The following is a 144179-nucleotide window of genomic DNA, read 5'->3' as shown; positions in this document are numbered from 1 at the left end:
TGATGAATGCTGATGACCGCGAGCTTGTCTCCCTTCTCACGCTCTGGAAGCCCTCAGAACTTAGATCACCGCCCCCGGGAAGAGTGGAGGCAGAGAGATCTCAATCGAGCATGTTACATACAGAATTGACCACAGTTAATTCATAAAGTGACCTCACGTGGGGCTTCCCTGGTGGCGCAGTGGTTAAGAATCCGCCTGCCGATGCAGGGCACACGGATTCGAGCCCTGGTCCAGGAATATCCCACGTGCCACAGAGCGACTGAGCCCTTGTGCCACAACTACTGAGCCTGTGCTCTGGAGCCCGCGAGCCAGAACTACTGAGCCCGCCAGCCACAACTACTGAAGCCTGTGCTTGTAGAGCCCGTGCTCCACAACAAGAGAAGCCACTGCAATGAGAAGCCCGTGCACCGCAACCAAGGGTAGTCCCCGCTCGCCGCAACCAGAGAAAGCCCACGTGCAGCAACAAAGACCCAACAAAGCCAAAAGAAAAAAAAGTGACCTCACGTAGTTCCAGAAATGCCTTAGTTGCCTTGTAAATGGCTACCATAAATTGGCAGACTGGACCGGGAATCACATGTCCAGTTGAATTATAGAAAACGAGTCACATTTTCGTGAACACTGAAGTCAGCCACGATGGAATGTGAATTTGCTGTAAATCTTCCAAGTGTGTTCACCTTTTAAGTATTTCCAACGGCATCTCAGAAGTCCAGGCCTCATCTGGCTGATGATAAACAATGCAGTGGGGTGCTCCTTTGTCCACAAAACAGGGTTTTATCAGAAATCTGTGCTTTGGGAGGTTAAAAGGAGAGGTTCTTGGATCCCCAGGAAGATAGTTGACGTTTTGAGCTTGGGAGGTGGTGGGAGATGAAGCCCACGATGACGCAGGACTTTGGCAGGCTTGCAGCCGGGGTGGTGGACTAGTACATGGAGAGCACCTGCTGCAGGAGGGCTGTCCCAGCCTGGAGGGCACACTCCACCCAAATCTACAGACCCCTCCTCGAGGTCAGCTGTTTTGCTGCCTTTGGTGCTCCCCCATTGATTGCTACCAGCCTGTGAGTAGGGGTTAAGCCCTCAAAGAACAGGCTGGACTTTGGGTAGAAACAACCTGGACCTGGGATGGGGGACAACCCCTGTTTACACCTGGTAAACCAGCCTTATCTCTTCGGACTCACTTGCCATCTAAGTTTCTGCAACACAACTTCTTTCCATTCCTGCACCATGGTGTTCCTTCTGCTTTGAATGTTCAGTCGTCACTGCAGTATCTTTTTCTAATTGCTACCCATTCTGTAGATCCCAGGGGAGTTGCCACTTTCTCCGAGAAGTCTCCACTGATTTCTCCAACCTGTGTTACACACCTCTCTGTTGGACCTGCCTGGCAAACTACACATTTACCCCACCCTAGCCCTTGTCATTTTGATTGTAATTCAATGATCTGACTTTCCCCATGGAAACTTTCTCTGTAAAAGACCAGATAGTAAATACTTTAGAGTTTGTGGGCCACTGGTGGTTTGGCATGTTCTTTTTCATTTTAACTCTTGTATTTTATTTTTCTTAGTTGTTTTTAACCTTTTAAAATAGGAAAACCCATTTTTAGTTCACTGGCAGTACAAAAACAGACCATTTGGCCCCGCTGGCTGTAGTCTGCTGACACTTGCTCTAGAGGGAAACTTCTTAAGGATGGAGGTCATATCTTGTTTTGCTTTGCATCCCAGTGTAGGCACCTTCCCTGCAAGGATGCTCAAAATGTAGAACGCTGTTTGTTAAGGCTGACTTTTCCTAAATTATTCTGCTTCCTTGAATCTTTCTCGCCTCCTATAACTTTTTGCCACTTTATATGTTTCACTTTGTTAAACCAATTCCTTCAAGTTCAGCTGCTCCTCTGTCAACATGATACCTTCAGTTCAGGGCTCTGCGGCAAAGTCAGTGAGGTTTTTCTCTTTTCTTTTTTTTTTTTTTCAAGAAAGATTATAGAAGCATGCACATGGCTGCCTGTTTTCAACATGGAAAATGTTATTTTGGCATGGCCCGTGCTCGTGAGCTAATGAGTGCTGAGAGGGATTTCTTTGTGAAGGCTCCCCCAACCCCAAGTTGTAAAACTTGGTTTCAGCCAGGAATCTGGTTCTTAAATGGATTATACATTTCACTTCCTTCTCAGTTTTAAAAGCACATTTGAATAGAGTTTTTAAAATGGAGATATACTGGATTTACCTCAGACATACAATCCCTCTAGGACTCAAACACAACTACAGTTTTTGGGCTTAAAGACAACCATGCTATCTCCTATTATCATTGCATCCCCTCACATTTTTGGACACTTTCACATCACCTGAGAAGTAGCCACCTGTCACTTTGATGTGGTGAGAAGGGATAAACAGGAACACAGTCTCAGAGCTATGGTCTCATTAAAACAGTATATGACTCCTAGCACAATATGGCCATACAAGGCCATAAAAATCCCTCGTGCCATTTTTACAAATACTCCACATCAGGCATAGAAACAAAGTAAGAAGCAACAACAAAATACACACCTATAAAAGCCGGCTGTGGGTGATGAGAGATTAGTCAGTAGGTAAACCCACAGTGCAACCAAAAACACTTGCTGCCCTTCTTTGTAGCTGGTTGGAGACGCTTTCTTTCCGGCCCATCTGTACTGTTTTTACAGCAGTCTTGCATACTTAGAGAGTGACAGCATGCTGCTTGTTGCTACAAACAGCTCCCATAAATGTTGGAGCCAAGTGTGTCTAAACATTACAGCATATTAAACACCTTTAAGCACGATCCATAACCTTGTAATTGGTACCAACATAACAAGACTTGTGTTTTAAATGGGAATTTGACTCTGTGATTGCTGTCGTCAATCTGTTTGTTCCACGAGCATGCAGCTGGGAAAGTGGGTCAGGAGAAAAGAATGGATGTGACTGAGGCAAGGCACCTTGAATTCTTAGACTCTAAAGATCATCTGAGCTGATGCCCTTCTTTGATTGATGACGAAACCAAGGCCAAGAGGGCTCTCTGACTCTCTCAAGGATTCCCGACTCCCTCTGCCATGCTCTTTCCATTTAACAAAATACTTTTCTAAAAAAAGGAAGACTTTTCTCGGTATAAATAGTAATTGCACTCATTTGGAAATGACACAGGTTCATGGCAATGTATCTCTGCTGGTACAGGAATAGGATCAATGAGATTTGGCTTTTGTCTTTGATGGGCAGCCCCCGGAACTTTTGTCTTTCCAAATACATCTTTCTGACTCTGTTCCAGGTCTCCACATCTTCACTATCAGAATCGTTTCTTTAATTGTGATCTCCACAAGCCTTGACTAGGATGAACTGTGTTATTAAGAGGAATCGTGAGGTGTTAGAAAGAACACAGGCCCTAGACCTAGACGTGGATGGTTTACATTCCAACCCTGGTGCCTGCTGGATGCGTGATTTTGAGTAAGTCACTAAGCCCACTCACACGTTCATTCAAACACTTACGTAGAGTCCACTCTACCAGTTTCCTTATTTGGAAATGAGAACAAACCCTAGCTGTTGGAGCTGTGAGGATTACATGAAATAACAGAGATATCACCTTAGTGTTGTCCACATAGCAGACAGTTAACTCTTATGATAAATATCAAGGGATGTAAACAGAGATGTGTTACAGTGTATCTAATTATCATGCATATAATTTAACTCTGCTGCTAATGGGGATGGCAGCGCTGTCTCTGAATTCACCACCAAGATTAAGCCCGAGACCCTTGGCTTAGATCTCTTCCTGACTGATGGAAATCAGGACACACGATGTTCCAATGCTGATATTTATTTGGGGGAGTCAGGTTCTGATTTACCAGTGTCTTGTGAAGGAGAATTGGTCATTGAAAGCCTTAATGTTTTTGTTTTGTTTTGCCTTTTAATCTCCATCCGGGCTTGTGATTGAAAAATGCTTTCAGGACCCTCGTTTTTCTGCAGCAAAAATTTAAGAAAATGATTTTCATGTGGGGAACATACAAGAAAAAAAATCAATGTGTTTTCTTCAACACCTGTTTTCATTAACTAAGGGGAAGGAAACGAAAGAATTCTTTAACGCTTATCAAGTAGGTGCAGAAGCATTACCTATGTTATCCCATTGTATCTTTAAACTCAAAGTGGTAGATACTGCAGTCCCTGTTTGGGACATCTTCTCTACGATTTTAACTTTGACGAAATAAGATCTTCTCTTAGAATTAAACTTTTAATGAGTAAATACAGGGCTCAAGTAGAATTATGGAAAGTCACAAGAAAAAGGTAGGCTAGTGTTTAGGCCAGTGCAGTATGAGTCGTGTTAATGTTGTTGACGTTCCTACTAAAGAACAGGGTCCTTGGATAAAGGTACAGAGCAGCCATGGAAATACAGAAAAAAGAGGGACACAGAGATAAACAAGAGCTGTCAGAGAAAGAGAAGAGACTGAATTTGGAGGAGGCTTGGTCCATCGCCAGGTTTTCCATTTTGTGGGGATGTACACCTGAGGCTATATTAGCTTGATTCCATCGAATACCCAACCTGCTTCTCTTTTTCTGATTTCATGCTCAACAAACAAACCCCTAGTTGTAATTTGACTTCCATGTGGGTTTGCCTACAGGAAAGGAAAGTTGCTGGTCATGCAGCCATGAGGGTTCTGGTCCAAGTCTTATTTATCTTCGGAAATTAATAAAATGGCTTTCTGATTTTACATGTTAGTCTTGTGATTGGTTAGTATAAACAGATCCTCCTGACATAATCAGGTTTCTGAATCTACCAGGAAGAGACCCACAACTTAGATGGGGGCATATTTATCAGGTAGTTTGTGCCAACCTATATGATCTCACTGGAATAAATGCCCTACCTGCTCTGTTTAAGAACTACTTTATGAGACTGACCTCCCGCCAATAACAATGATAAATGTTGTACAAAATATAAGCATAAACTGTGTGAAAGGGTTCCAAAGATGGCAGAAACTGGAAGGGAAATGAAATGTTAAAGTGGAGAAGAAAACTAAGTGAGCTTATATCAAGATGCTCTTTCTCCTGAGGGCACTTCCCACTTTTCATCTGCGCACAGAAATAGAATACAAGGAGAAAATGGTAATGTAACTGAACTGGAAAACAAACAAACATCAACAACAAAAAACAGAATCCAGAGCTCAGGGCTGGCACAGCTCTTGTAAGTGGAAGGGAAAGTCTCTACAGATGAGAGATCGAGAGCCAGGAGCCCTGACATTTGCATAACAATTCCCCTCACCGAACACATATACAATGCAATATTACTCAGCCATAAAAAGCAATGAAACGGGGTCATTTGTAGAGATGTGGATGGACCTGGAGTCTGTCATACAGAGTGAAGTAAGCCAGAAGGAGAAAGACAAATATCGTATATTAACACATATGTGTGGAATCTAGAAAAATGGTACAGATGAACCGGCTTGCAAGGCAGAAATAGAGAAACAGATGTAGAGAGCAAACGTATGGACACCAAAGGGAGGGGAGGTGGTGGGATGAATTGGGAGACTGAGATTGAATATATACACTAGTATGTATAAAATAGATAACTAATGAGAACCTGCTGTATAGCACAGGGAGCTCCACTTCACTGTACAGTAGAAACTAACACAACACTGTAAAACAACTATACCCCAATTAAAAAAAAAAATTCCCCTCACCGACTTCTAAACTATTCCTATTCAGGACAGTAACCCCAAGGAACCCATCAGAGAGTAGCAGTTAGAAAGCTAAATAAATAACTTGGTAGATATTTTAGCAACTGTTTGGTGTTGGAACTAGAGTTCGGAGTTGAATTCCTGCCAAGTAGAAGGAACTGGTAAATACCATGAGCTTTTTAGTGAAACTTGAAAAGGGCCACATGTTAGAAATAAGGATCATGAATTGGGAGATTGGGATTGACATATATACACTAATATGTATAAAATGGTTAACTAATAAGAACCTGCTGTATAAAAAAATAAATAAAATTCAAAAAAAAAAAGAAAGAAGGATCATATCCCAAGATTAATGACTTTTGATATGAGTGAAATCTGTAAGACGAAAGGCAGAATGAGTTGTATGTTAGAACTGTACTGTAGTTGATAAAGTTATTCCTACAGCAGTATGAGTTAATGATTCTGAAAAGAATCGTGCATGAATCCTGGAAGTGAACAATCAAGTAAATTGATGGCTGATGGTGGCAGCCAAGTTGTCACTGCTGAAGTGGGAGACTACATATGAACAAGGAGAGGAGACTGGAGTGATTAATGCGGTAATGGATTAGAGTTGGGGACATCAGTTTTAACTCATGCTTAGCTTAACATTTTTCTCTCGGTAATAGAAGAGTAGCGGTAAAGGATATAGAAGAGTTGAACAGTACAATTAACCAACATGGCCTCAATGATATCTACAGGCTGATACTCCCTGTATTTTCATTATTTAGAGTATTTGTGTACTTGCAAGCAACTGCTTGACATAGATGGGTTTGTGGTTTGAAGAAACAGAAAATAAGCACTATTTTGTTCACGTCCATCTCTTCTGGGCATGATTGCCAGAAAGACGATGAAGCACTGCTATTGGAATAATGTCCGACACCACCTCTGTGGCGGACCAGGGATCTGCGCAGATTATGCTGTATTTAGGAACAAAAGGGTTTCATATCTTCTATACACTGTATGTTCTATTAAAAAAATAGTGTGTGTTTATGTTGGAAGGTGTGTGTAAATCTTCGGTCTGATAGTTAAGAAAACTGTAGGAAGAATGGGGAAGGCTTGGGACTTCCCTGGAGGTCCAGTGGTTAAGACTCCACGCCTCCACTGCAGGGGACATGGGCTCAATCCCTGGTCGGGGAACTAAGATCCCACATGCTGCACGGCACGGCCAAAACAAAAAAAAAGAATGGGGAAGCTTACCTAGACCTCACGTGAGAGGAGAGGTTTGAATGAGAAGGGACTTAAAGGGTCAAAACTCACGCTGAACTTGTGTATAATGTGTTCTGGAGACTCGTAACTGAACTGCTCGGATGAAACAACCTGTGATGTGATTCTCCGCTTAGTAACTCAGACTTCTGGGAAACACACTGCTGTGGTTGGTATGACCTGTGGTTTGCCCTGGAGGAGGAAGGCGATGAAATCTAAGCTAAGATCAACCCTGTGGACTGCAGGTGTGGGTTCTGAAAGACAAATAGAGGTTTGAAATAAGAATAAAAGAACGTACCTCTCTCAGAGGGCAGGCAGGCAGGCTCTGGAGGCAGGGAACAAGAATATGAACTGAGAGCTACTTCCTAAGGGATATGGCAAAGAGCGTCCTGTCATCATCCACCCACCCGTCCATCCACCCATCCATCTGTCTTCATTCACTGTCTTATTTGGGGCTCTGGACACAATCATATTTCACATCCCGCTATGCATTATTGTTTCCTCTGTTGGATAGGAGTAGTTATCTTTAACTCTATAATATAATGACATCTGTTATAAACACAAAGAATCGGGAATTCCCTGGTGATCCAGTGGTTAGGACTCGGCGCTTTCACTACCGGGGCCTGGGTTCAATCCCTGGTCAGGGAACTAAGACCCTGCAAGCCTCGTGGCCAAAAAACAAAACAAAACAAAACAAAAACACAAACCCCACAAAGACATGTATGGTCGGGATGGAGGAATTAAGAGTTACAAGAGGGAAGGGAAGTACACTCCACATTTCCCAGTCCCCTGATGCCAGCACAGCAGCAGCAGAATCACCCGAAAGGATCACAGCGTCAGGGTTTCAGGCAGCGGCTCGCAGCGCAGGGAGCGTTGTCCAAGAAGCAAACTTGAGCAGCAGCAGGGAGGGTGCGGCCCAGAGAAGCAGCTGCCAGTGGGAGCAAGAAACAGTTTGAAGATAAATTCCCCTTTCCCAAAATACGGAGGAAGGTAAGCCTCGTATTTGGGTTACACATGGATTATGTCAGATAATATATATTCTGCACATAGTAAGCACTGGATATATGGTAGCTATTAAAATAATAATAATAAATCTAAACGAATTCCACCTGGAACTATTTATCTGTGGAGGAATCTGGAGAGAGGTATGGCAGATCCAGGGGCCTCTGGGAATGAAGTAACATTATTTAAAACATCAATAAATACTGAAAACATAGAAGCATTGAACGCTAGAGCTGGGAAACCTCAAGTGTTATTTTAGGTCAACACTCTCATTTTACAAATGTATAAACTGAGTCCCCAAAGAAGTCAAGTCACTGGCTCAAAATCCCCCCACATCTGTAGCAACAGAGCTGAACACACTGACTTCCAATTGACTGGGCTTTTTAAAAAAACATTTTTCAAGAAATCCTCCAAATCTAGTGTCTGTAAATAAATTCAAGAAGATTCCAAATATTGGCTATTCTAGATCTAGCTTAGTGGGGAAATCACTGGCAGACATCTTCCCAGAAAAACGGAACCATTCAGTGGGAAGAAAAGTGCGTTAGGGTTTCAGCAATAGACATTAATTCTTAAGGGAATGAAAATTCTTCCCCAGAAAACACTGTAAAGGATGCCCAGTTTTGTGGGTGTCCTGAAAACCTGGTTTTCTGTTTTCCATGTTCATACACTCAGGAAATCTTAACTGAGATGGTAACAAGAGTCTCCAAACTTCTCCACCCTACAGAGGTGGAGCCCTTTGGAAGTAGGAGCAAGGAAAAAGGACAGAAGCCAGTGTCATGAGGCTTGTGGCCGTGGGATAAGGAGGGAGCTCCAGCGCAGCAGGCCCTGAGATCAGCTTCACGCAGAGAAACTGGACTTGTGTGTTCGTCAAAATCCTCTATCTCTAGTTGGAACCTTTCAACTAGGACTATCTTTTGTCAATAAACGTTCATCCCGGGAAACAACTTTACAAGTAAAGAAACGCCGTCACTGTGGGGAAGTGATTGACCTCAAGTTTCAGAACCAGGACTAGAATCTAATAATATTTTATTCCTAGACCTTCCTGGAAGATCAAGATGTTATATCATCATTGTCAATTCCAAGTTCACGAAGATGTGTGATGCCCAAGGTAGTTGTTACGTCTGTGGTCCATCGGGATATTTGCCTTTTAGGTCTGGTTCACTAAGTCAACCCTTTCTATAGTAGCAGAGCTGGTTTAACATGTTCTCTCATTATTCCAAATCCTGGTCAACCTCCTAAAGAAGGAGTGACCCGAACTAGCCCATCTCCTAGAGCTTATTATCCTGATCTACACAGTACCCTTAGAAATGGTGTAGGTCTGAGCTCATGCAGCCTCCCCTAGAGCCTCCATATGCAAGCCTTGTCTCCCATGATCTCCTAGGTTTTCTTTCTATCACTGTCTTGCCAGGTCCCGGCCCCTTGGCAGGGATCCTTGCTTTAAGTGCTGCCTGGAAACTACCAATTCATGCCAGAGGTTTTTGTTGTTGGTGGTTTTGCTTTGTTTTGTTTTGTTTTTTAAGGAAACTGCTTCTACAACATGAATGCGGGGTCAACACTTGGAATGCCTGGCCTTTTTTTTTTTTTTTTTAATTTTATTGAAGTGTAGTTGATTTACAAGCTTGTGTTACTTTCTGCTGTACAGAAAAGTGATTCAGATACATACATTCTTTTTCATATTCTCTTTTCCACTATGGTTGATCACAGGACATTGGATATAGCTCCCGGTGCTCTACAGTAGGACCTTGTTGTTTATCCGTCCTCTGTTCACTAGTGTGCATCTGATAATCCCAAACTCCTGATCCGTCCCTCTCCCTCCCCCCTCCCCCGGATCCGTCCCTCTCCCTCCCCCCTCCCCCCTTATCCGTCCCTCTCCCTCCCCCCTCCCCCCTTATCCATCCCTCTCCCTCCCCCCTACCCCCTTATCCGTCCCTCCCCCTCCCCCCTCCCCCCTTATCCGTCCCTCTCCCCCCCTCCCCCCCCTTATCCGTCCCTCTCCCTCCCCCCTCCCCCCCTTATCCGTCCCTCTCCCTCCCCCCTCCCCCCCATCCGTCCCTCTCCCTCCCCCCTCCCCCCCCTTATCCGTCCCTCTCCCTCCCCCCTCCCCCCTTGGATGCCAAAGGTTTTATCTTCAGGATATGAACAGCCCAAATTCCAGCAATAGGTGAAGGAGCTAACAACAGAAACTAAGTCTGAAATGGCATGAGTGTTCAGGTCGAGATGGCAAGTGAGGACTAGAGGAAAGAAGAAGAACTGGAGAGAATTCCCCTCTTTTTTTTTTTTTTTTTTTTACCTCACAGAGAATAATTGAACTCTAAACAACTTCAAAATACGTAAAAAATTTAAAATACAGCTCAACTTGCTTTCAAAGTCAAAGCCCTAATTCAGAAGTTTACATGTCCTGGGACTTCCCTGGTGGTCCGGTGGTTAAGACTCCACGCTTCCAATGCAGGGGGTGTGGGTTCGATCCCTGGTCAGGGAACTAAGAGCCCACATGCCTCGTGGTGCAGCCAAAAAAAAAAAAAAAAAAAGGAAAGTTTACATGTCCTGCAATTCCTATAGGAGGGCTGTGACCTGTTCTCATTTGTGAGGAGGAAAGAGTAAGGTCCTCGGAGAACTGTACCACTTTTCCCGGGATCGGTAACTGCATGGGGCCTGGGCCCTACATCCTTATGTGTTATCCGGACAAAAGCCTCCAGGGTTTTCTCCTTGCCATGCCACTATCGCTGTGAGACTAAGGAAAGGCTGTGCTTGCTTCCTCCTTAGGTGGCCACTGCCTCCTTCACACCCAGGGTTGTCCAGAATTCAGAGAAATCCCCCCATACTTTGCCTGTGTCCCTTTACCTTCTTAAATCACACTTCCAGAAACTGCTCGCTCCACTATCAAAGGGACAGTCCCATCACACGTACAGGCCGAAGGTCTTCTCCTCCCTCAACTTCCCCCAGCCAGCTGCTCTCTGCAGGATCAGATTTGGATTATATGAGTTGTTTTGACATTGCCTCTTTTGGATCCTTTTTTTCCCCAAGAGGGAAATCGAGTGTGGATGTTAGTATTGTATCGTCAGCAGCCAGATGGTCCAGAGACGGGGTGACGGTGACCCGCATGGTCTCTGACCTTCAGAAGGAAGGAAGTGTTCATTCCCATGGTGCCTGAAATGCCACAGGTATTGGCAGCATTAACAACGGCCTCAGTGCAGAGTGAAGGTGACCCATTATAGAGCGTACTGTGTCCTGAGATGTGTGTGTATTCATAAGCTAGCCAGCAGAGCTGTGGACAGAGAGTCCTGGAGCTGCAGTGGGGCCTCTGGTTTGAGCTCACACCCCCTCAGCTTACAGAGGAGAAGGAGCTAAGAAGCCCTCCCCGGGGACGTAAAGTAAGCTGCTGGCGGACGCAGGACTCCAGGGCAGATCACTGATCTACTGCGGTAGTGCTCAGTTTTACCCACACCCTGGATCTCTATAATCAAGATATAATGCATAATTATCTGGTGTGTATCTGGTATACCTTATAGTACAAACGAATATAAAATCGATGTAAAAAGGACATGAGAATACAAATAAGCAAGCATGAAAATGCAAAAATGGCTATATCACCGCATTAATACGTGGAAGAATGTCACTTTTATAAGAGAATCCAGGCTCTAAAAAATTATATGACCTGGGGAGGCATGTGTGTGGCATCCTCAGGCATTTTTACGACTATAACAGCCATCCGTGTTATCCTCTGATTGACATCTAAGTTTGGTATGAGATCTGGTGCTGGGAAGAAATTCCCGACTTGGCAGATTTTATCGCTGCTTTAAGTTGCCAAGGATTTTGAGGTTACTGAGTGTGGAGGGGAGGCTAGGTGATGCCTTTCTTCCCATCCTCTCTCATTTGTTTATCCAGCAAATACGTGTTGAGCTCATAGCATGTGTGCGAGGACTTGAAAATGCAACATGGGGTCAGATAGTCTGGAATCCCCCCATAATGACACTCAGGAGAGTCTACAAGAGCATTTGAGGCAGGCCACAGAGCTTTAGAAAAAATAAAGTGATTCCTCATCAAAAAACATGTGGAATTCCAAGTGCAACTCATTCACCCATTAGGCATGCTGACATATTTGCTGAGGAGTCTAAAATTTTAGTTGTAAATAAAGAGGCTTTCACAAACTTGGAAAGTCTTGTGAAACCTGTCAACTGAAGGTTTGCTGAGTACCTGGATCAAGGGAAACCATCCTAGGATATAAGAAGACATGGCTCAGTGGACCCAGATGGGAAAGAGGCCGTGCACGTGAAGGCCAGATTCAGAGAAGTGCCCCTCGGGAACTGCAGGGTCAAGGAAGCAGTCTGGGATGGCCTTGGGAGTCAAGTGAGATTTTAGGTGGGAATGAGCTAGTGGTAAGAAAATTTTGAGCAGAGAAATCAGTGGGAATCAGCGGAGACCAGTCTTGGTCACGGGGTGAAGAAACCCTGAGTATATTTGCTTTGAACAGAAGGAGACTGCAGGGTCTAACCACGCCTCAAACACCGTGCTGGTTTTTTCTATATACGACCTCAGTTTTGGCTACCGTATTGCAAGATAGGGGCCCATGTGATAGACCTGAGGCTCAGAAAATTTAAGTCACTTGCAAAGGGTCACGTAATTAGCAGCTTTCAGACCTCAAATACAAATGTAGCTCCTTTCCAGGACACCCCACTGCTAATTAAGATTGGAATATTCCAGTAGTGGGCCAGGAGGGCTCCAGAGAGGGAAGGGTCGGATGGAGTCACAGTGAGGCTCTACAGCTCAGATGCTCTGTAGAGCAAACCCTTTTGTCCCCACTATTTCCGATAGTTCATTTGGGATGGCGAATTGGGTTGGTCCTCTGTAAGCAGTGAATGCTAAGAACTTTTTAAGCATCTGAACACAAATGAAAGCCTTCCCAAAACACATTAACCTACAGACTCAAAAAGTCTAGCAAACCACGTTCAGGATAAATACACATGTAGGCACATCATGGCCTAACTGCTAAGAAACAGAGACAGGCGTGCGCGCGCGCGCACACACACACACACACACACACACACACACACACACACGGGGAAATCTTAAAAGCATCCAGAGAAAAACGGCACATTAGAAACAGGGTAAAACAATAAAATGTAATAGCTAACATTTCATCTGAGGAAGCAGTGGAGGTCAGAACAAAAAAGAAGTAAGTATCTTAGAATTTTTTGCCCAGAAAAAATATTCATCAAACATGGAGATGAAATACTCTTTCGGAAAATCTGAACCTGAGAACATTTATCCCCAGCAGATCTGTACCACAAGAAATGCTAAAGGAAGAAAGAAAGGGAGAAAGAAAACACCATGAGATGGAAGCCTGAGCTGCTGGAAAAGAGACTTGAAAAGGACCAGAGAGGGTAAGTATGTATGCAAATATGAAACGGCATTTAATAGTCATATAGTCCACATAAATAGTATATGTATATACTTTATTTAAAGTTATAGGGCTTCCCTGGTGGCGCAGTGGTTGAGAGTCCACCTGCCGATGCAGGGGACATGGGTTCATGCCCCGGTCCGGGGAGGTCCCACATGCCGCAGAGCGGCTGGGCCCGTGAGCCATGGCCGCTGAGCCTGCGCGTCCGGAGCCTGTGCTCCGCAACGGGAGAGGCCACAGCAGTGAGAGGCCCACGTACCACACACACACAAAAAAATGTTTAAAGTTATATATAAAGAGATATATGGGGCTTCCCTGGTGGTACAGTGGTTAAGAATCCGCCTGCCAATGCAGAGGACACAGGTTCAAGCCCTGCTCTGGGAAGATCTCACATGCCACGGAGCAACTAAGCCCGTGCGCCACAACTACTGAGCCTGTGCTCTAGAGCCCGCGGGCCACAACTCCTGAAGCCCACGTGCCACAACTCCTGAAGCCCACGCACCTAGAGCCCGTGGTCCACGGCGGGAGAAGCCACTGCAATGAGAAGCCCGCACACTGCAGCGAAGAGTAGCCGCCGCTCGCTGCAGCTAGAGGAAGCCCGCGCGCAGCAACAGGGACCCAACGCGGCCAATAAATTAAAAAATTAAAAAAAAGAGATATATGTATTTAAAGGACTAAGGACTGTTTAAAGAAAAAACAATAAGAATAATATTACCCCTGCATCATTAGGAGGAATGCCAAATGGTGCAGCTGCTGTGGAAACCAGTACAGTGATTCCTCAAAAAATTAAACTTCAAATGACCATGTGATGCAGCAGTTCCACTTGAGGGTGTACTCAAAGGTAGTGAAGGCAGAGACACAGGTGCACCCATGTTCACAGCAGCACTACTCACAACAGCCAAAGGGTGGAAGCAACCCAAGTGTCCATCAACAATGGATGGATAAACAAAATATGGTCCACACACACCATGGAATATAATTCAGCCTTAACAAGGAAAAAAATTCTGATATATGCTACGGCAGGATGAACCTCGAAAACGTTATGCTAAGTGAAATCAGCTAGTCACAAAAAGGTAAATACTGTATGATGGCATTTATATGAGATACCGAAGTAGCCAAATTAATAGAAATAGCAGAATAGAGATGACCGGGGGCTGGGGGATGGGAGAGTGGGGATTATGGTTTCACGGCTACTGTTTGGGCTGTTTCACTTTGGGATGATGAAAAAGTTCCGGAGATGGAGGGTGGTGGTAGTAAAACAATTCATGCCACTGAATTAATTATACACTAAAAACGGTCAAAATGGTACATTTTATGTTGTATATATTTTAATGCATACACACAAAAATTAATTGCTTGAATTTAGCACCTGGTTCCTAGACATTTCATCCCTTTGCCTTCCTCCAGTCATAAGGTAAAATCCGAATGTACTAAAGAGACAGGGTGATCCTCATTCCACAGAAAGCCTCCAAAGCCTACAACGCAGGCCCTATTATCTGTCCTCACTTGTCTGCTTTCTCTTCCAATTTAATGAAGGAAACTTTGTCTTCTCTTTTCTGAGGCTTTTAGAAATTCCCTTTGTTAAAAAAAAAATTCAGTTTTATTGTATTTCTCTAGGGACCAGCAGAAGCACTGATCACACAAATTTCTGTCTTGTGCTGTGTTTTGAACAAAGTATAACTTACAAATTCTTAAAAGTTTATTCACCATCAGTTTGGAACAACACCCTGAATAGTCAGTTCCTCAGTATGTGAGAGTTTACACGTGAAAACACATTTTAAATAACTCTGAATGCATTCCTTTCCATATATCTCAGTGTATTTTTTTTTACATCATGTTCAGTTTGGCCTTAAAATTGACATTATTAATTTGATGGGAGTAGTGTGGGAATTACTTCATTCATGCGATATAGGTTTAAGGAAAAAAAAAACCTCATTGTTTATATTTTTGACAAGAGAATCATGCAAACAACCACCATGGAGAAGAGGTTTCCATAGAAAGACTGCACGTTAATATTTTAAAAGCTTTTCCTACCCAGATCATTTGTTAGTAGAAGGTGCTATGGACTGAATTGTGTCCTCCCACCAAATTCATATGTTAAAGTCTTAATCCCCCAGCATTATGGTGTTTTGAGCTAGGGCCTTTTTGACTTAATTAAGGTTAAAGAAGATCATAAGTGTAGGACCCTGATCTGATAGGGTTATTGTCTTTGTAAGAAGAGGAAGCAAGATTGGAGCTCTCCTTCTTTCTCCACACGCTTGCACAGGTGAAGGGAAGGCCATTTGAGGACACAGCACGAAGGCAACCGTCTTCAAGCCAAGAAGAGAAGTTTCATCAGAAACTGAAGCATGGTGGCACCTTGATCCCGGACTTCCAGCCTCCAGAACTGTAAGAAATTAACTTCTGTTACTTAAGCCACCCGGTCGAAGGTATCTTTTTCATGGTAGCATAAGCTAAGACAGAAGGCATTTCAATAAACAAGAATTTCCAGTTTAAGGATAGTCAGTAACTGATAGTCAGAAACCTATGCCTGCTTCATAAGGGCTGTGAGTCCACATATACCAGCAGCACTGCTAACGCGTTTATTCTTAACACATAATATTAATATATATTTCTGTTTACATTTTTAAATGAACTGAGTGTAAGGAAATAGCCTTTTCACATGCAGCATATATGAAACATTTTTTAAAAAGATGGAATCATTTGTGTAACTAAATGGTCGAGTTCTGTTGGTTAATTTTGGAACCATGGTTCTTTGGGGGGAAATTCTTTCATTTTGTGATTTCTGCTTCACTTATCTAGACAAGATCTCTTGAGTGTCATCTTACGAGCTCTCCATAACATAAGTCATGCCAAATGGGTAGTAAAAAGTGGTAGAAGGTAATAGGCTGATTTGAACCATTCTTCTTTCTGACAGTTCACTGTGATACCTGCTCTGTGATGGTTGTAAGTCACAGAGCTCTGGTCTGCTCATCAAAGCCCTCTGCATATACCTCTGGATGTGCTAATGGGCACATCAGTACCCACAAAGAGCAGCAGAACTGTAGCTGAAATTCGGCCTCTGTACACGGGTACCGCACTGAATCTTGGAGACAGAGTTTTGAGTGAAGTAGAAAAGAATAGCTTTATTGCTTTGCCAGGCAAGGGGGGGGGGGTCATGGTGCACTAATGCCCTCAAAACTGTGTGTCCCGACCTGGAGGGGGTAGTGAGGAGTTTTATAGTAGTTGTTCAAAGAGGAGGGCGTGGTCAGCTCGTGGACATTCTTCTGATTGGTTGGTGGGGAGGTAAGTGGGCGTGAGCATCGTCAACCTTCTGGTTCCAGCCAGTCTGGGGTCCACATGCTTGTGGGCAGCACACAGTTAACTTCTCCCACTTGGGGGTGGTTTCAGTATCTGCAAAGCAGTTCAAGTATGCTGTTATGTGTATCCCTTGAGGGGGAACCAGGACGCTGCCCCAAGGCTGCACCATTGTGTCTTGACAGCTCCTCCCTTGTCTCTGCACCCTCCCTTCCCTGATTAGCAGCTGTTTGAACCTGCCCTTTGCAACTCAGGGAAGGTCATGGAGGCTGAATGAAGCCTATTTCCTATAAACAAGAAAGGGGGGACACAGAAAGGCTTTTGTGCCCAGGAGCCCCACAGGGTCTTACTTGGTTTCAGAAGCACAGGACAGAGGAGTAGGTGGATGGGGTGCAATGGACGAAGGAGCCTCAGCTCCTATCCACGTGGGCCCCTCCACGGGGCGGCTTGAGCATCTTCACGGCATGGCAACTAGTTACAAAAGAGTGAAGGCCGAAGTTGTAATGTCTGTGATGACTGGTCTCGGAAATGACTCCCCGTCCCTGCCACCTATCCTGTTGGTCACATGGGGCATCTCTGAATCACACAACAGTATGGATGCCAGGAAGCATGTGTCATTAGGGGCCGCCTTGGAGCCTGGCTCCTGCGCAGGGCACAGCCTCGCGCCACTTCCTATCTGGGATCCTGCGTGAGCTGCCCTACTGTTCTCTCCTCGTCCTGCCCTGAGGCATCTCTTTTCAGGCTACTGCAGGACTTGTAGGAAAGGCTCCCATTTCCTGCTGCTTCTAACTGACATGATTATCTATTGTGCCCGAATTCTTTCTCTTACTTACAATTACTCGAAATTCCCCTTAGGCATTGGTTTTCAATGCTGGCTGTTAATTATAATTGCCTGAGGCCTGTGTGTGCGCCTGCGTGTGTGTGTGTGTGTGTGTGTGTGTGTGTGTGTGTGTGTGTGTGTGTGTAATATTCCAACAGCCATTTCTACTCCATCAAAATTGATGCTTCACCCCCATCTCCTTCCCATAGGTTCTGATTTGATCTGGAGAAGATCCAGCCAACAGTAATTTTTAAAAGTGTCCTTGAATGTGGGGCTTTAAAGCCACTTCTTATGTTTTTCAAACTCAAAAGCCAGAGAGACTTCTAGGTAAAGTGCATAAATCTTAACTGTATAGCTCAATAAACTTCTGCACCTGTGTGTTCACTGTCCAGATCAAAACAGTGCATTTACAACACAGAAGGCTCCTGTGTGCCCCTCCCAATCAATGACCCCTCTCAAAGGCAGTCCCTACTCTGACTTCTATCACTAAAGGTCAGTTTTGCTTGTTCTTTTTTTTCCAGTTTTATTGAGATATAATTGACGTATACTATTTTTTCCCTACCTCTGTGTTTCCCCTCCCCCTTTCCCTCTCCCCACTGGTAACCACTAGTTTGTTTTCTGTATCTGTGAGTCTGCTTCTTTTTCGCTATATTCACTAGTTTATTGTATTCTTTAGATTCCACATGTATGTGATATCATACAGTATTTGTCTTCCTCTGTCTGACTTATTTCACTTAGCATAATGTCCTCCAAGTCCATCCATGTTGCTGCAAATGGCAAAATTTCCTTCTTTTTTTATGACTGAGTGGTATTACATTGTATATATACACCACATCTTCTTTATCCATTCATCTGTTAACGGACACTTAGGTTGCTATGGACATTGGGATGCATGTACCTTTTCGAATTAGTGTTTTGTGTGGGGTTCTTTTCGGGTATTCCAGGAGTGGAATTGCTGGGTCATATGGTCATATGGTAGGTAGTTCTATTTTTAGTTTTTTGAGGAACCTCCATACTGTTTTCCACAGTAGCTGCGCCAATTTATATCCCCACCAACGGTGCACTAGGATGCCCTTTTCTCCACACCCTCTCCAACGTTTGTTATTTGTGTTCTTTTTGATGATAGCTACCTGACAGGTGTGAGGTGATATCTCGTTGTGGTTTTGATTTGCCTTTCCCTGGTGATTAGTGATGATAAGCATCTTTTCATGTGCCTGTTGGCCATCTGTATTTCTTCTTTGGAAAAATGGCTATTCAGTTCTCTTGCCCATTTTTTTAATCAGGTTGTTTGTTTTTTTGACATTCAGTTGTGTGAGCTGTTTATATATGTTGGATATGAGGCCCTTATTAATCATATCATATGCAAAAATCTTCTCCCATTCAGTAGGTTGTCTTTTCGTTTTGTCAATGGTTTCCTTTGCTGTTAGTTAAATGGAATGATATTGTATGAACTCTTTTGTGTGTTTTCTCTTTTTTTACGCTCAAAAGTCTGTGAGATTCATCCATGTTGCTGCTTGCGTCAGCAGTTCTTTCTTAATGCTATGTACTAGCCCATTGTTTGAATCAGCTATACTTCATTTATCCATCAGACTGTTTCCAATTTGGGGCTAACAGTAAAGTCACTATGATAAGTTCTGTGTATGTCTTTGGGGACACAGGCACCCGTCTGTAATGGAGTAGAACTGCTTTTGGACCACCGTTGCAGGAGTAGAATCTCTGGAACATAGGTTAGGTGTGTGCTCAGCCTGAGAAGATCTTGCCAAACATCTTTCCACCGTGGTGGTACCGATTTACACACCCACCCACAATGCATTAGATCTGATTGCTATGCATCCTCATTAGCACTTGGTATTTTCAGTCTTCTCAGTTTTATTCATTCAGGTGGGCATATAGTAAGATCCCACTGTGGTTCCAGTTTGCATTCCCCTGATGGACATGATGTAGAGCACATATTAGTGTATTTATTGCCATTTGGATAGTTCCTTTTGTGCAGTGCACATTTAAGTATCCTGCTCACTTTTCAACTGGATTTTCTTTCTTTTTAAAACTGTCTATTTGTAGGAGTTGCTCACATATTTTGGATACAGGTCCTTAACTGTGCATTGCAAATATTTTGTCCCAATGGAAGTACTTAAATTTAATGAAGTCCAATTTATCCATTTATAAATAATTTTAATTTATTTTTAGAAAATCTTCTTTTACCGTTATTTTTAATATCCTGTTTAAGAAACCTCTGCCTTCTCCAAGAATATGAAGACATTATCATTTTTTTTCTAGAATGTTCTATGGAATCCTTTGCTGGTAGCAGTAAAGGCGGAACCAGCTACTTGCTTAACTTGGAGGAAGGGGAAAAAAGAAGATAAAGGAGAAAGTGTGCAAACGTGGAGTAGTACCTCAAGATAGCATCTCACTGTAATTTTAGTTATGGGATTTTAGGCTTTTACTCATTCAGCTGCATGTTCTCTTCTTTGCACCCAGTCCAATACCAAGCTCAGCCGAATTCCATTTGTGCTCAAGGTCAGCCTCTGCCCTCCATCCAAAGAAGGAAAAGACAAGGAGAGCAAATATCGCGGGTGATTGTGCAGAACTGGGAGAAGCCTTGGACATCATAGCCCAGCCAGAGTCTCCCCATCCCTGCTGAGGAAGCACATGAGGCTCACCTGGGGCACACACCTAGTTAGTGGCAGGGCCAGGATTTGATCCCAGGACTCCTGCCCTCCTGTTCACAGACCCTTCCCACATCTCACAGCTTCCTGGAAAACCCAAGGCTTATTTTTTTTTTCTTCGTTTTCTTGTTTCATTGGAGTATAGTTGCTTTACAATGTTGTGTTAGTTTCTGCTGTACCATGAAGTGAATCAGCCATATGTATACCTATATCCCCTCCCTCTTGGACCTCCCTCCCACCTCACCCCCACAATCCCACCCATCTAGGTCATCACGGAGCACCAAGCTGAGCTCCCTGTGCTATACAGAAGGTTCCCACTAGCTATCCATTTTACACATGGTAGTGTATATATGTCAATCCTAATCTAAAGAACCCACAGGGGTTTCAGCCGTGAGACTGCTTTACTGTTGACTCGACAAGCAAGCAGAAGACTTATGTGTTTCTTATTCATTTCCTCTATTGAATTATGAACAGCCAACCAGCCAGACATTAAAACAACATAAGCTCGGTGGCAGGAGGGGAAGGGCAGGTGTGGAGAACAGAGGGGAAGAGAAAAAATATTGACATTAGGCAACACTTCAGGGCTTGCTGGTTCAGGACCAATTCTGAAAAGGGATTTAATTCCTTCCAAGCAGCCCGTGTTAGCTCCCCCTGTTTCCACTGGCTCCAGGCACCAGTAATGAGACTGTGAATATCAGCGAAGCCCTTGCTTCATCTTTTCTTCAGGCAAAAGCATTGATTTAGATCAGAGGTTTCAAACAGGGAGCCTGTGGGCTGGATGAGGCCCATAGATGGGATCGTAGGTATATGTGTTTAACAATTAAGCCAATTTAAAAGAAAAGTTTCACACTGAAAGAACCAGAGCTTCCAGGGTCTCCTGAAAAGTGAATATATATGGCAATACTGGGTGTGCATTGTGACTTGGCAACGACAGGCTTGAGTTGGATTAACTTGCTTTCTGTCCCCCACTGCTTCACTTGTTCATATCACTTGTCTCCTCCGTGGACGGTTGATTTGGGGGCCCTGATTTTAACAATGACACGAATTAGTATTATTTTCTGTTTACAAATACAACATGCCCTGAAATATAAAACAACTTTTAAATTATATTTCTTCACTATCAGCTGTTGCTGGTACTTGTTCCACTGGACCTGCCACAGCAGAACTCATACAGCACGCACACACACGCACTACTGGTTAGATCCTTTCGGCCCCTCTTGATCTGCAGCTGGGGCGTCACAGATCCTGGGGTATTTCAGCTTCTAGTCCAGCGCCGGTTGGAATATAGGCATTAAATTCCTCATTGACATCTTCCTGCTACTTCTGAACACTAAGTGCCTTCAAAAGGATTTAAAATGACGTGGGCATCACCCTTTCTCTAACGGAGCCAGTGGCTTCCTCAGTGTCACTCTCAGTCTCTACTGGATCTGGCTTTCAGGTCTGACGTCAGCACCAATTTCCCAAAATGACTGAAAAGACTCTTGAAGGGGAACCATGCATGTCACAGCACCATCTCGACCTCAGTCGTGTCCAGCTCCCTCTCTCTGGGCAGTGAGATTCACCAGGAAGGAGATGCACCTTGGGTAAAACAAACCAGCCCAGAAATAAAGATCAAACACTAGTACTACAATTGAAAACAAAAACAGTCCTCTATCGTAAAATCCGAAAGGTTCCAAAATTTCATTATTTGAAAACAAACAAATATGCTTTTCTTTTAAGAGAAAGGAATGGTGACCTATTCACTCTCACCCTGGCGGAAATACACTATTGGAAAGTTTTTACTTTTTTGAACTCGCTTCAGGGATGCGATGAACAAGACTCGATTCTGCGGCTGTATTTCCTGAAGTGTCATTATCCTTCTGCCAGAACAACTAATGGATGGCTGGGAGGAAAGATACAATTTGGAGGCCATTAATTCTGCTTCAAGTCCCAATTCACCAATGCTAAATAGCACTTGAATCCCGGTTCAAGATTTAGAGGCCAGTGGAAGTCAGCCTGGGCTGCTCTTCTTTGGGGCTCACTCTGCAAGGAGGCTGCCTTTTGTTCCACCTCCTCTTGGTCCTGTGCTTGGGGGCAATTAGATGGGTGATGGGGCCTCCTTTGTTCAGCTGACTGGGGCCCTGGGCTGCTTTTTGCCCTGATTTCTGGTGTAGAGGGGAGCCCCTGGTGATCTGGTGGTGGTACTTGCTCCACTGAACTGGGCCACAGCAGGACTCATGCTGCCATCTGCTTGCAACACTGCCACAAAAACACAACAAGAGCCTGGTTTTGTCACCCTCACCAATGCTGCTTGGTCCACTCTGCACTGGAGATGGACCCAGCGAGCCAAAGAGGCTTCACATGAGCTCACCAGCATCATCCCAAACCCAAGGCAGAGCCAGGGACAAGCCCGCAGATAACCCTGCTGGGGTTACAAACACATCAACTTCTGCTTATGATTTATAAACAAGTGGAAATTGTTATGAAACAACAGCTGCTGAGAGGTCAGCCTTCAGCCCACCCCTTGCCTTTCTCTTCTTCCAGGACAGAGGCGCTGCAAGCAGCCCTGGGGAGCAGGGACTCTGCTGGAAAACCAGCTCAAGGTCAAGTGGCCTCCCCTTCCATCAACGCCTTCTAGAAAGTTTGCTCGGCAAAACCCCTGCTTGCCCTACCTCCGGGGTCTCACATCAGACTTGGCCACTTACTCACCACCACGGGCAACTTACTCAGCACCCTGTGCCTCTGTTGCCTCATCCTCGCAGTGCATCTGTTGTACGCGCTACGAAGGATGTATTAAAGGGCACGCGCATAGCAAAAGCAGGAAATGTTAGCTATCAGCAGCAGGCGGGGCTTCCCCTCTGACCACAATGGGTGAGTCAGGCTGGAAGCAGGGGATCAAGCAGATACGGGTGACAGAGCCCCAGAGTTGGGCTTAAAGCTAGTCCTTGTTTTCCAGGCCCCCACTGAAATCACTGCGAGGTGGACCCACTCCATGACAAGGGGACCTCGGCTAACACGTGGTGGCCCTCAGTGCTCGGTGTAGCTCCATGCGGCTCACATGTATTGACTCCTTGCAGATGTCACCAGAAACCTAGGACGTTGTAACTGTTTGTATCATTATCTCCATTGCTCTGAGGAGGCTAAGGCCTGTGGACATGCCTCCCCAAGGTCACATGGGATCCTAAGGCTGCCCGACTAGCTCACAGCATGTGGTCTTACCCCCAGCAGCCTCCACAAGTCAGAGCTAAGGAGATGGAGAGTCCTAGGACTAAATGGTCTGTCCTGGGCTCACCCTTCTAGAGCTCCTTGCATCGAACTCCTTCATTTTGCAGAGGAGGGAACTGGGGGTGAAGAGGCGGGTTTGGAGGAGGCCGTGTAGTAGGGCAGCCCAAATCAGAGAGGCTTCCCAGAGTCCTAAGTGGGCTGCCAACCAGCCAGTGACATCAGGCAGCTTAGTGATCTCCAAGTCACATCTGGGTATGATCCCACACCTGGGTCTTGCCTCCTGCCTGCCTCACGAGGTGCAGGGAAGACCACCTGGGAGGGCTGGGCCTGGTGAGTGCCCCCTGGATGGTGATGGGGCCACAGTTCTTGCCCAGGTGTATGCAACCTGAAGCGGTGCAGCCTGGAGGTCTGACCCAAAGGCCGACTGCAATTCCAGGATTCTTTTGCGGGCTGCTCACTGCCTGGAGAGCAGAAGCACAGAAACAAAACCCAACCAGAGGTCTGGTGAAGTCCAACCTGGACTCCCCCTGACATGGTTCCCAGATCCTCAGAGCCCAGGAGTGTCACAGCAGTCGGGGCAGCAAGAAGCAGGCCTGCCTACGTAAGTCGGTGCAGCCACTGTGGGAAACGGCATGGAGGTGCCTCAAGAAGCTAAAGATAGAGCTACCATGTGATCCAGCAATCCCACCCCTGGGCATAGATCCAGACAGAACTGTAGTTCAGAAAGATCCACGCAGCCCTGTGTTCAGAGCAGCACTATTCACAACAGCGCAGACACGGAAACCACCTCAGTGTCCGTCCACAGATGAAAGGGTAAAGGGGATGTGGTGCATAGACACAATGGAATATTACTCAGCCACGAAAGAATGAAAGCGTGCCATTTGCAGCCATGTGGATGGAACGAGAGATTATCACACTAAGTGAAGTAAGTCAGGGGCTTCCCTGGTGGCACAGTGGTTAAGAATCCTCCTGCCCATGCAGGGGCACGGGTTCGAGCCCTGGTCCGGGAAGATCCCACATGCTTTGGAGCAACTAAGCCCGTGCGCCACAACTGCTGAGCCTGTGCTCTAGAGCCCCAGAGCCACAACTGCTGAGCCCACGTGCCACAACTACTGAAGCCTGCGCACCTAGAACCTGTGCTCTGCAACAAGAGAAGCCACCGCAATGAGAAGCCCGCGCACCGCAATGAAGAGAAGCCCCCGCTCGCCACGACTAGAGGAGGTCGGCACGCAGCGACGAAGACCTGACGCAGCCAAAAATAAATAAATAAATAAATAAATTTTTAAAAAAGTCAGAAAGAGAAAGACAAATACCATATGATATTCCACTTATATGTGGAGTCTAAAATACGACACAAAAACTTATCTATGAAACAGAAGTGGACTCACAGGCAGAGAGAACAGACTTGTGGTTGCCAAGGGGGAGGGGTGGGGGGGAGGGATGGATTGGGAGTATGGGGTTAGGAGATGCAAACTGTTATATATAGAATGGATAAACAACGAGGTCCTACTGTATTCAATATACAGTATTGAACTATAGTCAATATCCTGTGATAAACCATAATGGAAAAGAATATGAAAAAGAATGTATATATATATGTATAACTGAATCACTTTGCTGTACAGCAGGAATTCACACAACATAGTAAATCAACTGTACTTCAATTAAAAAAAAAAAAAAGAGGGCCTGCCTGTGGGAGGAGCATTCACAGGGGGCGAATCCCTGAGTCCAAGCCCTGCCCCTCACCCCTTGGTGCCCAGGCTCTGCCTCAGAGAAATCAGTGAACCTATAGGCATTCTCCCACCTGCTTTTCCCAGATCCAGGGATTAGGGTTAAACTGGTCCTCATAGTTACCAGATGTCCATTCTCTAAGGCTCAGTTCATCTCAGTGTTCATTGCCAGGTGTTAGAGACACACAGATGCACACGGAGAACTTAGAGAGGAGAAGCCTGGAAGATACCCAATGACCGTGCATGGGGGGCGGGAGGAGTCTAAGAGAGCTATGTGGGAATTCCGAGAAGGGTTTGGTTAACACGATTTGGGGAAGTGGGGGTGACACCCAGCCAAGTGCTGAGCGCTTTGTGTATGAAAGCGCATTTCATCCTTAAAGCATTCTCAGAGACAAACACAGTTAATTTCATACATAGAGCTTAAATGACTAAAGACACCTACTCAAAAGGGTCAGAGTTAGAAGTTGGAGCCTAAGTCTCTATTGAAGCAAAAATCCAAACCCTTGCTACTATATCACATTGCTCCTCGGCATTTATGGAGCACCTGCTGTGTACCAGGTACCCTGCAAAGGATTTTATCACCTTATTTAATTCTCAAAGAACCCTTTGGAGACAGATGTTATTTGTCCAGATTATAGTAAAAGGAGGCTTAAGTAACTTGCCCAAGGTCCCATAATAAGTAAGTAAAAGGGCAAGATTTGAACTCGACGTTGTTGAGCTCCAAAACCTATGCCCCTTTTACTGCACTTTAATTTTTCCCTTTCTCTTTTTTTCTATAATTTTTAAATGAAACATCCCCAAATTTGATCAGGAGTTTAATGATGCGTTGCCATCTTTGCAAATGAGCATATTCCTCACCATCACTACCAGACCTTTTCTTCTTATCTTAGGGACCAAATACTACCTCTCTGGCCCTGCACAGCTGCCGGATCACATCACTTCCTGTGGTGTAAGACTTCTACTGTCAAATAGCATGGCGGTACTGTGACCTTTGCATACCTATCGCATAAGTACCCCCTCCAGTCCAGAGTGACCACCTGTAATCCTTCCTTCCACCTGTGTCTGGCATCCCATCAGTTTACAGATCCCTGACTTTCAAAGGCAGCTCTTCCCTTTCCATATATGCTCTCAAGTGCAGGGAACTCCCTCAAATTCTATCTCTGGTTTAAATCTCACCTTTAACCTCGGGGCCCAGATACATGACTTCCTAAAGAGCAGCAGAGGAGATAAATCAGGATGAAATAGGACAGCATCCTAACTGAAATATATAGAATGTATAACGGGGAGTATAAAGAATTAACTGGTTTAATGATTTTTCTGCTAAGATTATGGAAGGCTGACCAAGAGTATATCCCCCGTCATCCTGAGTGCAGGAAGAAGCTTCCGAGCCTTCTCTCTAAAGGCGGCACTTACTGTCAGAGGAGACATTTTTCATGCAAAGCCCACGGCCTCTGCGTAGTTGCTGCCTTCCTTTCGTTGTTTTTTGAGGCCTCTGTTGTTCTTGCATTATGAGAACTCTCTCCTTTGGCTGACGGCTCTCTCGCTAATCTCTTGTTCTTTGTCCCCTCCAACCCAGAAGGTGATGGAGCAGCAGGGCAGCAACAGACAGGTGGAAAGGAATGCAGGTCAGTCCAGGAATAATCAGACTGGCCCTGCTCCTCAGATAGGGTGACCAACTTGTCCCAGTTTTCCCGGGGACTTTATCAGTTTTAGAATTGAAAGTCCCACTTCCTGGGAAACCCCACAGTCTCGGACAAATCAGGATGGTTGGTCACCCTATCTAAGATGAGAATAAAAACGGGTACGGGGGCTTCCCTGGTGGCGCAGCGGTTGAGAGTCCGCCTGCCGATGCAGGGGACAGGGGTTCGTGCCCCGGTCCGAGAGGATCCCACATGCCACGGAGCGTCTGGGCCCGTGTGCCATGGCCGCTGAGCCTGCGCGTCCGGAGCCTGTGCTCCGCAACGGGAGAGGCCCCAACAGTGAGAGGCCCGCGTACCGCAAAACAAACAAACAAAAAAACATGTATGGGTGTGAAATTACTGTAAAAAACTAAAAATTTTCTTAGAGTTTCTTTTCTTTGGAACTAAGGAGACTTTCTAGAGATGACAGTCCCCCGGCAGATGTCTTAAAGACACATGACTGAGCCCACCCCCGAGTTTCTGCCCAGGATGTCAGGGTGGAGCGGGGAATCTGCATTTCTGGCAAGTCCCCAGGTGAGGCTGATGATGCTGGTCCGGGGACCACACTTTGAGAACCACCGCTTTCCAGTTCATGGGCCTTCCCTCCAGGAAGTGCAGGATTCCTCCGACTGTGGTCACGCTGGAACCATCTTGCCACCAGGCCTGACCTTGTACCTGCCCGTTGAGCCATTTTATTCTTGCTAAAGTCTTCATTGTGCAGACAGAGGGTGAGTGTCCGACCAGCGACGTTGCCACCGCTGATTAATGAGTCCCCTGCAGCCCTTGAGCCTTCGGGGGACGCTGGCATGCAGCTTTTGCCCTCAGAGCCCTGCATTTGGGGGAGAGAAATAAGAGGTCTCTTTAGAAAGCCCCCGGGGTGAAGGCTTGGAGGGGCTGGGCGAAGCTACAGATCACTGGAGAAAGACCAACCTGACCCTCTCCAAACCCACAACAAAACCTTTTCTTGAGTGATTAGACCCAGAGAAAGGTGATTTGTTAAAGCCCTGGGTTCACTGCTTTTGTGTCCTGGGCCTAGGACATCTGGCAGGAGCCAGAGAGCCCTCTGATAGCGGGCTTGAGCCCCCATTCTCATCCACTGGACTGTGCATCATTGAAACACTGGCCACTCATTCTCATGCTAATCCGTGAACTCGGAGAGCAGATGTGAAACATTTGGTTCTGTTCTTGTTCACTTGTAAAGAACTAATGCAACTTTCTTAAAAGGGAAGGGCAGAGCTGGGCTGAGAGAGGGGTGAAGGCGAAGGGGGAGAGAGAAAAGGAGGGGACTGGGGTGAATTCCAGAAAGAAAGAAAAGTTTACTTGAATGACTTTCTCTCTTGGTGGGCAAAGCGCCGCAGCTTATGCAAACTCCAGCCAAATCGATATAAGACAGGAAATGCAAATTAATATTAAAGTGGTGGGATACCTCCAACTTGCAAAGCAGACAATATTTGTAGGATGCAAAGGCAGAAGGGCATAGAAGGTTCTCCCCAGTAAGCTCCCATGAGTCTTTTTCTCTCTGTCTTGTGCAAAAGCTTTATCTTCTGGGGCACGGAAACTTTATTCCAGCTCCTAAAGACGTGCTTGACAAACTTATGGCACACCTTATTTTATAGTTAGCATGCCGTTTGAAAATGGCGGTGAGTTTAAGGGGAAGCTGGTAGTTGTTCAAAGGAATATATCTGTATTTCTATATGCATTTCCTTTTATCTCTATTGATAGAAAAATACATATAGATTTATAGAGCGAGGGACAGATAAATAACTTCTAAAGCTGTCAGGCATTTAATACTGTTATTCCTATGTGGTTCATTTGATTAAAGTGCCTGTATTATTGATTACATTGTAAATCTGTTAATGACAGCATGGATTCAGTGGAATATCTAGATTTGTTTCCTACACTGTCATCAGGAAAATTCTTACGGAGGAAGACTTACGATACATCTGCTGATGGCGGACTGTCCCTCTTGCCCAGGATTTGTGGCCTATTTAATGCATGCCACAGGCACAGGCTGACATCGGCAAAGCATGCCAACTCGAAGTTGTTTACAGCTGTCACCCAAGTATCCTCTCCGTGCCACCAGCTAGCATCACTCACTTTAACAGTTCTGCCGTGTCAATAGCCTCTATGTGCTAAGTGACCAGACCACCACCTTCCACGTTTGCACCTTTCAAGAAGTCTCTGAAATTAGAGTTGTCCAGACTTCCTCAGTGGTGAGAATAACCCCTTCCCTCGGGGTGAATGCTTGTTATTCAGAGAACTTTCTGGGCCCTCCACTAGAGATCCTTATTTAGTAGTGAGGGCAGGCAGGGCTTCTAGCACACCTAACAAGGGTCCCAGGTGAGTCGGGCCGGCAGAAAACTCTGGGTCACATTGCCCAAAAGAGTGTGTTGGTGACAGTTTTGGTGTGAGCTGGGGTCTCACATATAACCTGAGCTGCATGCCTTCTGCCCCTTCGCTGGTGATGCGGTCCACCTTTGCCGTTCAGGTGTTTTGGGGACCACCTTTGACCTTTAACACCTTGACATGCTTGTTTCACTTTACTGCCATTACCTGGAGTCCTTGGCTACTTGTCTCCCGGTACCTGGTACTCGGTTCTCTCTCCTGTAGGTGGCTCCCTGTGTAGGAGGACGGGCACAGGGACACTGGGTGATTAAGTCCCTTCAGATTCTGCTCACCTCCAGGAGAGCAGCTTGGGATCCTGGTGAAACAGCTCTTTTCAGTTTTGCCACCCAGAGAGACCCTGAGAAGCGGCTAATTTGATCACAACGTGACACTGATGTCAGGGCCACCACCTCGTGACTGCCCTGTCCCTGAGTTGTTGTTCCTTCTGTCACTAACCGCCCTCTTTTCCATACCTGTAAATTAGATAACACACACACATGCACACGCCCACCCTTTCCAAAATTCTCAAACATAATTGTAAATAGCCCTACCTATGGGTGAGGTCCAGTTATCTCTCGTAGGGCTACTGGGCTCATCCAAATTAGAGGCTGTGATGAGGCACCTGTTTAGGTGACCCCAAGCATCCAAATATAGATAAAGAGGCCTCCTCTTTCCTGAACGCAAGGAAGATCTCAAAGAACGCTGTCGCAAACTGCACCGGCTACTGTGGGCCACTCGGCCAAGGTACCACGCGCCACACCTTTAAAAAGAGTCGTCGTTTCTTCCTGGTTCATTTCATCGTCTCTGCCCACGTTTATCGCCACCTTGATGCTGTTACTTGTGCCGTTCCCCTCGCCTGGAAGTTCTCTCCTGTCCTTCCACCTACCCAAACTCTAAGCATTAAAAAAAGGAGTCCTCTCCTCAGGCTTCTGATTCTTCCAGCCTTCAGTGAGCAACTTCTTTTCTGAATTTCTAATCCTGCGTGATCTTTGTTTTTTTTTTTTACAACATTTAAAGTGGGATTTATTTGATGAATTGCATGAAGCTTTCAGAACATTTGCTGCAACTCAAGTAGAAGGAGGCAAGTGTTCACATAATATGTTAACCTGTAGTCAAGAAAGACATTTCAGCTAAAATATGTCAATCCCCCAATCTGAAATCACTTAAACATTACTGATGTAGTATTTGGAAGAATTTCTGTATACAAGATTTTTCAGACTGACATATATAGTACTCAGTGCTTCAAGGGCTAGGTAAAATTAATTCTCTTCTGTTCAACAGTGCCTCCTTTCCACTAGATAAAGTTTGGTCTCCAGTCCCACTATCCAGTGCCTGCCTTACATTGAGTTGTACTTCACTGGACCACCTAAAGTGTTTACATTATATAAAAGGCTTCTAGATCACTTGGTTCAAGTGTAATAGCTGCTTTCATTAATGTCGCAGGAGTAAGGGAACTCTCTCCAATAATTCTCAGGTTGATGAATTTGATTTTCCAAGTACTCTCCACAGAAGGGCAGTGGATGAGTCCAAAAATCTGCTCAAAAATGCCGCAACAGGTGTTCCCTCGGTGGACGGTCCCAGCAAACTCTAACCATAATGAGACCATGGGGAGAAGAAGTGCATTTCAGTCCATGGGAATCTAGGTTGGGACTGAGAAAAAGATATTCTTCATTCACTAGTGACAGCAGACGAAGTCTCACAATTTCTGCTCCGTGGTAGTCGATATCACATTTTGTTTCAGATGTGTGGTAATAGAACCTAAGCTTGACATCATGCCAGAAGTGCTGTGGCCCCCGTTCTTCTTGACGTGGTCCCAGAATAGCATTCTGAGAATTAAGAAGTTCAAAGCACCAGTGACAGGATTCTGCACCTAATCGACGAAAATCAAACTTTTCAGCTTTTTTATCTTCTTTCTCCGGCTGTTCAAAGAGTCTCACGTCCTCTGTCTTACGTGGCTCTGCCATTTCCTTCGGTCTGGGTTGTGGCTGCTCTTTCTAGGGACCCTTCGCATGCTGGATAACACTGTGTTATGCAGTAGCTGGAGGTATAATAACCCACTGTGTCGCCAAGTACTTAAATGTGATTTTTCGGTGGACTATTTTACACCTCAGAAGTTCTTCTGCACTTTGACTGTACACTAATATTGCACGAATGGCATCTTGGTGGTCCTCAGGCTGCACCAGGGGGTTGGTGATGGTATCGCGTAGGGCCATGATCTCGTCGTTGTCCAATAGGCCGAGCAGGTTATGACAGCCCTCCATCTCTGGGTAGCTGAGCCCCGACTTCTCAGCCCCCAGAAAGGGGGGGAGCGGATGCCAATAACGTCGCCCCCTCAGGCCCCCCAGGCTGGCACCTTGGCAACAGGTACCCTAATCCTGCGTGGTCTTCATGGCGCAGTTTGCGTTTGACTGCATACTGTTTGTATCATTAAATACCATTTCAATTATACATTTTCGTTAGATCCGTGAACATTATAAATTCCATTTTGGCATTCCTTTGGCCAAATTCTCTTTCTTTGATGGGCACTTATTTTCTTCCTTTTATTGTTAATGAGCTTTTCGAGCGCCTGCCTTCTGTTCTAACTAGATGGTCAGTTAGTATATCAGTCGGAAAAGACCTACTGAACACCCACCGTGTGCTGGCGAAATGTGTTCAAGGCAGATTTATTTTCACTGTCATGGAGCTCACAATCTTCCAGTTTTCTCCAGTAAGAAACCCCTGTTTCCTCAAAGAGAATTGCATGTTTTAAAGTCCTTTATTCCTGCTGTGGAGATACCCTCGCAAACAAGATATAAAGCACCCATCCCGTAAGTTTGGCTACAAGAATGTATAACGGGGAGTATAGAGAATTCCCATTGTCATGTCTAAAAGTAAGTAAAAGGGAATAATAGCGATTACATATTTACCATTTTTTGAGCAATTTCTGTGAGTCAGGCACTCTATAAAGCCTTTCATATGTATTAACTCATTTATTGCTCACATCAACTCAATCATGATAGACAATCACATTACTGTTATCTTCATGGCACAGAAAAGGAAACTGAAGCCAGGAGAGATTAGGTAACTTGTCCAAGATCAGGCAGCTGACAGATGGTGGAGTTAGGGTTAAACTCAGATATTTCAACTCCAGAACTCAGCACAATATAAGTGTTAGTTACTCTTTCATATAATCCCTCAGTCCCTTGTCTGTACAGTGGGGATGTTAGGTTTGATCTGATGTATCCCAGTTTATTTCTGTAACGGGTGTATGATCAGAAATCCATCTGTGTATTAATTCCAAGGATCTTTTAATGATAAATTTTACTGAATTAAGAGTGTCTACACTTAGTGGTTGAGTATTAGATGTGACTCCACCATGATTCAAATGTACGTGAAGGTATGATTTATACCTATTTTCCTTCTGTCAGCAGTCCTTCATTATGTCAGTTGGGTGATGTAAATTTAATGGAGGTAAACTGCAGCTGCTCAAAATTGTGTGGCTAATGACATTGCACTTCAGTTATAATTGGTACTTGATCCAGGGATGCTAGAGGTACACCTGGCAAGGTTAGTTCTACAAAAGGACCAGTGGGGCTGGTGGCAAATGCCTGCTGTCCTGTGAAGTCATATGTGTTGGCCAAACTGATAGAGAACATTTGCTAACAAGCCTTCTGGGGCACACCGTTGGCCCCCAGATCACTGCGAGTGCAGTGGAGTGGAAAGCTCACAGCCAGGCAGATCTGCAATGCATCCCTACTGACACCTGTTCAGCTTTCTGAGCCTGGCCCAGCGTCTGAGATCCTGTAGGAGAGCTGTAAGGTTTAGATTTGATACAGATAAAACATCTAGCATAAAGCTAGTATTTTGGACTTGCCAGCCTCTATGATCGTATGAGCCAATTCCGATAAATAAATAAATAAGATATATGGAGAGAGATGCATGTAGAGATGCATGTATGTATATGTGTATTGGGTGGTGATAAAAAATGTATTTTTTACTCTAGGTCAAGGTCAAAAACAGTTTCAAAAGTACTGCCTTGGGTCTTATCATGACCAATAATTGCACCATCTCCAAAAGCCCTGCAACATCACATCTTATTTCTCTAGTTGCTCACCTCAGATCCGCTGGTTTTACCGTTTCTCACTGTTTGATACACACTCACACCTTCCCTTTTCTCCCACTCAGCTTAGGTTCTATGGTTTTCATACAGTCCCTCCCTTAACTCCCTTTTCTTCTTTGACTTCAGAGTATTTGTTTGACACACCCCACCTTGGTTCGTCCCTAATCTTGATGTATTTCAGCCTGGACCCAGGCAACAAACTGCACATGACTCAAGAAAGTATAGCCGTGCTGATTTGTTGTACTTTAAGTTCATGGCCACAAGTGCCAAGTGGGCTGCTGTGCTACATTTCTGGGTCAATTCACTCTCCTGCTCTCAGACAGTACAGTTTCACACCCTTGTGTTTGTTTTCAATCTCAGGCAAACTCTGTCCACAAGGAGGCAAAGACACCTGTTTTCATTTTGTTATGTAGCTAAAGATTCCGTGATAAAGAGTGTATTTTTCTTCTAAGACTTAGTAAAAGTCTCATGAAAGGTTTTAATTAACTGGGTTTGGGTCATTGGCCTGGTTGTGAACAAATCACTATGGCCAAGTTCTGGCTTTTGTGTCCACGCCTGTAAAGCAGGCTGGATCCATGCTTCCCAGGCCACATGGGCTAAGAATGAGGGAGTGATCATTCCCCAGAGAGATGTTTTGGCTCGCCCGTGTAAAATGAGACAGGAGTCTTGTGTATGAGGTTGTATATGAGGTTCGTAACACAATGCCCAACCCATAGCAAGTAAGCATTAGCTCGATACAAACGGCACATAGAAAAGCTTTGGGATGTAGACAGAGTTCTACTTAGATAAAATCTATAACCCTAAAAGCTTCCATCACTGAACAACAAAAAAATGAAAATAAATAAAATATGATCTCTCTTCTTGCTCAAGATTCTAGAACAGAACCACAAAATGCATCTAAGGAAAGAGGAAAAACGGAAATAAACTTACAAGCAAAAATCAATGAATCAGAAAATAGAAAATGGTAGTTTTACTTCTCAGTTTTTTGTTTTTGAACAAAATAAATAAACGTACGTAACTCTGGCAAGCTTAATTAAAAAAATAAAGGAGAGGCTAAAACACACGTGTACTAAATAAGAATTAGAATCATGAAGTAAACAGATCCAGTATTCTAAAAATTATCATTGAATACTATACACAGTTTGAACACTGATGAATAGAATGATTTTAGCATGTTTTATGTTTATTAAGCAAATATTATACAAGTGAAACACGACCGTATTGTCATAGAAAGAAATCAAACAATTAAGTACAGCAAAACCAAGAAATCCCCTTTCCCACATCTCTTGAACTCGTCTTCTTAAAGATAACCACCGTCAGGAGTTGAGTGTTCATTGTTTTCCCCCACTAAGGCCTATACATATGTGTGTATTTATGTCTTTGGTGTCATATGGGAAAATCTACATGTGAGATAATATTATCCGTGCTGCTCTGGAACTTCCTTTTTCACTTAAGCAAATGAGTTGATGGTAAATCCAGTGTTGACATGTGGATCTGCCTCATCCAATTTTACAGCTTCAGCGTGTTCCTTGGGAAGGTAGCCTTTTAAATTACTTAACCACGTCTCTGTTGATGGACATTTAGGATGTTAGAAACTTTGCTTTTATCAACAACATGGAAATTGAGCATCTCTGCATCTTTGGGCACCAGTGCAAGCATTTCTTTAGCATAAATTCCTGGAAGGATTTATCATTTCTAGTTTGATAGAGGGCGGCAACTCACCTTCCTAAAAGTCAACAACAATATACTTTTCGCATTACTCTTTTAGATTTTTTTTTTTTTTGCTCATTCTTGAAAATCTTTTCTATCATCAGTGTTTTTACTCTGCCAATAGGATGAGGCCACCCAGCAATATATCTCATGCTTTCACTGCTCCCCAGCAGTAATTTCTATTACTTATTGATGAGAAGAGTCAAAAGATAAAGCTCCCTCCTCAGTTTTCATCTCTCCAGACTTGGGAATATTAGTAAAATTTCTCAGGTTTATGTCTCTTCACCAGAATGGTTTCTAGGGATTGAAACAGACGTAGGAGCAGAATCAAGTTTATCCCCAGCTCTGCTCAAATTGAATTAGGTCTCCTCTCTTTCTTTCCTTCCTCCCTCCCTCCCTCCCTTCCTTCTTTCCTGATACATTTTGTAATGGGAGAGAGGTAGCTTGTTTCTTAATTTTTACTCATTTCTTTAGGTATTGGCAAAGAGGTTTTCTGTGAAGAAATTTCAATCTTAAGGCAGAAGTCGAGTTGATTCTTTTCTATGAATGCAATGGTCTCTTGCTCATCACTGACAATAGTAATTTTACTTATTGAAAAGTGTTTTTGCTTCTTCACTTTGCAGTTTTACCTGTGGATATTGTTCCTTCTTTTAATGCAATCAAGTATCGATCTTTCCTGGTGGTTCAAAGCAGGTTGACCAAATGTTATTACTGATGTTTGACTATTTTGTAACCTACTAAAACAGTGAATTCATATTTTGCAAGTCTCGTAAGACCCTCTGTTTCTCTGCCTATGCTTTTCTATGTTGTTTGGTCATCGATAGGGTTACCAGGTGTGGGGTGGGCTGGCCCCTTGTGAACCAGAACCTCTGAGGGCTTCCCACTGCCGAGCCACACCGCAAGCGGGAGGGGCAGAGGGAGGAGGTTGAGCACTGCTTCCCATTTCATCACCCTGAGGAACTGCTCCTCCACTTTTCATACCCACCTGTTGACTATGGCATTGAGACTACACGGAACCACGCTCATCTCTGCGGCAGCGTCTCCTACAGCAGGGGTCCCCAACCCCTGCCCTGGGCCGTGCAAATGAAGCTTCATCTGCCGCTCCCCATCGCTCCCATTGCCGCCTGAACCCATCTCCTCCCGACCACCGCCCCCCCAGCCGCTCCCCTCCTCCCGACACCGCCCCCCACCCCCGCCCCGGTCGGTGGAAAAATTGTCTTCCACAAAACCGGTTCCTGGTGCCAAAAAGGTTGGGGACCGCTGCCCTACAGCATGTTGGGTAGCACTTGGTTCCCTGTATCTACTCTATTCTTCTGTCTTGCTTCCATGCATTCTGCAACATTTCTGGTCTACTTGTTACACTTGTTACACTTTTTCCTTTATTTTCCTCCCCATAAGGTAATGGGCGTGCTCACTTTACTATATTGATCTAAATTCTCATGAATGATTTTAAGGAATAATTACTGACTCAAGAAATGTTAGAAGATCTGAATATAAAAACCATGATTTTTTGAAATTGTTGATGAATATCCTTCCCCATTAGGGCTCCAGATCTGAATTGCTTTATGGATAATTTTTATATTACTCTCACACAAATTATTTATACTCTTGCAGAGCACGGAAAAAATGTAGAATTTCTCGTGTCCTTTTAGAAAGCCAGATTAATCATAATAAAAACACCTGACCAAAATTGAATACAATAAAAGTTTAGCCTTTTGAATGAATATAGATACAAGCATCCCAAATAAAATCTTAGCAAAACACATACAATGGCAAAATAAAATAATAATAACAGTACAACATTACCAAGGAGGTGAATATGAGTATACTTCAACATTAACACAAATTGACGTAACATAAAATATTACATCACAGAAAACAAACCAAAAAGAACAGGTATCTCAGTATCTGTAAAAGGCCTTACACAAAATCTCATTTATAATTAAAGTGTATTTTTATATTAGAAATGAAGTTAGCTAATTCTTTAATAAGATGAAGACTCCATAGTGGAAAAAAGAACAAACGTCATACTTAAAGGTCAAATACAGAATTATTCCATAAATAGCATACACAGAAGAAGGACATCTGATATGTTATCATCACTTTTGCATTATTTTTATAGTTCTAGCCAATGCAATGTGGCAAGAAAAATGAATGAGTTAGACTTTTTGGAAAGAGGATTTAAAATTTTTGTCAACTAGAGATTAAATAATTGTCTAACTGAAAAACATTGAAACTAGTAAGAGTATCCATTATGGGTGCCAGTTATTGAATATATGTGGGAAAGGTAATAACTTGCTTATATATCAAGGAAAAATCATGAAAGATATCTTGCGGAAAGATTCATTTACAAAACAATCATACATTTAACTCATACAGGAATAACCATAACAAAAGATGCAGGAATTTTATGAAGACAATGAAAAATTCTTCCTGTGGTCATGCTATATAATTCAATAGAACAGACTAATGGTGATGATGTAGAATAAGGCATACCATGTTCTTGGAGGGGACTATATTGTATTATATTATATATACCTGAATTTCCCCTCAAGAAATCAGTAAATGAAATTAAAATCCAGTAAAAATAGAAACAGCATATTTTGGGGGGTAATTGATCTAATAACCTTAAATTTCTAGGAAAATAAAGGTGTGAGAATAGTCAAGACACTTTGGAATGGTAGTTTAGGGTTTGGAGTCTCAAAGTGATTGTACATAGTAAGTACTATCATGATAGTGTGGTCCTGAAAGTAACAGATGAATAGAACAAAATAAAATGTCCCAGGACAGACTCAAGTACGTATCAAGCTAAATATAAGAGAAACATGTCATTTCAAGTCAGCAAGGAAAGAATAGGTATTAGGAAAACTAGTTCATCATTTGGGGTGGGGGGGAAACATTGAATGGTTACCTTACAACACATAGAGAAATTGTTTACGTAAGAAACGTACTCAGAATATCCCTTTCTTGGTAACTTTCCCTGGTCTCATTCATAACCTCTTGAGATGTTTAGTACACTGGATTGAATTCTCCTGTTTGTAAAGGAAAAAAAGGGACCTAATCTTATACAAAGAAGGAACTTTTTTTTTTCTTCTTTTTTTTTTTTGTGGTACGTGGGCCTCTCACTGTCGTGGCCTCTCCCGTTGCGGAGCACGGGCTCCGGACGCGCAGGCTCAGCGGCCATGGCTCACGGGCCCAGCCGCTCCGCGGCATGTGGGATCTTCCCGGACCGGGGCACGGACCCATGTCCCCTGCATCGGCAGGTGGACTCTCAACCACTGTGCCACCAGGGAAGCCCCGGAACTATTTTTAAAAATCAATATATATCCATGTCTAAAACCGTTATTTTTTTCCTGGGCAAATGGGTCTATAAAAATCACATTCCTATATAGTCTGGGATTTGAATTATTCCAAATCCTTTAAAAGAGCGAGAGCCGTGTCAGAGGCTAAGCTGTAAAAATCTCAGAGGTGAGCTTGGGCTTTTAGTGTTTAATTAGTAAAGCTAAGCATTATCCTTGCAGCCCCAGCTACTATTATGCCAGCAGTTGAAGGGCAGAATGCTAAAGAGAAGGGGCGATCAGATGGATAAAATGACCAAGTCAGTATGCAGGAAAATATCAGCAGTGAGGAACCTTGCGGTCTTGCCCTCAGTTGCCTAATAATATATCTGGAAAAGCTATATGATTGTGGAGAAATAATAATCAGAACTAAAAAGGAAAGTAACAACCTTTGTTGAAAGAGGTGCTGTGCATGGGTGTGTCAAGGCATGCCTTCTACGTTCTGGTGAGTTAACTAAGCCTGGGGGGGTCTATGCCTACTTCAGAGAGTATGATGAGCACACAGATCTCCAACTAGAAATCAGGTGTGCACAAAGTAACTGTCTCATGCTGCTGAAGCTGGGTTTCCATTTTTAGCGCCTGTTTTCACAGTAGCAGAAATGTAACCTCAGTACATTCTGGGGACCCTCAGGGTCTCCCCCTCCCTCCCCCTGCCCCCAGTCCTGCTCTCACTCCGTATCTCTGGTTTGGTCTTAGAGATGCCAAGATATCATAGGGAGTCTGGGTTTTGGCCATTGTTACCCATCCAGTGGACATCTGATGAGCTGTACTTTGTCCTTCCTGTCCTTGGTCACCAGCCCACACCTATGACGGTTGCGTCATGCCTTGTTCCTGATCCCCAGGCTTCTCCAGACCCTGCTCCGTCTGTCTCAGCTGACTGATTCTTCTTCCGTGCCTCTGGAGTTTTGAGGGGCCCCTAGGGAGTAGTTGCTGGTGCTTTCTAAGGAATCCACAGCCCTTCTCCTCTTCTGCTCTCTTTGAGGCTTGCCGCTTCCCTGGGTCCTCCCTGGGGACCGAGGCGCAAGGCTCCTTTGCTCTCAAATTCCCTTGGCTCATCTAGGGGGTCGATGTCTCTCCTCCAGCTCCTGCCTTGGGAGGGGGACAGATAGGAAGCACCAGGCCGTCGCTCTCCTACTTTCCCTCTGACTCATACCTCCTTCTCCTATACCATAAGGAAAGCTTAAAAGTCTCTAGAGGTGGAGAACCAAGGAAACTCACTCTGACTCCCCTTATCCTTCAGGTCCATTATTTATGCCCCACATCCTTCTAAAGTTCACCTAAAATATAAACTCAATTTTGGTCTACTACCATAAAAAGTATGTGATATCTTTTAAATAAAAGAAATACCAATATTATAGTAAACCAAAGAAAAAATTATGGACTCAGCATCCTCTACTCTCAGAAGAGAAACTGAGAATAAATAAAAAATAACCGTATAGCCTTCCTTAAATCAACTTTTAGCTCTCTATTATTTATTTAAATAGGTCCTGCTTTTTAACTAACAGTTCTTATTTCTTCCTGCTTAACTTACATTGTAGCCTGGAGATTTTGAGAACTGAGTGGTCAGTCTACTGAAAATGTCCCTTGATCCTTTTGCATGCTAATTCACTTCTTAATAAGGTGTATTTCAAAACCTGCACCCATTTCTTTCATATGTCACAGAATCGGAAAGAATTGACTCAGGACAGAAGCAAGACGCATGAGAAAATCTCTGTGTAATTATCAAGCTTTCCATTTACTTTTGGCTAAATCAATAATTCATGAAAATTACCATTTGTCAAGACCTTAGTTAAAGCCCTATCCCTCAGGGGAGGTGGGTCCCGGGAGAAATAATAGAACAAAGAAAAGTCCAGATACTTGGTGAAATGTCCCCCACCTGGTCTCAAAGTAAAACAAACCCTCGTTATTTGTAGTTGAGGCCCCTGTACGTTCAGAAAACATTTGCCCTTCGAGGTTCCTGACAACAGCAAGCCTTTGTAAAGTTTAGGATTACATTTCTTGATACGTGTTCCTGAGAACAAGGAATATTACTGGATAGGGCATGGGTAATGGGAGTCCGTGGTCCAAAAGCCTTGGAAAACATTGGATTAAGCAAAATTTAACTGGTATCTTTACTGAAAAGTCACTTCAGAGACTGTAACATGCTAATGTTTATAAGGAATGCTCAAGAGAGGGTAGTCTTTCAAATTTATTCTATCACAGAATACTTTGCTATGGAACATTTCCCAGGATTAGGGCTATATCTGGGGAAACTCTGGCCTCTTCCAACATAAGAAATGGCAAGCAAAGACTTGAGCATCCACTCAGAGTAAGACCTAGTAGGAGCAGCTCCAGCACCCAGCACAATGTCTGGCCTTCAGGGGATATCACTAGTCTCTCTCTCTCTCATCATCCTTTCTTGTCCAAACTACAAAGACTAATATTGATCACCAACAGTGGTAAGAACACTTTTTAATATTGTCTTGTAATTCTGTTTATTTTGTTTCTCGGTCTGGAACTACCACCATGCTCATCTCCATCTGCAAAACTCTTACTCCTTCTTCTACAAGGTCCTTCTTAAATTCCACTTACTTTGGGAATTCTTGGTGATCTTTCTATTTTATTGGAACTCTTAATGACTCACAGGATAGCCATTAATACATATTAATCAACATGTCACCTGAGATTGAGAAAACCATTTTGCCCCCCCCCCACATGAGATGAGTAAGGACCATAATGATCAAAATAGTCACTGGGACCTCTTGTCAAGTCTGCTTCACCCTTTGGTGAGAACGGTCTTGTGTCCAATGCTGTATCTTCAGTTCTGACAGTGACTTGATTCACCTTCAACTCCCACTTGGCCATTTGACTGCTACCTACTCAGCTCCATTTCTCCAATCCTACTCGCGGGTCCCCAAGTCAATTTAGAGCATTCACTAGCATGCCCAACTGCAAAGACAGACGAAAAAAACTGACTAGCAAACACACACCAGGCCAGCTGGAGAAGGACCCATCCAGTGGCGATACTTGGAATGGCTTCTGAGTATTCTTTCATCTGCGACATCTGCCCTATCACAGAGTTTATGTTTCTTTGTAAGATATTTTAGCTTTTCTCTATTTGTACCCTCTGCTAACATTACAGTTTGGGATTTTATGATTTCATGGCTCACATCTAACTCTGGACTCTCCACTGGGTTGTCTACATCCAAGCTTTTCTAACCAATCCAGCATTCAGCTCGCAGAGTAATTTTCTAAGATGTTACCTTCACTCTTCCTGGACTGAGCACAGGAAATCAGCCGCTCGAATTTGAAGTCTGAAGATCGCAGACCCTAACACTTCTGTCTCTTAAGTTAAGAGAGGGAGCACTGAAACACTTCCTTAGGGCTGAAATAAGTATAAATGACGATTTGGTCACAGGGCATTACTCAACATTTCTTACTCAACATTTATTGTCTGTGTCTTGCAGCAGACACCTTAGTGCTTATTCCTTGTGACCTAAAATATCATGTCCCCCCACCCCAGTCAATTCCTTAAGACCCATGTTGAAATCCAGCCCCTCCACCAAATCTCCCTCCTTATTTCTAGCTAATTATCAGCACTCCTGCTTTCTTCTCTAGTCTTGTTTTTGTGCTAATTCTAGTCCCCCCAGTGCCTCCCCCAGGCCAGCCCACACTTGGTTCACACTGAACACAAGCGGTTTACACTGCCCTATGCTCCCTCCCATCTCTTGGCTTCTGTGTGGTGCTCTCTCAGACTGGGATGCCCAGCCCCCAGTCCTCTAGGTTCATTAGTTCATCAACAGATCTTCACCAGGCATCTCCTTGCACCAAGTAATATGCTAGATGTTCCAGGTGTGCTACTGAGGAGTGGTTCCCGGCTCCTTGGAGTACTCAGCTTCTAATGGGGAAACACAGACATAACCACACACCTGTAACATTGCAAACCCTCATCAAGTCTGTAAGGAAACTGCTGGGAACTTTGAGAATCTGTACCAGGAGACATGATCAAACCAGGGACAGGGGATGCGGAGGGAAGGCATCCTTAAAGATGTGTACAGCTGACATCTGAGGGATGAAGAGGGTGTACATTCTAGGTCGAAACACCATGTGCTTTGGGACAGGAAGGGACAGGGCACATCCCGGAGCTGGATGTGAATCCGGTGAGTGGGCAGCACACCTGTGTTCAGTTGAACACAATGTGATTTTGCATTCTAAAGAGTGTGTGTACGTTTTGTCTCATTAAGATCATAAGCTCCTAAAACAAGGAATGGGGCAGCAGGGCGCCATAGCGTTGTTCCCGAGATATGTCAGTCTTCCGGGGGAAGGGTGGCGGTATGAAAGGTCCAGTGAAGCACCCAAAATTCTTTGAGGAGAACCATTCATGAATCCATGCACATCAACACCAGACATTCCTCTCACCAAAAACAAATCCTCATTCGTGCCGTCCAACATGGGAGCCCCTAGCTCTTGTGGTTACTGAACATTTGACATGTGGCTTGTCCCTATAAAGCAGTGCTGAAAGTGTAAAACACATACTGGATTTTGAAGACTTGGTATGAAAAGAAAGAACATAAATGACCTCAGTAATTTTTATATTGACTACATGGTAAAATCACATTTTTAGGTATGTTGGCTATATTAGTAAAATTAATTTCACCTGCTTTCTCCCGTTTTTAAGGTGGCTACTAGACATTTTAAATGACCTATGAGGCTTGTGTTCATGGCTTCTATTTTATTTCTAATGTACAGAGCTGCCCTAGAGCTAGATACGGTGTGAGTGGTCCTTAGAACCCTGTCTCCTACATAGTGTGGGTGTTTAATACCCACATAAAGGAAATACGTGTGCTGGGAACGTGAAAGCCAAACGCATGATATCCTACCATGTTGGAGCTAGAAGGGAACTTGGCGACCACCATTCTCCAGATGGGAAAACCCAAGCATGTTTGTAAACATTTATGGGATTGGCGTATACTTTCAGAATAACTTTAAAACTGCCTTTTTTTTTTTTTTTTGGTCTCACTTTTGCAAGTCAGACTGAAATACCAAGAGACAAACTAGAATATATTAAAGCTCAAGTTAGTATTAAACCTCAACTAGATTTTTGATGTCCAGTTTTAGGACACAAGAGGCATTAAAGCTTGGCAGGACTTACTGTTCATCCTTGTACAAGGCCATTGCTCTGTGGCAGTGGAACCTAACAAGCTCTTCACTAGTTTACATAAAAGGCCATTGCTTTACGGCGGTGGAACCTAACAAGCTCTTCACTAGTTTACATAAAAGGCCATTGCTCTACGGCAGTGGAACCTAACAAGCTCTTCACTAGTTTACAGAATAGGTTGGGACTGGCACTTCATAAACAGAAAATCACGTCCAGTCCTGGGTATTTATCCAACCGGCACAAACACAGCGATTCCACCCAGGCACTGAGTCAGAACCACCAGGTCCCCTTTGGAAGGTTAAAAAGGACTTCACTTCCACGTCAGATAGAGCACAGGAAGCAGAAGTTTCCCCTGTGAGTTTCCTGCATCCCTAGCTCTGCTGCCGCTGCCAGCCCTGGTCAGCACCCGCAGTGCGCCCCGAAAGCAGCCTGCACAGCTTGCAAGGGTGGGTACGAGGAGGTCAGGCTACCGCCCACATTGCGGGGCGTCCTGCGGAGACGAGGAAGCCAAGAAATCAGGAACAAATCGGACTGGAATTAAAAACCACCTCATGCAGGTTCCACGGGCCACCTCCCTCCATTAAACAGCAAGGCGATTTGTATCCCTTCCTGACCTGCTCTCCGAGGAGCGCAGGGAGAGGATATAGGGTCGGGGGAGGCAAGAGAAAGAGGAAACCGCTTAGGAAAGGACATATAACTCCTTTAGCTTGGCGAGCGGGCGCGCGCGCGCGCGCACACACACACACACCAGTGTAAGCAACACTAAGAAAATCCCTCAAAACCTGGGCATATGGATTTGGAATCGTAGCTGATATAATTTTTTAAATCTTAATTTCTCTCCTTATTTATTGGCTCATTTCCTAAGAGGTTGCTCCTTTCCAGGTCCTGGGGAACTCTGATCATCCTAAACGAATACAAATCAAATGAAAAAACAAAAAACACCAAAAACTGCTGCGGGGAGAAAAGGCTTTGCTCCGGAGCCGGCAGTGGACAGCAGAGTAAGTGGAAGGCGAAGCCGCAGCGGAGGAATTCGGTTAGTCCAAGACAAATGGGGGCGTGGCGCGCGGCTCGGTCCGGTCCCGGGAACCTCCGCCAACAAAACTTCTAAAGGTTCGCGGAGGGGGCGGGGGGCGGGGCAGAGCGGGGGAAGGATGTAGCGACTCCGGAGGGAGGGAACCGGGGCCCTCGGAGGGGTCAGGGCTGCGAAGGGCAGAGCGGCGTCGCAGAGGTTTGGGAACCCCTGATGCAGCGAGCGGCTGGCTGGGTGGAAGTCAGGCCCCCGGGGATCCGGCTGCCCTGGCTGTCAGACGCCCCAGGGGCAGCGCTCCGAGAGGGCGAGGCCGCCGGCTGTGGTTGGCGGGGAGGGGTGGGCGGAGTGGGGAAGGGGCGTCGCCCCTGTCGCCCCCGCCCTCTCCGATGTCATTGGGCGGCCGCCTCGGGGTCCGCGCCACCTTTTCCCCTTCGCACCCCGCCCTCCCCGCTGCGCTCGTTCGGGGGCCGGTCCGGCCCTGGCCGTTGACGTCACCTCCAAGTTTGCTGCCCTCGGAGCCCCACGTGTGGCTGCAGCGACGGCCCGGGAGGCGGCGAGCGCAGTGGCCACGGCTGCTGACAGGTCCCGTGCAGCCCGGCTCGTCCACGCCGCTCCCAGGTGGGGCCCGAGAGCCGCCGGAGCGGTTGGGCGCGCACCAAGAGGGCCGGAAGGCTCGGCGCGGGTCCTCTGGCTCCCGCTCGGGTAGAGGGACTCGGGGGACCTCGCCCCGGGGCCGAGAGTGCGCGCCCAGGCGGGCCGGGGACCGAGGAAGCGGTGGCTGGGAGGCACAGTCCCCGCCGCGGTCTGCAGCGCACGGAGCTCAGCGGCCCCGGAGCCTCACGTCCCCTCACCGGGACCGAGCGAGGGATGCACGATCGCTGAGCTGGGACTCCCGCCGAGAGGCCGTTTCGGCCCGGGTCTGAGACGCACGCCTTCGCCACCGCCGCCGACACCCCTATTCCGGCGACTCTCGGGGACCGGGGGCGCCGAGCGCGGCCCCGGGCTCAGGACTTGGGCGATTCTCAGACGATGGTTTCTTAAGCACGGCACCACGTCCCCCTTCCCGCCCCCTCGACCGGAGGCTGGGATCCAGCGCGGGGCTCCGGGGGCTCCGTCTCCCCGAGGAGCCTCGGCTGCCGCCGCCCGGGCAGCTCGCACGGCCGCAGGGGCGCAGGGCAATGTGGCCTCCGGCCAGCGCGCCGGCCCCCCCGGAGGATGCCACGGCACCTGGCGAAGTCCCGGCCTAGCATGGCCCGCGCGCTGCCCGACGTCGCCTCCGGCTAGGATGGCCCCTCCGGCCCCGGCCGGCTCCCACCCCACCTCGACCGAGCCGCTGTCTCGCAGCATCTTCCGGAAGTTCTTGCTGATGCTCTGTTCCCTGCTCACGTCCCTCTACGTCTTCTACTGCCTGGCCGAGCGCTGCCAGACCCTGTCGGGCCCCGTCGTGGGGCGGTCGGGCGGTGGCAAGGAGGCGGGGGCCCCGGGTCGCGGCGTCCTGGCGGGAGGCGCGGGGGAGCCGGTGGCGTGGCCCGCGGTCGCGCGAAGGAAGCGCCTCCTGCAAGTGCAGCCGTGGCCGAGGCGCCGGCCGCCCGCGCTGCGGGACGACGGCGAGGTGGCGGCCTGGGAAGAGGAGCCCCCTGGCCTGGCGGGGAGTCCCGGCGGCTCCGGGGCCGGGAGCAGTGTGTCCGAGACGCCGCCGGGGACCCTGGCCCTGCTGCTGGACGAAGGGAGCAAGCAGCTGCCGCAGGCCATCATCATCGGCGTGAAGAAGGGCGGCACGCGGGCGCTGCTCGAGTTCCTGCGCGTGCACCCCGACGTGCGCGCCGTGGGCGCCGAGCCCCACTTCTTCGACCGCAGCTACGACAAGGGCCTCGCCTGGTACCGGTGAGCTGGGGCCGGACAAGGCGGGCAGGCGGGGGCGGCCAGAGCCCGGGGTAGGGGCTTGAGGAGCCCGTCGTGACGCCCACCCAGTTCATCGCCCTCCCCGGTTTCATGCAGAGGGCAGAGGGTCATCGGTAGTTGTCCTTAAGATGAGGGGTCTCCTTCCCCACCCTGCCTTCTCCCGGGGAAGAGGGAGCGGGTCGGAGGGAAATTTTGGCCTTGCAGATTTTGTCTTTAGTTCTTGGAATTCCCTTTTCCCCAAATAGCCAATCTAGTTCTTGGAATTCCCTTTTCCCCAAATAGCCAATCTCATCATTTTCTCCTGCTTTGTGAAAGTTTCCCTGTGCGTAGCTAAAGAGAGAAAAAAAAAGAAACCTGTTCACCAATTACTAGATACGTGACCTAGTGGATCCCTTTCCCAAGGAAGCCTGTTTTTATTTCTTCTTCATCTTCTGGGCGATTCCCTGCGGTTAACGCAGACTTTGCCATCGCCTGTTTATTTATTTACCTTAACTCTTTGCCTAATTGTCCTAGGTAGTAAGTAATACAGACACTGAGTTAAAGTGTCAAGAACTAGACTCTAGGTTTGGGGGAGATATATGTGAGAGCAGCGTGCTTTAAAGATGGCTTCGTTGGCAATAACTTTTGTTTGGGGCTAGGAATGACTTCGTATAAAATGCTTTCTGTATTTGTAGGGAAGAGTACCTTTTGTCTCTGGGCTGGCAGAATCTTTTCTAAAGATCTCCAAACAATTCCCTTTAAAAATGAGGTAGACAAAATTTTTTGAAAGGAAGAAACGTGGGGAAAAATAGAGATCCCGGTTACATTGTGAAAAACCCTCCTAATACAGTGTAGGAAACAAGTCTGATTTAGGTCTTCATCTTAAACTTACCAGTCTTCTCAAATTCAAACCACCTTTAATAATAGAATAAGCCAAACTCTAATAAATCTTAGTGTCACCTGGATTTTGTGTGCCATAAAATATTGGCCTTTTTTTCTTTCCTCTGAGTATATGGAAAAATAGGCCAGAATTTTCCATTTTATAAAGTTTTATCTTGTTCATTAAATTTGCAGTCTCCTTGTTATCTTGACTGAAATCATAGGACGAAAGTTACAATACCATTTAAATATATTTCAAAAGCCCACTCAATTAACCATTCATCCCCAAAAGAGAAATGGATGTAATTTGACAAGTTTATTTACTTGAGGGTCAAGCACAGGAAGCAAATTTACAGTAACACCACTCATGAGAAAACATTTGGTCCTAAAAGTCGAACTAGAACATTGAACATGTTTAAAACAGTAACTTTCCATTTGTTGGAGAGGAAGACAAACAACCTTCCCTTACTATAGAATATATATCATTTAAAATCATCAGCCACTTAAAAAATCCCCTTGTGTTTCTGTCATTTATGTTGTATCCTCTGGGAAGTTCTTATAAAAATGACCTGTTGAATCTGGAAACAACAGGTCCTTCTTCTTAGCACAAAGGCAGCTCTGTTTTTTCCATCAAGGACACAAGAAAGAAGTGATTAAAGACCCCTAAAACTCTTATCTATAGCAGTTTGCATTGTATGTGGCCTGGTACAGGGCTATAAGTGAACACATTTCAAGCCGACTGCCCAAAACCATCTAAGACAATGTTGGACTCTGAGGTGCTATTAAATATGGTGAAACATTTAGTACTAAAACCCTTTATTTTCATTTTGCTATATAGCCTGTATTTCCACAAAGTAGGACTGTTTCTTCCTATTCCAGAAATGAGTATTTGGGGGCACAGTATATCCACAGAGCTGGATCTTATTTTCCGTTGACCTTTCTGAGCTTGTGTAAGAGAAGGAAGGTTTCAAGGTAACTAGAAACACAAGTATTTAAAAAAAAAAAAAAAAAAGGAAAGGAAAAAAGAAAAAGTCATGAACTTTTAGGCTGCTGTCTCGTTTGGAAACTGGAGGCATGCTATAAAGTAAATATCTCCTTGGATTGTTTACTTCGGTAGAGGAGTTTTATAAAGCAATTTATGGTGGTTACAAAAATAACTGCACAGTAGACTTCATGGTTTGGTGAATTTAATTTTCTAAGTGTTGGAGCAGTGTCTTTGTTTTACCATTTGCAGTGGTCTTTTATTGAACTCATAAATTTAAGTTTAAATCAATTACATGGAAAACTATTTAAGAAGTCCAACCTATGGGGCCTGGATTATGAGATTATTTAATGAAACTTTGCTACAGTTCTCTTTCATCTCGGCCCTGAACTTGGAGTTAGATGTTTGTGAAAAAGACTGAGGATTTACTTACCAATGACAAAAAATCACACAGAATGGCATTTAACTATTAGGCATGTTTTAGCTGCTTGTGTTTAGCCAGTATTTTAGGTAAAGGGATTCGGTAAGACCTTCTTGAGTCAGCTCAAAAATTGTAATATAGGGTTTCTAACACACATTTATGACCAGACACACACACACACACACACACACACACGAACAGAAAGAAAACCCTAGTATTTGAACCCTGAAGTGAATTATAGAAGAGAAAAAAATTTGTACAATATTTTTTACATGCTCATTGACATGGGAGAATCATAATGTCTAGCCTTGTTTTTTCGCCCAGCGAAAATTCTCTCAGTTTGCCGTAATAGTTTGTTGTGGCAGCGCCCCCTACCGTCCTGACAATGGGACAAATCTGTTGCTGCTGCGAAGTTGGGAGAAAATCTCTTGGAAACTGAGTTTGAGAGTTAAAAATGCCTGTTGTTAGGATGTGTCAATAAATTTATCTCTCTGGGAAAAAAATTAAAAGTACTTTATAAACTACATCCCAAGAACAGTATAGTCAATGGTTTCTTCGTTTGGACTAATGTGTAGTAAAGGCCAAGAAAACGAATTTATTTAAAATCTCTAAAAAGGAAGTTATTCTTATTGATTTAAAAATGTCCTAATATTACTCTAAAATAAATGAAATAAATGAACGTTTTAATATGCCGGGAAATTTGTTGATGATAATTTAGGACGCTTCAGCGGACTTTTCTGGATATGAAACTCCGCTCTGATGGGGTTTAAAAAAACATTCCACATTACTTAATTTAGCTGACATGATATCAGCACAACAAATGTCTGTGGCTTGCGTGTCACAGGAAAGCAATCCTTCACTGTGAGCTGTCTCCATTTCCATCGGATGTGTGATGGATTCCTCAAGAAAAGGGGGGAATTGTTTCATTACCTTCAGAACTTTGAGATCTTTTCTGGAAGTTAAGACCAAATGCGTGTGCTGTGGTTCAAGAGCAGGTGACCTTGGAATTCTAAAAGAAGCCCCCTCCCCTACTCTGCCTGTATATCTGCACCAGCTGGAGACCATGGTTATTTTTCTCCTAAGACAAAAGATAACCGTTTATAAAGTACTTAAAGATACGTGTATGCTTATATATACTATGTACATATATATATTTATATATGTATATGAATATAAACGTTTGGATTCTGTAACACTTCAGTCTTTTATTTGGGGACAAGATAGTAAGTGTTCATCATCTAATCTCTTGTGCTAGCATGTATCTTTCCTATATTTTGACTCATTTTGTTTAGTGAGACCGGGTGATTTCCCCAGAGGAGAATGTCGCTAAACTTATTTTACTCTGTAGCATCCAGAAAGATCAAAGATTACTCAGCTTGGAGTTTAGGAGTTGGTCCTTTCCGTGGCTTCATCAGAATGTGAAGTTTTCTGGCCCTTCCTGATCACTGCCTTGTTTATCAAGTCCACGGGAGAGGCAGGCTGAGCAGAGGCACTTCCGGTTCCTATCGGGGGTGATCGGCATCTTGGAGCAGCTGGGAGCAGCTGCAGAGTACCTCCGTGCGTACTTTCCCACCCTCCTGAGCCACCAGCCCTTCTACATGAAGGGTTGGAAGTGAAATTCGAGCCAAGGGAGTCTGGCCACCCATGCAAGGTCCTGGGGACTGACATCCAAAGGGGCTCTGTGTCCTCAGAGGGAAGCGAAGGACCTTGGAAGGGATAAGAGGTGGGGGGGGGGGGCGGATCGTGGAGAAGCAGCTTTGGGCCCTGAGTCTAGGGTACGTGTCTGTGGTGGGGGGAGGGGAGGGCCCAATTTCTTTCATGCATTTGCTCCCTGGAGCCCTCAGTGACTGGACACTCCCCATCAACTGAGAGGTGCAAAGAACCCCTTTGAGAAGCTACATGCTGCCATTTTGTTTGCCCTGGGTTCATCTCCCCAGTAGACCAACCCAGCAAGACAAGTCCAACAGTCTCATTTCTGTGTGTGTGTGTGGCGCACGAGGTTCATGCATGAACCCATACACACATGTATGCAAGAGCAGGTACCCAGTAGGTGGGGGAAGTGATAGAATTGATAACAGAAAAGTTATTTGGTGGTTGGGGAACTTCTGAGCAGCGTCAGACACCCGGGTGGAGCAAGGTCTAGGATTATCGAGTCCAGGCATTAAAAACCACAATAGCAAAACCATGTTTGGTGCAGCCTGGAATTGGAATACCTTGTGTGAGTGATTATGCCCTTGTAGTGATGAGGTTTATCAGGTGCTGATGTAGTGAGTGTGGAATGCATAGCCAAGTAGGAGCGAAAACCCTCCACAATACTGGAATCTTCTGCCTTCCTCTTAAAAAAAAAATCAAGAAACGCTCTGGCCAAAATATTTGTCTCATGGCATTTCTGTTGATTGGCCCAGAAAGAGTGCATGCCAGATCCGTATTCTGGAGGGGCCACGAGAACAACATAAGCCTGTGCGATTAACGGCAGCAGGGGCTGGCCTTACACAGACCAGATGCACACATACAGTAGGAGAGTGCCACAGAGCGAACAGACGGACGTGGTACGAGCAGCAAAGGCCTGCTCTCTCCACGGGATGCGTTTGAAGGACTGCACATCACGATTACCATCAGCCACGTTGCTGCGCTGGGTTGGGAACTTGACAGACGCAGCGATTTCCCTCCGGGGCACGTCTTCCTCCCCCAAGGAACAGGAACTGGGCTGATAAAGAGCATCCTTTCTCCGTGTGCTTCCCGATGATATTAGACTCGAAGCTTTTAGAAAGTTTGTTTTTCCTTAAGTGATGAATCATAATTGTGGAAATGAGGTTTCTTATTAAAACATACGCCTTTGATGGGTTACCAGAGGAAATTGCACCTAAGTAATATTTTAGCTCCCTAGTCTTTGCATTTTTAAGAATGTCTTAAAAATGTTCGGAAGCACTTTAAAATCTTTGCTCATTTGATACAGTTTAAAAAATCTATTTGGAGGGGGAATATTGATATAGTTAATAAATAAACTTGAGTGAAATAAACTTATGTGAAAGCAGAACGTAGAAACTGAGGAAATGCTGAGTTCAGAGAATTGAAGCATCTTCCCAGCTGCTTGCCTCCAATGATGCAGCTGCTGATTTTATATATCACTCATGTGGTCATGACCCTTAACGCCTCTAACATTTACATTTATTCTGTGACTCCTTGAAAGCTGGATTCCAGCAGTTCAGATTTGCTCAGTTTCAGAAGCTGTCAGATGGCAGTAAACGTGAAAAAGAAAAGGGGAACTGCTTAGTAAGAAGGAAGTTTAGTACTTGCAGTTAGTTTAGTACTTGTGATATTCTCACAAAGGTTAAAAAAAGAAAATCCTCTTCCTGGTCTCTCTTGAGAGCAGCCCACGTTGAATGTGACCTTTAGCGCCACCTAGTGGGAGGGAGAGTCAGCAAGGAACTCAAAAGGGTGGACTTTGAAAACCTCGTCATGATCAGAGTGTATCTGGTCTCACCTTAAAAAAAAAAAGTCATCCTGGGTAGCACTTACAGCCACTCTGCCTGAGCCGGCTCTTTCAGGCAGGGAGGTTATCCTTTGGAGAGAAATAGAAAAGAGCTGCCTTGACAATAAACCTGAAAAAGAAGAGAGAAGCGATTAGGAGATTTATATTAGGAATGTGTGTGCCTGAAAGGACTGCCATATGCCCAGATTAGTTTTGTTAGTGTGTTTTGCCTCTGTTTCTGAAAGCCAGCTTCACATGAAAACACTCCCAGATGATTTTATTTCAACATCGGTAATGCAGTCTTATTTCTATCCCCGCGTGGTATAGGCTCCGGAAGAGGGTCCCAGGGTTCTTAACAGGCAGCACCCAGAAGCCTGTTTAACCCTTAACACACCTGAGATACACTTTGGGGAAGATCCACCCTGTGGGACAGTTTTATAGGAAGGTGTTTTCGGAGTTCCAACGGGAGACTGTTTCCTGTGACTTTGGTCCAGGGCCTGGCGAGGGGGGGTGAGCAGGTACGCACTAGTATATATAGACTCGATCACCAGCAAGGACCTGCTGCCGAGCACAGGGAGCTCTACTCAGTATTCTGTGATAACCTGTGAGGGAGAAGAATCTGGAAAGATTAGATAGATATGTATTTACATCTGGATCACTTTGCTGTACACCTGAAACTAATACAACATTGTAAATCAACTATAATTCAATTTAAAAAAAAAAGTAAGGAAGGGGGAAAGGGGAACATGGGAACGCTACGGTGGAGGAACCTGGCGGACCCCACTGAACCAAGTGCTGAGGGTGACGTTCCCTAGTTGCCGTGTTGAGATCTTGTATCCCCTGGTGTAAGGCAGGGAGGAGGGCTTCACCTGTGGGGTTTTCTTCCCCTAAATCCTTGACCCCCATCTAATCATGAGAAAACGTTAGAACAACATGAATGGATGGTACAGCCGCAGAATACCTGACCAGCATTCTTCACAAATGGCGAGATCATGAATAACAAAATAAGACCGATAAACTGTCACTCTGGGAGGGGAAAAAAGAGACTAATTGCTAATGCATAAATACAGTCTGGTACCGTCGACTGGATCCTGGAGCAGAAAAAGGGCATTGGTGGAAAACTGAGGAAATGTGACTGATGTGTGTGGTTTAGTTCACGGTGTCATACCAAGGTTGATTTCTTGGTTTTGATCCTTTACCAGGGTTATGGAAGATGACAGCCTCAGGGGAAACTGTCTGGCTGAAGGGGTCTCTGAGATTTTTCTGTACTGCTTTTTTTTTTTTTTACAGTTTTCTTGTCTAGAATGATTCCAAAACCAAAGGGAAAAGAAGACCATTAACAAAGAAGGCAGAGAGTGTGAGGGGTCATCCCGAAACACTCCACCCAGCCAGCCCTTGACTCCTCTCCTCCCCAAGGCCCCCAGCACCAGCCCGCTGGCTCCCTCCACGCCAGCACCTGTTGCTCCAGGCATGCTGATCTCCCCCTCAGTTTATTGCATAATAACATTGGCTCAGGGCCCCCCTCCTACTCTCTTGTCTCTGAAACACGGACAGAGACTGTTTTGTCTTTCTTTCTCTTCTTTGTGGTTGGCAAGTGTCAAGTCAAGAAGGTATAAAAAGTCACCCAGCCCTGACTGAATCCCTCTCTGCCTGGAGAGAAAAAACTTTGATGGCGGTGGCAAGTTGTTGAGAACACAAAGAACTGAAGTAGGGGTCAGAGGAAAATCTGACGTGGGAATCTGGCTTTTTTGCCTCCAGTGTAGGAGGGGCAGTTGTCAGGGCTGGGGAAGCTGGCGATGCGGTGACGAGATGGGGCCGTGCCTGGGGACACTCCTTACAGCTAAGATGACGACACAGTCTGGATTTTCTGGGTCAGCTTAAATGTTCTACCTGCTTACTTGCCCTTGTGCTTTAACCTTTGGTTTAGACCCTGGCTTACGGGATCTGCCACGGGAACAAAGCAGACCTGGAGCAATCACGGGGTTGAAGGAGAGGGTGGAAGGGAGAAAATCCAACCTCCAGAGCACTGGAGGACAGGACCTGGGCATCCTGGCGGTTCTTCCTGCTGCAACAGCTAAGCCTGGGACGCCAGCATTATCAGACTCAAAGTTCCTGTCCAGGTAGCGTGCTGGCATTTTGGGCTTCTGTTGTGCATCAGAGGCTCGGGTTTAGTAGAGTAATGACAATCTGCCTCAAAACATTTCCTTTGATAGTTTTAACAACTGTCAAAATTAAAATCAGGGCTTCCCTGGTGGCGCAGTGGTTGAGAGTCCGCCTGCCGATGCAGGGGACACGGCTTCGTGCCCCGGTCCGGGAGGATCCCGCATGCCGCGGAGCGGCTGGGCCCATGAGCCATGGCCGCTGAGCCTGCGCGTCCGGAGCCTGTGCTCCGCAGCGGGAGAGGCTGCAACAGTGAGGGGCCCGCGTACCGCAAAAAAAAAAAAAAATTAAAATCTCATTTTTACTTAAGCAAAACAAAACAATACCTGGTACGTCTTGAGACTCAGAGAAGATAACAGTACTTCCTCTGAATCGTTGGCTCACTTACCTTGGTTGCATCTGTCTTATGAACCTGTATCGTGCAAAGGACAGGCTACTAAATGCTTATGTAGATAAAAATAATTTCTGTGATTTAATGCCATTCTGGGCTTGTTGTTTGACATTTTTCCATCTTAGTTGGTATAATGCTTTTCTTCATGCGTGTTGAAACTTTTTAAAAATAGCAAAATATTTGAACCCTGCAAAGTACATTTGACGAAATCTGTCATTTTAGTTTCTATTTCACTTATTTTCACTCTGATTTTTGTTATTGCTTTCCTTCTTCTAACTGTGGGCTTGGATTGCTCTTCTTTTTCTGGTTCCTTAAGGGGTAGAGTTAGGTTGCTTATTTGAGATTTTCTTTTTGCTTAATGTAGGCATTTGTCACTATGAACCTCCCTCTTAGAACTGCTTTTGCTGCATCCCGTAAGTTTTGGTGTGTTCGGATTCCATTTTCGTTTGTCTCAAGATATTTTCTGATTTACTTTTTGATTTCTTCTTTGGCTCATTGGTTTTAAGTAGGATGTTGTTCCACATCCACATATTTGTGAATTTTCGTTTTCGGCTTGTTACTGATTTCTAGCTTCATACCATTGTGTTCAGAAAAGATACTTGATATGATCTCTGTCTTCTTAAATGTGTTAAGAGTAGATTTGTGGCCAAGCATACGATCCACCCTGGAGAACGTTCTGTGTGCATCCTGCTGCTATTGTATGGAATGTTCTGTATATGTCTGTTAGGTCTATCCGGTCCTAACTATTGAACATGTAGTTCAAATCCAGTGTTTCCTCACTGATTTCCTGTCTGAACGATCTATCTGTCATTTTAGATGTAAGGTAATAATAGCTGCGTCTGTTGAGCCCACACTGGGTGTTGCTAGATTTTGCTGCATGACCTGCTGTGTGTAGTCTGGATACTTTTTTAATATGACTAGTATCATTAGGTAGGTCCTATTATTTACTACCTTTTATCACTCAAGAAACCGAGGCTCAGAAAGATGAAGTAACTTGCCCAGGGTCATATAGTCAAGTAAATAGTAGAACTAGTGCTGAATCCAAGTCCACCCACCTTATGCCAATGCTTCACCGCTGGGAAGCATCAGGTGTAATTGCCCATGTGTGGCTCCTGCCTAGGTATCCGGCCATCAGCGGCTCAAAGATGGTAGGGATTGAAAGCCTGTCCCATGTGATAGAAGGACGTGGACATGTTTGATTCTGGGCCCTAGACCTTTAGTTAAAAACTAGGCAACATATCAACATAGAGTTGACAGAGCAAATTTTTAAGTCTTTAAATATCCTTGTGAGTATATTGGCCTATCTGGAATAACTAAAACCACCTCTGCTTTTTGTGGAATTCTTTTTTTTTTTAAGAAATAATATAATCTGATCACAGAGCTCATCTTATTGATCATATCGGAAATCCTGAGCCATTCAATTGATTTTTCACCCACCCATTGAAAAATAATCAGCGTGAAAAAAGCCTCTTTGTTTAGTGGTCCAAATGAGCAAGTTTCCTCCTTCTAAATGGCTGCATGGGGAAGCCAGAATATTGTCAGAGACCTATGAGAAGGTGGCTGGCTGCTCCTGGAAGTGGGGCAAGGTGAGCTGGTGGTTGTACCCATTCCCTGGTGTCTTCAGCTTTGTAGGAAACCCCCAACCAGCCATGGCTGAGTCATGCCAGAGTCCATCTCTCTCACTCTTTTCGGTATCTGCCCTTTATTTTGTACTGGCGTAGAGCCCATTAACAATGCTGTGATGGTTTCAGGTGCACAGCAAAGCCACTCGGTCATCCATATACGTGTACTTGCACTTTCTGATAGACACCTTTTTTTCTTTAGAAATGTTAATATTCCCCATCAGGCCATAGCCCAGTTTTAAGCCCCAAGCACTCTTCTGTCTTCATTATTATTGTTACTAATAATTTTTATCTAATTATCCTGCCAGCTGGTCATTAATAGTGCCAAGCTCTTTACTGTACTGGTCGGGTCATTGCCAAATAAGGCATGGTTGTTGATTTGAACTTTTCTGGCTCTAACCAGACAGAATCATAGACCGTAAAGGAAGTTGGAATTAGAAAGTATCTCAGAGATTGTCTTCTGCCTATGAGAAAACAGGGTGCCTTGCCCAAGGTTAAGCTAAAAGACAAGAGCTTAGAGCTTCCATTTTTCAGGGTAAAATTCTGGAGACTACAGTTGGGAAACCATTGCATGCTCTAAATTACATAAATATCATTTTGGAGGATTTGTATCGATGGCAGAATTATTCCAGAGAATGGAACAATTGATAGCACCATTTTTTCTCCTCCCAGAACTGGTGAATTAAAGTATTGAATTGAATTTAGTCAGTGATCAATTCATCTTTAAATTTGTGGTTTTCATCTCAGATGTTTTCCCCAGTATTTCGACGCTTATGGATTTTGGAACCCAGCTAGCACGATTGGCTTGTGGATCCTTGTAAGTAATTTGTGTTTTATGGTTGTTACCTGATTGTAAAAGATTAGTGGGAGAAATCCAACTACAGACAGAAAAAAAGTTTGCTTTTTCTCTCTCGAGTGTTCAGAGTAGGAAGTAATCAATCAAATTATGGGAATAAAATTCCTTTTCCCTTTTTCAGAGTTCTTACTTGGATTAGAGCTCTCCTTTCAATAGGAAATATCAAAGTTGCCAGGCTGGTTTGAATGACAAATTCAAAAGTGGTGTGTTTGTTACGGTCGTAAATCTTTGCAGATGCTCCTTAAGCTCAGGTATTTAAAAAGGGAACTGAATTAAGCCGCAACGAAAGTTACATTCCCAGAGCTAACTGCTGCGCCCCTGGTCACCTTTCGTAACTGAAGCCATGTTTGCTTGCAGTCGATGTTTTGAAAAGTTCTGGCGGTAAGAAAAGGCTGCAGTGATGAAGTGATTTCGTTTTACAAGCAAAGCTTTCGAGTAAACAAAAACTGGCATCTGGGCTTTTTCTTAATTTTCTGGTGGACTTTAATTATTGTAGTTTCTTTCATCAAATGTTGTGGGTTCTTCTTAAATAAAGGCCGCTTGTTTTTCTTTCTAATGAGGCCTTTCTGTTTCTTCTTGGTGTAGGAGGACTTGAGATTACAACAGTATCTGTTAAAAAGGCTTTCCCCAAAGCCAGAGGGTCTACTAGAATGCCTTGCTAGGGTTTAATGATGGAAAGAAAACACATTGGATCTGTTTTATATTTATATGGGGCGGGGGGAGTTCATGGGGAGCTAATGCTTGTGATGAAAATTCTTGGGATTTTCAGGTGCATCTGCCCCGTGGCAGAGGGTGGCAAGTTGGAAGCAGACACTGGAGAAACCACTTCTCAGCTCCAGCTGACAGTTACCAAGAAAGAAAGCACACTCATGATTGCCCTGCCCTCTGATTTTTCTAAAGAATCTCGGGATACTGACTTCTTAAAAAACATATTGAGAAATAATTAACATATTAAAAACCAAAACTAACACAAACCAAAATTCTGCATAGAGGGAGTAAATCAATTTCATCTGGAGGAGAGGGGCTCCTAGTTCATAACCTGTGGCTCAGTGACGATCAGAGTTAGCAACAGAAAGCTGGTGTGTATTAAGAGATTTTCAAACTGTGAATCCCAAGACATTAGTGTATAATAAAACCAATTATTATTGTTTTAATGGAAGGGGCTATAACAGGATAAAATAAGAGGGTGAATCCCAGGTAGTAAGCTGGGCAAATATTATCTTGACAAGCTTGGTTCAGGTGTGTACATACATAAATAGACCAGTGTGTGCTGAAAGATTGGATGTAAACGTAATTCTTATTAGTGGATTTCAATAGAAAAAAGTTTGAAAAACACTGGCCAGTGTGAGCAGAAGTCTTGTGGGAAGAGACTAAAGTGAACGTGCTTCAGGGTCCCTCGAGAAAGTAACCTTGGTCTTTTTCAACTTTGTATCTCTGGGCCCTGGAACTGTACCTGTCACAGAAGAGATTCACTCTTTGTTGAATAAAAAAAAAAATGATGCCTTAGGCCATGGCTCAGTGATTTTTTTCTGGAAAGGGCCAATAGTAAATGTTTTAGGTTTTGTGGGTCGTATGGTCTCCGTCACAGCTATTCAACTCTGCTTTTTAGCAGGAAAGCAGCCTTAGACAATATGTAAATGAATGGGTGTGGCTGTGTTCCAATAAAAACGTTGTTGACCAGAACAGGCCTTTGGCTCACTGGCCTGGTTTGCAGACTTCTAGGAGAGGCTAAAAGCTTCAGATATGTCCCTGGACCTTCCCTTACTTTACTTAGCATGTGAGTATCCACCACGAACATTCATGGGAGGTGCTGAGGGTGTAGCTGAGGGACCCCCTATGTGAGGTGCCGCTCAGAAATAACAGCTCCTCGAGGCTGGATGAGGCTAGAAGTGTCCATCCCAGGCAGTGACCAGTGGGAACTTTTTGAAATACGCAGACTTGTTCAGCATGGTGGCATTCCATGTAAAGGTGATTCCTATGCTCAATGACAAACCTTCTACTTTGGAAGAGACGTCATATAAACACAAATCGGCAGTCTTTGGTCATTGTTTTTACAAAAGCTTAATAATGCATTTTGCGGATTCCTTGACTTTGTCTCGAGTACCTGTTTAGTTTACATAGAGCTTCCCCTGCTTCTCCATTCTCCCGTCTGTCTTTTGGATGCCTGGGCATCCTGTGATGGGGTCACCTGACCTCCGTCCTGAGAAGCAATCCCACCCAGCAGTTCCAGTCAGCAGTCTGAGTTTGCAGCTGAAGAGTGAGGTATCACGTTGGGATCAAAGTGTCAGAAAAGAGTTTTGAGGCCATTCAGTGACATGTTTAGGGAGTTTGGACTTTATTCTAGATCAGCGTTGTCCAAAAGAAATGTAACGGGAACCGCATATGTCCTTTTAAATGTTCTGGGTAACTTCTTTAAAAAAGTAGGAATGGGGCTTCCCTGGTGGTGCAGTGGTTGGGAGTCCGCCTGCCGATGCAGGGGACACGGGTTCGTGCCCCGGTCCGGGAAGATCCCACGTGCCGCGGAGCGGCTGGGCCTGTGAGCCGTGGCCGCTGAGCCTGCGCATCCGGAGGCTGTGCTCCGCAACGGAAGAGGCCACAACAGTTAGAGGCCCGCGTACCGCAAAAAAAAAAAAAAAAAAAGTAGGAATGAAGAGGCAGTGTTCATTCTAATAATATTTTGATTGAAGCCAAGTTGTCTGAAATATTATAATTTCACCATGTAATCAACAATAAAACATTATCAACGAGACATTTTGCATTTTTCGTCCAAACTCTTCCAAATCTCATATGCATTTTATTTTATTTTCTTTTTTAACACTTTATTTTATTTTATTTTTATTTTTTGTCCGTGCCACGCAGCATGTGGGATCTTAGTTCCCTGACCAGGGTTCGAACCTGTGCCCCCTGCCTTGGAAGCATGGAGTCTTAATCACTGGATCACCAGGGAAGTCCCTCATATGCATTTTATGCTTGCGGCATTTCTCAATTCCGACTACCCACATTTCGAGTATTCAGTAGCTCCCTGAGGCCAGTGGCTACCATATTGGGTAATTACGGCTCTTGAGGCAGGGCCAGGGGAGGGGTTTTGAAGGCTTTCCATAGAGAGCTGATTCCGTAGACGTCCTCTGATTCTGCCCAGGAAACCCAGTCCGAGGTGGCATGGGAAGGGCAGGGGGATGCACACCAAGTCTCAAGGACAGAGATGGAGGCTTGAACTAGAACAGGGCCACGGCCATGGGAAGTGGTGGGAAGGAGATTTGCTGGACGTTTTGGTGGAAGGAATCATAAAACTCTGTGTGGGATGCTAACAAGAGGAGAAGGGGAGAAACTGGAGAAGACTGGAAGATTTCCAGCTCAGGGATATTTATGATTAACTGTGACTGTCATAGGGAGGGACACAGAAGGAGTTAACAGGTACCAAGGGGAACAGACAACTTTGCTTTAGGCACATGAAGCGGATGGAGCCTCAAGGTGGGCTGGGGCACACAAATAAGGTCAGGCTTGGGACCACCGTAGGCCTGATGGCTGAGGCCGTGCCAGCGTCACTGTAGCCGAGATATGAAACTGAGCAGCAAGGACACAGGGGAGGGAGGGAAGGGCAGGAGCAGGAAGACATGGTTATATTCTTGCCCCAAAGAAGGACCGTTTCAACAGTTTATGCTTTGCACGCGCAAGTGTTTAGAGGGAAAGGTACTGATGTCTAGAATTTGCTTTGAAACACATTCAGAAGGATGAGATGAATTGATGGATGGGTAGAGGGATGTGTAGATATGTGATAATCAAAGTGCAGAAAAATCCCTATTTAGAATCTAGTTGGTGGGTAAGATGGGTGTTTGGTTGTACAATTCTTACCAATTTTTGCCACGTTTAAAATTTTCATAAGAAAATGTTGGCAGTAGCGGGGAGGAGATGTTTTCAAGGTCAGTGGTATGAAATGCTACAGAAGGTGTGAACAGAGGTCCGAGACCAAAGAATGTTTGTCTCGTCAACTAGGAAGTTATTGGTGACCCTGAGACCAGGTGGGCTATGGCGTGTGACAAAGCAGGCAGTGTGTTGATGGGTAAAAGAAAACTACTCAGAAGAGGCAGAGAGTGTGATGAACTTCATCCATGTGTCTGCCTGATCTTTGCTGTCTCCCTCTTTGTCCTGGATTGAGTTGGCCAGTGGGGTCCTCCTGCTTGCTTTATGACCATTATGGCTGGTCATCCATGTACATAAAACTTCCCTATATAGAAAGGAGGTTTTTACAATGTGTTTAGTACGTTTCTGTCCTGGTTACTGCATTTGTGTGTCCTGTTTTCTGCGTGGATGTCGTTACTTAGGCCTGGTGGCTTGATCAGCAGTTCCTTTATCACAGGGTCTTAGGAAAAAGCCTTTTTTTTTTTTTTTAAATTGCAGACTGTGCTCTTTGGCTGGATGCTTAAAACTTCCTGCGTTAGTTACTGAGCACAAGTAGCACCTGATAGACCTGTTTAAGTTTCTTGAACATTCTGGTAAAAGTGTAGTGGCTAATTTTCAAGGTAGTGCTATACCAGCCTATTCTAAACTCCATTGCAAGGCCGGGCAGCAAAAGAAACTTGCTTTAAGAATCTCCGTCTTTTTGAAGACTCACTTGAAAATTCCCTGAAAGAATGAGGACTTCTGAATGCTTTGTGTTTTCTCTCACCAACACTGAAATTTAAAGTTTCAACCATGGATATTCTTTCACTGGTGACATCTTTTTTTTTTTTTTAAGATTGATTTTTATTTATTTGTTTATTTATTGAGGCTGCACCGGGTCTTAGTTGCGGCACGAGAGCTCCTAGTTGCGGCATGTGTGCGGGATCTAGTTAGTTCCCCGACCAGGGATCGAAGCTGGGCCCCTGCATTGGGAGTGCGGAGTCCCACCCACTGGACCACCAGGGAGGTCCCCACTGGTGACATCTTATTTCTTCTCTAGGAATACCAAATCGAAGACATTCTTTGTAATGCTTCTAGTATTTTCCTTTCTTTTCCCTGGAAATTTTGCTGCTGATGAGAAAGCATTAAAAAAAAAAAAAAAAAAAAGGAAAAAAGAAAAACCTGAGAAAACCAAACCAACTTATTCCTACTGTCTGACTCACAGATCTGTTGCTTATGGGGGAAAAAAATTGTTATTGTAGTGTTTGTTTCTCATTTAAGTCAATGGCAGTCATTTTTCTCTGATTCATAGAGGCTCTTAGGGAAAGGACGTGAAGGACATTTCAAGTTGAAAATTGCTTAAAATAAGGGGACTCGCGTACCTAAAGTTCAGAAACTATTTTCATGGCATCTCTCTAGGTTTAGTCTTGGAGTATTGCAAATAATTCATCTATTTCACCATGATGGTCCTTTCTAGTCCACTCAGAAATTGAGGGTGGACCTTTAAACAGCGTGGTGGTGAGATTTGGAAAGTATAAGGAGGAGGGAAAGTATAACCGAGGAACTCAAAAGCTCGAGGGTTTAAGTGTAAACAAATGACTGCATGAAATCTTCACTCATCTAATATCCTGATTAAAATGAAGCAGGCCACCGTGTCGCCCTTTGCATTTGTGTGACAGAACTGGAGAACTTTTCATTGCGTGGCCAGAGGGCTGCATAATTGCAGCAGTGGAGAAAACAGAAAACTAGAAGGGGAAAAGAAAGAGAAGCACTGCTGAGCTAATGCTTCAGAGGCCACCAATAAAGGGGCCCAGAGACCCACGAGGAGGGGCGTGGAGTGGGCAAGCGGGTTCAGGTCTGGCTCAGATCTGGCTCTCTTGATGTTTTCGGTAGATACCTCTGGGGACTTTTGTGAGTCCTGAAATTCTCAGATGTGGAAATGTTCGCACCTGCCCCTCCTTGTATGTCTCCCCGTCCACAATCCTTCCTGTGGCCATCGGTTTCCAGTAAAGGTCCTCATTATTCTGTCCACTTGATCTTTCTCGAAAAAGAGCATCTCCCCACATTCGCGGAGACTGAACGGCTGTGTGCCTTCACAGATGTTCACATCATCTGCGTCTACAAAATTAACGCACGTCTGAACCTCGTGAACTGTGCAGTCTGCTTACGTATGTGCAGTCTGCTTACGTATCATCAGTGTGTCTGCTGGGGGTTACTATCTGCGACAAACAGGATTTCAGAAAAATATGACAGTATTTCAAATATGGTTTCTTTAATAGATTATCGATTTCTTGGGGAGAGGAAACAGGAAAATGATGAGTCACGTGATACCATGTATGAACAGGGGTATGCAGACGTAAAAGATGATTATTATGAAATACGTGGAAATCTGTTGGACGTGAAATGTCTCGTTCTGTGGCCAATCCCCTGATGGTTCATCAGACTCCATCAAGGGTTAGATTATATATCTATATCTATATATGGTTTTTTTATTGACATATAGTTGATTTACAATGTTGTGTTAGTTTCTGCTGAACAGCACAGTGACTCAGTTATACATATGTATACACCCTTTTTCCTATTCTTTACCGTTATGGTTTATCCCAGGACATTGAATTTAGTTCCCTGTGCTCTACAGCAGGACCTCGTTGTGTGTCCATTCAGATAGATTATATTTTGACTCTCTTCTTTCAGGCATTGTTTCCCCTTCCTTCATAAAAGAAAGCAAATAAATAATAGTCTATTTAAACAGCTCCATTAGTACATTGGCTTGAACATGGGATGTATGTGTACCTGTTGTCATGATCTGTGGCACAGTTTTAAAGGCTTGGGTGAAATCGTTGCCCTTCAAAACAGTAAGTTCTTGAAATTGCGTAATAACTAAATATGTAAACAATTTCAATGTATTGATTTGGGCATCTGATTTCTGAGTGCCCCTTATCAGAATTTTGTAGAATGCTAGCTCTGTTTTGAAAGCATGGGCAAAATCATTTTCCTTAAATAAAGAAAATTCTTTTCCTTACTCCCAAGGCCTTAAAAATCTGAACTGTTGAACCCAGCTTTGAGTAATGATGTACTATACTTTGCCAAATGAGTCGTTTCCCCTTTTATCACATCCATCAGAAAAAGGAAGTGTTCTGTTGGACAAACTGTGTCCCAGGAAGGCCTTTTTGTGGGTGTGTTTGTTTGTTTAAGTCAAGGTAAGTTTAAAATCAGAGGAAATTTTCATATTGTTCTCAGGTGATACTTACAAGTTTGAGTCTGTGGGTTGTATTCTGTAGGCACAGAAATGCTGAGACAGTAGTTAAAGGAAAGAGGAATCCATAATCAGAGGAAAGTAATGTAGACTGTTTAATAGCGTATGTTCACATAACAATGATGGAAATAAGACAGATTTGCAGTTTTTTTTAGACACAGCCACAACAAAATATAAAATGTATCATAAGCAGTTTTTTTTTTTTTTTTTTTTATAAGCAGTTTTTTGAAACCTTGAAATATTTAGGCTCAGAACGGTGTGACCGAATTTACTTTTATGATATTCCATTCCTGTTCGAGTTTCACGGACTTTGTACTAAATCTCAATTCTCTCGGCACTGAACTTGTTTGTTCTCACCCCCAAATAAATTATCTAATTATTAAGAAATAAGTACACTATCATAAAATCTCATTATTAGCATTAGAAACGACCTCCAGGTCATCTGGCCCAATACTTGTCTGACAGACCAAAGTATATTAAATGAGTCCCATAGCTGCTCTGGTCAACAAATAATCTTCTGATATGTCTTCAAACACTGATCTAACCTGACTTATTTGAAGGGTAAACTATTCCGTCAGTTCTTGGCTTCTTTTGCCTACTGGTTGCCAAGCAGAATCTCATCTATTGATTCTTTATTCACGTGACTAGTTGTTTTGAGAGAGTGTAGAGGGTGTAGACCACTTTAGAAAGAGGATTTTAGTAGCTCATATTCACGTTTATGTATTTATTAGAAGGATAATACAGCAGTTCTGCTAGAGTGATTGTTTCGAACACGTTGAGTTTGTTCCAGTGGAATTCATAGTTTAGGAAACCGTTTGCGTATACTGCCAGTTTTAGATTTGTACGTTTGTAGCTCGTGTACATTTTCATCAGCAAGAAACACTAGATGAATGCAGAAAACTGCACTCAGCTGAAGTGAGTCGTGTAAGAACACACACACGTGCACACATTTGCACACATGTGCCTCAACTGTCCACCAGCCACCTCAGCTCAGAGCCAGTTCTGAGTTACATTCATCTACATCTGGTGAACAGTCCCATTTTTGATAACCTGCTTTCCACCACTTCGCAATAACTCCCAAGCTGCAACCCTCCCAAAGCGCAATTCCACTAGAAAACTTTAGGGCTTTTTCAAGGTCAAGTGTCATGTGTTTATGAATCACTTAACCAGTTAAAGTGTGAAAACTGGGGTACCGTTATTATTAGGTTCCTACCTTTCAAAAAATGTGCCACTGATAAATTTTGAGAGTGTTGTAGCTTAAGTCCATTTTCCCCATAAGCTCTGTGGTTTTTATTGTGTGATTTTATGTAGTGGAGGGATTTTAGGAATGCATATGTTGGAGTTATAGCACAGCCGACTGGATACCATTACAGAAAATGTAGCAAATGCAGTACAGACAAGCCTTGTAACCAATGTGATGTATTTCCTCTCAGGCATTTTACTATGTGTCACATATTTTTTAAATTTGTTAATCTAATTAGGCTCAGGGCACATGTACAATTTGTTAGAAATTTTATCATTTAGGAGTATCATATAAACATTTTCTAACTATATTGTTAGACCTTTTATAAATATTGTAATGACTTCTAAATCCCCTTTTAAGAATGTATCATAATTTACTTATCATTTGGGCTTTAGGCACTTTTTAGTTTGGGGCTCTTATTCACAGTACTTTGATGCCTATCTTTGTAACGCTTTTTTTTATGTTGAATACAAGTTGTTTGGAATGCTCTGCCAGAAGTAGAATCACAAGGTCAAAGGCTGTGAATATTTGATACGTATTTGCCCGAATTGATTTCCAGAAGGGTTGTGTGAATTTCTACTCCCAGCAGTATTGTACAGGTAGAAATGTGATCAAGTTTCTCTGTTTCTGGGATTCTAAAACAACAGAGAGACAATTTCATTTGACTGGGAAAACGTGATCCCTGTATCCACAGAATCAGCTGCTCACATGTTGCCTCTGCTGGCTCTTGCCTTGTCCTTAGCACCCTGGCTTCTTTTAAACCTCCTTCTAAAATGTCCAGATGTGTTGGTTTTCTGATCCTTTCAAGGAATGTCCACAATACAAAGGTCCAACTGTCCATCTCCTAGGAAGGAAAGTGTCACAGTGTGATCTGGAAACCGGAGACGTACTCCTGAACCCGCCAGCTGATGACTTGATTTGGGACAAGTCTGCTCCCCTTGGTAGGACCTCAGTTTTGTTTTCTTAGAAACTGGGTTTCACTCAGTGTTCTCTGAACATATTTGGTCATCTTTAGAGATGTGTTCTCGAGGAGTCGTAGAGGTAAGGAAGACATGGTGAGGGGGTGAGGTGAAGAGAGAGAAAGGCAGGTGAAACAAAATCTATCCAGCAGCATTCTGTTACTTAGGAGAACGCTAATTTTCAAGACAGCATTTTGTTATGAAATATTTCAGTATATAGTAAAGTTAAAAGACTTCTGCAGTAAACTCCCATCTACTCGCTACCTCGAGTCTATTCTTAGAACTTTATTGTGCTTGTTTTATCACATAGTTTTCCATCGATGTGTCCTCTGTGCACTGTGGACTCTCTTTTGTTTGCACGGTCCCTTAGGGCATGGTGACTCTCCTCAGACAGACACCACAGGGCCCTGGGAAAGTTGGGATAAGTTGCCAGCTAGTCACTGAGACCACTGGAGTCGGCAGGTTGGTACCCAGCGCCATCTTGGATGTCCTCTGAGGGAGAGTTTCTTCCTGCAGTTTCACAGAAAAGAGCTTTTGCTGAAATGGTGCATCAACTGCACAATATAAAATATAAGAATAAGGAGACTGAATATAAAAAAGCACAGGGTCTGTAGGTCCGAATGAGCAAAGTTCATCAAAGCGGTCTCCAGTGGAGGCTGTATACCTCCTTCAGTGTTGCCATCACCCAGAGTATTTGGGGGGATTTTTTCTTCTGAATTCCCCTCAGGACTATACAGCTCATAAGAAGACTGGCTTTCTTGCTCGGAACAGACAGACGCAGGTTAGACTAGTGACGCTACTCCTCCAAGCCACCCTTCATCCCCCTGTCTCCCTTTAATCCCAGCTGTGGCTACTGTTCTCAGCACCCATGAGCTTGTGCGGGCTGAGTTCCCTGTGTTTGCAGACATCTAAGGAGAGAGCTTTCATGACAAGAAGCTTCTCTTGTCTCTCTGTGACGCTGAGCAACTCGCCACTAAATAAATGCTTGTGCTTGTTTCTTTCTCTGTAAAATATGGCCAAGAATTTTCACCAGGCTCAAGTGGGAGGGTGGTTGTGATGAAAAAAAAAAAAAAAAAAAAAGAGATACTTAGGAACCCCAAGCTCCTGTAAATACATGAAAAATACATGGGGCAAAATGATTTTAAATATCATTTTACGATATTGAAATAAAAGTCATAAGGAAAAAAAAAAGACAAAGGAGATCCAGTAAAATGCCAGCATGCTAGAATTAGGGACCAGCGATAATTTCCTCTTCCTGTTTTCCAAAATTGTTTATACGGTGATACTCCCTTTATCGTGAAAAAGTGTATTAGGACTAAGCATCTGTTGTTCTCATCATTTTAGAACAAAAAGCAAGAAATGATTTTTGTAGTAGGTAGTGGAAGAAGGAAGCAATCCGTCATTTGGGGGAGAAACTGAAATCTCGCAGAAATGAACCTTCTTTGCCTACGAGTAGTACTGACTGCTGATCTATACCTTGTGTAGCCTAAGAACATTCGTTTACTCTGCATCCCTGGATGACAGCTGGGGTCTCACAAATGTGTGGAGAAGATTTGACTGTCAGTGATTCTGGAAGATTTTATCACTTGGAGCTGTGAGAAGACTTTTGAGAGGTTAGATTAACCTTTGGCTAACCTGCGAACTCCTGTCTTCCGCACTGTGCCACTTTCCAGGCGGGATTAGTGGCACCCGGAATAGAATTCCCAGGGCCCAGCTTCCGTGAGCAGGAAGGTGGGAGGAGCGAGGGACAGCTCAAGGTTTTCAAGCAGAGAATGCGAACACCAGCGAGGTCGCGAGGGCAGGCGTCCTGGAAGTTCTTGGGTGCGCTCTTCAGAAGTTCTGTTTTGCCCTTTTCTTCCCCCCACTGTCTTTCCCGAGGGAAAGGGATTTACATCAGAATTTTACTTCCAGTCTAGTTTCCTGCATTAAAATTTCAGAGGTTGCTAGTTGTGAGAAATGGACATCTTAAAAATCGTGGCTGGTTGTACAGAGAAAGAGGAACCGGAAGAGTTGGCAGGACGCAGCCTGGGAACAGGAGTGATGACTCATCGAATTCATTCTTGGGTCCTCTGTGAGCATCAGGCTTTGGGCAGGTGTTGCATTTCAGGGTCGTCTCCTTCGGAGGGCTCCTGTGCGGTATGCATCTGCCGTGTGTTCCTGCAATGCACGGAGACGCTGTACGCTTAGCCTCTCCGCTCGTGAGATGTAGGACTAATATAGCCTCACCATGAGAACCTTTATTTATCTCAGAAACACTTCCAGTGATGAGAAGGACTGAGCTGGGGAAAGATATGATCCCCTTCCCACCTCCCTCGGCCACTAACAATAAACACACAGGAATGTTGCAGAAAATATGACAACCACCACAACAAAAACAAGTGCCCCCAGCCAGAGTCCAAAGGCAGGGAATTCTCCTGCCAGAGCAGTGCAGGCCGAGGCTGTGGTACCCACAGAGGATGCCAAGGAGGGAGGGCCCGCAGGCGGAAGGCCGGGGTTCTGGGATGCGGCCTGTGTTTGCCAGGAGAGACAAAACGGTGGCCCCTACATCTACCAAATGCCATGACAAACCCCCTGCTCTCTGTCCTCGTGGCTCACCTATCAAGCTCAGAAAAATGTGGCCAGGAGGCTTGCCTTCTCGATAGGTTTTTGGACAGAAGAAAAAATCAGCCACAAAAAATTAAAACCGCAGTTCTGTATGTTGGCATGTGGTCTGAGTTTATACTTCCTGTGAAGTACAAACTGAGAAGTATAAACTGTGATTTCACACACCGAGAAATCAACATAAAAACTGGTCTCAGGGCCATTGAAACCCCTGGTATCTTTGGCAGACAAAAAAAAAAAAAAAAACTGCTTTGGATTTTTTATAACTTGGTTCCCAGGAGAACTCCCCAGAATGAACAACCAGGATGGAGGATGAGGGCACCATTAGCAATTTCAATCACTTGAGAAAAGAAATCAACCATGAGTGAGAAACAGGGGACTCAGCAAACCCCAGAAAGACCTCAGAGATACAGCACTCTGAAAGGTGTTTACAACTCGTTTTAAATTATTAGAGAAATTTTTAAATATATAAAAGTCACAATGAAAAATTACAACAGCATAAAAAAGATTTGGAAAAGAACCAAAGAGAATGTGAAAGGAACAGTAGAGTTGAAATTAAAAACTCAATGGATAGGCTAAGCTGCAGATTAAAATAGCAGAAACAAACTGAGTAACAACTAAGAGATCAGTCTGATAGGTTTGCCAAACAGCAGAAGCAAGCAGCTGGAAAATATTAATAACTGAAACGTTTGATGAAATTACCAAAGAGATAAAGAGACGGAGGACTAGAAGAGGGTGGTCTCTAGGCACAGAGAATAGACTAACTAGGTCCAAGGTACATTTAGTAAGACATCCAGAGAAGAGAACGCGGAGAACTTTCAGGTAAATAAAGAGTTAACTACACACAGGCTTTCACTGAAACAACTACTAAATGATATACGTTAGCAAGAAAGACTGAATCCGTAAGGAAAGCATGATGTAATGAAAGCCGTGTAGAGCCAAGGATTGGGTAAACATGCTATAGTACATCTAAATGAGCAAGGACTATAAAATTAATAAAAGTCATAAATTTGTTGGATTATTAATGAGAATGAGGTGAAGGGTAGTGTTGATAGTGAGAAGGAGAGTGATATGCACTTTAGATTTTCTTAAGTTAACCATCATGCAAACCATTTGCACGTAACCACTAAAGGAATAAAAATAACTTCAAGCTGGAGCGATGGTAAAACAGTATAAATAAACTCAGTCGACCCAATAGAAGTCAACAAAGTAGCAAAAAAAAAAAAACCATAGAATAGGAACAAGAAAACATAGGAATAGACATAGAATCTAGAAAGCATCAAATAAGATGGTAGAAAAGAAGTCCAAATTTATAAGTAATCAAAATAAATGTAAATGGATTAAACTCAGACATTGAAAGATTCTCGGATTGGATAATTTTCTCGGAAACATAGGTCTCTGTCAGAAAGAACCTGGATCTTTGGAGAAAATTTCTACTCCTTTCAAACTTCCGCAATACACCGCACTTCTAATATCTTCTACACCAAGGCATTAAAATACACGTTGCTGTGCACAGGCTGAATAAAGATCAATGTTTAGAAAAAATATCATTAACACATGTCCTGAGGTGCCGCTGATGGAAGAATGGCTTTTCTTGGATGAACATTAAAAGTTTCCTAAAATCAAACCTAAACTCTATAGTTTCCTACAGAGCAGTGGTAATGCAGCTTTTTGGTCAGGGCGACCCGTCCACATGTTTCATTGTGTATCAGTACATTGGGCCATGCATTCAACAGTAATTGAGAAAAACTCTACGCCCAGCACCAGTGCTAATAGTTGCAATTTTGTGATTTTTCACTTGCCCTCTCTCAGTTGATGAAAAGCATTTTAAGAGTTCAGAGACATCTGTTCAAGACAGGAAGGAGCTCCAGCCATGTTCTTTGGGGACACGTTTCCATAGCCAGAAAGAGAGAGGACAGAGCCTCGAGTCCGGCATGGGGAACCCGTGTCTTGGAGGAAGGTCATTTTGTGATGCTTTGCTGAGCCAAACGCCTTTGTATTAGTGATTCCTAGAGGTAGAGCTTGAAAGAACCTTCTGAATTTCCAACCCGCCAAGCTGCTATAGACATGAACAAGCTAAATGCCCCTTGCGCTGGGATCGGCAGACGAGCTGGACATCTGTGCCATTTACGGTTTGCCCAGATTCTGACTTCTAGATTACCTACGCAGATCCTCCTCCGGTTGCCCTGGTTCCAGCTGACGTAACGTCCTCCTGCATCGCGATCCGAATACGACACTGGTACCAGCACACAGACCCTTCAGGTGCCCCAGAGAGCAGAGAATTCGCCATCCTGTTTCAGTAGCGTCGGTGCCCTTCTAACCCCTCCACTTCCCTGGGCCCCACCGTTAGTGTCTTTCAGTACCATTGCCCCCCTGAACAGATGACCTGTGATCTCACTTTCCCCAGGGTTCTGGTGGCCCGTCCGAAAGGTTCATCACTTACTTTCCGAATGGGATCCATGCGTCCCTGGAGGGAGGAGGGTCTGGTACTCGTTTGGGGAAGATGGGTTCCCCTTCCCCTGCCTTCCGTCTGCACTGTACATCACAGGTTATATCTTTCCCACTTCCAGTGCAGCCCTGAGGATCTCGGGGGTCTTGTCGTGGGTCACATGGGGTTGATTTGACTCCTTTACCCCTACCAAGTGAGCAGCAACCGCGGGCCCACTGAGCTTCGCAGGCTGTGTACCCACTCCTCATACACAATCCCCTTGTAGAAGAAGCTCAGGCCTTCCAGGCAGCCGAAGAAGTTAGACAAAAATCATCTTTTCTGTGAGCTCAAATACAGTCCTGTCATAGTAAATCTAAGATGGTTTACGGTCGCAGGGCACGTCGGCTGGCTTCATAAACCCTGAGTCCTGGAGCTCAGCTTGGGTGCCTTGATATTTGACTCTCTGGATGGAGTCTGGCCCATGGAAATGTTTGCCAGCAGTTTCCATCGATGTAGAAAAACAGGACTTACAGCCCATAAATTCTCTGCCTGGCCGGGGCTGGGGTGTAGGGGGGCGATGGAGGGGCCTGGGGGGAGGATGGTAAAGGACTTCCTTCGGGGTAATGTTTCTCCAGTTTTTGAATCTGTCTTTCACACTGGACATTTTTATAGGGCCATTTGATCCCAGGATGTAAGAGAGATCAGAGGGGGTGGCAGGGGGCGGCGATGTCAGGAATCGGATAGGGTTACTGTCCGTGAGTCCCCGGCCACCACACTGGTGACAGGATGTGCAGTGCTCACAGAAGGGCTTGGGGTGTCCGTCAGAGGCAGCTGGGTCTGTCCCTGCCTTCTGCAGAGGGAGTTAACCCTGGACTCCTCCGGGCCAGGTCTGTGTCTGACTCACCTCCTGGCACGCAGTACGCCTGCAGGCTGCTGGGCGCCCCCTGTAACAGCGAAGAGCCCAACCTGACTACACGTTGGGTATTTCTTTAACATTTGCTTCCCGTTGCTTTTGTTCGCTGAAAGGATACTGTCTCTATATACATAACGGCCTGCCTCGGGGCACCCTGTCCTTCTGCCTGAATGTTAAAACTAAAGTGCCTTTGTTCAGGGACACATCTGGACCCTGTCCACCTGTGGATGGCTGCAAGGAAGAAGAAATTAACATATCCCCTCCCTGAGGTTGGCCATTCCAGGGGATATTTGCAAAACTTATGGCCTTTTTACTTTACTTCCTCATCTCCTCCCCCTCTCTGTGCTATAAAAGAAACTGGCATCCAAACCCCCAGAAGGTGGTTTTTCGGAGACACTAGTCTGCCATCTTCTCTGTCTGCGGGCCAGTCACCTCACCTCCGATTCATTGGCCTGTCGTGTGGCCAGCAGAGCTGGAGACACAGCCAAAGACACTGCTGGTCTCAGCCACGCAGGACAGGACTGGAAGGCCTTGGGTGGAGGGAAAGGGGGCGGAGTCCAATCCGTCGTCGGTTCCCATTTTTAGGTTTTTGGAGACAGGCTGAACAGACTGCTGGTTGGTCTCTGCTTGAGGAGCCAGCTGTCCATAAGGGTGGACCTTGCACCCTGCTTTGGCAAGTGTGGGGTCCTCCCGCCGCCGAGCTCGCCAGCTCAGTGAGAACCCCATCACGGCCAAAAGCTTATCCGAGGAAGCTGCCTTCAGCACAGACCAGCACACAACGTTGTCACTTTGCTTCGGGAGCCTCCTCTTGTCACCCCTGTGATGGGGACCTTCGCTCTTGCAAAATGCACAGCGTTTCGGGTGCTTCTGTGAGCGAAAGGGCTGCTGCTTGCTGCTGGGCCCACCTACTGGTGGAATTCCTCAGTGCCTCTAGCTCGCTGGGAGGTCTGTGGCCAGTGCGTTCAGGGATGCTTCTGGGCTGGCAGCATCTCAGGGAGAATGCCTGGGAGAGAGTCAGCAGCGGGGAGAGAAAAAATGCAGACTAGCATTACCTCCTAAGACGAGAAACTTCCCACTTGTGGGAAGTGGACAAAAGTACTTGGCTGCAGCTCTTGTCTAGGCTGCCATTCCTCCAGGGCACTGGGTCCTGGGGCTGGCCACTTTCTAGAGCCCCCTGGGGAGCTGGTAATACTGATGCCCCGGGTCTCCGATCTAATTGGTCTGTGCTGGACGCCGAAGCATCTGGGCGTCCTGTAAATGGTCCCAGGATGATTCTAATGTGCGTGAAGGGTGGGGCTTCGGTTTGGATGTGTTAGTTACAGAAATGAGGGAGATGGAAACGTTTGTTTCTGGTCCTCGGTGACTCTTTTACAGCCACATCCCCCCATAGGCTAAGCATTTAAGTTTCCTTGCTTTGCTGGAATTTGTCTGAATTTCACCAACCTTTTCTCAGCCGGTAAACTTGAGGAATGCCACTCTAATTTCCCCAACTTTGGTGCATTTATCATTTAACAGAAGAAAACATTGAAAAGAGTTCTCTTGAAGTGCTGAGTACTTTAGTTCAAAATCAGTTTCTCTATTAGGTACCTATATTGCAGTTTACTTTGAGTGAAATAGAGTTGTGGTATTGAATCATTTAGAGAGATTTATCCTTTGAGCAATGGAGCGATATGGTTTTGCCCTGGAAGAGGTCAGCTCACTTCAGCGTAAGCATAGTCAGCAAAGGTATCCAGACTAATGGAGACCTTATGTTCTAAACCAAAAATCGAGACACATGTTATGACCAAAAAAGAAAGAAAAAAAAAAAAAGCCTTAATGTTAAACGTCCTGAGCGTGGCAACTGTATTCTGATTATTTAGGAGAATGACTTTTGTTCTTAGGAGATATATGTGGAAGCATCTAGGGATGAGGTGTCACTATGCCTGCAGCTAACTCTGTTATAGTTCATCAAAAGAATATATACATTTGCACACACAGGAGCACATGTGGCAAAAAACAAAAACAGTTGGTGATTCTAGGTGAAGAATTTAATGGGCAGTTCCCTCCGACTATTGTTGTAACTCTCCTAGAACTCTGACGTTTTTCAAAATAAAAGCTTATGGAATCAAAGAATTGACTAAAAATAAGTCGGTGGCCCAACTATAAATGAACTCCTTGAAAAAGGAATCTTGTTAATTGCACAACCTAAGCAAAAAAAATATCAAAATCTATATTTGCCTGTTGTTCATCAGTTTCCTCAGTTACTTTAAGGCTGGTGTGTGCTGACATTCTGTGCCTAGAACGTGACTAAGGAAATGCTAGTCCTTGTCAGCTATTTGCTGAAGCTATCTGCTGTAACAGTGTGTTCATCTCCAGAGTTTTATAAGGGGAAGAATACCATAAACATAAGAAATTGCTTCAAACCTTTTTGCATATACTATGGCTATATAGAGATATGGATAATATATATGTTAATCTCTCTTCAGCTGTAAGTGTAGTCTAGAACTAAAGTTTGGATATACAGATGTTTGAGTTCCTAGATATTTGGGGGAGGGACCGTCCACTAATATGAAATGACCTTCCCCAGCTTTGCTCGGTGCTGGTACCCAGCTGAGGGGCTGGGGTGCTGAAACAAAGATGCTCACCGCTGGTGATGCCACACTGAGCATCCTGCCCCAGGGCTGCAGCACCCAAGGATGGGGCGCTTTTTCACATCTGCGTCAAGGTGCCATATGGGCAACAGAGAGGTTTTGACTGTTACCATTATTCAGTGCATTTGCCCTTAAACTCTGATATATTTGGTGTTGCTCTTCTACTTAATTTGTTCATTCATTGTTGCTTGTTCAAGTTCTTTGCCTTAATTTTACTTTTTAAAACCATTTGATGCCACCTTGTTTTAGGTATATCTCTTCAGAGCAAATCGTTGCTGGATTTTTTACAATACGTGTAACAGTCTGATAGGCTGAACCCACTTTTGTTCATTGATGAACAGATGCATGAATGAACATTCATTCATGTATCTGTTCATATAAGCATATCGTATGTTTGGACAAACGATCATCCCATTTCATGGGTTTTGTAGTCATTGTTACTTATTTTTAAACTTTTCTTTTTCTACACAAATTATGTTTTTTGTTTTTTTTTTTTAAGAAGATGTTGGGGGTAGGAGTTTATTAATTAATTTATTTTTGCTGTGTTGGGTCTTCGTTTCTGTGTGAGGGCTTTCTCCAGTTGTGGCAAGCGGGGGCCACTCGTCATCGCGGTGCGCGGGCCTCTCACTATCGCGGCCTCTCTTATTGCGGAGCACATGCTCCAGACGTGCAGGCTCAGTAGTTGTGGCTCATGGCCCTAGTTGCTCCGCAGCATGTGGGATCCTCCCAGACCAGGGCTCGAACCCATGTCCCCTGCATTAGCAGGCAGATTCTCAACCACTGCGCCACCAGGGAAGCCCAGACTATGTTTTTTATTAACTTGGCTGAAGTTTATCGTATTCTTAATTCTGCTAATTTTATCATTAATTTTTTAAAAATTGAAACTATATTTCTCTTATAATGAGAATATGGAGAGAAAAAGTACCGGTTTACTTTCTGAAAGATGAACTGATATTCTTGCTTTTATTTCCTGCAACACTTTTTCCCCCCCGTCCCATTTTTTGTTTTAATAATACTGGTAATAGCTAATATTAATTCAGAATCCATATGTTCTAGGCCCTAGGATGAGAGATTTGTGATTGTTGTTTCACATAATTGTTACAGTTATCCTTGGAGGCATGTATCACTGGGAACCTTGTAAGACAAAGGGAGAAACTGATTCAGAGAGGTGCTACAATTTTCCTAAAGTCACACAGCCATTAGGTGCTGGAGTCAGGCTCAGAACACAGATCAGTGTTATCCCCGAACTCAGACCTTAAACTGCTAATATTATATCCCCTGGCATCTTATTATTACTTTTCATTAACCTTGTCATATTTTCAAGAGCTATTTTTGACCTTGGCATTTTATAAACTTTTTTATGACAATTATTTAGACTTCTGTATTTAGCCTACTTGATGATAAAGCCTTTTATTCTCTGATCTCTCCTTTATTCAGTTGTTTTTAAAGGACATGTACAATGTCAAGCATAGACATAATACAGTTGATCGCTCATGTACCAGAACTGACCTCTTTCCATATTTGCTTCAGACACAGGTAGAGATGGATATAGATGTTTTTCAAAGATATAAACTGGTGTTGTTTCATGTCAGTTTCCTCGTGTCCCTGTTTGATTCCAGCCCCTATACTCTGTCCCTTGTGGTAATCTTTTTAAAAAATCATTCAGTTGTATATTTTTATTTTTATTACTGACGCATACCATAAATAACTGCTCTCTTTTGTTTTTAAAATTTATGTAAGATATTTGAACGTTTTGTTTCCATTTATCCATGTATTCATTGTAGTACTTTAATATTTCAGCGTTTCATTATGATTCTTTGCATGTCCAATATAAAAAAAAAATCTTCTCTTAAGTGAAATCTTGGTAAATGTTAGCTTTCCTGCGTCATAGATATTCCCGCCCCCCCCAAATTCCGCAGAAGCTGATTTCTGGTTTTATGGTATTTCATGCTGTGAAAGAGATGCCTTAGGCAACTGTTGCCTTGCTTTTAGGTAACTTGTATGATTCTGTCTTTATTCTTAAAATTCAAGCTGTTTACCTGGATACATCACATGTTTGTCCCTTTTCGGTAGTCGTCCTTGTCCATGGTAAACCCTTTCTGTCTCAAGATTCAGGGTCATGAGAGCTTCATCTGGAGCAGCCCCTCCCCACATCGTGAAGCCCTGGTCTCTGTTTGCCCTTCCCCCTTTTCTGTCCTTTTGTCTCCACAACTTTTCTCTGCAGCCTAAGAGGACACAGAGTCACCTTTGGCCTCCACAGTGATGATGAACTTTTCTACCTTTGTATTTTTCGTGTCTTTTAATGATTGGCCTGTTTCCCTTCCCATTTCTGTTACCTTTCAACCCACTCCTTTTTGTAACTTTTTTTTTTTCTTATCGAAATATAGTTGATTTACAGTGTTGTGTTAGTTTCTGCTGTACAGCAAAGTTCCATTATGGTTTATTATAGGAGATTGGATCTAGTTCCCTGTGCTCTACAGTAGGACCTTGTTGTTTACCCATTCTATATATGATAGTTTGCATCTGCTAATCCCAAACTCCCGATCCATCCCTCTCCCACCCCCTCCCCCTTAGCAACCGCGAGTCTGTTCTGTACGTCTGTGAGTCTGTTTCTGTTTTGTAGGTAAGTTCATTTGTGTCATATTTTAGATTCCATATGTAAGTAATATCATATGGTATTGGTCTTTGTCTGACTTACTTCACTTAGTGTGATAATCTCCAGGTCCATCCATGTTGCTGCAAATGGCATTATTTCATTCTTTTTTATGGCTGAATAGTATTCCATTCTATATATATGTACCACATCTTCCTTATCCATTCCTCTGTCGATGGACTTTTAGGTTGCTTGGCTATTGCGAATAGCGCTGCTGTGAACGTAGGGGTGCATGCATCTTTTTGAATTAGAGTTTTGTCCAGATCTATGCCCAGGAGTGGGATTGCTGAATTGTATGGCAGCTCTTTTCATCAACTCGCTCTTTCTGAGCCTCTCTTTATCCTTACTATTTCACAATTTATCTCTGTTTCCGTAAGGTCCATATATATATATATTTTTTTGTGGTATGCAGGCCTCTCACCGCTGTGGCCTCTCCCGCCACTCCGGACACACAGGCTCAGCGGCCATGGCTCACGGGTCCAGCCGCTCTGCGGCATGTGGGATCTTCCCAGACCAGGGCACGAACCCGTGTCCCCTGCATCGGCAGGCGGACTCTCAACCACTGCCCCACCAGGGAAGCCCCGTAAGGTCCATATTTAAGTTTTGTGGGCATATCGGGCTAATACCTCTTAAAATTTACTTCGGGTTTTGTTTATTTGTTGTAAATTTTTTTTTTCTCTCCAAAATGTACCTTTGTAGTCCCTTTCTATTTAGGGCTTTGTTCCTTCAACTTTGTGGCTTCTCTTTCTAGAACTGATGTCTGTTGTTATCTGTTGACTCATACTTGAACACTCAAGGTTTCATTCAGGCTTTTAATTTGCGTGAAAAATAGAGTGTGTGAATCACCCCAGATAAACAGGAGGTTCAGTTCATGAAAAATCCAGTCTAATTAAGTGATTCAGCAAGTGTGAGCAGGAGGGAAGAGGTGGCATCTCACAGGACCTACCAGGGAAACAGTTCCAGCCTGTCCCCCAACCCCTGTTCATTTTGTGAACCTGCTGAGCTACATGGCTGCTTTTGACGTGGGCTTTGGCTTCTTGGGAGCTTGCTGTTTTTGTCTGCATACTCATGCGGTTTGCCTACAAGGAGGTCACTTACGAGGACATCACATAGTTTAGTTTACAGATAAGAAGGCAGGAGGGTGGACAGACGCTGGAGGGAGGTGACGTCTGTTGCGGGGACAGCGTCTTTCCCCACCTCAGCAGGTCTGGAAAACCTCGATGAACTTTTCCTCTTCCTGTTTGAAAAACAAAGCCTTTGCTTTATCTCTCTTTTGGAAGAAGGCTGAGTGTGCTGCTAACTAGGTCGCCCTCATAGGGTTGGGTCATGACAGTTCCTGAATCACTGGCACTCAGCGAGGAAGGCTGTGCTCCGGTCAGGGCTGTGCAGTGACCCCTGAGCGCCCGGCGGGTGGCCGCATCCCAGGGACATCAGTGCCACGTGGGGCCTTGAGCAGTCAGATGGCGGCTCTGGTCACGGCTGTGTCTGGAAAAACTTTGCGGATTTGCCATTCCCCTTGGAGCACTTTTATTTCTCATTTTTATTTTTTAATAAGCCTGATGCATTGCTAATTTACTATTAAAATCGGAACCAGTAGAGCAATAACTGGCAACTACCGCTTTGAGAACTTTGAAGTTCCCTGCTGCTTTGCTGCAGTCCGTGGAAGGCTCCAGGCTGCTTCAACTGCTGGACTTGGGCCGTGGGCTTTGCAGCTGGACCTGCGAAGCTCTGAGCATCAGTCCTGTCTGGAGCACAGGCTGGCAACTTGATAGAACCTCTCAGAAACAAAGCAAAAGAAAACAAACAAGCAAGAAAACCCCACGGAAGAAACCTGCGATCTGTCGAATGGATAAGATGTCTCGTTTATGTGGCAGGAAGTGTCCCCAACTCTGGTTAATTTACCGAGAAGGTTCTTTTTTGTTCGAATCTCTGATTTTCCTTGGGGTCTCCAGCCCCCTTACTTGCTGGCGATCGTATCAGAGGCTCCGTTTCCTTATCTCAGTGTCTACTTTCCGTTGTAGGTTCCTGCCTGGAGTTTTCGTAGGAAAATTATTAGATCATCCCTTGCTCTGAAGTCTCTATCTGTAAGCGCTTCCAAAAGAGTAAGATTCCTCCTGGGTATCATTTTAAGGGAAATTTGATAAAGATGTGAGGGGTTAGGCCAAGATGGTTACAGTTTTAAAAGGAAGTACCTGAAAGGGTAAGGGGAGGAGGTTAGGGATGATGAACTTAAAAAGTATATATATTTTGGGAAATCAGCACTATTTCATGTGCCTGGGAAAAACGCCAGAGCGTTCAGAAAGTAGTATATCAGCCGGCCAGGGGCACCTGATGCGAAATAAAAGCAAGGAGTGCTGTGGATGGCAACTTGATTGGTGAGGTATCGTCTCAGAGATGTGTAGGGAGGTCTGAACTGCTGTTTCGAATTTCAGTACCTGGATAGTTTCTTTAGAACGTCATCTGATCTGGACAAGTCTTGAGGACCCTGAAGGGAACCACAGGTAGAAAAGATCTTTGTTTTTTTGGATGAAGAGAGAAAACATAGTATCAGCAGCAGAGAAATCCGTACCAACGCACTGAGAACCTGCAGTGATGCCTTAGGACGGCTCCTGCATTAGCAGGGCAGCCGTGAGAGCTGCTTCTTCCCGCAGGCAGCTTCTCTTGCACGGGGTCCAGGGGGTGCTCTCCCGGGTTTCCACCCACCCGCTACACCTGCTCAGGCAGCATCAAGTTTCCCGTCGTGTGAACTCACAGCACCCCAACTCTCTCCTGTCTCCCCACCCCTGCACGCTTAGTCCACAAGGAGCTGGAGGGGGCGTGGGCACCAGTCTCTACTCAGCCTTGAAGACACAAGCCAACCCCTTGTTCATGGGGCTCTGGATTTCGTGTGTGCCTTTGGGCCACAGTGATGCTTACTGAGTTGACTCTGCTCCATGGGAAGGAAGAAAAAAGGAATTTAAATTAAATTGATCATAGATAGTTAGGGAGATTGGGATTGACATGTACACACTGCTATGTTTAAAATGGATAACCAGGGGACTTCCCTGGTGGTGCAGTGGTTGAGAATCCGCCTGCCAGTGCAGGGGACACAGGTTCGAGCCCTGGTCGGGGAAGATCCCACGTGCCGCGTAGCAGCTAAGCCCGTGCGCCACAACTACTGAGCCTGCGCTCTAGAGCCCGCGAGCCACAACTACTGAACCCACGTGCCACAACTACTGAAGTCCGCGTGCCTAGACCCCGTGCTCCACAGCAAGGGAAACCACCGCAATGAGAAGCCCGCCCACCGCAACAAAGAGTAGCCCCTGCTCACCACAACCAGAGAAAGCCGGAGCACGGCAATGAAGAAACAATGCAGCCAAATATAAATAAATAAATAAATTTATATATTAAAAAAAAAAAAAAGGATAACCAACAAGGACCTACTGTATAGCACAGGGAACTCTGCTCAATATTATGTAACAACCTAAACGGGAAAAGAATTGGAAAAAGAACAGATACATGTGTATGTATAACTGAATCACTTGGCTGTACACCGGAAGCTGTCACAACATTGTTAATCAACAATACTCCTGTATAAAATAAAAAGTGTTTTTAAAAAGTTACTTAATCATGGAAAAAGCCGGCAAGCCTTCGTCCCAGGGGAACCGAATGTCCAAATGACACCAAAAGGCCACCTCTCTAAGCAATCGATTGCAGTCCTCTCCCCGCTAAAGGGGAAGCAGTATTAGTCAGTAACCAAATAATCTGAACCTTGACGGGGTTACTGAAGGTTCTGATCATTTGCTTTTGCTGCAGAAAGATTAGATGTGGGAAGCTCTTTACCCTACTCTGCAGCTTCCATTCCCCCTTCTCAAGTTCAAGGGCTGCAGAAGAGGCTGGAAGAGGGAATGTTTTATTTTTTATTTATTTATTTATTTATTTATTTTTATATATTTTTAACATCTTTATTGGAGTATAATTGCTTTACCATGGTGTGTTAGTTTCTGCTTTATAACAAAGTGAATCAGCTATACATATACATATGTTCCCATATCTCTTCCCTCTTGCGTCTCTCCCTCCCACCCTCCCTATCCCACCCCTCTAGGTGGTCACAAAGCACCGAGCTGATCTCCCTGTGCCGTGCGGCTGCTTCCCACTAGCTATCTGTTTTACGTTTGGTAGTGTATATATGTCCATGCCACTCTCTCACTTTGTCCCAGCTTACCCTTCCCCCTCCCCATAACCTCAAGTCCATTCTGTAGTAGGTCTGTGTCTTTATTCCCGTCTTACCCCTAGGTTCTTTATGACATTTTTTTTCCTTAGATTCCATATATATGTGTTAGCATACGGTATTTGTTTTTCTCTTTCTGACTTACTTCACTCTGTATGACAGACTCTAGGTCTATCCACCTCATTACAAATAGCTCAATTTCGGTTCTTTTTATGGCTGAGTAATATTCCATTGTATATATGTGCCACATCTCCTTTATCCATTCATCCGATGATGGGCACTTAGGTTGTTTCCATCTCCGGGCTCCTGTAAATAGAGCTGCAGTGAACATTTTGGTACATGACTCTTTTTGAATTATGGTTTTCTCAGGATATATGCCCAGTAGTGAGATTGCTGGGCCGTATGGTAGTTTTATTTGTAGTTTTTTTACCTTTCTTTGCCTTAATTTGCACTTGAAAAAGTCCCCCAGACCTGCCAGGAAAGTTACTAACAAGTGCAGTACTGAGTCATCAAGATGCTGAAGGTGGGCTGGGGCACCGCTTCTCCAGCCAGTAGGCGGAGTTTTGGAGACAAACACAGTTCAGTACAGATGGGAGCTCTTTTGTACAAATAAAATTACAAATGAGGTGACAGAGCCAAAGCCATCCACCTAAGAAGAGGCAGAAAGAACCCCCTTCCCACCTTCCCTACATCCCCTTTCCGTACACCCTTGAGGATGCTTTCACGGGGAGGCTGTATCGATCAGTGTCGCAATCGTATTTTGCCCTGACATCCCTTGGCCCTTGGATTGTAAGTACCGTGGTCAGCCAAGGGAAAATGAAAGTGTTCAAAACCAAAACCAGCAATTGCTGGTCAGACAGCCGTAAACTCAGGCCCAAGTCCCATCAGTTAAGTGCCCGTCAGTCGGGTAAGACAACTTTCTTCACTCCCACAAAGCGTGCAGCTTGGTTGGATAAAGTAGACTCAGTCCTACAAGGTTGGATGGCAATTCTCGGGTTAAATCATACACGAAAAACAGAAGAGGACATGCAGGAGGCAAATAGGTCATTATGAGAACGCTGCATGAAGGAGATGATTGGCTCTTAATGGAGAGGGTTTGGTAAAGAGTGAAAATTTCAGAATGGGAAAAAGTTTAAGCACAGCATCAAGATAGAAGTGAATACAGTTTGTTTGTTTGTTTTTCAGAGACAGACATTCATCAAAGCATGGAGAATAGTTGGAGCCTGAGGGTGAAGGGCGCTAGCTCAGGAGTTTAGAGTTATCTGTGGTCCTGTGAACAGGGCATGGCGAGATCCAAGCTCTTCTTTAGGACAGTTCGTTGGTGCTGTGTGCATGGTAGAGGGTGGAAACCTATCAAATTAGGAGAGGACGCTGCTGGAGCCGATAAACGGTGATCGTGCCTTTATTTAAAAGGTTGCTCATTTGTTTGTGATCGATATTTTTTGCATCAATTCTGATTTCTTAAAATATTGCATTAACATCTTATTTATCTTGATGACTGAATTTTTTGTGCCCCCTTAAATTGCATACCAGAGGAAAGTCTCTCACTCATGTCACCCTAGTCCTGTCTTTGAATAAATCCCCCGATCTGAGCTTCTCTGTAAACAAAAGTTGAGAGTAAGGATCGGCTACCGTCAGAAAAGGACCAATGGATGTGGTTCACGGCGAGGGATCAGTGTTAGGGGCATCCCCTGAGGCCATAAGATGGTTGGACGATGATTCATCTGGTACTTTTCAAGTTATTGGGCTGGATGCTCTGGGTGACGCAGGCAGATCAGGAGACGGTCACGTCCAGGACTGGGGTCTCTTCCATGACCTCACGGACAAGGTGATGCAGCGCCAGATCCAGGATCCACATTCACATTCATCCGTGTCCGGAGCACAGTTGGCTTATCTCAGAGGCCACGTGACCACGGAAATTGGGCCCATTGGAGTGGGACAGAAAACATGAAAACTTCTTTCGTGAGGAGGTGAGAGGCTTAGCCCCCAAGTCTAGAAAGGAAAGAAAAGCTTTCTGGGGTGGTGATGGCAAACCAAGGGGAGAGAAAAATCCAGAAATGAAAGCCTGATGATAAGCAAACCCTGGGATGGGTTACTGGGGGAATTGCTCCCTGGAGCGAGCAGAGGGTCGATGTCTCCATGCCTTGTCCCCGCCCCCTCATGCCACTCTCATTACCTGGACACTCTCTGGTGTCATTAAGATATCAATATTACTTAGGCATATCAGCATTGGTAGGTTAATGATGTCTGGGGAAGATGCAGTGTTTATTCATGGGTGATCTTGGGCAGTTGTCAGACTCCAGCCTGGAGATAAAGATGTGGGCCCTGAGGAAGGCTACCCCTCCTGGTTGGCGCTTGACACACGCGAGCCGGCTATTACCAAACTGATTATTTCCATCATTAATAACCCATCCATCAGCCTCGTTTACCCGAGATGGCCACATGCATTCATCTCGTCATAAACAATTATCTGACAAGGGCACCGAGAATTGATGTTCTAGAGGGAATTGCCCAACTTGGTCCGCCACGAGATGCAGCAAGCTGCGCCCCGCCCCCCACCCCCGTTAACACTGTCCTTTCATTAATCAGATTAGAACAACAACCCGCGGAGGGAGCATCGTGTCAGAAAACAGTGTCCGGTCAGGGGTCCCTTTGTGTTGCCCAGCTCCGAGGCTGCATTTCTTTTTTAGAGGATGAGGCTTTCAGGTCCCCTTGGAAAACCCCCGTCTTTGCTCCTCCAGTCATCCGCCCATTTATAATAATTACTCGTGTTCCGAGGAGCCGGGTGCACGGAGGGGCTGGGGTGGTGGAGGCGCCATCTGCTCCTTATCGCTCACCTGAGTCAGAGTCTCCTGACATCTCTTCTCCACGGCAACAGGAGCCAAGGGGAGCCAGGAAAGAGGCAGGGACTGTGCCAGACGTCCAGGGCCTGAGGAGTGATGGATGAAAGCATGGGAGACAGCAGATCTGCTCCCGGGCAGACGGCCCTCTCCTCCAAAGGGTGACTCACAGGAAAGGCAGTTTTGCCCGAGTTACAAAGGTCGTCCCAGACCTTATCATGAAGGACTGACATTTCTTTCTCTCCATCTACAGCTTACACCTATTTTGGAAAACAGAGCCCTCTGTCCAAGTTCACCTCTGCTTTTTCTTCCTCTTCTGATGTAATACAAAAGTTTAGGGTTTGGTTTGTAAAGGAGTCTAGATGATTGCCTTTTCAATAAACACTTTCAAAAATAAATGTTTATATTTTTAAAGCAAGCCCAGAGCAAAAAAAAAAAAAAAAAAAAAAAAAAAAATCGTCATGGATACCAAATCCACAGATGCTGAAGTCCCATACCCAGCCCTGCTTATCCTTGTTTCCGTGTGCATGGATTCAACCAGCCGAGGATCACGTAATACTTATTGAAAAAAATCTTCAAGAACCCCACAGTTCAAACCTGTGTTGTTCAAGGGCCAACTGTATATGGACGCAGGCAAGAGGCTGCAGGTAAAGGTTCATCTGATATTTTTTAAGTGTTTGTGCTGGATGCTCCGGGCGAGGCCCACATGAGCGCACCTCGGAAGTACTGTGGGTTTGGCTCCAGGCCATTACAATAAAGCGAGTATTGCAGTAAAGCAAGTCACGTGGATTTTTGGGCACATGAAAGTTATGTTTACACTGTACTGTGGTCTACTAAGTGTGCAACAGCATTATGTCTAAAAAGCAATGTCCATACCTTACTTAAAAAATACTTCATTGCTAAAAATGCTAGCCAGCATCTGGGCCGTCAGCAAATGAGAATCTTTTTGCAAGAGTAACATCAAAGGTCACTGATCACAGAACACCCTAAAAATGTAATAACAATGAAAAAGTTTGAAATGCTGTGGGGATTACAAAAACGTAACACAGAGACTTGAAGTGAGCAAATGCTCTTGGAAAAATGGCGCCATTAGGCTTGCTCGAGGAAGAGTTGCCACAGACCTTCAATTTGTAAGAAATGCAAATCTGTGGAGCACAGTAAAGCTTCATAGATACAAGAAAATGGGGTGTGCCTGATGGCACAAACAACGCGGTGGTGATGATGGTGATGGTCTTTTTCCATTCATATCATGCTTCACTAATAGTCTTTTTTGATTTTCACAACAATTGTACTTGCTTTAAAAAAAGATTGTGGAAACTGAGATGAAGAGATGTTATGCAGCTTGCCAAGATCATGATCTGGTTAGTGGTCAACTTTGACGAGAGGTCTCCTCAGTCCTACTTATACCACTTAAAGTCGTCATAGACTCATAGCAGTCTGACATTCTACATGATGCTTCAAAATCCTGACAAATGGTTATTTTGTGAAGGGATCTCATTTCTCTTTGTATATAGCTCATTCTTCTTTTGAATAGCTTTAGCCATTAAAACTTCTTTTTTATAATTGAGCCCAAATCTTTAGCTTTGTAATTCTAGCAGATTCTGGATTTCCTCCTAGGTACACAGAGAAAAAAATTAGATTCTCTTTGTAGCAGCCCCTCACATAAAGACAGTCCTGATGTCTCCTGGAAACTAATCTTTATGCTGATTTCCAGGTCTTGAGGTTATATGGTACTGTATCAGTCTGCTAGGACTACCGTAATAAAATACCACAGGCTGGGTGGCTTAAATAAGAGAAATTAATTTTCTCACAGTTTGGGAGGCTGCAAGGCCAAGGTCGAGGTATCAGCAGGGCTGGTTTCTTGTAAGACCTCTTTCCTGGCTGCGGATGGCCACCTTTTCTCTGTGTCCTCAAGGGGCCTTTCCTCTGCACGTGCATCCCTGTTGTCTCTGTCTCGTCTTACAAGGACACCAGTCCTTTTAGATTAAGGCTCACCCTTATGACTCCATTTAACCTTAATTACTTCCTTAAAGGTCCTGTTTCTGAAGACAGTCACTTAGGGGTTAAAGCTTCAACACACAGATTTTAAGGAGACGCATTGAGCGCATAAACAGGTACAGTTAGGTCAAGGTTTTCATTTCTTCAGCATACTTTATTACATGTACCGAAAACAGAGAAAACCAGCACCATTCACAGATGGAAAAAGGTCTGCATCTCCCTTATTTGAATAGCCTTCGGAATTTTTGTCCACTGAATGAGTGCCGTGTCAACAGCCAACAGAGAGCATCTGGCCGTGATGCTCGAAGACTCAACCTAAATCAACGTTGAAAATAATCAAGCTTAGGATTCCACTGAGAGAGGAGAGTTCTCACGGAGCACGAGTCTCTTGGAACTGGCTTTTCTGTTATAGCACAGGATGTAAAATCGGAAGAATCAGCCTCTCAAATCTCAAAGAAACCGGACTCGGGCCTTGATTTCTTATAATATGTTTGGGAAGGTGGAGAGGGTAATTATACAAACCGGCCCTTCCATTCCCAACATGTATACCAAGAGCGAGTGAGACAGTGATGAATTACCCAGGATGAGGTTAGAATAATTTAATAAAAAGAGGTGGAAATGTGGTCTTTAATTCCTAACCTTTTGAGCTGTGGCTAAAATCCATTAATAGAACATGAATTAAGAAGTCCAAAGTGAGATCACTCAGCCTCTCCCCCAACAGTGCATCACACTGGCACTTGGGTCAGAATTAACGTCTGAGAATTCTTTCAAACTTTATGGCTGGATCTTTGTTTTATTTTTATTTTTTCTTGGCTTGATTTCTTTCGTCGTCTTAGGCTCTTTAGCCCAGAGATAGGAAATGTTTGGCATCCATTTGACACTCATTCAACCTACAGGGTAGAGCTATAAAGGAGGCCTTTGGGGATAGGCAGGGTCAGTCTGAATAGTTCATATCATAGATTTCAGTAGAAAAAAGTTCCTTTACAGCATCGGTAGGGAGAATTACATCACAATATTTAAGCAGACTTAGCAAGATGTACAAATCCACATGTGTTTCTTTAAGCAGCAGTTTTCAAATACTTGGTGACCTTAGAACTCTTGGTTCAAATGAAATTTTACACTGAGGTAAAATAGAACAGTACTGGTAAGAGAAAGGTGCTCTGCCTGCGGAAGGGATGTGAAGTCGCAGAGACCCGACGGAAACGAACGCCAAGATCTTCCAAGAAGATAGATTGAATGCATTTTCTCTGGGAGGTTCTCATTCTACAGTGAATTTCTCCTGGACCACAGAGCATGTGGGAGTGGAAGCTGATCGCTAAGTAGTAAATCACACCTCTCCTTCAGTAAGTTTTGAAAACTATTTTGAAAATGATATGTGGTCTTCCAACATAAACGTAGAGATTAAAAGAATCAGATTTTCCCCACAGCAGGAGCTTTTAAAACTCTTTGACTCTTTAAAGCAAACTGCTGAAACAAGGTATATTTTATCAATTGACCATGCATTTTTTAATCCATCAAAGCTATAGTGCTAAAGATGGCAGGGACCCTAGAAATTGAAATCAAATGAGATGACATAAAAGTGCTTTGTAACCTGTAAAACACTTTGCAAGAATAAGTGTTGATGATGATGTTTACTCCTTTTCTTTAACATTCCTTTGATGACCAGCCACTGAACCCCTTAACTGGAGCTCAGAAAATGGAAAAATATCTTGCCCAATGTTGAGAAGCTAGTCGGTGACACAGATAACACTAGAACAGTGTGGATTGTTGCCTGAGGACAATTTGATCTATCAGAAAAGCTCGGTAATCAGAGGCAATCAGAAATTTAAAAGAAACCATTTACTTTCTTTGTACAAAATCGCGTTTCATCTATACCAGAGATGTATTGCAAGGAGCTCATTTCTGCTGGAACTCTAAAGATGAGTCTGTCAGTCTCACCAGCAAGGCTCAGATGTTTTCGTGGAGGGAATTTGGGTTTATTTACCTGAGCCCAGACTCGGGAGCAGGGGGGGTACCCTTTCTTTATAGCTCTGCTGTGGTAAGTTTGGAACGTGTAGAGTGGAATCTCATCTTATATGATTTGTGCTGAGCTTTTGATATCAGTGAGCTACAAAATCAAAATGGTCTCTGAGAATCCTTTAGACCCATAGAAGCCCAAAGACAAATCATGTATTATTTTTCTTCCTGGACGTTTGGCTGAGATATTCTTTTTCCTGTGTTGTTGGAAGCCAAGGTCTCTTTTGAACTGAGCAGGGCAGCATAAATACATTATACATCTCGTTCTCTTTCTTTTTAAAATTTTATTGCAGTGTAGTTGATGTACAGTGTTGTGTTAGCTTCAGGTGTACGGCACAGTGAGTCAGTTATACATACACATGTATCCATTCTTTTTTTTTTTTTTAAACCTCATCAGTCTGTTTATTCATAGCACTCTTACAAACTTGTCGTTCTATTTATATTTTTTTGAATTTTGTTTTATTTCGTGTTTTATACAGCAGGTTCTTATTAGTTATCCATTTTATACATATTATTGTATATATGTCAATCCCAGTCTCCCAATTTTCCATTCTTTTTTAGAATGTTTCATTCTCTTTGAGAGTGATTAGTTGAGTACGTTGAGGAATTGCATGGGATCTGATTCCACTATACAAGTTTCCTACTTTATCCACAAATTGACTCCTAGTGATAGGACTGATATGTAACTCAAATAAACTTGAAATGAGGATATAATAGCAAATATGCGGTGCTGTTTAAGGGAAGAGGTGTTCTTTGGCAATACGTCTAACCTGTGAAGTGAAATCGTAGAGAATGACCACAGATTCCCCCAGCTGACCTTTAGTACCCTCCCCTAAGCTAGGACCGCGGACTAGAAGAATGCTGGGGGTTGGTCTGGGGTTGTTTCCAACAGTGGCCACAGATAGTTCCTCCCATCCATATTTGTTCATCCATTTCTCCCATCAAGAGGTGGAATCTAATGACTTCTTCTCCCCTTGCATCTGAGCTGGCCATGTGACTTGCAGGGGCCAGTAGAGGGAGGCAGAAGTGATGCCATGCCAGTTCAGGCTTAGCCATGCAAGGAGCTGACAGCTTCTGCTTTTGCTCTCTTGGCGCCCTGAGCCGCCGTACAAGGAGTCCAACCCTGCTGGATAAAGAGGCTAGCCAGCCCCCAGCTCTTCGGTCTCTGCAGCTGAGGACCCAGACATGTGATGGAAGCTATGTTGGTCATTCTAGCCCCAGCTGAGCTCCAAGATGAATAAAGCTAAGTGAGTCCAAATGACACCATGTAGAGCAGAAGAACCACTTAGCCAAGCTCTTCCTAAAACACGAAACGCTTTGCGCCACCCTCAGCGTCGAGTGCTTTGTTAGGCAGCAGTAGCGAGCTGAGACAACTGGCCGGGAGATTGCTGACGGACGCTGGTTGATAGACGTTTCCCTGATAGTCTTCCTTCCTCCTGATAGACTCTTCTGCTCAGACAACTGGCCGGGAGATTGCTGACGGACGCTGGTTGATAGACGTTTCCCTGATAGTCTTCCTTCCTCCTGATAGACTCTTCTGCTCAGACAACTGGCCGGGAGATTGCTGACGGACGCTGGTTGATAGACGTTTCCCTGATAGTCTTCCTTCCTCCTGATAGACTCTTCTGCTCTTGAGTCTTCTGATGCTGCCCAGACTCTAGGTGAAGAAAAGCAAAACAAAAACAAAACATCTGGGACTTCTCAGTGTTAGACCCTGCAGAACTTCCCTTCCACCCAAATGGGGCTGAAGGATGGGGCTGGAGGACCTGGCCCCAGTGTCCTGATGTGACTCCCAGCTTTGTAGGAGTGGTCACCAGTGCGGGTCACGGTTTTATGAATTTCACATTCCATGTTATTTTACTGGTGCTTGGTGTTCAATTCTCATGGCAAAGGAAGACAGTGACAGGTGACACACACTTTCTTGAGAATACAAACCCTCAGGGAGAAGGGGGTAGTGATAAGGACCAGAAATGGGAAATTAGACACTTATAAGGTAAGGTGGTGGGGGGATGAATTTCAAGGAAAAGAAAGTGCTACCATCAAAATATCAAGAGACAACTTCGGTGGACTCGGAAAATGGTGAGTCCATGTCTCCTGGGCTACTCAGTGGCCCATCCAGGTGGTTGGAGGTGAATCACTGAGCCATTTCAGGGAACAGTAAAAAAAAGTTTGATAAACAACAAAAAGGTGGAAGCACTGCCTGTAAACACAAAGGGTGACCTAGCTGTGCAGTACCACAGTGAGCGTCATTGCATGAAACTGTTGCTGGTTGTGTGCCGATTAAGTGGTCAGACATGTCACTTCTGTTGGATAGAAAAACACTATAAAATTTATGTGTCACTTGAAATACACAAATGTAGCACTTGCAGGCCAAACAGATATTTCTTGGTAGAAAACACTCTTTAAAACCTTGGCAGGGCAAAGCCATCTGCTAAAGAACGTTTACTGCATGTGTTGAAAACTCAGTTAAATTTGGCGATGTCACCTAAGTAAACACTGAAGTCCGGATTTTCATGTTACTGAAACATTGATGGCATAGAGTGGAGGCTGAAGAAATAAAGGACTCTTATTACTTTCAGTACCTCGGGATAACCTTCTACCTGTGGACCACAGGAGAATGCTTTCCCGCTGTCTCGTCTCCTCTCCCCTCCCCCCATCCCTGTCTGGTACAAGAGGCATCTCTACCCTCCGTTGACAAGTGTCTGGTGGAAGTTTTATAAGATTTTTCAGCGAGGCATAAGTCGTCTTTAATACTTGAAAGGGAATTGAAGGGAAGGATTCAATTACTCATGTGAAAAATGAACCTTCCACCCAAGGTTTGGCCACTGCTGGTGTGCTTGTTTTAAAGCTGAATTATAGATGCAATACGTTTGCCAGAGACACGGGCATTAATTTTTCTCAAACCGTTCAAGATGCGGAGGACAGAAGCGGGGGGAGCAGAGAGAAAATAAGATAGTAAGAGTTTCACGTTGATTTATTCACCTTTGTGCAAAGTAATGGGGACAGGCAGGGGACCACTCCAGGAGCTGTGGAGGGGAGGATTGCAGGGCAGCCGGCCAAACAGAAAGCCAGATTGTTGTCCTTAGATGATATAACGTTGCTTTATTTCTCTAGCTGCTTTATAAAAATACATACGCATAAAATATGCCACCGATGCAGCCGTATGAGGGCCATGCTATTTATCCAGGAAACAATTGTATCCCTAACCTGCCTGTCTGTTAGCTCATTCTTTTAATAAAGTTAAACTGGGTCTGTGCAGAGCAGAGTGGAGGCTGTGATTCCAGTGCATTCGAGTCGGGCAGTGCAGAGAGACTGATTCACAGCCCGCCCTGGGCAGATGGATGGATGGGTGGATAGACGGATGGATGGATGGATGGATGGATGGATGGACAGATGAGTGAACGGATGGATGGATGGATGGATGGATGGATGGATGGATGGATGGACAGATGAGTGAACGGATGGATGGATGGATGGATGGATGGACAGATGAATGAACGGATGGATGCATGGGTTCTTGGGGCACAAAGTTGATGCCACATGTCTGTGTAGGTGAGCTGTCCCATGGACCTCAGGTGTGGTGACTGTGTCCAGATGGGAGGAGCACTGGACCAGGGATCTGGGGAGTTCTCCCTCAGTCAGTAATTAGCTCCGTGCAGGACCAGGTGCGTACCTTATGGGGCGCAATGCAGAGTGAAAATGGAGGGGTCCTTGTTAAAAAGTTATTGCGAAATTTTAGGTGCAACAGCAGAGCACTGAACAGAGAGTGGAGCCCTTCTGAGCATGCACCCTGTGGGGTGGTGGGTCTGATGCCCGCGAAGCGCATCCCGACTCGGTGACGAGTCTGAGACGGGAAGCTTTTGCTCACCTTGAGGTTTCGGCTTTCATGCCTTGAATGATCTGGACGTGATTGTCAGCTTTCACCTTGGCCGGCGGGGGTAGGATCAGTTAGCAACACTATTATTAAGTAGGATCTTCTCTCGAAGAAGAGAAGAAATTCAAACCTTAAGTCCCAAGGACCTCTCCCTATTCTGTTCTGCAAACCATGCATCTGTGCAGAGAGGTCTGTGGACCCTCGTGGGTACCCAGAAGGTGGGGAGCAGAAAGCTTGTGGCCGTTGTCTTGTAGAGCAAAGGGGAACTTAAGTTAAAAAAGAATGTATTTTCTCATATCTACAAAATGAAACCAAGTCCATTCAGTTGCATTAAAAATTAGCCTAAAAGTTAGCCTAAAAAATTAGTTTTTTTTTTAAAAAACAACTTAAACCTCTTTTTTTGTCCCCAAGCAGAAGTTTCAAAAACTAGCATAAGCTGATTTATCGTGGAATAGACTTTGCAGCCGACTTTGGCAGGTTTATCTATTTGAAAAGAGACCTTGAAACCCAAGCGCCTTCTTTAAAGCTTGCGCTCTGAAGTTGAACTTCTGGGTTATTGACAAATGAGAATGGGATGAGGTATAACTTTTCTTGCTTGAACCATGACAGGGTCACTGAACCGGAGCGTACAGGTATGTGAGCTCCGAGGAACAGCACTCTGCACGCCGCGGCCGCACAGTGAGTGACTCTGTGGTTCTCTGCATTCTTTAGAGAAGGTTCTGGAGTCAGAAAAACATGCTGATATTTCCGGTTTTGGTCTTGATGAGAGAATCTAAAATAATTCTGTAGATCTGTTCTTTTCTCCCTTTTCACGCCCCAGAGAATAGATAGTGGGTCAGTACATTCATTTATTAGCATAGGGAAAGTGATTTGACATCGACATGCCACACTCGTATGAATGAGTGTGTTTCTGACCTAAAGATGTTTTGCTTTTTTTTTTTTTTTTTTTTTTTGTAAGAGCAAACCTAATTTGGAAGAAGCCCTGCAATGCAGTCGGCCTACTTTTTACAGGTTTTTCATTTCACTTTCTATTCATCCACTTAATAAATACAGTTGACCTTTTTATTATTCACAGATTTGTGTTTGTGAATTCGCCTACTTGCTAAAATTTATTTGCAATCCCCCAGTTTTCACTTGCAGCGCTTTCAGGGTCATTTTTGGACACGGGCAGAGCACAGAAAACTTAAGTCGCCCTGTGTGTGTGTTCCCACCTGAGATCACAAAAAAGCAATGCCTTGCCCTCCTGTTTCAGCTCAGACTGTGAACAGATGTCCTTCTGGGGATCTGTTTAGTGCCATGCTTTTCTCATTTTCGTGCTTTTTGTTGGTGATTTCACTTTTTAAAGTGGCCCTGAAGTGCAGAACTGAAGTGCTGTCTAGTGTTCCTAAGGCTGTGAGGTGCTCTATGGAGAAAATCCGTGTGTTAGATGAGCTTTGTTCAGGTCTGAGTTAGAGCACGGTTGGCTGCAAGTTCAACGTTAATGAATCAACAGGATATATTAAATGAGGTGTCTTTAAACAGAAACACACATAAGACAAGGTGATGTACTGATTGATGAAAATGTTGTGACCAGAGGCTCATGGGAGCCTAACCCTGCACTTCCCCTAGGAGCATGATTCAGTATTCTCTGATTCAGTGTTTGCGGGATGTTGTAAAGTGCCCGGAATAAGGAGAATAGACTGACTGTGTGGTTGAGAGCCCGCCTGTTCAGGTGAAGGATGCAAAGTGCAGTAGAACACATCGCATCCTCAAGGAGTGTTTAATGACAGTACCGGTCATTCGTGACTCCTCATTCCAAGTACCTTAAATACATCATCTTTAGATTCTCTCAGCAGCCCTGCAGATAGGGCATTAAACCATTTATAGGAGCAAAGACTCAGGCTGGCACAGCTACGAAGTGGCACTCACAGATGTCACTGAAAATAACCTGTTACGTCTCCTCCATTTTCATCACGAGTCAAAGCAAATACGCCGCCATATTGCTTTTACTAGTTGCAAGTATTTCTCGGGCATATTCAACGCCATCACGGTTATAAGGCCACGGAACCTGCCTCCGGCATACGCTGCTTTTCGATGTTCTTATCCTCTGTTGCCCAGATGTCCCAAACCCCACACTTTTGTCCGAGGACCGTGGAGAATGGTGGTCTTTCCCCATCTTGAGTACCCCATCATCAGAGAGCCAAGAATCCCTTAAGTCTCTCATGAAGTCTGGATCTCCAGATTCCTTTTCTCCCTTGATCTCTACTTTGTTCCCTTTCTGTTCTGACCCCTCAGGCTTTGGATTCTCCTAGAAATCTCACTTTCGCACCATCTTGCCTCTGTCTCCTCGGTGCCAGGACTTCTCCTTGCTCCGGAAGTGTAGCCTTCTTGTCCTGATTTGGGGAGCTGTGGCTTCTTCTTCTGGAACTTGCTTCTGACCCCCGACAGCCTCAGGACCATGCCTTTGCCTAGTTGAAGTCTGAACTTCTGAGCGCTCCGTTTGGTCTTTGTTTTGTTCCTCTGAGAACTACAAGAGTCCATGTTGGTCCCCCTGTTACAGGACAACCAGGTCTTTTGCAAATATGACTGTAAGTGAACACATGGGCAGGGAACACTTGAGCTTGCACGGAGATCTCTCGCACGCAGGAGCCCACCTTCGGCTGCCCCTACTCTGTCCTGGAGAGCAGTGGCCGGAGAAGTCGGTCGCTCACTGGTGAGCTGGGGCTTCTCTGCCACAGAGTGGGCTGTGTCAACTCATCTGGCTGTGTGGCTGATTGTGTTTGCAGAGAGGCTTGATTTTCAACTCTAATTACAGCCGCTAATTCAGGCCTGGCTTTCTGATCATTCATCTTTTAAGTGTTCGGCTTCTGAATCCCATTTGGTTCCCTGTCCCCCCTCTTCCCCCCGCTTTCCTCCCAGCTCCCCTTGATGTCGGAATAGTTAACTCAGACAATTAGTAAATGCTGAATCATTGGGTCAGTGAATGAAGCGAGTGTCTGTGTGAGGTATACAACTTCCTGAGTGGGTCTAATGGAAGCCTAAAGAGATTTTTCACAGATTCATGGGTTTTCAAAGGAGAAATTTGCATATTAATAAGAAGCTGTTCAGACTGACTTGCTTAATGTGTTTGAAGTAAGTATAATTAAATGTCAAGGGAGATGTATCATGAAGTAATGGAGCTGGAGCCCATTTATCAAAAATCAGGCCTAGGGAGAGACATTTCAAATAATAAACAGTTCTCCAACCTTCCTTTTTAAGGTGATTTGCTTAGTCTGGGCCAAGATTTACATGTTTTTTGAGACTCGAACAGAGTGGGGTGTGGGGAAGAAGAATGGACATTTTTTTCTCTTGAAGTTTATAACATTCAAGGCGGTCTCTCCTGCCTGAAACATTTTAAGGGAACAAAACCTATTTATTTTTTCGCTCCGATATTGGGATGTGGGTAGGACCAACACCCCCACGCCGCCCTCACAAGAGCTGCCACTTGCAAACTCCTGTTCTGACGAGAGGGGATGTCACGCGCGGGGGTAGGTGATCACCCAGGAATTGCACCGATGACGAAAACTGGTTGAAAATGGAAAACGCAACCGTGGGTTCTAGATTTTGAAGGGGAGCTATTTACTAATGAGCGTGTCTAAGGAGTTGGCCATTCTTTGAACAAACTCAATCCATGCTTTGCTTTGAATGCACTTGGGAGAGAAGCCATGATAAAATTACACAGCCGTCTTTTGGTGCTTTCCTCCCTAAGTGTTTGATTGAATGAGTCAAGACATCCAGGCTTGGGCAGTAGATGGATTCTCTCGAATTCTGGACGACACCAAGTTGACCTCGGGAATAGCTGCCTGACTGGCTCAAGTGGAAGCGGGTCTTGATTCTGTTTACAAGCAGAATAGGTGGCCAGTGGGCTCGTTCCTGGGCAGGCCGGAGCGAGCACACACTCACTGGCCCTCCTCGAAGACGTCTGGGCAGGGGGAGGGAAGGCCTTGACTCAGTGCTGTAAAACCACTGGGTGGAAGAGAGGAAATGCCCGCCTCATCCTTGTCACATTTACAAAGCTTTAAATACGTGTCCGCGTGCAATGACTGCACATTGTACCGAGCGTAGCCGCTGGGAAGTTCAAGCAGAGGAAGCCATGATTCAGGGATATAAGCTGTTTGAGCACCATTTAAATTTTGGTTGGTAGCAGTTGCCTCCAAGTTCCACAAAGCAAGCTCACCTTGAGGATCATTGAGAATAATCTGTTTTGTCCTATATCTGAACGGATGTGTTACTTAGGGTCTTTTAAAGTTGCTTAATGTGACCCACTGCCTTTGTAACAGCACTGCCGATCTTGGGTTCAAGTCCCAACACTCCTTCTTACCTCCAGGTAACTTGGGACAAGTTGTTGGACCTCTGCACACTTCCGTTTCGCCATCCGGGAAGGTGGAGACCATAGAGATAGTGTATGTGAGCTATCTCGTTATTCTTGTTGTGATTTTTGTCATTTGACCCGTGACCTCGTGAAGCCATCATTTCTGGACCCATCATCTGTAAACATCCTTTGCACTTAAAGTGACTGGAGACACTGGACCCGGCAATTTCCTCTTATTTTCAAAGCCCGAAATAAGAGCTGCGTTTTAGGTGGGCTTGTGGATATCTAACCAGGAGAATCCCCTGGGGACTTCATGTTGCATTTATTCAGAGCAGTAAAGAGGAGGGCGTTCCTTCCCCTGCCGTCAAGCCCCTGGCCGTGTCCCTTTTCCTAGTGACAGATTTACCTTCCAGTGCGTGCGTGTTGATAGATAGATTACAGTTCTGCTTTCAAATGTTTGTACAAACCTCCTGCCACCTCTTAGTCTATAAAAGAATCCGTGCTGACTGAATGAGGGAGGGTGGGTGTCCAGAACCCACCTGCTTGAGCCACCCTCTCACCTAGTAGGGTGTCCCTAACACATTTCCAAGAAGCCTGGAGGTTTGTGTTCAGCCTAGTTGGAATGAACAGTTCATTGGCTTGCATCTTCTCTAGCTGTGTGGGACAGATTTGCATCGTTTTTAAATAATGTGCAACTTTGATCACATCACCGGAACTTCAGGGGACACAGGAATATTGCCCTGGGGTCACAAACCCTAAGACAACTCTATACAAACGTTCCTTAATTTTGCAGAATAGGACAGCAAACCATAGGCCTGGAACTTCTCATTTATACCTTCAGTGTGTGCTTCCAGCTTAGAGCTTTTCTTTTGACCACAGAAACAGTAAATTTAATATTCCCCATCCCACCTTTCACTGGACCTTCCACACCATGACCAGTTGGAAGGACCGTCCACATACCTGGTTGGGAATGAAACCGCTTTAACTTTACCCTTGAGTCCTGAGGCACCAAGTTCAAGAAGAAAAGATGGAATTTTGTGAAAGCGATGATTTTGTTTACTACTGTCACATTTCGATAGGAAATGCTTTTGAAATCCTCAAAGTCAGCCTGCAAAATGTATTCCCTATAATGTTACTTCTGTAGTGTCTGTGGGTGCCATGAGGGCAGGAAGATTCTGTGGTCAAATACGAATGGGAAATGGACTCAGCAAACTTAAATGGTGGTCTCTTAAGGGTTTTCTCATGCTGGGCTCTTAGGAGCTGTGTGTCGAAGCTTCAACATGACGAGTAGATGGGATGTGTCATGCACGGTGTCTGCCTCATGACAGTGAAAACCCAAAGGACTGTGTGTTCCTTGGAACAAAGTTGGGGAAATGCTGTTTTGTTTCCGTTTTTGTCTTTATTACAGCAAATTGTGATTTATAAAATGAAAACTTTGTTAGGGTGGAAGAACTTCAGTGTCAGAATTTGATAACGGTCGTAAGGAGGTTATTTTGGGACCCGGGGGCAGGTCCTTTTTTTCTCCTGAATAAGTAAGAAGGGATTGGAGTATTAACTGCCCCTGAAATCACGGGCCTAGAGACTGAATTCTCCCTGATAGATCGGTGTCACGATCTGATTGATTTTGCCGTAACGGGGGACAAGCAATTCATTTTCTCCCTGACAGATAGCTGGTGGTCTTCATTCAGGAAGCCACCTACACAGAGGTAAAATATCTTTCTTTTAGGGCGGTCGAAAGTACTGTGCTCTGGTATGGGATTTCCCGTATTTTATTGCTTTGGGTAGCTCGTTCTTCTCCCAGGGTTCCCGGTTCCCTATGTCAGAGTCTACAAACCAGTGGCTGTATGTACGGGGCTTTTGTGACAGCTCTATATCTTGGGTCCCGTGTTTTCCAGCCTTACCTTTCCGGCCCACCCTCCGGCCGCCACCGCTGCACACACGGAATACTCCATTTCCAGGCACTGCCCGTGGTCCCACGTCCTGTATATTTATATCGTTGTGCCTTGGTGCACGCATCCATCCCTCTGCTTGCAAGGCCGATTTTCTTCTTTTTCTACCCACTCAATTCTTCAAAGGCGACCTTGAATGCCACTTCCTTCGTGACTGTGCTTTCCCCCATGGTTGGAATCACAGCATCCTTTCCTGAGTTTTATGCCATTTTGTTTACAGCTCATTCCCCATCGCCCTTTGGGTTCTCCTTCTGCAGGAAGCAGATCCTGAGAAGGAGTTAGGAGTATAAAAGATGTCTTGGGGAGAGGCCACCTGCAGAGCAAAAGGGAAGGAATCTGGGTTGGGCAGACCCAGTGTAGACCTGACAGTCTCTGCCAGCTGCAGCGGGAGACCCGGAGCAAAGATCAGTCATCACAGACGTCCCAACTTGGGCAGACGGGGCTGAGCCCCCAGGCTACCTCCTTGTCCAGGCTTTGACGGAGAGAGCCCGGGAGCAGAGCCTGTGCTTCGCAGTAAGATGGACCCTAAGGGCTCAAACAACTGGGACCTGGCAGCTGTCACACAGCCAGGCTGCAAGTCCTTTCCTGAAAGGGGATCAGAGTAGTTCATCTCTGTGTCTTCCATCTTTTTTGCTGCTAATCAGAGTTTTTACTCTTTGACCTACATACACCCAGGATGTGAGAACCGGAAAGGGCCTTTAAGGATCATGCACTAGAGCCCCTACATTTTACAGACGAGGAAGTGGAGACACTGTCTTATGACTTCCTTCATTCTAGGGTCCATTCTGAACTGCATCTCAAATCAGAATCTACTAGATCAATCCACCCACTCCCATTCCTGTTCCTTCATTCCAGTGACATTCAAGTATCCATTTATCCGGCCGCCCTGGGAGGCACCGCCTTTTCCTGGGGCCAAGGAAATGAATGCTGCTGGATGTCAGGGAAGAAAATGAGGAAATTACTTGTGATATCAGCACTAGGCCCAGTGGTTCAATTACACATTAAAAAACCAAAACAAAACTGTATTGACACTTCAAATATCAGGCTTTTGTGACTTGAAGTCCCCAAACAATTAGAGGTTATAAGGGGAGCTGAACCCCAAAAGACACATCAGCCGCAGCAAGAGCTGGGAGTCTGTGGGCAGATTTTTGTTTGTAAAAGGAGGAAGATCAGTGACAGAATGGGAGTCGATTGTGGCAGAGTCCCTTCCTCTTTATCAGTTGCTCTTCCTAGAAGCTGCTGGGCTCCGAGGCCTTAGGTGCACTTGTACTTGGGGGCTGGGGGCTGTGCACTGGCGGTGGGCACGGCCCCACCTTCCCCTCCCAAGGGGTCTGCCCCACTCTTGGGTGACAATTGTGCCTTAATTACCAAGCCCAAAGCAGGTGATGTCTGTCTCCTTGGTCCTGAGGGCTCTTGATGACTGAATTCCCTCAAAGGAAACACTTGCCACATCAATAATTAAACAGAGCAATTAGGGGAGTTTAAAAAGTATAATTAGGCAGAATCCACTCTGTGTCTCTCGAGCGTCCTAACTCTTTATCGTGCCCCATTCCCTCCCTCCCTTCCCCTAAAGTGTCTCTTTGTGGACATAGAAAGCCTTTGTTTCGTGGTTTTTTTTAAGCCCAGGCAGAAAAGGGGAAAAAAAACAAGCTGTTGGAAAGGATGGACGTGAGCAGTGGTAGGTGAGGGCAGACCCAGACTGCCGGTCTCAGCTCTCTCTTTACAGCTCCTGGGGCTTGAGGAGTGGAAACGGGCAGGTTGCTTGGGGTGGGCACATGCGGAGGGGCAGGAAGTCCCTGGGGATGTGGCCCTGGTCCCTAGAACAGTGAAGCATCCAGCCAGAAGCCCAGTGTGGTGGAGGTTCCCAAAGGGGCCCCCGTAGGAAACCACCTCTGTCCGTGACCTTTACTTCACTCCCTTCTTGTCCACCGCATGTCCTCTGGTGAAGGAAACGAATGTGCTCAGGACACTTACCTTAGCCTGCAGTTGGGCAAAACCATCTAACACAAAGCCTATTTGATAACAAAGTGTTGAACATCTCATATAATGGGTTGAGGTGAAAAGCAGAATGGTTGTCTGGGTCCATGATTGCTGTTAAGTGTGTGGGTTGTTCACCCTTGTGATCTCAGGGCTGGCTGGGAACTATGGCTGCCCTGCCCAACATCATGAGAGGGCATCATACCTCCTGTCACTCCACTCCCCTGGGGAAAGATCCATATTCAAAATTCCAGGTACAGGGACTTCCCCGGCAGTCCAGTGGTTAGGACTCTGCACTTCTACTGCAGGGGAGCACGAGTTTGATCCCTGGTCGGGAAACTAAGATCCTGCCTGCCACATGGTGTGGCCACAAAAAAAAAAAATTCCAAGTACAATTTCCACTGAATGTGTATTGCTTTTGCAGGATCTAAAGTTGAAAAATCATAGGCTGAAGCATCGTAAATCACAGACCATCTGTATCCCTGAAATATATAATCCACTGAAAGACACAAGTCACCAAAACTGTCTGCAGGAAACACAAAGGACATCAGTTATTGAAAGGCAATCCAAAGTAAATTAAAAACAACCAAAGAAAAGCAGACAAAATCTTACTGAGAGAAAACTGTTAGAGGTTTCTCCATGGAAAAGTACGCTCCTCTGTTACATTATCCGAGGCACGGAAAATACCAGCCTCACCATGGGGAGCTGTGGAGGGCGTACTTTCCTTGGGTAACAGAGGCACACCATGTTGTCCAATCCACCAGCCCTCACCATCCGTACCCACATCTTTGCAGCATTTGATTTTTGACATTGTTGGTCAGGACTGCTTTTTAAAAGGTTTTCCTCTGTCCCCTGTTTCGTTTTTCATCGACACCACCCTCTTCCTCCCCTGCTTTGTCCCATCAATTGTTACATTCTTTGTTTCAATCACCAGATCCTGTTTCCTTCTCAAGAAACTAACCAGATTCTTTTTGTCTTTTCCTTCTTTTACCCACTTCCTGCGCAACTACACGGCCAGATCTTGACATCACTTTTTTCTAGAAAGGAACTAATGTCAGAGGAACGTGGACAAAACTTCTCTTGATCTTCTGCTTGATTCTGGAGTCTCAGGTGACTCTACAGTCTTCGATGCTGAACCCTTGAGATCTAGCTCCTCCTCTCTCCTGTATGAACCTGTTGGCTTGTATAATGTCTCGCTTTTGACCTTACCTCTTGCCTCTGGTTCCTATCTTGACCCACTTCTGATTCATTTCCAAACACTGAGCATTTCTGCCTCATTCCAGATGTCTATTTCAGCTTGAGAACGTGCTCTACCACTGCCTACAAACCTTCACTTGTGTGTTCTGTGGTGATGTGGCCCAGACTAAGAGTAATATGTTCTTCTGTGCTCACTGTCTTTGTTTTTGGTGAATCTATGAAGCTTGACTCATAACAGCTTTGGTTTGTGAAAGGTTATTTTACCATTGTATACTTGTTTCAGTTTTTGTGTTTAGGTCAGGCATCCCTAAAGAGCAGATGTCATTTCTTGTATGACTTGATGTTCACCGACTAGCTCTGTGTGATCTGCCTGCCAAGTTAGACTTAAAGGAACATCGTTTAATACATGGTCTCCTAAAACAGATGATAAACCCTGAAATGGCAGCATTTGGATTCACACATTTTCTTTCCGCCCATAGTCAAGGCTCACTAATCTGCTGGATGACCCACAATGTTTTCTTTTGATGATTTTGTAAATCTAGAGTAGAGATAAGTCAGCACAGTTGTCTTAATAAGGTAGAAGACAGAGTGCCCATTTGTTGTTGAAATAAAGCCATGTTAAATGAAGAAGAACCCAGTAAAAAGCATGCAATAAATTTTTGAAGAAAAATTAGAGATTTTTAAGTGGGAGACTAATACCCATCTCCTAGCAGAAGCACAGATAAGTAATTGTTTTTGTGAGGGTCAAGATACTCTATCAGTATTTTTCACTTTTTTTTTTTTTTTACCATGACCCACGTTATTTACGTGCATATACATACAAACAAAATGTGAAATACATGTTCAAGAAGGAATGCTTTTGGACTTCCCTGGCGGCCCAGTGATTAAGACTCTGCGCTTCCAATGCAGGGGGTGCAGGTTCGATCCCCGGTCAGGGAACTAAGATCCCACGTGCCGCGCAACACAGCCCAAAAATAAAAATTAAATAAAAAAAATAAATAAAACAAGTGCTTTTCAAAAAAAAAAAAAAGAAGAATTCTTATGTGATGCTGTCTGATAATTTCTATCCTGCCCTATTTTACTGAGGTCTGTTCCTTTGAACGCAGGTGGCAGTCTTCTAAGGCGGGGGTTCTCAGCACCCCCAGGGGATGTTCGGCAATGGCTGGAGACGTCTTTGTTTGTTGTCCTGCCGCAGGGGCTGGGGGGAGGGTGCTACTGGCATCTCATGGGTAGGGGCCAGGGGTGCTGCTATGTGCTACACAACCCGGGGAGCCCACCACAAAGAATTATCCATCCTGACATGTCAGTCGTGTTGAGGCTGAGAAATGCTGATCTGAAGCTTTGTGCCCTCAGAGCTAAAAACACTTCTCTGCTAGGGTTACCAAGAAGGGGGAACACTGCCCCTAATAATATGCCAGGGTTCTTCCAAGGGGAATAAGAAGGACAGTTTTTGTCTTTGAGGGCACCCCACAGAATAGACCCATTTTTCCTTACTTTAGTGCGTGGCGTACTCTTTCTTCAAGTGTAGGTCAGCTCGTGAGACTTAGGTCAAGGCCACACAGGGCACTTTGAGGTTAAAACACTAATGAATGCTTCTCTAAGCGTCCATGGAAGCTGATTCAGCACTCAGGGTGATTAGCAGGGTCGGGTTAGAGCTAATGAGCTTCGGGTGCCCGTAGTTGGTATTTGAGCTTAGTGGGGCATTAAGACCCGACAGCCCCCAACTTCTTTCTGACCTGCTTGGGCCTGTGTTACTTCAAAACCCAAGAGGGAGAAAACTGCTGAAATGGTAGTTTCTTCCCCATGAGGCTAATTACTTCCTTTCCCAAGATGAAGACTATATTTGGAAGGGCTGAGACATCTGAAAGCAGAGGACATCTGCCCACTGGGGCAAGGAAGCAGAGGCCCTTTTAGTGCCCCTCAAAAGAAACGGGCGCTTAGCAAAGAATCCGAAAGCAGAACACAAAGTGGAGAGACTTGGAATGTAGTCTGTAGACCAACCCGGCCCAGAAGCAGGTTGTGACTGGAAACTCAGAAGCCTGGATTTGGGAAGGGCGCCTCTGCAGACAGCCGCTCCTGAGTAGGAAGAAAAGATGCCAGTGGGACCAGAAAAGTTGAGCAGGATGCGTGTGAAAGATGGAGAATCTGGAGGGAAGCTGATGAAGTTGCTTTGGGCGGAAGGTTTAGGGTGGGCTCACCAAGCCCTCATCAAACTCGGCATACAGGATGCGGTTCTGGTTTTTCTGTGAATAAGCGATGCCTTTTATTTATCTAGATGGAAATATGTTGCCTGTTCTTCAGCATTCTTAGCTATAATCACTGTGGATTGGCTCCACAGACGTGCACTGGTTAGGAAATATTCTAGAGGTTGCTCTGGCCTGCAGTCTTAGACTTTTGTTCCTATTTGGTTAGTAGAACGTTGGGCAAATTACTTTGCATCTCCCAGCCAGGCTTTTGTGATATTTAAATGTGTGGTTGGACTGGTGTCATCTATAAAGCTTTGTTTCCCCTTGAACTTACTATGGATTTAAGAGAATTGGATAATAATAGAACTGGCCTATTACGGCAGATTCTACATATCTCCACCCAAGCAGAATTAGAACATAAAAGCATACCGGGGAAAGGGGAGTTAGTAACGAATTAAAACTTGCCGATTCTAAGAATTATGGAGCGTGTCAGTAGCAGTGGTATGTAAACCAGCTCTTCCTTCATTGACCCTTTGCAGGCTTCTTACTGTTAGGAAGGCGGAAGTGGGGAGATGGTGGCAAATGACTGAGTTTGACTTTTACGGTGGGGCACTGACTATTTCCATTAAGTGGAGGAAGAGACTGAGACAGAAAGTAAGACACTTACGGGTCACATAATTATTAGGAAATGGAACCAGATGCTTCTGGTTTAGTCCCCAAACTTGACCCGTTTTTACACCATTTCCCCATCTTACTACCTCTGCATTCTGTACTTCACACCAGGGGATGGTCCTCTGATATTTTGGATTTTACAGTTACCGTAAATGCCTTACAGGCAGTTAACGGTATTTGTTGAAGCTTAATGTGGGGAAGAAAAATCCAACCACATCGTAAGAGTTTGTAATGACTTTCTCTTTTTCTGGACTTGGTCACGTTTAAACAATAGCCATATCGTCTCCCAGACAGGTGGCATGAAGGAGTGAAATAACTATACACATCAGTAGCCGGTATTTAAAAATATCTCGTTTATTTTCATCATCTGAAAGCCCAAACTAGATCAACCTCAAGGAGTTTAAGAGATCATGTAGCAGGTGGCCATTCCCGTGGCGAAAAATAAACTCACTGCATCATCAGCTTCACCATGCCAAGCACCTTCAGCTGGTTTGCTGGCGCGCAGAGCATCCTGGGTAGCTCGGACAGTGTCTCATCCTGCTTTTCCCATTCCTGGGAGACACAATCATCATCTCGATGACCTCACCCCAAGCAGGAGCTACTTGCATGTTTACAAAAGCAAAATGGGCTAAAATAGAGGTTAAGTGGCTCCTTCACTGACGTTCGGACCATGAGTGTCGCAGGCAAGAACCAAAGATGACCATTCGAAACCTTTTGCAAGCAAAGCCAGTGCCGTAACCATTTAGACTTCATCTTAAGGCTCCCAGGATTAGGGCCTATTTTCTTATCTACTCTGCTTTTGGCATTTTAAGAATAAGTTAAAGAAAGGAAAATGAATCAAATCAGAAGGTGCAACTCTATTTCTTAGAAGGTACAGCAGTACTTTCGGCGTTGGGAAGTATAAGCTGACCAACGATTCCGTTCCCTAGAGGTCACCCCTGTTGATAGCTTGGTGTGCATCCATCCAGATTTTTGGTAAGCCAGTATTAGACACAAACACAGCACATTAGTTATTATGGCCAAAATCATGTTTCGTAACATTACCGTGAAGCCTCAGAGACATACAGTTGTTTATTGGACAAGGCTACGGGGTTCCTCTGATCCGGGCTGGCCTGAGGTCCCAGCTGGCCTTACTCACGTGTATGTGGTCAGCTGTGAGTCAACCAGACGACTGTCCCGATCTCTCCTGGGTCTGCTCGCATGTCTGGGGAATCAGCTGGCCGAAGGCTGACCTCAGGTGGTCTTTGCTGAGATGACTTGGTCACTCAATGTTATTCCGATTGTCTTCCATCCTCCAGAAGGCTCATCCAGACATGTCCTCACAGAGGTGGCCAGGTACATGAGAGGAACATACAGGAGGTTTTTCAAGCCTCTTCTTGAAGTAACTATACACTTGTTAATGCTCATTGACCTAAGCAAGCCACATGGCAACTCAGTATCCAGGCATGGGAAAACAGATTCCACTTTCATGATGAAAAAGCTGCTGAGTTCATGGCAAAGGGCCAGGAGAGAGAGAGGAGTGAAGAATCGAGGCCATCAACACACCCAGCCTAACAGTCAGTGAAACGTAATTAACACACGAGCAGTTTTTTAATTGCCTGTTTTTACAAATATGAGATAGTATTCTATCCTATCATTTTATGGCGTATACAATATTGAAGACCTTTCTTAATTTGAAACAGATATCGTTCAATCTTGCTAACTTTGCAAAATGTTCCTTTATATGAATATGCCAACAGTTTTTATCTAGTTCCCTAATAGTGAGCATGTAAGTGGTTTTCTGTTTTGGGAACTCTGGGATAGTGCAGCAGTGGACACATGTTTGCATAACCGTTTGTGTACTGACACTGATATTTCAGTAAATTGAACCTGTGGGATCCTTCTTATTTTATCTTCCGGCGAGACTGAGCAACCTGTAATCCCCTGAATGTGCCACCATCTTCTACGCCCCCATGTTTTCAAACACTGTTTCTTCTAAAATCCTCCTCCCTCTTCCACTTGACCAATAAGCTACAGTGAAACCCAGGAGAAAGTGAACCTGCGTATAGCATCACTGGTGATTGGCTGCCAGCCTCCGTATCAGACGCACCCTGCAGTATCTCAGGTTCACAGCGTTTGCAATTGAATGTCATTCCAGTCTTCACTCAGGCACCGCCGTGCTTGTGAAGCCTTCTCTAAGTTCCTTGGGCAGATTGGTACTCCTTCTCTGAACATCTAAACACTCCCGTTACAGTCATTTTCCCAAACACATTTGCTGCTACGTCTTTCTGTCAAGAGGGTAAAGCTCTCCGAGAGCAGGGATGTCGTCTTTTGAGCCTCATAGCTCCATTTCCTAATGGGGTGCTTGACCAAAGTAGGCGCTTGACAAAGGTTTGCTAAGGAAAAATCTTACACTTGGGGGTCAAAACTAATGGTAGCCATATCAAAATAATTTAATAGATACTTATTCGGTGATTCAGTAAATATTTATTGAATATGTGCAGAGAGTTGGATATACTTGAAATGAGGAGCTGGCAAGAACGTCACTGTGGCTTCTTGATGTCGGACGGTGTTCTGAGAGAGTCTGGTGAAATTTCAGAGTTCTCCCTCAGAAAAATAGGTGTATGTACTTGTTCCCATTTTTACATACACTTGTGGTGAGTTCTCTACTTCCTGTATTCAGTCTTGGGACCTCGGTTGAGAACCTCTACCTCCAGTTGATAGGAACATGACCCCATGTCAGACTTAGCTCCACGAAGGACAGATTTGGGGGACTTGTGGTTAGAGCATCCGTCATGACCCTTCCCCTGTCATAGGCCTTAATTCTCACTTCATGACAAGTGTGCAAGTGGCCAGAATATGGAATTTTCATATCACTATCTTTATATTTTAGAGATCTTACCTACCCCTAAAATATTTTTGGAGACTCACAGATATTTAAAAGGGAAACATCTACCACAAATAGGTCTCAAGACTCATTTGACATTACTTAACCATAATTCTGTGTAAATACATAGATATGTTCTATTTCTTGGAAGAAAGAGAGTTTTCAAAAAATCACTGGATAAGAAATATGACTTCTGCATCTTAAAAAACACTTAAAAATAGTATTTTGAGATTAAATGAAACAGCAGTATCCCATGCAAAATAGTAGCCAGAATACAAACTTTTAGGAATAATATCAATAAGAAGTGTGCACAACTCGCCTGTAAACGTCTTTGCTGAGGATTCATGATCTGTGGCAAAGGCAGAGTTCTCAGACAGGATGCTAAGAGCGTAATTCATGAAATCAATGGATAAATCGAACTCCATCAAAATTAAAAACTTTGACTTAGCCAAAGACACTGCTAAAAGAAAGGCAAATACTTCATCATATCACTCATATGTGCAATCTAAAAAAAAATCAAAATCATAAAACAGAGAGTAGAAAAGTGGTTTCCAGGGGCTGGGGGGCAGTAGGAAAATAGGGAGAGGTTGGTTCAGACTCTCATTTTTAAGATGAATAAAGTCTGAGGATCTAACGTATGACTGTAGTTATATGGTGTGACTATAGTTGATAACACTGTATTGTATAATTGAAATTTGCTAAAAGAGCAGAACTTAAATGTGTTCACCGAGAGAAAAGAAAAAGAAAAAAATTGGGAAAAAAGAAGTTTTCAAATTTAATCTTTACTATTTAGTGCAGTGATCATGAAAAAAAAGACAAACTACAGACTTGGCAAATATTTCCAAATACTGTATCCAACAAAGGACTTCTAGCTAGAATATCTAAAGGACTTATAAAATTTAATGGTAAGAAAATAACCGAATTTAAAAATGGGCAAAAGGCTTTAACAAACATTTCAAACAAGAGGCAATTAAGCAAATGAAAAGATGTTCAAAAAGATGTTCCGTATCATTAGCCTTTAGGGAGATGTAAATTAAAACCACTATGAGATACCGCTACGTAACTGTCAGAAAGGCTAAACCAAACAATTAAAAACCTGACAATACTAAGTGCTGGCATACACTGGAGCAAATGGACCCCCATATGTTGCTTTGGGAATGCAAATTGGTACAGCTAATCTTTAAAGCAGTTTGGCAGCTTCTTATAAAGTGAAATGTCTACTTATCAGATGCCCTCGCAATCCCACGCCTTGTTATTTAACCAAGAGAAAAACATAGTCACGCAAAAACCTGTGCCAAAGATCCACAGCAGTTCTGTTCATAATTGTTGAAAAGTGGAACCAACCCAACTGTCTTCCAACACGTGGTTGGATAAAGAAGCTGTGGTCCATCCATGCAATGGAAAACTACTCAGCAGTGAGAAGGTGCAAACTGTTGATACATGCAACACTTGAGTGGATCTCAAAGGCATTATGCTGTGTGAAAGAAGCCAGTCTCGAAATGTTATATACCGCAGGATTCCATTGATAAGATATTCTCAAAAAGACAAAATTATCATGAAAGAAAACCATTCAGTGTTTGCCAGGAGTTAGGGGTGAAGAAAGGATACCTTACCCTACAAAGTGACAGCACAGTATTGAAGTGATCGAACTGTTTTACATTCTGATTGTCACCATGGTTACACAAATCTAGATATAACTGAATTTCATTGAATCGTACTTCGAAAATGTCAGTTTTACTATCTGTTAATTTAAATATAAAATAAAAGCTTTACTGAGGAGTATAAAAGAAAATCTGTATAAATGAAATCCATATCATCGTCTCAGACTGACAGACTCAATATAGAAAAATGTCATTTCTTCCTAAATTAGTCCTTACATTTTGTGAAATCCCAGTTCCAATGGAAATGAGGAGAAGAAGAGGACTTGATGAAAATACTTGATAATCCTTTAGTCCATTTGGAAGAAAACATATTTAATAAAAAATATTCAAGAATAGGACGGGCAGTTTCGTGTTAGATTTAAGACGTTATCATAACATTATAATAATTAAAAGACTGCTTTACTAGTGCCAAAATAAACGTAGAAAAGAATATAAAAACTTAATACACAAAATGAAAGTTACACAGGAATTTGGTGTGTGAAGTAGGTGGCATATCAGTAATGGATAAAAATCTGTAATTTTTTATAAAGAAAAATATTTAGAAGTCAACCTCAACAATAATTTAAAATGGATTCCAAAATGAATAAAATTAAAATCAAAGATGGATACTTATTTATTTAATATTTATTAAAGTAAGGACGACCTCAGAAAACATCATAAAGGAAAAGTCACAAAGAAAAAGATTGACAGATTTTAAAACACTTAAAATATCAGAAACACTATAAACAAAAAGGAAATGAGAAAGGATAAACCAGAATGTTTGCTACATAAAAGAAGAGGTATAAATAAATTAATATAAAGGAAATACTTAAAATCTAAGAGGCATCTCAGTAGAAAATAATAGACAAAAATGCATAACCAGGTAGTGTTTTTAAAAGTAGCTTTTCTAATAAATGTCTGAGAAAATGCTCACTAGCTTAAAACGTAAGTATTAAAATATTTAAAAATCATTTCCATATGTTTGTTGGAACTAATCATGCGATATCATGATACACAGTGTAAATGAATGCATTAGAAGACGTATTTCAACATACGGAAATAGAACTGAGATATATAAAGTAACATATTCAAATTCAAAGTTTAAAAATCTTTATAGAAGTCCAGTTTGCAACATGATTCAAAAACCTTTAAGACATACACACCTTCCTTTATACGTCAAGGGAATAATTAAACGTGAATGAAAATGTTTAACTTTGGAAACAACCTAAGTATCCAATAATAAGGGATTCGCTAAACACTTCATGGTGCTTCATATAGTGGGTTACTGCACAGTCGCTTAAAATGAAGTCGATGTGCATTTAAGGTCAGGAATTTCCTGTTCCTCGGTGCAGAAAAGCAGTTCAGAATGGTTTACATACAAAACGATCTCATTTCACCAATGTTATAAAGAACTGCATAGAATAGCCTGGATGGATATACTTCAAGATACTACATCCGAGTGTAGAAGAATTTGGGGCTTCTCTGAATTTTCTCATTTTTCTACAATGTGCAGTTTTGTGCAATTTGTAAATTAAAAAAAAATTTTAATTAAAAAAAAGTAGTCCTTCTGGAAAGCAGCTGTTTTTCTCCATGATCTCACCCTGCAGCCTATGGTGTTTTGTTTCCTTGAGCCGATAGGAGAGAGATTCCTTCCTGGTCCATCACAGGGATGTAGTGACAGCACATCTGTGACATCTCTACCATAGGAGAACCACCCGGTCCCTGTGAACTGCTTCATTTCGAAAGCCCAGTTCCTGGAGGCCCTCAGGCTTGTTTGGAGCCAGAGCCTTGTCTGTCTGCCTTCTATTTCTCCGTGATTTCTTCTCCAAGCCCTGGTACATCCTCTTCTGATCCACCCTTAACGGGTCCCTGGACAAAACTACTCATGGAAGCCCCACATCCCATGCATCTAAACATTTCAAAAGTGGTAAATCAAGCTAATAAACTGTTAAACATAATATATTCTATTTTGACAAATATTCCTTCATAACAACAAAACAGAAAAAAATGTGCTTAAATCTGTTGTTTTTATATGTCTGAAAGTTTTGGCAAAATACCGGAGGGAACTCGATTTGACTGTTATTGCTCTGCCGGTGCTCTGTGGCTGGACCAGTGAAGGGTGGGTGAGTAATAAAATGGAAACACACACATCGTGAGCAATTATCCCTTCTGCAGTACGACTCATTTCTCCTGCTTCATTTCAGCAAGATACTAAATATGTTACCATCAAGATTTTCATACTAATTTTGTTCTGGTGGCAATAATGATCTAAAGCAGGGGTTGGCAAACATTTTCTGAAAAGGCCAAGGTCAGAAATATTTTAGAGTTTGCAGGCCATCTGGTCTCTGTCACAACTGCTTGGCCTGCTGTCCAAGTTCAGAAACAGCCATAGACAATAAGTAAGCAAACAGGCATGGCTGTGTGTCCATAAAACGTTACTGATAAAAAATAGTTGGATTTGACCCATGGGCCACCTGTGTCCCTGTTGGAGGGTTTTCCCCTTCTCGGTGACACATCTGGCAGCTACGCCGATGGTGTGGGTCTAACGGACCCTCACTGGTTGCTCTCCTGAAGTTTGTTTTGTCCGTTTGCCTCACTTCACGACGCCATAAATTTGGAGGTTTGTTTTGTGTCACCAGAGTGAGATAATTTTGGAAGTTCTGTTAGTGAGACAGGATGTGGGTCGTTTTCTTGTTCAAACCCAGGGAGGCTGATGGCAGGGTCCTGATGGCAGACTTTAGAAAGAACATCCAGGAAGGCCAGGGCCCCAGACCCTGCGAAATAATAGCTTCACGTCACGTTTCCTGTTTTAAACTTGAAAGACCTATTGATGAGCACCCACTCTGTGTCCAGAACCTACCAACCAACCAACAGGCAAAAAAAATGAAGGAAACCGAAACAAAAAATGCACCATTGTCCAAATGTAACAAAGAATCTTCTAAAATGGCAGGGTTTTCCTCATCATGCCCTCGGCCTGTCTCTCAGCTGCCTCAGTGTCCTTAGGTTGTGGATCTCAGGCCAGGAAAGCACGGTTCTTCCCTTATCTGCAGCGGCATGTATGCAAAAACCTGATGATTCCAGGCTGATGAGAGGGCCCCGTCCACAGCGCCACAGAAGCTGATAGCACAGCTCTCAGACCAGTCGTTTATAAAAACCCCTGTCAGGAGCCAAGATGCGCTGAGCTGGTGGTGTGCGGGGTCGTGGCTGCAGAGCGGGGACAGCTGCCTGCCAGCCCCGACCCAGGCCCCGCCCACTCTGATGAGGAATTCCACATCCCCTCTGGATTGTTGATCTTAGAAGGTGGTTAAAAGTACCAGATAGGATGAAGGACAATCAATTCTCCCTTTAATTAGGGCTCGTATTTAGTGCACCTTTCCTGCCTCAGAAGTACCACGAGGGAATTTCCCCTTCAGGGATGAACTTTATTTTTTAGGGAGTTGAAACTTCAAGGTGGTCGAACCCTGAGCATGCTGTATTTCTAGAACTGGAGAAGAATTCTATATCATGGAAAGAACAGTGAACCAGGGCTCAGGAGACCAGAGTTAAGCCAAGCCTCGGGTCCATCTGGCTGCATGTCTTTTCAGAACTTCCCGCCTTTGTGAAACCACGGGGCTGGGGCAGGGGCTTCTGAGACCCTCCCAGTTCTTGGTGATGCTGCCCCACAGGACAGCCCAGTCTGCCAGCTTCCTTTTCTCCAGCTCATTCTTTTTGTTTTTAGCTTTATTTTATATTGGAGTATAGCTGATTTACAGTGTTGTGTTAGTTTCAGGTGTACAGCAGTGATTCATATATCTATTCTTTTTTCAAATTCCTTCCCCACATAGGTTATTACAGAGTATTGAGTAGAGTTCCCTGTGCTGTACAGTAGGTCCTTGTCGATTATCTATTTCATATATAGTAGTGCATATATGTTCCTCCCAAATTCCTAATTTATCCCCCCACCATGTTTCCCCCTTTGGTAACCGTAAGTTTGTTTTCTGTGTCTGAGTCTGTTTCTGCTTTGGAAATAACTTCATCTGTATCATTGTTTCAGATTACACATGTAAGTGATATCATATGGTATTTGTCTTTGTCTGTCTGACTTACTTTCTCCAGCTCATTCATTCTTGATCTCTTCTCTGTCTCTCTGTAATCAATCTCTCTCTTTCTGTCTCTCTCTCTCATACACACACACACACACACACACACACACACACACACACACACACACACACACACACACACACACACACGATCCTGACTAATTTAATGTCAGTTTATCTCTGTTTTCTATGGTCATTTTTTATAACTAGATTTAGAAACATTCTTTAAGACATTTCTATTCTAACTGAATTTAGATGTCCCCTCCGTTCCGTGAACATGTGAGCTTTTCATTTTGCTCTATCTGTGGTTCAGTTGAAATGAAATCTCACGGTTGCACTTTTCTCAAGCTTGTCTAGATGCCAAGTGTTTGGAATCACTGCGTATCTGAAGATGGTATTTGGATACTACTTTCAATGAAGTAAAAGCTGAGCTCAGTCGAAAGGTCTTGTTCTCTTTAATCTTCCGTAAGCTCTGGGCCCTTATTACTTAAGTCAGGGCCCAGCTCCCCCTCCGTCACCTTTATTCGTCAGCAGCCTAGTTATTATGCTCTTTTGTTCGCCTTTCTATGTGAATGCCTGTGAAATACTTTCTTTATCCTCAAATTCTAAAGCATTTTGCTCATACATTTCAGAGTGTAGGTCTCTACCAGGACCAGAACTAGGGTGAGGCATCGGTAGCACACAGGGTGCAGAAGTTGAGGAGATGCTTCCTCTCTGGGTAGTGCAGTGTTGAAGTAGAACAGTGATTGTCCCTTTCTGGCTTGAGGCATAAAGAACATCCGACATCCAGAGACAGACCCACCGTGGACAAGTGGTGAGTTGCTATGTTTTCCTCGGTGCGTTCTCAGGCTCCGATTTTCTTACAGATTCTGCCGTTATCATTAGCGGGTCTGTGCATTTTACTGTTTCAGGGGGTGAGGGCTTTCCTTCCTTCCGGATATTCTTTGATAGTTTGTTAGGACTTTGGGAGAAGCTCTCAGTTCCCAAGAGCCAGACACTATGTTAAAACAGAGTTTGGGACGCTGTAAACAAGGTTAGAGATGATATTTTAAATCTTACGAATACATGAGTTTCCCAATGAAGTGAACTTAGAAGGAGAAAATCAGAGGGTAAAGCGATGAGCCTTGTAAGTTACTGGTCTATTTTTATACTTCCTAAGAGCCCACGAATGAGAAAAATTGTGGAATTGCTTGGGAAACTCTGAGGTCCCACACAAACATCAAGGATTCTTGCTTGAATTTATGATCCCAGATAACCCTTGCCCCCTTCCTTTTCAGGGCTGCCCTTCTTGCTGACCTGAGAGATGTGTTTTCTGCCCTTTCACGGGTTACCCCAAATTATCAACCAAGAATTCTCCACTCTTCTCGTCTCAGTGCCAAGGAACATTGTGTTGCTTTCTTGAAATAAGCTTGTTTCCTTTGTCATTAAGCCTGGGGAGGGTGAGAACCACGCCTTTCTGTCCGTTTACTTGATTGTTCAGAGGTTTAGAAGGAACCTGCCATCAAGGGCACTGGGAAACGTACCAGCCTTTAAGTTTGATGCTTGAATATCTTGACGACAGTTTGCTTACTAGATCTGCACATCCAGATTCGGTCAGTGTGGGAACCGGTTCAAAAACAAGACGTCTTCCTCTCCCACAGAAGCCAACTCAAAAAACAATGGAAGGGAGTTTTCTTTCCAGCCTCACAAGGCACGTTTGGTGGGGGGGCTGGGGGGAAGGGTCCCACATAACAGCAGCAGGAAAAGAAATATCGATGTGGCTGGTCCTCGGCCCCAGGGATGCAGTCCCGACTGCACCGGAGTTTGCTTTGCTTCCTCTGCTCCAAGCTCACGCCACCAGGGCCCCCGGGAACCACCTTCATGCCGTGGCCGTGAAAAGAGCATGTTTCCCCTCGAATTTTCTGCTTTTGCTGGAGGCTTCCAAAAACAGACACGTGGTTCTCTTTGGTTGCAGAGACTTTAAAAAAAAAAAAAAAAACTGTATGTGTACACGGGCCAGATTTATTTATTTCTCAAGGTAAATTACCTTTGCCTTACCACTCACGTCCTTCTCTTACAGAAGAAAGCCTTTGCAAAACATGTCTGTTACCTGTTTGCAAGATTCCAATGATTTATACTCTGAGATGAATAGGGAAGTAGTGCATTTAACATTCCTATGTTTTGGCAGAACGTCAAAGATGGCTATACCATCCACCCAGAGACTCTTGCTAATGCTGCCTGGGCGTCTGGGACGGTGCAAGGACCGTGTGCTTTAGAGCAGAATAGACCTGGATTTTCATTCTGTCCCTTTCACTCATTGCTGTGTGTCTTTGGACAACTCACGTTACCTCTGAGTCTATCATCTCATCTGAGAAATCATGCCAGTAATTCTAGCTTTTTGCTGTTGTGAGACACAGGAAAGGATACATCAGACCTTGGCCTACGGTAAACGCTTAGTGAGTGCCCATCCGCTTCATTGTGTTCTTCCTAAGACACTGGGACTTGAAATCCTGTCTGCCCTGTGTGTGTTGTTGCTAACGGTGCCCTATCTGGGAACCTCACCTTCTAGCAGGGACATCTTCTTTTGATGTTTTGGGCACAGAGGACGCGTGGGACAGAGATGCGTCTCCTTCATCCCTGCCCTCTTAAAGGCAGTGACAGCACTCAGCTGGTGGACTTAGCTGGTCTTTCTGCTAGCTCCAGGCATGAGGGACGTGGCCAGTACAGCCTTCGTCTGAACCAGCCTGAACACTTTCCCTAGGCATCTGTCGTGGGAGCCGCGTTCTTTCCGACCTCATTGATTTTGAAATCAATTCTGTTGATGCAGAACTGCCCTGCCTAATGATTTACACAGATCCTTTTTATTTGATTGGTGGAGTCACACTTCAGAACAGAGCAGCAAGTGTGACACTGGGCAGAACTTTGAATTTGACAAGTTACTAAGGAGTGAAAGCCCTGAATGTGCATGGGACCTGAGAGGTGGGATGGCCTTAGAGACGTGGAGGACGGTGGTCTTATTTTGCTTATGAAGAAACCAAGGCCCAGAGAAGTTAAGTGACCTGCTCAGGATCACACAGCTTTTAACATCAGAATCAAGACTGAATCCACATTTCTCTTCCCAGTTTTGAGTTTCCCATAAAACTGTGGTTTCTTCATGGAAATATGTGATCCATCTGAGCCATATTTTGGGATAAAGCCAATCATGTGTTGTCTTTTGTCTCCATTAGAATTCTTAGGCAGAAATCTTAACTTAAAAAATTAGCCTCGGGCTTCCCTGGTGGCGCAGTGATTAAGAATCCACCTGCCAGTGCAGGGGACACGGGTTTGAGCCCTGGTCCGGGAAGATCCCACATGCCGCGGAGCAACTAAGCCCGTGCACCACAACTACTGAGCCTGCGCTCTAGAGCCCGCGTGCCACAACTACTGAAGTCCGCGTGCCTACAGCCCGTGCTCCATAACAAGAGAAGCCACCGCAATGAGAAGCCCGTGCACCACAACAAAGAGTAGCCCCCGCTCACTGCAACTAGAGAAAGCCCGCGTGCAGTAACTTAGACCCAACGCAGCCAAAAATTTAAATAAATAAAGTATAAAAAAAATTAGCCTCAACTCTACTGAAGGAGAAACTTACATTTTTTCCCCCTTTTTTAAGAAGAAGGGGGTCCTACTATTTCCTTGAAAAGAACTGTTTGGGGTTTTTTTTTAAAGTAAAATTTTTATCATTTTCCACCTCTAAAGCTTTGGGATCTTGTTTGAAAACGTGTTCTGTCCATAAGTCAGCTGTGCAGCCTCCTCCGTTCTCCCATCAATGTTCCTCTCGTTCTCACCACCTTTTTCTCTCTCACCATCAGCCCCCAAACCCAGGGTCTTCAGCTCCTCAAGCCTGGATTACACCGGAGGAGCCTTGCAAAATATCTCACTACCTGCACGATTTTCCTGATCCGTCCGGACTTGTGCTCCGACTCAGATTTTAATCTATCACTGACTCTAATCACACCCTCACATTTGCAGTCTCATTTCATGCAGCTCCCCTGTTTCAAACAGATTTCTTCATCTGTGTCCAATTCAGATTCTGGGCCTTTCAGGCTCTTCACAGCTACCCTCTGGGTGAGTTTCACACGTCCTTGGGTTCTCCATCCGTCCAACTGGCTCCATCCAAGTCACCTCGGGCATACGCTTTTCCCATCCCTCTTGTCTGCTGACTTCCTCTCATCCGATGCAACAGAAATAACCTGGCCGTAGGCACTGGGAGGACTTCTGTCACCTTCCATGTACTGACTGGGGGAACTTGGACCTGCAGCTTTCCCTCCCTGAATTTCAGCTTCTTCATCAGAAAAGTTGGGGAGCATGATGCCTATCTTAAGGGAGAAAACCACTGATAAGATGTTTTGCAAGCGTAATATACTCTTCAGGTATTTCTGCTTGTGTCCACACCTTAGAGACACATCTTCCATGATAACGTGAACCCGGTAGTGCTTATAGCGCGGGGAGAACCTCGTTTGGGACAGAGGCGAGGCAGCTCCTGTTCTGATGCTTACCGGGGGTGCGGGGCAAGAGGTCACTATGAGGACCACTGGTTCCTAGAAATGGGAGCTCAGTTCCTTTCCCTTTATGACCTAAACGTCCACAAGCTGGCGATGTAGCTGGTTTAGCAAATGCCCTTGTTTGAAATCCATGTATTCCTTGGAGAATTATGGAAAATTGGTCCATTTATTTTTTTTATAAGTGTCCTAAACTGTTTTTTTAACATCTTTATTGGAGTATAATTGCTTTACAATGGTGTGTTAGTTTCTGCTTTATAACAAAGTGAATCAGTTATACGTATACATATGTTCCCATATCTCTTCCCTCTTGCGTCTCCCTCCCTCCCATCCTCCCTATCCTACCCCTCCAGGCGGTCACAAAGCACCGAGCCCATATCCCTGTGCCATGCGGCTGCTTCCCACTAGCTATCTACCTTACGTTTGTTAGTGCGTATATGTCCATGCCTCTCTCTCGCCCTGTCACAGCTCACCCTTCCCCCTCCCCATATCCTTAAGTCCCTTCTCCAGTAGGTCTGTGTCTTTATTCCTGTCTTACCCCTAGGTTCTTCGTGACATTTTTTTTTTCTTCTTAAATTCCATATATATGTGTTAGCATACGGTATTTGTCTTTTTCTTTCTTACTTCACTCTGTATGACAGACTCTAGGTCTATCCACCTCATTACAAATAGCTCAATTTCGTTTCTTTTATGGCTGAGTAATATTCCATTGTATATGTGTGCCACATCTTCTTTATCCATTCGTCCGATGAGGGGCACTTAGGTTGTTTCCATCTCCAGGCTATTGTAAATAGAGCTGCAATGAACATTTTGGTACATGACCCTTTTTGAATTATGGTTTTCTCAGGGTATATGCCCAGTAGTGGGATTGCTGGGTCAGATGGTAGTTCTATTTGTAGTTTTTTAAGGAACCTCCATACTGTTCTCCATAGTGGCTGTACCAATTCACATTCCCACCAGCAGTGCAGGAGTGTTCCCTTTTCTCCACACCCTCTCCAGCATTTATTGTTTCTAGTTTTTTTGATGATGGCCATCTGACTGGTGTGAGATGATTATCTCATTGTAGTTTTGATTTGCATTTCTCTAAAGATTAATGATGTTGAGCATTCTTTCATGTGTTTGTTGGCAGTCTGTATATCTTCTTTGGAGACATGTCTGTTTAGGTCTTCTGCCCATTTTTGGATTGGGTTGTTTGTTTTTTTGTTGTTGAGCTGCATGAGCTGCTTGTAAATTTTGGAGATTAATCCTTTGTCAGTTGCTTCATTTGCAAATGTTTTCTCCCATTCTGAGGGTTGTCTTTTGGTCTTGATTATGGTTTCCTTTGCTGTGCAAAAGCTTTGAAGTTTCATTAGGTCCCATTTGTTTATTTTTGTTTTTATTTCCATTACTCTAGGAGGTGGGTCAGAAAGGATCTTGCTGTGATTTATGTCATAGAGTGTTCTTCCTATGTTTTCCTCTAAGAGTTTGATAGTTTCTGGCCTTACATTTAGGTCTTTAATCCATTTTGAGCTTATTTTTGTGTATGGTGTTAGGGAGTGATCTAATCTCATACTTTTACATGTACCTGTCCAGTTTTCCCAGCACCATTTATTGAAGAGGCTGTCCTTTCTCCACTGTACATTCCTGCCTCCTTTATCAAAGATAAGGTGTCCATATGTGCGTGGGTTTATCTCTGGGCTTTCTATCCTGTTCCACTGATCTTTCTGTTTTTGTGCCAGTACCATACTGTCTTGATTACTGTAGCTTTGTAGTATAGTCTGAAGTCAGGGAGCCTGATTCCTCCAGCTCCTTTTTTCATTCTCAAGATTGCTTTGGCTATTCGGGGTCTTTTGTGTTTCCATACAAATTGTGAAATTTTTTGTTCCAGTTCTGTGAAAAATGCCAGTGGTAGTTTGATAGGGATTGCATTGAATCTGCAGATTGCTTTGGGTAGTAGAGTCATTTTCACAATGTTGATTCTTTCAATCCAAGAGCATGGTATCTCTCTCCATCTATTTGTATCATCTTTAATTTCTTCCATCAGTGTCTTATAATTTTCTGCATACAGGTCTTTTGTCTCCTTAGGTAGGTGTATTCCTAGATACTTTATTCTTTTTGTTGCAATGGTAAATGCGAGTGTTTTCCTGATTTCACTTTCAGATTTTTCATCCTTAGTGTATAGGAAAGCCAGAGACTTCTGTGCATTAATTTGGTACCCTGCTACTTTACCAAATTCATTGATTAGCTCTAGCAGTTTTCTGGTAGCATCTTTAGGATTCTCTATGTGTAGTATCATGTCATTTGCAAACAGTGACTGCTTTACTTCTTCATTTCCGATTTGGATTCCTTTTATTTCCTTTTCTTCTCTGATTGCTGTGGCTAAAACTTCCAAAACTATGTTGAATAAGGGTGGTGGGAGTGGGCAACCTTGTCTTGTTCCTGATCTTAGGGGAAATGCTTTCAGTTTTCCACCATTGAGGATGATGTTGGCTGTGGGCTTGTCATATATGGCCTTTATTATGTTGAGGAGAGTTCCCTCTATGCCTACTTTATGCAGGGTTTTTATCATAAATGGGTGTTGAATTTTGTCAAAAGCTTTCTCTGCATCTGTTGAGATGATCATATGGTTTTTCTCCTTCAGTTTGTTAATATGGTGTATCATGTTGATTGATTTGCGTATATTGAAGAATCCTTGCATTCCTGGAATAAACCCCACTTGATCATGGTGTATGATCCTTTTAATGTGCTGTTGGATTCTGTTTGCTAGTATTTTGTTGAGGATTTTTGCATCTACGTTCATCAGTGATATTGGCCTGTCGTTTTCTTTCTTTGTGACATCCTTGTCTGGTTTTGGTATCAGGGTGATGGTGGCCTCGTAGAATGAGTTTGGGAGTGTTCCTCCCTCTACTATATTTTGGAAGGCTTTGAGAAGGATAGGTGTTAGCTCTTCTCTAAATGTTTGACAGAATTCGCCTGTGAAGCCATCTGGTCCTGGGCTTTTGTTTGTTGGAAGATTTTTAATCACAGTTTCAATTTCTTTGCTTGTGATTGGTCTGTTCATATTTTCTATTTCTTCCTGATTCAGTCTTGGCAGGTTGTGCCTTTCTAAGAATTTGTCCATTTCTTCCAGGTTGTCCATTTTATTGGCATAGAGTTGCTTGTAGTAATCTCTCATGATCTTTTTTATTTCTGCAGTGTCAGTTGTTACTTCTCCTTTTTCATTTCTATTTCTATTGATTTCAGTCTTCTCCCTTTTTTTCTTGAGGAGTCTGGCTAATGGTTTATCTATTTTGTTTATCTTCTCATAGAACCAGCTTTTAGTTTATTGATCTTTGCTATTGTTTCCTTCATTTCTTTTTCATTCATTTCTGATCTGATTTTTATGATTTCTTTGCTTCTGCTAACTTTGATTTCTTTGCTTCTGCTAACTTTGGGGTTTTTTTGTTCTTCTTTCTCTAATTGCTTTAGGTGAAGGTTAGGTGGTTTATTCGAGATGTTTCCTGCTTCTTAAGGTGGGCTTGTATTGCTATAAACTTCCCTCTTAGAATTGCTTTTACTGCATCCCATAGGTTTTGGGTCGTCATGTCTCCATTGTCATTTGTTTCTAGGTATTTTTTGATTTCCTCTTTGATTTCTTCAGTGATCACTTCATTATTAAGTAGTGTATTGTTTCGCCTCCATGTGTTTGTATTATTTAAAGATCTTTCCGTGTAATTGATATCTAGTCTCATGGCGTTGTGGCAGGAAAAGATACTTGATATGATTTCAATTTTCTTAAATTTACCAAGGCTTGATTTGTGACCCAAGATATGATCTATCCTGGAGAATGTTGCATGAGTGCTAGAGAAAAATGTGTATTCTGTTGTTTCTGGATGCAGTGTCCTATAAATATCAATTAAGTCCATCTTGTTTAATGTATCATTTAAAGCTTGTGTTTCCTTATTTATTTTCATTTTGGATGATCTCTCCATTGGTGAAAGTGGCGTGTTAAAATCCCCTACTATGAATGTGTTACTGTCGATTTCCCCTTTTATGGCTTTCCCCTTTTATGGCTGTTAGTGTTTGCCTTACGTATTGAGGTGCTCCTATGTTGGGTGCATAAATATTTACAATTTTTGTATCTTCTTCTTGGATCGATCCCTTGATCATTATGTAGTGTCCTTCTTTGTCTCTTGTAATAGTCTTTATTTTAAAGTCTATTTTGTCTGATATGAGAATTGCTACTCCAGCTTTCTTTAGGTTTCCATTTGCGTGGAATATCTTTTTCCATCCCCTTTCAGTCTGTATGTGTCTCTAGGTCTGAAGTGGGTCTCTTGTAGACAGCATATATATGGGTCTTGTTTTTGTATCCATTCAGCCAATCTGTGTCTTTTGGTGGGAGCGTTTAGTCCATTTACATTTAAGGTAATTATCGATATGTATGTTCCTATTCCCATTTTCTAAATTGTTTTGGGTTCGTTATTGTAGGTCTTTTCCTTCTCTTGTGTTTCTTGCCTAGAGAAGTTCATTTAGCATTTGTTGTAAAGCTTGTTTGGTGGTGTTGAACTCTCTCAGCTTTTGCTTGTCTGTAAAGGTTATAATTTCTCCATCAAATCTGAATGAGATCCTTGCTGGGTAGAGTAATCTTGGTTGCAGGTTTTTCTCCTTCATCACTTTCAGTATGTCCTGCCACTCCCTTCTGGCTTGCAGAGTTTCTGCTGAAAGATCAGCTGTTAACCTTATGGGGATTCCCTTGTGTGTTATTTCTTTTTCCCTTGCTGCTTTTAATATGCTTTCTTTGTATTTAATTTTTGACAGTTTGATTAATATGTGTCTTGGCGTGTTTCTCCTTGGATTTATCCTGTATGGGACTCTCTGTGCTTCCTGGACTTGACTGTTTCCTTTCCCATATTAGGGAAGTTTTCAGCTATAATGTCTTCAGATATTTTCTCAGTCCCTTTCTTTTTCTCTTCTTCTTCTGGGACCCCTATAATTCGAATGTTGGTGCGTTTAATGTTGTCCCAGAGGTCTCTGAGACTGTCCTCAGTTCTTTTCATTCTTCTTTCTTTATTCTCCTCTGCAGTAGTTATTTCCACTATTTTATCTTCCAGGTCACTTATCCGTTCTTCTGCCTCAGTTATTCTGCTATTGATCCCATCTAGAGTCTTTTTCATTTATTGTGTTGTTCATCATTGTTTCATCTTTAGTTCTTCTAGGTCCTTGTTAAATGTTTCTTGCATTTCGTCCATTCTATTTCCAAGATTTTGGATCATCTTTACTATCATTATTCTGAATTCTTTTTCAGGTAGACTGCCTGTTTCCTCTTCATTTGTTAGGTCTGGTAGGTTTTTATCTTGCTCCTTCATCTGCTGTGTGTTTCTCTGTCTTGTCATTTTGCTTATCTTACTGTGTTTGGGGTCTCCTTTTTGCAGGTTGCAGGTTCGTAGTTCCTGTTATTTTTGGTGTCTGTCCCCAGTGGCTAAGGTTGGTTCAGTGGGTTGTGTAAGCTTCCCGGTGGAGGGGACTAGTGCCTGCGTTCTGGTCGATGAGGCTGGATCTTGTCTGTCTGCTGGGCAGGTCCACGTCTGGTGGTGTGTTTTGGGGTGTCTGTGGACTTACTTACTATGATTTTGGGCAGCCTCTCTGCTAATGGGTAGGGTTGTGTTCCTGGCTTGCTAGTTTGGCATAGGGTGTCCAGCACTGTAGCTTGCTGGTCGTTGAGTGAAGCTGGGTGCTGGTGTTGAGATGGAGATCTCTGGGAGATTTTCGCCGTTTGATATTATGTGCAGCTGGGAGGTCTCTTGTGGACCAGTGTCCTGAAGTTGGCTCTCCCACCTCAGAGGCACAGCACTGACTCCTGGGTGCAGCACCAAGAGCCTTTCATCCACACAGCTCAGAAGAAAAGGGAGAAAAAGTAGAGAGAATTAGTAGAAGTAGGAAAGAAAGAGAGAGAGAGAGGGAGAGAAAGAAAGAAAGGAAGGAAGGAAGAAAGAGAAGGAAGGAAGGGAAGGAAGGAAAGGAAGCAGGAAAGAAGAAAAGGAAAGAAGGAAAAGAAGGAAAGAAAGGAGGGAGGGAGGATGGAAGGAGGGAAGGAAGGAAAAAAGAAAGAAGATACAGTAAAATAAAGTTATTAAATTAAAAAATAATTATTTAGAAAAACAAAGGGATGGAAAGAACCTTAGGACAAATGGTGGAAGCAAAGCTATACCGACAAAATCTTACACAGAAGCATATACATACACCCTCACAAAAAGAGGTAAAGCGGAGAAAATCCTAAATCTTGCTCGCAAAGTCCATCTCCTCAATTCGGGATGATCCGTTGTCTGTCTATTCAGGTATTCCACAGATGCAGGTACATCAAGTTGATAGTGGAGCTTTAATCCGCTGCTTCTGAGGCTGCTGGGAGGGATTTCCCTTTCTCTTCTATGTTCTCACAGCTCCCAGGGACTCAGCTTTGGATTTGGGCGCGCCTCTGTGTGTAGGTCACTGGAGGGCGTCTGTTTTTTGCTCAGACAGGACGGGGTTAAAGGAGCCGCTGATTCGGGGGCTCCAGCTCACTCAGGCCAGGGCGGGGAGGAGGGAGGGGCGCCGAGTGTGGGGCGGGCCTGCGTCAGCAGAGGCCAATGTGACGTTGCACCAGCCTGAGGCGCGCCATGCGTTCTCCCGGGGAAGTTGTCCCTGGATCCCGAGAACCTGGCAGTGGCGGGCTGCACAGGCTCCGCGGAAGAGGGCTGTGGAGAGTGACCTGTGCTCGCACACAGGCCCCTTGGTGGCGGCAGCAGCAGCCTTAGCGTCTCCCGCCCGTCTCTGGGGTCCATGCTTTTAGCTGCGGCTCGCACCCAACTCTGGGGTCCGTGTTTTTAGCCGCGGCTCGCGCCCGTCTCTGGAGTTCCTTTAAGCAGCGCTCTTAAACCCCTCTCGTCGCGTACCAGGAAACAAAGAGGGAAGAAAAAGTCTCTTGCCTCTTCGGCAGCTCCAGACCTTTTCCCGGACTCCCTCCCGGCCAGCCGTGGCGCACTAACCCCCTTCTGGCTGTGTTCACGCCGCCAACCCCTGTCCTCTACTGGCGCTCCGACCAAAGCCCAAGCCTCAGCTCGCAGCCCCGCCCACCCCGGCGGGTGAACAGACAAGCCTCTCGGGCTGGTGAGTACCGGTCGACACCCATCCTCTGTGCGGGAATCTCCCCACTTTGCCCTCCGCACCCCTGTTGCTGTGCTCTCCTCTGTGGCTCCGAAGCTCCCCCCTCTGCCTCCCGAAGTCTCCGCCCGCGAAGGGGCTTCCTAGTGTGGAAACCTTTCCTCCTTCACGGCTCCCTACCACTGGTGCAGGTCCCGTCCCTATTCTTTTGTCTCTGTTTTTTCTTTTGCCCTACCCAGGTACGTGGGGAGTTTCTTGCCTTTTGGGAGGTCTGAGGTCTTCTGCCAGCATTCAGTAGGTGTTCTGCAGGAGTTGCTCCACATGTAGATGTATTTCTGGTGTATCTGTGGATGGGAAGGTGATCTCCGCGTCTTACTCTTCCGCCATCTTCCCCTCCGCCCTCTATAAGTGTCGTAAACTTTTTATTGAAGTATAGCACCATTCAGAAAAGGACACAGATCCTGGCATACAACTCAGTGACTTTTCACAAGGTGGATACACTTGTGAAACCAGCAGCCAGGTCCTGCACTGGGATATTCCTGACTTTCCAGAAGCCCCGTGTGGCCCCTTTTGGTCACTAAGCGCCCCCCTCCACAAAGGCAACAGCTGTCCTCACATCTAACACTACAGGTGGGTTTTGCCCCTGAGAAGCCAAGCTCATCTCTCCCACCAGAACCAGCCAGCCTCTGTCCTTCCAGAGAATTCGGCTTTGCCAGCTCACAACTCGCACATCAGCCTCCTTACCATCTGGACGTCCTCAGTGGGAGGCCTCAAGCGAGCAGGTGTGTGGACGTCCCAGGAACACGCCAGGGGGTCTCTGATCTCCTCTGGACCCGAGTTATCTGGACAGAATGGGGTTCTCCCGACCGCTGGGAATTCTGTACACTGGGCGTCACTTCCTTAAGAGCAGTGCTTGGGTGTGTTCCTTGTAGAAATTGTCATGCTGACAGTTCGTTACAATCCAGATTTCCCAAGCTCTTGGCGTGATTTTTCTGGCGAGATTGGAAAGGTTATGAGTAGCACATGGTCACCCTGCTGGTAGTTAAAAAATCAGAAGCACTAAGGTAAACAAAAAGGAAATGAAGTGACACAGGCCACAAACATTTCTGATCTTAGCTCCATAAAATCTCATCATGATGACATTCCCCTTCGGTCTTGCAAGAGGAAAGCAAGGCCACCATCTTCTTCAGGTACCTCATGCTAGTGTTTAATTACCTGCAAAGCCAAAAAGATTCATTTATCTAATTCAAGTCTATCGATGCAATTTGAAGTCTTTGCCCTCTGGGTGAGTCCTCTTTTTAATAAATCAGGGTAAAACAGACATAACATAATATTTACCATCTTAACCATTCTTACATGTCCAGGTCAACAGCGGTAAGTACATTTACGATGCTGAGCAGTCACTCTCCAGAACTCTTTTCATCTGGAAAAACTAAAACTCTGTCCCCATCAAATACGAACTCCTCGTCCCCCCACCCCCAGGCCCTGGCGATCACTATCTTACTTTCCGTCTCTGTGGATTCGACTCCTCTAGAGACCTCATACAAGTGGAATCACACAATCTGTGTCCTTCTGTGTCTGGCTTACTTCACTCAGCATAAAGTCCTCAAGGTTCATCCACGTTGCAGCAGGTGTCAGAATCCTGTTCCTTTTTTAAGGCTGAATAATATTTCACTGCACGGAGAGATCACATTTTGCCTGCCCATTCAGTCCTCTGTGGATATTTGTGTTGCTTCTACTTTTTGGCTATGGAGAATTCTTTTGTTCTTTGAGGACAAAGAACAAATGTGTGGGACACACCTGGTAATAATCCTTCATTTGCTGGTAAAACCTCTTCTTCTCCTTGTCATCTTCAGGAGAAAATAAATAAGCGTCTCTAATTTTTCTTTATTGTTCTAGTTTCTACCCATTTCTCCTCTCCTATACTGACTGTAAATGTCTCCAAATTCTTTTCACTATGGAGAAGTGAATGGAATAGCCAATACTGTTTGCCTGGAAATTAAGGCGTCCTAGGACCTCCCCTTCCCATCGTTCAATGGAATTTCTCACCCTCCGCCCCAGCTTGTCCTGTCTTCAGACAAACCTCAGATGTCTTCTCATTGCGTACACCTTTCCGCTCCCCTCGCGTGCCTGGTGTTTCTGCAAAGCTCTCATCGTACGGGGATGGCTCTTTCATCGCCCATCCCAGGCCGAGCCCTTGCACAGAGCAGCGTCACAGTACATGCCTCACTCTGGTAAGGAAGGAAGATTTCTAAGTTTGCCTAAACACCTCGAAATACGATATTCCAAAGTACATGTGCATTTTGTTTTATGTGATAGAGGAGCTCCTTTCTGAACGTTAAAATTCAAATTGCAATAAGAAAATGAATGTAGAATTTAAAAGGGAGATTGCTCTTTAAAGAATTCTGTTGTGACTCCTTTTACCAAACAACCATGCTCTACAATGTGAGCCTCACTGAGGACTTATTTGCACTCGCACGTCTTTGTTTTTGAGGAAAGTAGACTGCAGAATTCATAGTTAACCCGACTCCCCATCCCAATGGGGATGCTAAACCCGTCAGCTTTCCTCATCCTGTAGATGACAGTAATTAATGTGCTTTTCCTCTGAAATCCTATTTTAGCTGCTTCCTCTTCGAACTCCTCCTATTTTTGGGTAGCTCTTTTTCCTACCCTATTGAGATAATTTAAAATATGGTTCTTTTTTCAGAAATATTGGTAACATTTCCTCTGGAACGGCACATTCTGCAGCTTTAATCTCTGCTGAAAGGCTACTGGGGAGTCTGTGCTTTTCCCCAGGGCCGGAGGGCAGGAAGGCTGAGATTACCAACCAGTAGCTCCCACGTGAAGTATGTTATCTCTATTTTACTGGCCGAAATATGAGGTCGAGTGGTTAAAAGTCAGAGATGATAGGGAAGGAGGCAAGAATGCTGACTTCAAAAAACATCACCAAATACTCCTTCTTATAGTTTCAGTGATGCTTGATGTTCGCTTTTACAGTCCAAAACCTTTTCACACCTTTGAGCCAATTTTCTTCACTGAGATAGTCCAACAGTTTCTGGATAGATCTCCTGGCTCATCTTATAAAAGTGTAACTAAACTTCCAAAGTAGGTTGGTCTAGCCTATTTCTCAATTCCATGAAGGGAATATATATATATAGTGCGTATGTATATGTATATACAGTGGTGAAATCTGTGAATTCATGTCACTCAGTGGCTCCAGCATTGCGCCGGCAGTAAAGACAGTCTGTGTCTCCCTTGTGTCAACACTGACCTCCCTGGTCTTTGCTTTATCCTACCCAGACCTTCAGGCATTTTTAAGAAATGGGGAATGGGCACATATTAAAAGTTCTTTTGAAAAAGGAATTGCAGATTTTTAAAACAACAAAGAAAAAAGCAACAGAAATGAGATATCTAATTATCATTTCCCCCTCCAAAAGAAAGTAAAGATAACTTGACTGAAATATCAAAGGTGGCAAAAGTGTGAGAAAATCTGCGTCATTAAACTAACACAGCACCAGTGGCTTATGGCCACAACTGTTGAGGCATCTGTGCCGGGTGTAATGCAGATGGGCACCAGATTGTTTATGAACCAGTTGATATTATGTCTGAGATAAACTTCAAAATAATTCATTTAGAAAAATATTAATTGCCAAAATTGACACAAGATGAGGTAGAGTATTACAAGAACAATAACCACAGAAGAAACTGAAAAGATACTTGAAGATTCTAATCCCTTTCTTACCCTCTACCCCAAAAGTACCAGTATTAGGTGGCTTTGTAGATGACCCATCAAATTTTGAAGGAATAGAAAATTATTTTGCTATTGAAACTTCTTTAGGATATAGAAAACTATGAAACATTTCTCATTTTATTTGTGGAATAATTCATGTTCTCAGAATTGATTAAGCTATTGATCAAAAGAAAAACGACAGGAACATCTCATTAATGCATATGGATGACAAATCCAAAGCAAAATAATGATGAATCAAGTCTAGGACTATATTGAAAGAATAATATACCATGATCAAATAGGGTTTACTCCAGGAATAAAAGTGAATCTAATATTAGGGTACTTATCAGTTGGGATCAGTGGATCAAAGGACAAAATACATTTTGTCATTGCAATAAATCTCCCAAATACATTTATCTAATATTGACTTGAACAATGTCTATTTCTTATAAAACTTGGAATTAGCAAGATGGTGCCTTAAAATTAGAATATATATATATATGTGTGTGTGTGTTTCATATATATAATAAATAGTGGCTTTAATGGCAGTACACTTTTGGAAGAATAAATAGGTTTTATCTCTCCTACTCACAGTTTTGGACTGGCTTCAAGACCCATCACTTCTCAGCAGGAACGCATGCTTGAACTAGGTAGCAGTCTCCGCTCCATCAAGACTCCAACAGGATTTCTTTTTTCCACAGGACAAAGGGATTCTAACATTCATCTGGAAGAATAAACAGACAAGAATCATTAGAACGTTTTGAACAACAGAGTCAGAATTTACTTTGATGTACATGAAAATATACCATAATGTGATAACTGGGCCAATGGAAAGAGGAACCAAGATATTCAGACTACTGGAAGGATGGCATTTGAAATTATTAGATAAAAGATGGATTATTTCATGTCTTGTTTGTTACAGGAAAATTCAGGAATTATAAAGAGAAGTATTTTGTGTACTATGCAATGGTATCACGTTGACTCTGATTGCTTTGTTTGTTAGAAAACTACAGAAAGGGCTCAGGGTATTCTAACACCATCCCATAGTCACACAATTGTGTTTATTACACTATCCTAATTCACCTAAAGAATTAGATCAAGGTTATTTTCTTACAGCCTTGTGGGTTGATAATTATTTTTTAAAAATTACACAGCGCTTATCCTATGGCAGGCACTCTTCTAAGCTGCGGAGGTATATTAATACGTTGAATCACCACAACAACTGTAGGAGATCGGTAGTGTTATTATTTCCCATTAAGTATGTCCACGAGGAACCGGGGGTGCACAGCCTTGCGTCTGTGAGACTTCTCCGCGATCACGGTCACACATCTAGTAAGCGGAGAATTGGTACCTCAACTCAGGCTCCGGGTCTGTAAGACCCTCCCTCTGCTGGGAAGGAGCTCAGTTTTCAGGCCCTAACGTGCCTTTCTGCTCCGCGCAGGGACCTGATGCCGAGGACCCTGGAGGGGCAGATCACCATGGAGAAGACGCCCAGCTACTTCGTGACGCGCGAGGCGCCCGCGCGCATCTCGGCCATGTCCAAGGACACCAAGCTCCTAGTGGTGGTGCGGGACCCGGTGACCAGGGCCGTCTCGGACTACACGCAGACGCTGTCCAAGCGGCCCGACATCCCCAGCTTCGAGAGCCTGGCCTTCAGGAACCGGACGGCGGGCCTCGTGGACCGGGCGTGGAGCGCCATCCAGATCGGCCTGTACGCCGAGCACCTGGAGCGCTGGCTGCGCCACTTCCCCGCCCGCCAGCTGCTCTTCGTGAGCGGCGAGCGGCTGGTGCGCGACCCGGCCGGCGAGCTGGGCCGCGTGCAGGACTTCCTGGGCCTCAAGCGCATCATCTCCGACAAGCACTTCTACTTCAACCAGACCAAGGGCTTCCCCTGCCTCAAGAAGGCCGAGGGCAGCGGCCGCCCTCACTGCCTGGGCAAGACCAAGGGCAGACCCCACCCCGACATCGACAGCCAGGTCCTGCGGCGGCTGCGCGACTTCTACCGGCCCTTCAACCGCAAGTTCTACCAGATGACGGGCCACGACTTCGGCTGGGACGGATAACCTTATAATTTAAAAAGAAAAAAAAATATCAGAAGATAATATATTTTTTTACCAACCGGTAGAGAAGAGGCAGTTTAATATTTGCACTGCTGATATTTCAGTATTTTTTTCCCATGAATGTTGTTAAAGAGATTGTTCTCGAGATTGTTCTCGCCTCCGCCCTCACCGTCATGTACAACTGCGCGCGCAAACATTGGAGAAACAAAAAAGGAAACCTGCACGCATCTAACTAACTTCTCTCCATTTTCCATTTTCCCTTCATGTTTTACATGCACAGTTATGAGGTATGAGCATCAGCTGCCATGAAAACTTCTGAGAAAATCCTGAGGGTGTAGCTCGAGCGCTCTCTCCTTTTTTAACAAAGCCCGGATAAGATTGATGTCTACCCTTATGTTTTTCTCCCTTTAGTTTTTCTCCTGTGCCACTTTTTCTTAACCCCTTTCCCAGTTAGTGATTCTGTACGTTTGCACATCACTTCCCAGTTACCACAGTGCTTTCAAATACAGTATCTTTCTTGATCCTTATACTCAGATGTGATACAACAACATAATACATGGAGATTATTACCCCCGTTTTACAGATAAGGAAACTGAGTCTCAGGGAGCTTAAGTGATGTGTCCTAAGGCCAGATGGCGGACTATGGACAAAACCTCATCTTCCACTTGTTCCCTATTTTGTGCCACTTTTTCTGGTGAGAATGGGAAAGGCACAGACAGCCTTTAGAAATGGTTAGCTAGTTTGGGGACCAACAGAGAGAGTTTCCTGTTGCTTTCTAAGTCCTAGGCTAGCCTCTATGGCACTCAGACACCATACACAGTTGTACTCAAGGAAACCACTCTGTCTTGGACACAACATCTTTTAAGAGCCAATCTTGGGTTGTTAAAGCACCCTGAGACGTGGATATCTCGACTCAACTGAAGTTGAGAGAAATTATTGGATCCTTGTATGGAGCACAAGATGGCCAGTCACACTAGGAGTACAAGGTGTGGTAGGAGAAGAATTTACCTATTCTTGTTTTGACTGTATTTTCCTTTTTTTCTTAAAGAAAAACCCACTTCAGTAAGAGCTTACAAATATCTCATTTTATAAACCTCTTTTTTAACAAAGAAAGTCTGCCTCTCTTTGTAATATCTTATTTCTAAACTTGCCGCTAGTACTAAAAAAAGGTCAGTCAACATCTCATTTACAAGGCCCCAATTTTTCATGGGTGGAGGGAGGGCTGTCACTTTGTCACTTTATTTTTCCCCATTTCCTCTTTGTACCAGTTATAACCTCATATTCGTTAATATTTGGAAAATAAGAAATGCAGATATGGGTAAAGTGATTTTTCCTCTTCTCCCATCTGTTTCTGCCTGTTCCCCATTTAGATAGCTCAAATAAATCAATAGTTTATTAAGAGTATTCCTTTCCTCTCTGAGTGGGCATTAACGAGATTAGCATTAATGGGAACTAAATTGGTTTAGAGAAGAGCACATATACACAAACTATATAAAACATTCATAATTAGTCTGTCAGCAACATTTTTATCACAGGTTTTAAACCCAAGAGGAAAATGTCTCCAATCTCATGGAAATTTTCCATATCTGCTAAAATGTAAAGGACCAGACACTCCAGTATTCTAAAAGAATATTCTTCTCCAGTGCTGTCAATCAAAAGAAACTAAAGTTGTTTTACAATATGCAGTTTCACTGTGCATTTGACATAGATGCTGCATCGGGTGAAGTAAATACTTCTTGAGAAGTCTAACACGGGATTAAAATGAAGGAAAATTTAAGTTTCTAGATATTCTATCATTGCTCTAAATCTCTGGATTTATTAATTCTCTTTCACGGGGCTTAAGTAAACCCCCAATCCAGGTCCCCTTTCCCAGCCGACAGCCTTCCCTTCGAGGCCCTCAATTTCCCGATGCTACAGCCTGTTTTTTTGTTCTACTTGAATCATCACTACCAGCAACAAGAAACGCATTTTAAACTCTTTTCGTCTTTTCTCTTAACTCATGTTTGTGCTTCTGACTCCCTAGTAAGCGTGTGCCGGACCTTCTGCGAAGGCGGCTTGCACAAGGACACAAGTGCATCTAACAACTGAATCCAGCAACCTTCATCTTGTTGTGTTAAGAAATAATAAAAGAACAGAATTGAGTGCAAAGAACCTCTGCTTGCATGTAGATTTTTTGTTTGGTCATATGATTTTTTTTTTTTTTTTTTTTTTTTTTTTTTTTTTTTTTTTTTTCTGCGGCACACGGGCCTCTCACCGCTGTGGCCTCTCCCGCTGCGGAGCACAGGCTCCGGACGCACAGGCCCAGCGGCCATGGCTCATGGGCCCAGCCGCTCGGCGGCATGTGGGATCTTCCCGGACCGGGGCACGAACCCGCGTCCCCTGCATCGGCAGGCGGACTCCCAACCACTGCGCCACCAGGGAAGCCCCTGGTCATATGATTTTTAAAATGAATGACTACAGAGCATTCCCGGAAAGCCTTCTAACTTCTAAGATTTCATAAGAGTGGTAGAGGTTTTAGATCCCAGCCCAAGTGTATAAAGATCTTGGGTCAGTGTTACCTCAGAACAGGAATTTTCCATTTCTGCCTTTATGTGGTACTTCCTCTTGTTGTACACGGACTTGGCCTCAGATTTCTTTCGTCCATTTGGCTCCATCAGATCATAGGCTGTGCTCTTGATTTGAACATTGTAATCATCCTTCCTCCAAGCTCACCCCTCTTAGAGAACAACCAGAGGTCTACAGCTTCATTCTGAATCGTTTGCTTTTGAGGCCACGCCTATAGTGTAAAAATTCTTCCGGTAACTAAGAAATTTTAAGGGAAATTAATTTTGTCCTATTAACTATAGATTAATAAGCTTCTAGAGAACAGATATTTATTATTCCAGAAGTATTAATCCCACTCTAATTTCCTTATTTTCAAAAATCCTCAAAGTTAGAATAAACCTGAATGGTAGTGCGGATTAAATCCCCACTTGGCACTTGAGTCCTTTCTTTAGCTGGTTATGCAGGGGTTTAAAACATTGATGTGTCTCTAAATTAACTCTGATTTTACAGTTGTAAAGAGGATACGTTTCTTCTAAACACCTGCATCCTGCATGAGACCTGCCAAATCTGTTACCCATGAAGATAACCAACATTTAATATGTGAGTACATGTGTCCATAAAGCGATAATAGCTTATATTAATGTAGCAGATTACCCGAAGTACATCTTCTCCCCTTAAACCAACACCTACTCTCCACTTACATTCCACCGTACAGATGAAAAAACTAACACTTAAGACAGTGGCTCTCAACGAAAAGCAATTTTTCATTCCAAGTGATGTCTGGAGGTATTCTGGGGTCCCAAGCATGGTGGATTATAGATGCCATCTAATAAAGTACATGAGAGCCTTCATAACAAAGTATTATCGCACCCAAAATGTGTGATAATTCTTTGTTATCACACATAGATATCAGCACCTCAGTGGTGCTGAGGTTTCCAGTTGACGAAGTACACCAGTTACAGCTAGTCTGTGTCCAAACCAGGTCTAAAAACCAGACTTTAATTAAGGTTTGGCTAGTAATTCTTTCACTCACCACTCTAGGTTTTCTCTTGAAAACCTTTCCTTCTCTAACTCTGTAAGTGACTCCACTACAGTAACTAGATCAGTGTTTGAGGGTGTGCTTTGTCAAGAGAAGTACTAAAGAGAAGCATCGCTGAGCTGGGTGTTTTACAACTGAGATACGGGAGCAGCTTGTAACAAATGGATCACTGCATTTCTGGGAAGTGGAATCAGTCAGCTTCGGGTGGAATAATGTCATTCTGATAAAACATTTCTGAAGTCTTTTTCAAGTTCAAGTCCTGCAGCTTCAGTTTGCCTCCATGAGAGTGCCATGACAGCATTTCTTGTCACCTGACACAACCAAGTGTCGAGAAATAGAAGTAAATGGCTCGACTTCTGTAAACCAGCTAAATCCAGACAGTTGTGCTATGGTTGACAATTGGCCCTGAGTGGCTGAATAATAGCAAAGGAAGATGAATTCTTACTGCCACATTTTCTAGAAACCCCAGGTCTTTGTATGGGCCCACCATAGAATCAAGGAAGAGACAATTGTATGGTTCCCCAAATTAAGAAAATATGGCTCACCGTCCAGTGAAAGTCTTAGTGTAGAAATAAAACACCCACCTGTTCTCCTATTGCATCCTGTAATCACTGAGGAAGAAGGGGACTTTAAAAACCCAAACATCAAGAAACATCAGCGCTACTGTAGAATTTATGGTCTTTGAAATATCTTCATCGACGTGAAGACAGATTTGCATTCAGAGCCTCAATTATATGGTGAAAACCATGGACAGGGAAAGTACAGACCTGTTTGTCACATCATGAAATTGTGGAATGGCAGGTCTTTCGTTTAAAGCTTAAAGAAATGAATTTTGGAAAATTACAAGGCAGTGCAACCTCAAATACAGAGTAATAAAATAATGGATTTTCGTTATGTCAGGAGGAAATAAAACTGAAAATAGAAATTGCTTCTAATATATGAATCCATTGTGGGACATTTAGGATATTTAGTTAGTATGTTTCAGGCTATAACCCTAATTACTAGTTAAATTTCCAACAGTTGGTTGTGTTCTTTTAATAGCTATAGGCTCAACATCTTAATTCTCCTCTAATTTTACTGTCAAAATAAAAAGTAACAATAAAGAGGGATCATACATTCTGTTGTGAGTCCTTTTCATCCCCCAATTCCTGGGTCTGATATTTTAGGTATATTCGAAGGATCACATATGATGAGAAACGGCATCCTTTGTTAGCTCCTCCTGGCTGGTACACGATGAGGCCAGATTCCTAGGTTGGCGCTAACTGATAACTCCTCAGGGGCATTCAGGTTACTGTCTGGTCTAGACATTGTCCAACTATGGTCCACGTACCCAAAGTCACTTTATAGTAATCATAAAGTGCTTACCATCCTTGGGGGCTTGTTTTCATCACAAAGAGAAGTGATGTGCCTTTTCCCCTCCTACCTCCTAGATCCCTGCTTCCTTCACTTTTCAAGTAACTTCTCCCCCCTCATCCTGCCTGTGTCCACTGCTCCCTTGTGTCCTTATGGGCTTAACCCTACTGGTCTAAGTTCTACCCTCTCATCAGAAGCACCATACTTGATGGTGTCCACTTCACGCTTCAGATTCCTGGGGAAAACCCTGTGGTCCACCTGGGGCAACTGCTCTGATCTTTAGCTCTACGGAAAGTAGTTTGTTTATCTGATGTAGACACCCAGACAGATGCAGGTCAGATGAGTTTCATTTTCCCAGAGAATACTTACATTAGGAAAACAGGGCCCAAAGGAAGATGGATGAAACAGAGGTGAAAGTTGTGGGCACATTTTTGACTGGAGCTGGAGGTGTTCTTGGAACCTCCCAGGTTCCCAGGGCCCTGCCCTTCATCCCTGACCTGAAGAACCAGGGTCAGCAACTTGGCATTCTACTCCTGAAAGGTTGTCTGCCTCTGGTCTGGGCAATGGCATTTTTCTCCCACCTGTTTTCCCACAAAGCCTTATCTAGGCTCAGATTTCTTTATTTCAAGCCTGCAACAGCTGGTCAAGTAGGGAACACTAGGCAGCAAGGAAATTCTGCAGTCATCTCACTGCAGCTTTTCAGAGGGAACAGAGTTCCTGATGAGTTACTATCAACTGATACCTTTAGAGCAAAGCATAGTGCTTGCTTCAGACCACTTGATCTTACCCCTTAAACCCCAGATCAGTTGTTCTTTGTCATGAAAAGTCCAAGTAAATAGTCTAGAATAATTATAACTTACCTTTATATAGAATGAGTCAAAGCACTTTTATACCGTATTTAGGCCTGAACAGTTTTTTTCTTCTTTTTCTTTCTAAATTAAAAAAAAAAAAAAGTTTAGGCTATTACAGCTCTTCAGCATTTCCAGCGAACCCCACATTTCCCCTCAACTGAATAACTTACAAATATCTTTTCACCCCTTTTTTCCCACCCTTCTTAAGAACTTCCATATCATCTTTCTTCTAGGTGACCTTTTACCCTGCAATACTTTCTTGTATCAAAATCTTTATGCCAAACGTCATCTTGCATCTTTATTTTTTGGATTCCTGCCTTTCTTTTCAATGAGACTCTTAGTTGTCACTTTTCCCTTTTTGTAACCATCTGGCCCCAGAACGATACCTTGTTTTCATTTCCAAACTTGGCCTTGATTCTACCTTCTTTGATCTACTTTACCTTTTCTTAGAGTGTGCCTTTTCATTTTAGGAAAAGTCCTCTTTACAGAAAAATCTCCTTCCCACTAGCGTCTGAGCATCTGGAATTGAGAACTTTCTTGGGGATGTAGCTTTCTGATCCCTTCTTACCCACTGAGATGCAAAAGCACCAAATGGCATTGGCTCCCAACTGTGAAATGATTGTGTTGAACACGTTTAGCTCTTCCTCCATCTGGCTGTAAATAATGAGCTCTTTTTTAGACTCTTTGGCCTCTGCTATTTGATGAGGCCATGAGTAAAAAGTTCTGTATGAGCTGAACGATAAACTCCGCTAGGCTGAGCCATACGTAATGAATACACGGAAAAACTGGCAGCAGATGTCTTCTGACCAGCATCATCCCGTGTCCTAAGTTAAGCCGCACATCTCCCGTGTGGTGACTGCCCGGAGTCTGCTTCCCTCATCAGTCCTTCGACGTGTGTCTCTAGCTCTCTCGCCAGTCTGTTCCCTGCTTGTTCAGGCCCATTTATTCCTACGACATTTTCATTATTTAATTGACTTTGGCTCCAGTTTCTCTAGCCTGATCGTCATCCTTTTTACTGTCCTCTCCTTTATTTCTACTCTGGCCACTGTGATGTCTGCTATGTGTCTGCCTTTGCCTGACCCTTCCTAAGCAGCCCTTCTCATTTCCTACATTACTTAAATTTTTTTTCTCCACTCACTGTTTGAGGCCAGGGATAGAGCCGTACTGATAAATAATACGATTATATAGTCATTAGATTTATCTCACACTTCAAAGTTAAATATGCCTTGAAAAGAATCCATGACCTGCCCAATCCATCCATTTTCTTAACCCTAGCTTCCTTTAAAAAAGAAAGGAAAAAAAAAAAAAGATGTTTCATTTCATCAGCTTTTTCTGTGCCTTAATGATGAAACCCTATGTCCTGTGGATTATTTTGTGAACAGTCTTGATTTGACCAGAAATGATGAACTCTTGCATGAATCATTCAGTACCACTAAACCTCAATTTTCTCATTTATTTTAAAAAATGCACAGGATAAACTGTACTATCAAGCTCAGTCCAACTGAAATGTCTGGAAACATTTTATGGTTGGAGCTGTCACAATTATTTTTCTTCTGTCTCTTAAAATGCTTATCATTAAATCAGTTGCTTTACCTATTTCCCATAGGCCACTAAAAACTGTGACCAAAATTTGCTTTTATTAATAAGAATCAGTGCTAGCTGGCCACCAAACCTTTCCTTCCTCTATCACTTAGCTGCATTTGTCAATGTCGGAGGAGTGATGACTGCCCTTGAATTGTGTGTTTCTTCCTGTTTTCTCTGCAATCCTGGCATTCTCACTCCTTGACTGTAAGGCCGTTATCTTTTCTGGATTCTGAAAAAAAAATTCTGTTTTAAAAAAAGGTCCTAAATTACCAATGGCATTTTTTATGGAACTAGAGCAAAAAATCTTAAAATCTGTATGGAGACACAAAAGACCCCAAATAGCCAAAACAGTCTTGAGGGAAAAAAACGGAGCTGGAGGAATCAGACTCCCTGACTTCAGTCTATCCTACAAAGCTACAGTAATCAAGACAATATGGTACTGGCACAAAAACAGAAACATAGATCCATGGAACAAGATAGAAAGCCCAGAGATAAACCCACGCACCTATGGTCAACTAATCTATGACAAAGGAGGCAAGGATATACAATGCAGAAAAGACAGTCTCTTCGATACATGGTGATGGGAAAACTGGACAGCTACATGTAAAAGAATGAAATTAGAACACTCTCTAACACCATACACAAAAGTAAACTCAAAATCGATTAGAGACCTAAATGTAAGACCAGACACTATAAAACTCTTAGAGGAAAACATGGGAAGAATACTCCTTGACATAAATCACAGCAAGATCTTTTTTGATCCACCTCCTAGAATAAGGGAAATAAAAACAAAAATAAACAAATGGGACCTAATGAAACTTAAAAGCTTTTGCACCGCAAAGGAAACCATAAACAAGATGAAAAAACAACCCTCAGAAAGGGAGAAAATATTTGCAAACGAATCAACGGACAAAGGATTAATCTCCAAAATATATAAACAGCTCATGCAGCTCAATATTAAAAAAACAAACAACCCAATCCAAAAATGGGCAGAAGACCTAAATAGACATTTCTCCAAAGAAGACATACAGATGGCCAAGAGGCACATGAAAAGATGCTCAACATCACTAATTATCAGAGAAATGCAAATCAAAACTACAATAAGGTATCACCTCACACCAGTTAGAATGGGCATCATCAGAAAATCTACAAACAACAAATGCTGGAGAAGGTGTGGAGAAAAGGGAACCCTCCTACACTGTTGGTGGGAATGTAAATTGATAACAGCCACTATGGAGAACAGTATGGAGGTTCCTTAAAAAACTAAAAATAGAATTACCATATGACCCAGCAATCCCACTCCTGGGCATATACCCAGAGAAAACCATAATTCAAAAAGACACATGCACCCCAATGTTCACTGCAGCACTATTTACAATAGCCAGGTCATGGAAGCAACCTAAATGTCCATTGACAGACGAATGGATAAAGAAGATGTGGTACATATATACAATGGAATATTACTCAGCCATAAAAAGGAACGATATTGGGTCATTTGTTGAGACGAGGATGGATCTAGAGACTGTCATACAGAGTGAAGTAAGTCAGAAAAACAAATACCATATATTAATGCATATATGTGGAACCTAGAAAAATGTTACAGATGAACCAGTTTGCAGGGCAGAAATTGAGACACAGATGTAGAGAACAAACGTATGGACACCAAGCAGGGAAAGCTGCGGGGGGAAGGAGGGGTGGGATGAATTGGGCGATTGGGACTGACATGTATACACTGATGTGTATTAAATTGATGACTAATAAGAACCTGCTGTATAAAAAAGTAAATAAAATAAAATTTAAAAAAAAATTTTTTAAAAAAAGGTCCTTAATAACAGTTTCTACTTTGGGACTATCTTCATCCATCCATTTTGGGTCTTTAATTTACAGACTACCTCCCACCTTGAACAATAAAATGTAGCCATAAAGAAACTCATCCATGCTTGTGTTAACCATATCCTTCATCATCACTTTGATCTGGTCCAAACAGACCATGCTTTTCCTTTGACATATGCTATTTTCCGTGGATTTTTTATACTCTGGCTTTTCCCACCTCCTGCACCATTCATTCCCTGCTTGCAAAGGAAGAAGATAGAACCTCACTCTGTGAATCCTTTACTACTGAGAAAATGCACCATTTGATAACCATTTGGAAATGGGGACCATACTTCTTGCCTCTTGATCAACAATACAAATGCCTTCTGAGTCTAGGGTTTGCCCAAAGATTATCCTCAAGGGACCAGGAAAGGCACTATCCATTGTGCCTAAGGGCCTCATAATTAAATCCAGTTGGCATCGATTTGTGGGAATTTAGTTTCCAAGGATCTTTTGAACTCTCTTTTTTTAAAAGGGTCCTTAAAAAAATTTTTTTTTTGGTAAAGTACACATAAAATCTACCATCTTAACCATGAAGTATATAATCCGGTGGCATTAAATACATTCACAATGTTGTCCTGTAACAATCACCACCAACCATCTCCAAAACTTCATCCTCCCAAACAGAAACTCTGTACCCATTAGACAATAACTCCCCATCCCCTTCCCCCAGCCCAGGCTGTGTCTATCCTGTTTTCTGTCTCCGTAAATTTGACTCCCCTATACGTACCTCATGGTAGAATCATATAATATTTGTCCTTTTGTGTCTGGGCTGTTTCACTTACAAATGTCTCTAAGGATCCTTCCACATAGTGATGATCCTTTATTTTTAAGGATAAATAATATTCCATTGCATATATATATATATATATAATTTCATTTATTCATCCATCTTTTGAAGGACCCTTGGGCTGTTTCCACCTTTTGTGAATGACGCTGCTATGAACGTGGGTGTACAAATATCTGCGGAAGTCTCTGCTTTCAATTCTGTTAAGCATATACCTCAGAGTGGATTCCTGAATCACAGGGTAGTTCTGTGCTTAACTCTTTGAGGACCTGCCAGACATTTCCATAGCCGCTGCACCATCTTACATTCCCACCCGCAAAGCATGAAATTTCGAATTTGTCCACATCCTCTCCAACACGTGTTATTTTCTGTTTGATTTTTATTTTATTTGAATTGTTTTGATAATAGCCATCCTAATAGATGTGGGGGGAAAAGGATGCCTTTTTTCTATTCTTATTCCTTAGCTCAAAATCTTTGTTTCTGGCCCTTTCCTTCTTCTTGTCATTCTTCTTGGGGCTTTTAAATTTTTTTATTTTTTAAATACATAGACTTGTTTCTCATTTTCCTTGCCCTTTCCTGACCTTTTCACCCCTCTCCATCCCTCAGATGAAATCAGCTTCCCCCTTTTCTTTCCACAACAAGAACCAACTCATCCTCTGTTTTCTTCCACGGCTTCCTCTGCTTCTTCCCAACATTCCACATCCCAGAGACCCTCCTGATCATCTATCCTGCAAGCACATGGCGGCTTCATCTGGATGGATCCTGATTCCCCCAGCTTGTCTGGCTTTTCCGTTCTGGGCTCTGGAAGGCGACCAACCGGTACCTCCTTCTTGTCATCCCAGTAGCATGTGGCCAGGGCACACACTCAGCCACAGGCACACGGCCTTCCCCGAAACCACGTTCAAATTCACCTTGATCTGAAGTGCTGCAAGGCTCTTGCTTTATTCTCCAGCTCCCCTTCCTCATTCTCATCATCTGCTCCCGACTGGCAGCTGTAACTTACAGGAGAGGCTGATGGAGCCGTGTGAGAGACAGGGACAGCCCAGTGCAATGGAGACCATCCTCTCAGCTCCATTTGAAAGGAATGATGACGATGTATTTTAATTTTAACTGGCAGTGCCAGATCACCTCACATCCTTCTTAAGCCCATCTGAGCTTATTTTCTAAGTCTTTAATCCTGAGGGTCTGTGTAAATTATTAGTTAAGAGCATGGATATTTGATTTGAATTCTAGATTTATTACTTTCTAAATGTATTAATTTATGAAGACCCTGGGAAACGTACTTACGCTCTCTGTGCCCCAGTTTTCTAACCAGTGAAGAAAGGATGACAATAAGCACTTAAAGCACTGACTTGACATGAGGGTTGAATTGTTGTGTGAGGCGCTGATATCCATGCCTGGCGCCCAGCAAACAGGATGTAAGTTTCAGCCTTTCTGTTTGCTACTGTTTAGAGTATTACAGACCCCCTCTCTTGCTTTTAGGAACTGACTGCATGAACACGTTTACATACAGGTGCATCCCTATCTTCCTATGCATTTCCAGGTCTTTTTGCACAGAGATTATGCAGTTTGGGATAACTGCACTCCATTTTAAGGTTATTTTACCCTGAAATTAGAAGACTGCTCAAACACGCTGGAAGTTTCCAAATCCCAGAGATGGAAGGAGCGGGGAGTAGCGTAAACCCACTGATGGAGTCTGTGTTTGTGACCCCTCAGTCACCTCCCCCGCCTCTATTTTGCAGAAACAAGTCATGGGCAGGAGGGAGACCACTTAGGCTTGCCCACTGTAAGTCACCCTACAGAGAGCAAACCCGTGCGGTTACTTGGTGGAGTGACCTGTGGGTCTCCCCAGGGCAGGGCCGGAGCAGCCCCCACAGCCTCATGTCCCACTCCCTTGTGACTTTACAGAAATTCCTAGGGCTCCTAGAGTCTCACTTTGCTCCTCAGGAAGTAGAATAGATGGTTTTGAAGGTTCCCACCAGCTCTAAACAAGGATAAATGCACGTTTTGTCAAACCTGAAAACATGATCGCTTGGCTAACCCTGATGATGGCACATTTTAATTGTGGCCACTTTCAAGTTTGCCCAAGACTTTTGACGCCAAAGGCTAGCTTTTTTCTTGGGAGTCAGAGCCCCTGAAGGTGGATATTTTCATGTTCATCACCGAGTATCCCTCATAGCCCCTAAGTTCAATGGTTCTTCTTCAGTAATACCTTTGCAACTACAATGGCAGAGTATCTTCTTTAAGAATCATCACCACCGGCCCAGTGATCCGGCAGATTTCGTACTAGTCTACGCCACACCCCACTTCTGCAATCATCTGGTATGGAGACAACGTAAATTCACATTTTCTGTTTTTATTAGAAGAGGAAGAAAGATGATGGTTCGGAAGTTTAAAGTAGTGATAAGTTTAGGGAAAAAAGCCTAATGAGAGATGACTCATATACTGGCAAGGGTGTTGTTCAACCTCTTCGACTATAAACTAGGTGAATGAAACTGGGATGCTGTGTCTATCAGACTGTTTTGAGGTCGTGGAATTAATTCACGATTACAGTTGCAAAACCTCAATATGACACAAATGCTCTTTAGCAGCACTTCTATAAGATGAAGATATTTACCAGGAAATAGGACTTAGATGCTATGAAATAAAACTTTACAAGTCTCCCGGCCTTAGAGACTAGGGCTGTTAGCATTTTATATATCTATCAAATTGGTTAAACAGTTTTAGCTTCCCTGACTTTCTGAAATTAAAAGTTGGAATTTTTCAAGGGTACATCTGGGTTTCCTATGGATTTCTGCAAACATATTAAGGTTCATAAAAAACAAGCAAATTCATAGTTTCCCTTCATGGTTTGGTTCCGTTAAGCCAATTGTACATGTTTGTTTATTTTCTTCCCGCTGGAGAGCAAAGGCAACTGAAAGGAGACCACTGGTGGTCGTGGATGTTGATTTGATGCAATTTATGTTCTCATGTTTGTTGAAGTAGAAATTAGATTTACATATGTGCTGTATTAAGGGGGCACTCTATTTGAAGTTCCAAGTTGTTTGGTCATATTTGATGACAATTAACTTTAAAAAAAAAAAAAAGGCCTTTCAAAGCTCCTTTAAAGTATTTTTCTCTGACAGTTATCAAAAAGGTAGCTTTTATGTGCTTTAAGTCTTTAAATTTCTTTTTTAGTACTGCAAATTTTACCCCATCTGAGACAACTGACCATTTTCTGTCTCTGAGGAAATATAATTTCTTCTTCTGTTTTCAGTCCATCATTCTTAATCAGTTCTTACAAAAGCTGCTACG

The 144179-nt window shown here is 43.9% G+C and overlaps 1 protein-coding gene and 1 pseudogene across 1 annotated transcript; one reads left to right on the top strand and one right to left on the bottom strand.

The window, feature by feature from the left end:
• Positions 1-30413: 30413 nt before the first annotated feature.
• LOC136139182 (uncharacterized protein C3orf38 homolog pseudogene) lies at positions 30414-36019 on the bottom strand (annotated as a pseudogene).
• A 9656-nt stretch (positions 36020-45675) lies between these two features.
• Positions 45676-130858, top strand: HS3ST3A1 (heparan sulfate-glucosamine 3-sulfotransferase 3A1). The gene is made up of 2 exons (XM_065897050.1): positions 45676-46274; positions 130237-130858. Exons 1-2 carry the CDS (start codon positions 45676-45678, stop codon positions 130856-130858), a joined length of 1221 nt encoding a protein of 406 aa, XP_065753122.1.
• Positions 130859-144179: the final 13321 nt, after the last annotated feature.

This window comes from Phocoena phocoena, chromosome 19 (genome assembly GCF_963924675.1).
Source record: "Phocoena phocoena chromosome 19, mPhoPho1.1, whole genome shotgun sequence".
Taxonomy (NCBI): Eukaryota; Metazoa; Chordata; class Mammalia; order Artiodactyla; family Phocoenidae; genus Phocoena; species Phocoena phocoena.
The sequence above is the reverse complement of the archived record's forward strand: the minus strand, read 5'-3'. Positions and strand labels throughout refer to the sequence as shown.

Bases quoted from the DNA above. Each gene is read 5' to 3' on its own strand.
- HS3ST3A1 (XM_065897050.1), top strand. From the start codon at position 45,676: ATGGCCCCTCCGGCCCCGGCCGGCTCCCACCCCACCTCGACCGAGCCG. The intron at 46,275-130,236 runs GTGAGCTGGGGC...TGCTCCGCGCAG, and splicing joins AAGGGCCTCGCCTGGTACCG to GGACCTGATGCCGAGGACCC.